Source organism: Theropithecus gelada, chromosome 16, assembly GCF_003255815.1.
Source record: "Theropithecus gelada isolate Dixy chromosome 16, Tgel_1.0, whole genome shotgun sequence".
Classification (NCBI taxonomy): domain Eukaryota; kingdom Metazoa; phylum Chordata; class Mammalia; order Primates; family Cercopithecidae; genus Theropithecus; species Theropithecus gelada.
In genome coordinates this window covers 32,036,312-32,159,779 of record NC_037684.1, presented here as the reverse complement: position 1 = coordinate 32,159,779, position 123,468 = coordinate 32,036,312, and the positions used below count along the sequence as shown (strand labels likewise).

General features: G+C 47.0%; 4 protein-coding genes across 8 annotated transcripts; 3 read left to right on the top strand and 1 right to left on the bottom strand.

The window, feature by feature from the left end:
* Positions 1–14,935: 14,935 nt before the first annotated feature.
* Positions 14,936–47,521, top strand: MPP3 (membrane palmitoylated protein 3). 3 transcript variants are annotated; one of them, XM_025362060.1, is made up of 20 exons: positions 14,936–15,029; positions 15,312–15,370; positions 16,079–16,234; positions 16,422–16,540; positions 16,778–16,855; positions 18,315–18,395; positions 18,634–18,771; positions 20,595–20,676; positions 22,695–22,780; positions 24,529–24,603; positions 27,532–27,728; positions 30,476–30,540; positions 31,900–31,920; positions 32,516–32,557; positions 34,229–34,393; positions 34,499–34,579; positions 37,359–37,452; positions 37,653–37,761; positions 39,178–39,300; positions 46,442–47,521. In XM_025362060.1, exons 3-20 carry the CDS (start codon positions 16,135–16,137, stop codon positions 46,616–46,618), a joined length of 1,833 nt encoding a protein of 610 aa, XP_025217845.1. In that variant the 5' UTR covers positions 14,936–15,029; positions 15,312–15,370; positions 16,079–16,134; the 3' UTR covers positions 46,619–47,521. The 3 variants fall into 3 exon arrangements, with proteins under 3 accessions (XP_025217845.1, XP_025217848.1, XP_025217846.1); XM_025362063.1 differs by having other exon boundaries at positions 14,942–15,029; positions 16,173–16,234; XM_025362061.1 differs by lacking the exons at positions 14,936–15,029; positions 15,312–15,370 and having other exon boundaries at positions 16,210–16,234; positions 16,778–16,866; positions 18,284–18,395; positions 46,442–46,899.
* Positions 47,522–65,941: 18,420 nt separating this feature from the next.
* Positions 65,942–70,330, bottom strand: CFAP97D1 (CFAP97 domain containing 1). Of its 2 annotated transcripts, XM_025362894.1 has the most exons (6): positions 70,179–70,330; positions 69,571–69,641; positions 68,854–68,972; positions 67,436–67,559; positions 66,846–66,902; positions 65,950–66,392 (listed from the first exon to the last, which is right to left on the bottom strand). In XM_025362894.1, the coding sequence occupies exons 1-5, from the start codon at positions 70,300–70,302 to the stop codon at positions 66,846–66,848; spliced, it is 495 nt and encodes a 164-aa protein (XP_025218679.1). In that variant the 5' UTR covers positions 70,303–70,330; the 3' UTR covers positions 65,950–66,392. The 2 variants fall into 2 exon arrangements, with proteins under 2 accessions (XP_025218680.1, XP_025218679.1); XM_025362895.1 differs by lacking the exon at positions 67,436–67,559 and having other exon boundaries at positions 65,942–66,392; positions 70,179–70,302.
* Positions 70,331–71,494: 1,164 nt separating this feature from the next.
* DUSP3 (dual specificity phosphatase 3) lies at positions 71,495–86,083 on the top strand. 2 transcript variants are annotated; one of them, XM_025361442.1, is made up of 4 exons: positions 71,495–71,740; positions 75,586–75,812; positions 82,412–82,643; positions 85,431–86,083. In XM_025361442.1, exons 1-3 carry the CDS (start codon positions 71,616–71,618, stop codon positions 82,615–82,617), a joined length of 558 nt encoding a protein of 185 aa, XP_025217227.1. In that variant the 5' UTR covers positions 71,495–71,615; the 3' UTR covers positions 82,618–82,643; positions 85,431–86,083. The 2 variants fall into 2 exon arrangements, with proteins under 2 accessions (XP_025217227.1, XP_025217226.1); XM_025361441.1 differs by having other exon boundaries at positions 82,412–86,079.
* Positions 86,084–94,032: 7,949 nt separating this feature from the next.
* On the top strand, positions 94,033–99,102 carry SOST (sclerostin). Its single transcript, XM_025363041.1, has 2 exons — positions 94,033–94,293; positions 97,052–99,102. The coding sequence occupies exons 1-2, from the start codon at positions 94,074–94,076 to the stop codon at positions 97,471–97,473; spliced, it is 642 nt and encodes a 213-aa protein (XP_025218826.1). The 5' UTR covers positions 94,033–94,073; the 3' UTR covers positions 97,474–99,102.
* The last annotated feature ends 24,366 nt before the right edge of the window (positions 99,103–123,468 follow it).

The following is a 123,468-nucleotide window of genomic DNA, read 5'->3' as shown; positions in this document are numbered from 1 at the left end:
TCCGAGACCTGCCTCTAGAGCTGGTTATTAACCATAATGAAACGGCTATTATTATATTACACATTTATAAAGAGTTTTGAGAATCATCTCACCAGTATTAGTTTTCTTTTCAGCATATATATTTTATTTATATATTTACGCGCCATTATACTGAGAGAGGGGTCCATAAACTTCAGCAGACTGCCATGTGGTCAGTGGTACAGAAAGAAGCTTGTCCCTGGGGCAAGGCCTTGGGCCCCTCCTCCGCCATCGCCTTTTGGAGGGCGCAGTACTGCCCTTGGCCACGGGGCGGCGGTGCAGACGGGGCTGAGCAAAGCCGTAGGGCTGAGCTTAGGCGAATTCCCTTGAGCCTTGGGCCGGCAGGGCTGCAAGATAGGTCTCCCCCACGCCTGCGGAGTTGTTTTGGCGTTTGAAAAAGTGAATTGGTGGTTTCTCCATCGCGGATTTGAATCCTCCTTGAAAGGACCAAAACAAACATGCAAACTATTGGGAGCCCAGACACACTGGCTTGAAAAATGACTTTTTTTTTTTGGTCTGTTTGCAAAGTTCATACAGATTGTAAGCAAAATTTTACACAATACAGAACGTAAAAAGGAAAGAAAGAAAAAAAGGAGTGTTTCTTGTAATTCCCCTTCTGCTTTAGAAAAGCACCATTAATATTTTGGCATATATCATTCCAAATGTTCAGTTGGAATTTTACTCACTTGTCAGGTTAATATTTGAAGCATTAATTCAGTGGTTCTGGGAGGGTAGATTGTGTGTGTGTGTGAGTCTAGTAATGTGGGGAGAAGTGTTTTAATTTCACAATGACTGCGAAGCACTGCTGCCATTTCTGGGCAGGGACAGCTGTTCACGTTGGTGAAAACTCTGTTACCATGATCTCAGCCCCTGCCTCCCTTTTACATGTACAGGCTACAAAATGTGATCTGTTTTTGCAGTTAAAAAAAAAACACATATTAAAAAATATTTGGCCAGGTGCCACGGCTCATGCCTGTAATTCCAGCACTTTGGGAGGCCGAGGCGGGCGGATCACGAGATCAGTAGTTCAAGACCATCCTGGCCAACAGGGAGAAACCCGGTCTCTACTTAAAAAAATACAAAAATTAGCTGGGCATGGTGGCACGTGCCTGTAATCCCAGCTATCTGGAGACTGAGGCAGGAGAATTGCTTGAACCAGGACCCAGAAGGCAGAGGTTGCAGTGAGTCGAGATGGTGCCACTGCTCTCCAGCCTGGGCTATAGAGTAAGACTCCGTCTCAAAAAAATAAATTAAAAAAATAATTATGGCCCAGCACGGTGGCTCATGCCTGTCATCCCAGCACTTTGGGAGGCTGAGGTGGACGGATCACCTGAAGTCGGGAGTTCGAGACCAACCTGACCAACGTGGAGAAACCCAGTCTCTAATAAAAACATAAAATTAGCCAGGCGTGGTGGCACATGCCTATAATCCCAGCTACTCAGGGAGGCTGAGGCAGGAGAATCGCTTGAACTCAGAAGGTGGAGCTTGCAGTGAGCTGAGATCACGCCATTGCACTCCAGCCTGGACAACAAGAGTGAAACTCTGTCTAAAAAAAGAAAAAAAATTATTTGTTTATTTATTTACTTATTTTCAGACGGGTCTCACTCTTGTTGCCCAAACTGGAGTGCGGTGGCATCATCACAGCTCACTGCAGCCTCAAACTCCCAGACTCAAGTGATGCTCCCACCTCAGCCTCCCAGGTAGCTGGCACTACAGGCGTACACCACCATGCCTGGCTAATTTTTTATTTTCAGTAGAGACAGGGTCTTGTTAGGTTGTCCAGGCTTGTCTCAAACTCCTGGTTTCAAGCAATCCTCCCACGGTGGCCTCCCAAAGTGCTGGGATTACAGGCACGAGCCACCATGCCTGGCCTTAAAATAATATTTATTCTAACATTTGATAGCATATCTTTGCTCTTTTATTTATTTATTTTTGTCCTTATACAGAATAATTTCTGATCCTCTACATTTCTTAAATTCAGACTTATTTATTATATGCAAGATAAGTATCTGACACTTCATTACACTTTCTAGGGTCATGGGACCTGAGCACTGACAGATTGAAATATGTGTCATTTGGTTATAAATCGCTTTCCTTTTATTTTTTTCTCCCTAGTATAGCTCAGGCACTAGAGTGTGATTTTAAAAAAGTAAGTGCATGAGAAGGCATATTATTTACGATTGTCATTTTAAGAGAGTAAGTGAGGTGTTACCAAATGTTTATCTATATAAAGAGGGTGTTGAGTGGGTCCCTACCCTCTTCCTGCATATTTGAAGGTCCTACCCCTCCACTTCCCAGCCCCACACCTAGCTCAGGAGGCTGGCTCAAGAACTCCATTAGAAACAGATTCACCAGACTGGGAAGTGGAGCAAGGGCTGGGGAGAAGGGTGAAAGTGAGGTGCTGGCATGAGCCTTGCACCTAGTTCTACCCTTAGGCCACACTCTGGGGTAGAAGGGGCCGAAAGGCAGACCGCCGTGGTGGGCTGGGGATCTGAGGAGAGAGGACGCTTTCGTCCTGCTTCCCACCAGAAGCATGGGGAGGTGCCCCACCATCACTGCATCTGGGAGAGGCAACGGGGCACAAAGGCTCCTGGACAGATCACTGGGCTCGTGGCAGCCTCATCGCATCCTCAGGAAGGGCTCTGTGTGCCGAAGAGGTGCAATTGCAGGGATGAGGGGACTGAGCTGCTTGATCTTTGATGGCCACCCTGGTCCATTTCCTTTCGGTTTGGACTTGGACTAAATCACTTCAGCTGCTCCAGGAGGGTCACTTGCTTCTCTTAGATCAAGGTGTCCCCAACCTCAGTACTATTGACATCTTGGGTTAGATAATTCTTTGTTGTGGGAGACTGTCCTGTGAATTATAGGATGTTTAGCAGCATCTCCAGCTGTACCCCCTAGATGCCAGTAGTCCCTCCCCAGTTGTGATGATCAAAAATGTCTCCAGGCTGGGTGAGGTGGCTCACGCTTATAATCCCAGCACTTTGGGAGGCCAAGGTGAGTGGATCGCTTGAGCCCAGGAGTTTGAGACCAGCCTGGGCAACATGACAAAACCCCATCTCTGCAAAAAATACAGAAAATTAGCCAGGCATGGCAGTGTGCACCTGTGGTCCCAGCTACTCAGGAGGCTGAGGTGACAGAATCACCTGGGCCTGGGAGGTCAAGGCTGCAGGGAGTCAAGATCCCACCACTGCACCCCAGCCTGGGCGATGGGAGTGAGACCTTGTCTCAAAAAAAAAAAAAAAAAGCCTCTGGGCATTGTCAAACATTCCACTGGGAGGTAAAAATATCCTGGGTTAGAACTGCTGTCTTAGATGTTGAATAAGTCTATGGACAAGTAAGTGTACTTTTGCGTAAGTTATGTTTATTGTTTATGTAGGTCGGGGTGTTCCATCTTTTGGCTTCCCTGGGCCACAGTGGAAGAAGAAGAATTGTCTTGGACCACACATGAAATACAGAAACACTAATGATTGTTTTGGGCAGCATTTAAAGCCATCCTGCGCTGCATGCAGCCCGTGGGCCACGGGGGGATAAGCTTGATGTAGGCGTAGTAACAAGGTTTTGGAAACAGGACAGTGGGCAGAACCTAATGCTGAACCCCAGAATTAGGTAAAACTGCATCCCTCTTCCCTCAGTGGAGCTGGGGCCATGCCTGTAATACTCAGAGTGAGGTGTGGTGTAGCAATTTAGAATACATACTTTTTGCAGGTGGGCCAGCTCCCCAGAGAAAAGGAATCAGAGGACTGGATTACACATGCCTTGTTCCTCCTTCAACATTCATCAATCAAATCAGCAGAGGCATGGAGAAAGGCATGGAGAGGCATAGAGAGAGGCATGGAGAGAGTCCTAGAGTTTTGGGCCAGTGGGGTTCTCTGCTCGTGGAAGGAAACATCAGCAGTGGGGAAGATGTGTCCCAGCAAAGATAAATGAGCCACAAGATGGGAAAATTTGGATTCCTGAGCTACCACTTGGAAGACAACTGCCCTGGACAGCCACCAAGCGTGCGGCAGACTTGGAGTGAGCAAGCGACAGACTTTTCTGTGTTTAGCCACTGAGATCTTGCAGTTTGCTCGTTGCTGTAGCACAGTGTAGACCACCACCATGCTTTTTGTTTTCTGTCACACATTCATCCTCTAGTCTCCCCTCAGCTTCCCTACCCTAGCTGGTTGCAAACTCGATCTTTCAACTTTCTCTGTCAAACAAATCTGAAAACTCCGTTTCTTTTTTTTTTTTTCTTTTTTTCTTTTTCTTTTTCTTTTCTTTTTTTTTTTTTGAGACAGCAGGATCTCACTCTGTCACCTAGGCTGGAGTGCAATGGCGCGATCTCGGCTCACTGCAACCTCCACCTCCTGGGTCCAAGAGATTCTTATGCCTCAGCTTCCTGAGTAGCTGGGATTACAGGCATGCACCACCATGCCAGCTCATTTTCTTGTATTTTTAGTAGAGACAGGGCTTCACCACGTTGACCAAGCTGGTCTCAAACTCCTGACCTCAAATGATCTGCCTGCTTCGGTCTCCCAAAGTGCTGGGATTACAGGTGTGAGCCACCGCACCCGGCCCCTTCCAAATTTTTTATGTTGACCAATTACTTCTGGGAATGGCAGGGAATATGATGGAGGAGGGCAGTAATGGGAGACTGGTAACATTAGAGAAAACAGGGGGAAAGGTGTTCAGAAACTCTCTGTACTATCTTTGCAACTTTTCTGCAAATCTAAAATTATTCCAAAATATAAAGTTTGTTAAGAAAAAAGAAAGTATACTGGGGAGGCTGAGGTGGGAGGATCACTTGAGCCTGAGAGGCCGAGGCTGCAGTCAGCTGTGAGCATGTCACTGCACTCCAGCCTGGGTGACAGAGCAAGACTGTCTCAAAAAAAAAAAAAAGAAAAAGAAAAGAAAAGAAAAAGAAAGAAAGAAAAAAGAAGAAGAAAAAGAAAAAAAGCAGTGAAAAGCTAAAAAAAAAAAAAAAAAAAAAAGCTAAAAAGAGCATGGGGGTTCCCAGGCGTAAGTCTGCATGCAAGTGGACAGGAAGCCAGAAAGATAAACTCAGCGTATGTGCTTGCTTTCCCTGTGGACATTTACTGATTCTAAAGTAGCAGCTGAGAGGATGAACTAGGAGTCTAGGGCCCTCTGGGAGTGGTGAATGGAATCTGGCATATTTTTGGTCACATTAGGCTGGGACCCCAAAAGGCTGTACAAACCAGACCACCATGGACTTCCACCCAACTTTCTGTTATTTAGGTGCCCCCGGAAACTTCAAGCTCTGAACTTGAATTAAAAGTGGTTCTTGTCTGGCAGCACCTTCCCCATCCCTACCCTCGGGTACCTTAAAGGTATCACAGCGAAAAATCCTTTCTGGAGGAAAATAGCATCAGCCTAAGCTGATCATTTTTACAAACAGTTTTTTCAAATACCATCTAATATGTAATCAAAGATAACCAAATCTATGAGAAGACTCAATAAGCAATAATATGCAGAGACAACGAAACAGACCCGTGGGGACTCCATATACTGTAAAAAGCAGGATCAGCCTTAACACAACTATTCTTACTGTGCTCAAGGAAGTAAAAGTCAAGCTTGACATTTTTGGCAGGGAACTGGAAAGAATATGACAGCAGATTTGAAAAAAGAACAACATAAGAATTCTAGGACTGTCTGGGAATGGTGGCGCATGCCTGTAGTCCCAGCAACTTGGGAGACTGAGGCTGGAAGATAGCTTGAACTCAGGAGGCGGAGGTTGCAATGAGCCGAGATCACACCATTGCACTCCAGCCTGGGTGACAGAGCAAGACTCTGTCTCAAAAAATAAAAATAAAAATAAGAGAAATAGGTAACAAAAGCCAGGAACAGCAGGAAAAGTTATAAAAAATCTCAAAAAACAAAACAAAACAAAAAAACCCCAAAACCCCAGTACAGTAATTTCCCTTCTCATTGAGAATAAATGGAGCTGAGCCTGCCCTTTCTCCACTCTCTTCTGACTTGCCCTCTTGCTTCATGCCTGGGCCCCAGCCCATTGCTCCTCTTGGAATTATCTCTGGTTTCCTATGGTGTCTGGGCTGAAAGCCAAATGCAATGACAATGCACACCTGTAGCCTGAAGCAGATTCTCTCTGTCACCTCTTCAAGGATTGTTGGCATTCTTTTTTTTTTTTTCCAGAGCATGCTTGGTAAACTCTCTTCTCCCTGTCCAGATGGACCCGAAGTCATTCATTCCTCTGGCATTGAGCTCATCTTGCTGTTCCCTCTGCAGCTGCTCTAAACGAGCACCTTGACCGAGCCCTGGCTGGGTGAGGCGACTTCTGCCATGGGCTTCCGGCCATCTGGTCCAACTCTGCCCACGCTGCACCTGCCCTGTCCTAGGATGCAGCATCTCCCAGCACTCCCGCTCCAAGCTCTCATTCACTCAGACATCTCTCTCTGCTTATCTTTTCTTCCATTCTGCTTGCCCAAATATCCTCTGGACTAAAGGACATGTACAAATAATATTTTAACAAACGTTACCAGATCATGTCCCAGAAAGTTCGCACCAAATAATATTCCTTCCAAATGTGTAAATGTTTTTTATTCACCACATCCCTGACAGCACTGGATGTCAACAGACATAAACATTTTTGTCTTAATAGGTGACAAGGGACATCACTTCCTATTTTGGCTTAGAATTATTTGATTATGACTGAGGTTGTGCATCTTTTGGATGTTTTTTTCCTTTTTTTAAAAAATGGGAGATCAAGCATCAGTTTTGTGTTTATTGGCTATATTTTTTTGGTATTAGACTATTTTCTTTGACTGTTTTAAATTTTTTCATCTTTTCTCATTTATTTGTGTAAACTCTTTTAAATTGAGGAATTTATCATATTGCATATGATATCATATGTTGCAAATAATATTTTTACCTATAAAATATTTACCCTTTTTTTAGTCAGACATATCCACCTTTTTCTTTGTAGATTTGGACTTGGAATTTACTTAGAAATGTTTCCCTCACTGCGGCGGGGCGTGGTGGCTCACACCTGTAATTCCAGCACTTTGGGAGGCCGAAGCTGACGGATCACGAGGTCAAGAGATCGAGACCATCCTGGTCAACTTGGTGAAACCCCTTCTCTACTAAAAATACAAAAATTAGGCTGGGCGCGGTAGCTCACACCTGTAATCCCAGCACTTTGGGAGGCTGAGGGGGGCGGATCACGAGGTCAGGAGATTGAGACCATCCTGGCTAACACGGTGGAACCCCATCTCAATACAAAAAATTAGCTGGGCGTGGTGGCGGGCGCCTGTAGTCCCAGCTACTCCGGAGGCTGAGGCAAGAGAATGGCGTGAATTGGGAGGCAGAGCTTTCAGTGAACGGAGAGCGCGCCACTGCACTCCAGCCTGGCATCAGAGCGAGACTCCGTCTCAAAACAAAAGCGAAGCAAAGCTGGATCCCTACCTCACTTCTCACATAAAAATACTTTCTCAGTAGATTTATTTTTATAATCTTGCGGAGGACGGAAGGTGATCTGCCCGCCTCCGCCTCCCAAAGTGCTGGGATTACAGGCATGAACCACTGCACCCAGCCTTTTCTCTCTCTCTCTCTCTTTTTTTTTTTTTTCATAAAGAGTAGCTAGTTGTAATTGTCGCCATACTTTATTTTATTTTGAGACAGGGTCTTGCTCTAATGCCCAGGCTGGAGTGCAGTGGCATGATCACGGCTCACTGCAGCCTCTTAGCTCCTGGGCTCAAGCGATCCTCCCACCTCAGCCTCCTGAGCAGCTGAGTCTACTTGCACATGCATCAATCTTTTTAAAATTTTTTAATTTTTAGTAGAGACTAGGTCTTGCTATGTTGCCCAAGCTAGTCTTGAATTCCTGAGCTCAAGAGATCCTCCCGCCTCAGCCTCCCAAAGTGCTATGATTACAGGTGTGAGCCACTTCCCTGGCCTGTCCCCACATTAAAAAAAAAGAGAAAAATTCCTCTCCTTCCACTTAAATGTCACCTTTCTCAAATATTAAAAGACAATATACATGAGGACTATTTCTGTTCTTTCAGTTCTGTTCTATTTGTCTAGCTGTTGATTGCCTCTTTAGTACTAAACTTTATTAATTAATTTTTTTTTTTTTTTGAGACAGGGTCTTGCTGTGTCACCCAGGCTTAAGTGCAGTGACGCGATCATGGCTCACTGCAGCCTCAACCTCCCGGGTTCAAGCAATTCTGCTTCAGCCTCCTGAGCATCTGGGACTACAGGTGAGCACCACTACACCCAGTTAATTTTTGCATTTTTTGTAGAGATGGAGTTTTGCCATGTTGCCCAGGCTGGTCTTGAACTCCTGGGCTCAAGTGATCTACCTGCTTCGCCTCCCAGAGTCCTGGGACTACAGAGTCAGTACTAAACTTTAAAAATTGTTTTCATATTTTTACATCCCACCTCCCCTGGTCCCATAACTCTTTTTTTTCCCGGAACTTTCCTATTATTCACCAATGTTTATTTTTCCTGATGAATTGTGGTAGCATTTAATAAACTCCCTTCGAAAAATCATTCTTATATTTTAATTGGAATTGGATTGGGTATAAAGATTATTTCAGAATGAATTAATATAATTGCACTATTGAACTGTTCTTTCCCTAGCCATTTGAGGTATATTTTGTCTTTTATGTCCTTCACTAGAATTTTCCAGTTTTTTCCCTCAAATATCAATAGGTCTTTCATTTTTCCTATTAAGTTTATAACTTGGAATTTAATCTTACTCTTGATATTTTAGTTTGGATTTTTTCTTTCATTATACTTTATAATTATTTTTATTCATAGGAAAGTCATAATTTTTTTTTTTTTTTTTTTTTTACAGAGTCTTGCTCTGTCACCAGGGTGGAGTGCAGTGGTGTAATCTCGGCTCACTGCAACTTCTGACTCCCTGGTTCAAGCTATTCTCCTGCCTCAGCCTTCTGAGTAGCTGGGATTACAGGCACGTGCCACCAAGCCAGCTAATTTTTGCATTTTTAGTAGAGATGGAGTTTCACTATGTTGGCCAGGATGGTCTCGATCTCCTGACCTCTTGATCCACCCACCTCAGCCTCCCAAAGTGTTGGGATTACAGGCGTGAGCCATCGCCCCCGGCCGGAAAGTCATAAATTTTTAATATCAATTGTATACTCTGCCATCTTAAATTTTTGTCATCATTTCTACTAGCTTTTCAGTCAATTTCTTTGGGTTTCAAGGTATACCTTTTTATCACCTTTTTCTAATATCTATGTCTGTTGTTTCTTTTTCTCATCTGCTGATATTGGCCGACATTCAGAGTGTTATTAAATGATTCATATTGGTAGGCACTTTGAGGCTTGATTATTAGATTCATACACAGGGATTCATAGGATTCATACACACAAGATACGTCCTCTTGATCAACTGATTGCTTATCATCATGAAATATCCCCCTTTATCCCTGGTAATATTCCTTGTTTTGAGGTCTACTTTGCCATATATATATATATTTTTTCCTTTTTCTTTTCTTTTTTTTTTGGGGGGGGGGGATGGAGTCTTGCTCTGTCGCCCAGGCTGGACTGCAATGGCGCAACCTTGGCTCACTGCAACCTCCGCCTCCCAGGTTCAAGCGATTCTCCTGCCTCAGCCTCCCAAGTAGCTGGGAGTACAGGCGCACGCCACCATGCCCAGCTAATTTTTGTATCTTTAGTAAAGGCGAGGTTTCGCCACATTGGTCAGGCTGGTCTCAAACTCCTGACCTTCTGATCCGCCTGCCTCGGCCTCCGAAAGTGCTGAAATTACAGGCATTAGCCACTGTGCCTGGCTCACTTTGCCTTATATTAATGTAGTCATTCCAGCTTATTAATTAGTGTTTCCATGGTAAATCTTTTTAAAATTCATTTTCTTTTAGGATATCTGTGTCTTTATTTTTCAAGTGAGTTTATTCTAGAAAGCACATTAAGTCTTGCTTTTTAATGTAGTCTGACAATCCTTGCCTTTTAATTGGAGGATTTAGATCATTTACTTTTTCTTTTGTTTTGTTCTTGTTTTTCAGAGATGAGGCCTCACTCTGATGCCCAGGCTGGAGTGCAGTGGCATGATCATGGCTTATTGCAGCCTCCATCTCAGGGCTCAAGCAATCTTCCCACCTCAGCCTCCTGAGTGGCTGGAACCACAGATGAGTGCCACCACACCTGGCTAGTTTTGTTTATTATTATTATTTTTTTAGAGATGAGGTCTCATGATATTGCCCAGGCTGGAACTCCTGATCTCAGGTGATCCTCCCGCCTTGGCCTCACCTACACGTGTGAGTCACTGCACCTGGCCTAGACCATTTACTTTTAATAAGAACAACTTTTTTGTTTTAATTATTTTTTTTGAGACAGAGTCTTGCTCCGTCACCCAGACTGGAGTGCAGTGGCATGATCTCTACTCACTGCAACCTCCACCTCCCGGGTTCAAGCAGTTCTTTTGCCTCAGCCTCCCAAGTAACTGTGGTGGCATGTGCCACCATGCCCAGCTAATTTTTGCATTTTTAGTACAGATGGGGTTTCAACATGTTGGCCAGGCTGGTCTCAAACTCCTGACCTCAAGTGATCCGCCTGCCTCGGCCTCCCAAAGAGTTAGGAGTATGGGCGTGAGTCATTATGCCCTGTCTAACTTTTTATCCTATTGATAGATTGTCTTACATGGAGTGAGAGCTTTCCAAATATTAAAAAATTTAATTTCCAAATATTAAATCATTTTTAGAATACACTCTACTTCCTCATGGGGTGTTATTCTTTTTATGCTCTGGTGAATTTGTTAGCTGACACAGTTTTTGGGATTTTTGCACCAATATTTATAAATGTGACTCATTTGCAAGTTTTTTTTTTTTTTGGCCTTTTTTGACAGGTTTTAGTATCAATGCTATTACAAAAAGAATTTTGAAGATTTCCCTCTATTTCTACCTTCTAGAAGAATTAAAATGTGTTTCTTCCTTAAATGTTTGGTGAAGTTATCCTGCAGAACTAGCAGGACCTAGTGATTTTTGAGGGAGCACTTGACAGCTCTACTCTAGTAACATTGATCTATTAATATTTTATCTTTCTTTTGAGGTAGCTTTGGTAATTTTTAAAAATAATAAAGTGGGTTTCTGACCTAATGAAGGCCTCTGACCTCAGTCATGGCACCAAGATGACAACACACCAGTAATCATACAGTATGTACTTCTTTTGTGTTTGCCTTCTTGCATTCAGTCTATCTATCATCTATCTATCTATCTATCTATCTATCTATCTATCTATCTATCTATCTATCTATCTATCTATCTATCTATCTATCTATCTAATTTTTGAGATGGAGTCTTGTTCTGTCGCCCAGGCTGGAGTGCAGTGGTGTGATCTTGGCTCATTGCAACCTCTGCCTCCCAGGTTCAAGTGATTCTTGTGTCTCAGCTTCCCGAGTAGCTGGAATTAAAGGTGCCTACCACCACACCTGGCTAATTTTTTTTTTTTTTTTTTTTTTTTTTTTTTACTAGAAATGGGATTTCACCATGTTGGCCAGGCCAGGCTCGTCTTGAACTTCTGACCTCAAGTGATCCGCCTGACTCGGTCTCCCAAAGTGCTGGGATTACAGGTGTGAGCCACTGTGCCTGGCCCAATCTATTTTGATGTTTATCCATGTTGTTGCATGGTAGGGATAGTCTTTGAATTGTAGTTTGTTTCTTTTTATTGGTGAGTAAATATACCATTGTATGGATATACCACAAGTGAATGGATATTTATCCATTTACTTGTTGATGGACACTTGAATGGGATTAATGCCCTTACAAGAGAACTTGAAGGGAGCACCCTAACCCCTTTGGCCCCTTATGCCACATGAGGACAGTGTTCATCCCTTTATGCCCGTCTTTCTCTTCCACCATGTGAGGATACTTATCCAATGCCATCATCAGAGAGGAACAGGCCCTCACCAGACACTAAACAGGCTGGCCCCTTGATCTTGGACTTTCCTGCCTCTAGAACTGTAAGCAATACATTTGTATTACTTATAAATTACTGTGGTATTTTGTTATAGCAGCAGAAACTGACTATGACAGGTTTTAATTTGCATTTCCTTGATGACAGATGATGTTGGATGAGTGCTTTCTCATATGCTTATTGGTTATTTGTATATCTTCTTTTATGAAGTGAGTGTTCATCTCTTTTGCCTGTTATTTTGATTGAGTTGTTTGTCTTTTTATTGAGTTACAGGAATTCTTTATTCTGGATACAATTTCTTTGTCAGATATATTTCTTCCTAGTCTCCCAGTCTGTGGCTTACTTCCCTTGCTTCCCCTCCTCTTCCCTCCCCTCCCTTCCCTTTCCTTCTTTCTTTTCTCTTTTCTTTTCTTTTCTTTTTGAGACAGGGTCTTACTCTGCCTCCCAGCCTGGAGTGCACTGGCACAATCATGGCTCACTATAACCTCTGCTTCCCAGGCTCAAGTGATCCTCCTGCCTCAGTCTCCTGAGCAGCTGGGACTCTGGCACAAGCCAACACACCTTGTTAGTTTTTGTAATTTTAGTAGATACCGGCTGGGTTTTGCCGTGTTGCCCATGCTAGTCTGGAACTCCTGGGCTCAAGCCATTTACCCGCCTTGAACTCTTAAAGTGCTTGAAGGGATTACAGGTGTGGGCTGCTGCACCTGGTCCCTGGTCCTATTTTCTTAATAGTTTTTTTTTTTTTTTTTTTTTTGAGACGGAGTCTCACCCTGTCGCCCAGGCTGGAGTGCAGTGGTGTGATCTCCACTACCTGCAACATCTGCCACCATGCCCAGCTAATTTTTTGTATTTTTAGTAGAGAAGGAGTTTAACCATGTTAGCCAGAATGGTCTCCATCTCCTGACCTTGTGATCTGCCCGCCTGGGCCTCCCAAAGTGCTGGGATTACAGGCGTGAGCCACAGCGCCCAGTCTTTTTTTTTTTTTTTTGAGATGGAGTCTCACTCTGCCACCCAGGCTGGAGTGCAGTGGCCTGATCTTGGCTCACTGCAACCTCCAGGGTTCAAGCAATTCTCCTGCCTCAGCCTCCTGAGTAGCTGGAACTACAGGCGTGTGCCACCACGCCTGGCTAATTTTTTGTATTTTTAGTAGAGATGGGGTTTCACTGTGTTAGCCAGGATGGTCTCAATTTCCTGACCTCAGGTGATCCACCCGCCTCAGCCTCCCAAAGTGCTGGGATTACAGACATGAGCCACTGTGCCAGGCCAAGTGTTTTTTGATGAGCAGGAGTTTTAAATTTTGATGAGGTCCGTTTATCAATTGTTTTCAGGGTCCATGCTTTTTTTTTTTAGTTTTTCCTTTTTAAGAGATGGTGTCTCTTTGTCACCCAAGCTGAAGTGCAGTGGACCAATCATAGTTCACTGCAGCCTTGAACTCCTGGGCTCAAGCAATTCTCCTGCCTCAGCCTCCTGAGTATATGGGATACAGGCTCATGCCACCATGCCTGGCTTTTTTGCATCCTTTCTAGGAAATCTTTGCATACCCCAAGATTTAAACGATACCCTCCTGTTTTCTTCTAGTAGCTTTATCAATTTGCTTTATATTTAGGCAAGTGATCTCTCTTAAATCGTGTTTTGAATATGGTGTGAGGTAGGGATTGGGTCCCTTCAGGCACATAAATATCTACTTGTTTCAACATCACTTCCTGGTGTTCTTGTCCTAAATCATTTGACCCCATATCAGATGGTTCTCGTTATCTTTCCAACACTAAGCATTGCAGCTAAAAATGTGTCTCATGCAGTCTCTCTCCACTCAAAAAGTGTGGTCTGCAGACCAGCAGCATCACATCACCTGGGAGCTTGTTAGAAATTCAGAATCTGGCACCACCCCAGCATTACACAACCCCCTAGTGAGTCTCAGGCAAGTTACATTTTGAGCGGCAATAGTGTGGATATTTTTTGAGGAATGAGGATAATTTTTGAGGAATGAGGGGAAACGTCATCATGACATTTGCTGCCTCTCACAGCCTCCCCATGCACTACAGCCTGTGGGGCCTGCCAACCCATTTTCCCTGGTTCCTGGGAAGGATTTACTTCCAGACTTGACCTCTGGGTCCACCTCTCCTGACATGTGCTGTGCTGTTCTTTGCTGCTGGGATTGAGGGAAGGGGGCCCACTCACTCACCCACTCCTCACTTTCTAATACCCACAACCACCTGTTCACTCGCCCAGCAGTTCCTATGCTCTCCCCTATACACATTCTTCCACCTGGAACCTCAGTTTTCTCAATTGCAGAACCAAAATAATAATGGTCTTGCTATCAGGAACTACTGTGAAGGGAAGTGATCTGAGGAGTACCTGGGCGTAGAGACAGCACAATGGAAGTCAGTTATTGTCATGGCCATTTCAGAGCTCTTTTTCCAGTAAAGCCCTTGGATGCTGGTGGCCTCTGCTATGTAGCCTCACCCCCCTGCAGCCGGGCAGAATGGAGTCCCCCTTCTCTCCAGCCTGACTTCTCCTCCCCTGCTCCGCGCCCTCAGGGCAGCGTGCACTGATAAATCTTTCCCAGCGCGTTGCATTGTTACAGCGAGTTGCCCTCGCATCCGACCGGCCCCCAGCCCCAGCTCGGGAGATCTTCAAACCCAGAATCTCTGCCTTGGTCGTCTTTGAAGCCCTGGCCCCTGGCACAGCGCCTGGCACCTGGAGGGTGCTCAATAAATGTTTGCAAAATCGAATTCTCTGTTGAGCAGGTGTCCACCCCTCCACTTGAGGAGGGTGGGTTGTGCGGCCGGAAGGGAAGGCTGGCTGTGTGCCAGGGCGGGGGGGACACAGGCAGGGGGCTCAGGGAGCGGGAGAGCGGGAGAGCGGGAGGGGGTACGACGCCCGCTAGCGGAGCCCGGCCCGGGGGGGCGGCAGTGCCAGACGCGGAGGGCGGCCTCTGCTCCTCCCCCGCCTCCTCCCCGCGCCGCGCCTCCTTAGGCTCCGCCACCCCCGCCCTGCGCGGCAGCCGCAGGGAGGGGCCCAGGAAGGCGGAGCCAGCGGCGGCCCAGGCTCGGAGCACCCGCGCGGCTCCCGTTCGCGGAGCACACATCCCGGCGCGACGAGGTAGAAGGCGGCGCGGGCAACGGACGAGGGAGCTGGGCGTCGCGGCGGGAGGGGCGGGAGACCGGGCCGAGACCCTCCTCTCGTGCTCCCCGGCAGCCTCGCGGCCCACCGAGCCCACCGCGGGGGTCTCAGCCCCGCCCCTCGGCCCCCGCCTCCCTCTTCCCGCGCCCGCCCTGCCGCGCGCCCCCAGCTCCCTGCAGCTCCGCGTCCTCCGGGACCGCCCTCCGAGGTCCCCTGGGGTCGCCGCTTCTGCGCCCAGCGCGCTCCTTGTTCGTCCCACAGGTTCCTTCGGAGAGCGAGCGGGAGTCGGTGCTCGGCCTCTTGCGGGGAGCAGCCCAAGGGTGAGTCCGGCGTGGCGGGGCGAGGCGGGGGCTGGAGGGCCCGGGGCGGTTCTTATGCCTCTTAGTGGCACCGGGGCTCGGCGCCGCGGGCTGGCTCCATGTTTGTGGAATGAATCAATCATGACTCTCCTTCTCCTCTTCCTAAGGAGGACTTTTTGAGGTCCACGTGCTGCAGAGCACCTTGGGGGGCCTCCTGAGATAGGGGTCCCCCCCGCATAGTGGAAGCCCGACTCCCATTTCTCCCCCTCCTCTCTGCACTCCAGTCTGGAGACTCCCTTTGGGTTGGGTCTTGGGGGGTCGGGGAGAGGGGGCTTGTAGGCCCAGCCAGGTAGTTGTGGAAGGTGGGTCACAGTGGGGGCTTGAGCCAGGGCTCTTACAAGGTTATAGTGGATGGGGTGCGCTGCGGAGGACAGCAGACACTGTCAGGCAGGGTCACTTGGCACCTCCAAGGCCAGCCTGGAAGAGCCTGCTTGAATGTGGATTTTGACCCACAACTTTCTGAACCCTTCCACGCCGCTGTTTCTTCATCAAGAAAATGGGAACATTCGCAGTCTTTTCTCAGGACTTTGTGCAGACAAAAAATTTATCATAGAAATCACCCCACACAATGCTTGGCACATTGAGAACACTCAGCACATCTTAGCTTTATTTCCTTCCTCTCTGAAAAAAGTGAGCAGAGTTATTTGTTCCCATCTTCTCTGTCCACAGCTTGGTCTCAGAGAACACAGTAGAGGTGTAGTCAGTTTGTTGAATACATATGCTTGATGGAGCTTCAATACCCACCCCCACCCCCTTCTCCCAGAATCTGCAGGGAGAGGTCAGGACGTGACAACACCAGCATGCCAGTGCTGTCGGAGGACTCTGGTAAGTACCTCCCCCGGGCTGAAGACAAGAGCCTGCCTGGCAGCCTCCAGGCCCTGGCAGTGAGAACCTGGAGAGAGAATGTCCTCACGGCAGGACCGAAGTGCTGTTTGAGGCCCCACTCGGGCTCCTTGGGGGCAGGGAGCACCCACTGCGTTTGCTATCCTTTGTTTTTCTCACCTCTCCCCAGGTTTGCATGAAACCCTGGCCCTGCTGACCTCCCAGCTGAGACCTGACTCCAACCACAAGGAGGAGATGGGCTTCCTGAGGGATGTTTTCAGTGAAAAAAGCCTCAGTTACTTAATGAAGGTGAAGTCCCACGTCATCCTGCCTGGAAGGGTGTCTAGAGGTCTTTCTAGCTGTCTGTGGCTGTCTGAGGTCATTCTAGTCATCTCCCTGCCCCAGGAAGGCCTTCACTTGCCCACTGCACAGGACTTTCTCTTACGGTGCCCCATCAGTGGCCCAGTCTGCTGCCTCAGTTGTCCCCACAGCCATGGGTGGGATGTGTGGTGTCCAGGGTGCATCTGAAATACTCTGTCTTTGCAGATTCATGAGAAGCTTCGCTATTATGAAAGGCAAAGTCCAACCCCAGTTCTGCACAGCGCTGTGGCCCTCGCTGAGGACGTAAGCCTCAGGTTTCTCCTTAGAGCGTCTGCCCCACTCCCTACCCTGTAGAGTTCCTTCATCTTGCCTCGTTTGCTTAGTCTGGGGACACCAGGAATCAGGAGCCCAAAGGTGAAGAGGTGTTTTCTTCCCTTGTCCTCCTCTTTCTCTTCCTCTCTCTGGGTTCCCCGAAAGGCAGGGAGGAACCGGTGAGCCTTGGACTGGGTTGGGAGACACTGACATGGGGCTGCCCACTATCTGTGTGTTCTGGAGCAAGTCTGTTTCCTCTGCTGTAAATGAGAGCATTGGATTGGCTGAGCAGTTCCCAAACTGCTCTGAAGACGGATGATTTGAATAGGTCAATTAGACATTGTATCTGTGCTTTCCTGAAGTCAAGGGACCTAGAGTGTGTCCCCGCATACTGGCTCAGGCTTCTCATTTTTTTTTTTTTTTTTTTTTTTTGAGACGGAGTCTTGCTCTGTCACCCAGGCTGGAGTGCAGTGGCCGGATCTGAGCTCACTGCAAGCTCCGCCTCCCAGGTTTACACCATTCTCCTGCCTCAGCCTCCCGAGTAGCTGGGACTACAGGCGCCCGCCACCTCGCCCAGCTAGTTTTTTGTATTTTTTAGTAGAGACGGGGTTTCACCGTGCTAGCCAGGATGGTCTCGATCTCCTGACCTTGTGATCTGCCCGTCTCGGCCTCCCAAAGTGCTAGGATTACAGGCTTGAGCCACCGCGCCCGGCCGCTTCTCATTTTTTAAAGGAACGCTTCTTAATTTCTTGTGGACCTAGTCATCTGTGTTGTATGGTTGGGGAAAAGCCATTCTGGTTGATTACTAAGATCAGCTCCTGAATAAACTCTCCTAACCCCAGGAGATGGCCTGGGGAGGGATGGGTGCAGCCTGTGGATGCAGAGCCCTGGGCCCTTCTCCACTGTGGAATGTGATTAGGGGCACAATAGATTGCCCGGTTCCCAGGCTCAGCGCTGCCTGTCCCACTGGCTCTGTGATATTAAGTAGGCCACTCAACCTCTCTGAGCTCCCATTTCCTCATTCATAAAATAGCATCTGAGAGCCAGGTAAGCCCAGGTTCAAATCCTAGCTGTGCTGTATATGAGCTCTGTGACTTCGGGCAAGATGTTTAATCTCTGAGTCTCAGGATTCTCATCTGTAAAATGGCAAAGTAACAAGACCCTCTGCATCGAGTTGGTTGCAGGGTTCAGTGAGAAGATCCACATAAAGCAGAAAGCACATAGGGCTTAAAATGGTGGCTCCTTGGAGGATGGCCCCGTCGAGCTGCTCCTGACCCCTGGTGTGATGTTCCTGGGATCATCGTCCTGGGGTGGCTGAGGGTCTGCCCCTCAGCCCCTGGGGGCTGCAGCTGGGTGGGCCCTTGGGTCTGTGGCCCAAAGAAGAAGGACCCAGCAGATGTGGGGCAGGGGCACCTCTAGCCATCGGTGGCGCCTGTCTCATTCTCTGCAGGTGATGGAGGAGTTGCAGGCCGCCTCCGTGCACAGTGATGAGAAGGAGCTGCTCCAGCTGCTGTCCACCCCGCACCTGAGGGTAGTCGCGCAGAGCCCCTGCCCACCCATGCCTCTCTGTCTCCTGGGATGGGGGTGGAGGGAGCTCTCCTCGTGAGGCTGAGGAGTGGAGACTTCTGAGGGAGCGATCCTCAGCACTAGTATCTGGGCAGTTGTCTCTCTGGCATGGCATCTGCCACCCTCCAGACCACCACCTAGCCACGGCCTGCTGACCCTGTGAGTGGCGGGCCAGCCCTCCTTTTCTCTTGCTTTCCCGACAGGCTGTGCTCATGGTACACGACACGGTTGCCCAGAAGAATTTTGACCCCGTCCTCCCGCCTCTGCCTGACAATATCGATGAGGATTTTGATGAGGAATCTGTGAAGATCGTCCGCTTGGTGAAGAACAAGGAACCCCTGGTAGGTGCTGCTGCCTGCTTCTCTCTAACCCACTCTTCCCCTGCCTCTCACCCCCACCCAGAACACTGGGACGAGACCCTCCCCGAAGTCTTCAGAGTGAGTGACAGCAGCTTTGCCGGGGCTGCTGCTCGTCCCTGTGGCGCCTCTGTGTGCAGGGCACCCCTTCCTCTGGGTGGATACAGCCCCTCTCAACTGTGGCCAACCCGCTTTGTGCAGTAAATAACCTGCACAATTGTATAGGGTGACCTTGATCATCCTTTAAGCCAGAAATGGACAAACTACAGCCCAAGGGCCAAACCCAGCCGACAGCTTATTTTTTAAAATAAAGCTTTTTTGGAGCACAACCAGGCCCATTCACTTAGAGATAGGCTGTGACTGCCTTTATAGTGCGATGGCAGAGTTGAGTCATTGTGACAGAGACTGTGTAGCTGGCCTAAAATATTTACGTGTGGCCTCTTACAGAAAATGTGTGACAATGCCTGCTCTGAATATTGAGGAAGCACGGGGCATTCCTCTCCCCAGTAGACTGATTGCTATCACTTTGGTCCTGGTTCAGCATTGATTTACCGACCAAAGGGACAGTGTTGTTTATGAGATGCACGGAAGTGGTGGAAGCCCAGAGAATTGAGATTGGCTCCAGAAGATCCCACAGCTGTCATTCTCTATTTCCAGCTTTCCCCAAATGACCTCCTATGAGCCTCTTCTGCAAGCAGACGAGGATCTCTCCTCTCCCTCTGTTTCCTCACCTGTAAAATGGAGCAGCCATCCATTGATTTAGCAGACACATTGTGAGCCCTCCTATCCAGGCTCTGTATTGGGTGCTGGCAGTTCAGTGCTGAATAAATGATAGATAGCAATGCTGGAAAGTTCTCAGGTCTGGTGGGGCTAGAAGTCCTGGGGTTCTTAGTTGATGGCCTCTCTAGCAATAATTATTTTATGTACTTTTATGTATTAGATGGCACGGATGATGTTAACAATAACTGTGCAAATGTGTTTGCAGTTACAGCCACTAATAAGTGGTTAACATATGTTGAGTGCTTATTGTGTACTAAGTGCATTGCATGGAATCCTTGCAACAACACTGTGAGTTAAATGCTATCCCACATCTCACAGGAAACAGGCTTGAAGAGGATAAGAGATTTCCTTGCTAAGGCCACATGCTTTTTGTAAATGGCGGAACTGTGTTCACACCCAGGGCTGTCCAGCCCTAGAGCTTAGCTCTTAAGCTTTCTGCTGTCCTGCTGCAGTCCAGCCTCTGTGGTGCAGGAAATCGAGGGCTCGTTAGTTCCTTTCTCATCCTAAGTGTCATCTCTGCGCTTCATGGGCCAAGTCCTGGTCCTGAAGCTCTGGCTGGGGTACATAATTGGTTTCTCTCAGCAGCAGCAGAAGGCCTGGTAACCCTGTGATTGGGTAGAGGCAGGGTGAGAATTAGCTGGCACGTATCATCCTCATTATTAAATGTCTTTGCAAGTGGTAGGAACTGTGATATGACAGAGATGTGATGGAGAATGTACTGGATTTGGCATCACAAAAAGCTTTCCCCTTTACCAGCTGGGTGACCTTGAGGATATTTAACTTCTCTGAGCCCCAGTCCCTCATCTAAAATGTTGCAGCATTATTGTGCCTTGTAAACTGTAAAGTGCAGGGCTGTACTAATGGAAGATGTTGGTTTTGTTTTGTCTTCAGCATTGGGAAGGTCCCCACTGATCTGCCCTCAGGACTGTCAGAGGGAGGGACTGGGGAGGCTGTGTTGGGTCCAGAGATTAGGGGTCTGAGATTTGGAGCTGCTGCTTAAGAACCTGTCTCTTCTGTCTCGGGTTCAGGGTGCCACCATCCGGCGGGACGAGCACTCAGGGGCTGTCGTGGTGGCCAGGATCATGCGAGGAGGTGCAGCAGACAGGAGCGGTGAGTGGCGGCGTGCAAAGCTGGCCCACCCCTGATCATGGCCATTGTTTCAGAGCCCTCCACTTTTGCTCATAGCTCCGCTTACTTCTCTCCTATCAGACCACCTGTTTGGGATGTGCTTTGCTTTCTGGGGTTGTGGCTGGAATTCTCATCTCCTTCCCAAGTCAGTAGAAATTTTAATAGAAAATATAGGCCAGCTGGGCGTGGTGGCTCACACCTGTAATCCCAGCACTTTAGGCGGCTGAGGTGGGCGGATCACTTGAGGTCAGGAGTTGGAGACCAGCCTAGCCAACATGGCGAAACCCCATCTCTACTAAACACACAAACCTGGGAGGTGGAGGTTGCAGTGAGCCGAGATCATGCCACTGCACTCCAGCCTGGGCAACAGAGTGAGACTCTGTCTCAAAACAAACAAAAAAACCGGGCGCTGTGGCTGACACCTATAATCCCAGCATTTTGAGAGGCCAAAGTGGGCAGATCACCTGAGGTGGGGAGTTCGAGACCAGCCTGGCCCACATGGAGAAACCCCGTCTCTACTAAAAATACAGAATTAGCCAGGATTGGTGGCGCATGCCTGTAATCACAGCTACTTGGGAAGGCCGAGGCAGGAGAATCACTTGAACCTGGGAGGTGGAGGTTGTGGTGAGCCGAGATCACACCATTGCACTCCAGCCTGGGCAACAAGAGCAAAACTCCGTCTCAAAAAAAAAAGAGAAAAAGAAAATATAGGCCATGCATGGTGACCCACACCTGTAGTCCTAGCTATTCGGGAGGCCCAGGTGGGAAGATTGAGCCCAGGAGTTTCAGGTTGCAGTGGGCTGTGATTACACCACTACACTCTAGCGTGGGTGACGCAGTGAGACTGTCTCAAAAAAAAAAAGAAAAAATTATATATACATATATATTTTATATATACGTAGATACGTATATATATTTTATATATACGTANATATACATATATATTTTATATATACGTAGATACGTATATATATTTTATATATACGTATATATATATATAAAATAGTCATGGAGTACTTTGGGGTGATTGAGAAAAAGCTCATGCGTTGGTTTAGTCCAAGGACTGTGACAGTTAAGAATATAGCATGGGCTTGGGGGATTACTAACTGGGACAGGGATGACACCCTTCCCCACCACCCCAGGTCTTGTCAAACCACTATTACAAAGAGAGTGTTTGTGCCCCAGATTCATTTGGGTAGAAAGGTTGAGAATCACCGGTGTGTGGAAGAGCTACTAAGCTGGGAGACAAACCTCCTGATATAGGGGGATGTTACCCCCAAAGTCTGGGGGTCACCGTTGCAGAGAATCCTAGACCAGCACTTTGCAAACATTAACGAGTACACGAATTCCCTGAGCATCTTGTTAAAATGCAGACTGATTCAGCAGGTCTGAGCTAGGCTGAAGATTCTGCACGTTTAACCTGCCTCCAGGTGATGCTGATGCAGCCAGGCCAGTGTCCACTTTGAGTAGCAAATAGGGCCCTAATATGCCGAGACATTTGTCATTCAGGCAGAGGCTCATATTGTGTTTACAGTCTTAGTGAGGTCTTCACTGGCGCTTTTGTCTTTCCTTGTTAAGACTTAAGGACGCCATTCTAGGAGTATATCTGTAAACCTAGGAAGGTGAAGAGTTAATGATAATTTTAAAGAAGCAGAGGTTATAGCAAAAAGAACACAGGCTTTCTACATCAGAATAACTGTGTTTGAATACTGGCTTCATTATTTCTTAGCAGTGTGGCCTTATGCAAGCTGCTTAATCTTCCTGGGTCTCAGGTGTCAATTTGTAAAATGGAGATTTTACTGGGTGATTTGAGCCCTCCATGCCAAGTGAAGTGCTCAGCACTCAGGGGCTTAGTTCGCCCGAGTCCCACCCATCAACTTTAAACCTCGAGTTGGCCCTGCAGTGGGCTCCTCAGGCAGGCCCCTGTGGTGCTTGGAGCTCTGAGTGATTGGTGCTCAGGCTCTCCTCCTGTGCTGATGGTCAGTCCCTGTGTCTCCTAGGCCTGGTCCACGTTGGAGACGAGCTCCGAGAAGTGAACGGGATTGCAGTCCTGCACAAGCGGCCCGACGAGATCAGCCAGATTCTGGTCCGTGCTACATGCCTGCTAGGGATGTGCTGGGTCTTCAGACACCCAGAGCGGGGCGCTTTGCGGAGCCAAGGCAGATTCTGGCTTAGCCTTGCTGTTGTCCTGAGGAGGTGGCAGGCAAAGTGGCCTTATGGTGTGCCCCTAACGGTGTGCTTGGGGTATGGGGTGGCGGCAGGAGGAGGGGAACTTCCCTTCCATCTGCCTCTCTTAGACCCTCTTCTCAGCACAGCCTTCCTTCCCCTGGCTCCCTTTCACAAGGTCCCTCCTGGGTCCTGGGTCCTGGGTATGAATCCTGGCTCTGCCTGCTTCCAGCTGTGCAACCTTGGACAAGCCATCAGATCATCTGAGTTTCCATTTCCTTTCCTTTAACGTTGGGATAGGGATTCTTTCTCAACCAATGTGTGGTTATCATTGGGATGCCAACATCTGGAAAAGGGTAAAGCCCTTCAGAAGTGTAAGGGGATTTCAAGGTATTAAATGCTTGGCTGAAAATCTCCGTGGTCCATTCTGGGGAGCTGAAGTCAAAACTGAAATTGTGAAAAGCCCCAATCATAGCTTGGTCCCCTTTATCCTCAGGATTCCTCCCCCAACCTGATACTCTTTGCTAACTTCTGATAGTTTTGGGGGCAGAAACAGGATAAGATCGGAAGAGAGGAGGCCCACTGTTTAAAGCCCTCTCTGGGCTGGGCCCAGTGGCTCACACCTGTAATCCCAGCACTTTGGGAGGCTGAGGCAGGTGGATCACCTGAGGTCAGGAGTTCGAGACCAGCCTGGGCAACATGGTGAAACCCCATCTCTACTAAAAATACAAAAAATTAGCTGGGCATGGTTGTGGGCCCCTGTAATCCCAGGTGCTTGGGAGGCTGAGGCAGGAGAATAGCTTGAACCTGGGAGGCAGAGGTTGCAGGCAGTCGAGATCATGCCAGTGCACTCCAATCTGGGCAATGAGAGCAAAACTCTATCTCAAAAAACAAAACAAAACAGAAACCCAACAAAATAAAGCCTCCTCTGTAGAGGATGCAAATTGCAGGCAGGCCTTTCAGTCCTTTTGCCCAAGCTTGCTTTTTTTGTGGCTTTGGGTGCCAGCTTCCTTGTGCTGCAGAGCAAGGATGTGGGCTGTCTGGGTAGTGGAGAGGCCAGGAGGTGGTCTGTTGGGCCCTGCTGTCCTGGTCCGACAGCATTCTTCCTTGTTGGGCCCCTGGCATTGGGCTGCAGGGTCTCTGTAGATGAGGGTGAAGGGAGCTCCTGGAAAGCTGGGCATGACCTGAGATTGGGGAGATGGAAGCAAAGAGGGAAGTATTAATCAGAGACCAGCCCCAAATCAGTCAGGAAAGAGGCAAAGGAAGCTGAAATGGGTTGTTCAGATGACCCAAGAGGAAAGCAAGGAAGGGAGCCCTCTGGGGCCCTAGTGGTCAGCAGGGATGGAGGATTGGAATTCAACACGTTGGGTTGTCATGGAAAGTCTTCCATCCCTTTGTCTTTTGAAAATACAGTTACCAACCCTCCACTGCTAAATTTGAACTGGCTTTAAAATAATAAAAATATAAAAAAATACAAAAAGGTACAGTTACTTGGTTACTGAGTTTTGCTTTAGTTCATTCAACCAGGGCACCATCCTAGAAGGGTGGGCCTTGGGAGGCTGCAAGTCTGACTTTCTGAACATCAGTTTTTAGGCCTGAGAAGTAGAAGTTGAGCTCTTGGAGGGTTAGACCTGGTAGGTGAGAAGCTTCTGTTCTCTCTCGTTTCAGGCCCAGTCCCAGGGATCCATCACTCTAAAAATCATCCCAGCCACCCAAGAGGAAGATCGCTTAAAGGAGAGCAAGGTATGGGGAGATGGGCCTGTGGTGCCCTCTCTCAGCTTGAGAGATGCAGCTCGCTGGCTGGGGGCTGGATCCAGTCCAGCCTCTTGAAACAGTCATTCGGGAACAGATCATAGATCTGGTCCTAGTAATCTGTGCCCATTGAAGGACTTTAATTCCGTCACAAAGTGATTCATTTGTTTGTACCCTGCCTCTTTCTAAACAGGATTTGACGTGGCTTACTAATAATAAAAGACGAGGTTATTTTAATTGAAATAGAAACTCAGGGCCATGAAGAGGAGGAGAAGGTACCAAGTGTGCTGAATTCTGAACCAATTAAGTAACTGCCATTTGTTTAATTGTTGCTGAGCCTGCCTTATTTGGTCACCTCCTCTGTGCCAGGCACTCTGCCAGATGCTGGAGACAGGGACTCTTGGTAGCTTCAAGGGTTCCTGGTGCAGAAGGGCAGCAAATCTTTCCTTGCTCTGTAATAAGTGCTTTGTCAAGATTCTGTACAAAGAGTTACAGTCACCCTTGAGGGTGTCAGAGTGGGGGTGTTGGAACTGAGGCCTGAAGAAGGTAAAGAAGAGTGGGACCTTGGCGGGGTCTGCCCATACAGAGGCTCCCTGGCATTCTGGAGAGGAGCACGTTAAGGGCGATGTGGTGGGGCTTTGCGGGGAGGATGGTGGTGGGTTTTGCTGGGGAGGTGGGTTAAGCCTATGTTCTGAATGGCCTCAATGCCTTGTTAAGGGTTTTGGCATAATCCTTGCTTAGTTTGGGGCCTCTTAGAAGCTGCCCCTGAGACAAGGATTTTAATGCAAATGGTGTATTTGGGAAGTGACCCCAGGAAACACCAGTACAGGACTGGGAAAGAGAAGACAGCTGATCTGACCAAGGGTGTGTTATCAAGCAGGTTGCCACTATGGGCAGCTGGAGCTTAGTCCTGCTGGGAACTTAGGGAACTACTTCCTCCCCTGTGGAACACATGCCTCTATCATCCCACCCAGGGGCCCTGGGAGCTGGGCGATCTGTACACCAACTCCTGCCAGGCTGCACCTGGGGGATTAATTCCTAGCAACTTCTGCCTGCTGGATTAGAGAAGAGCAGGCTCCAGTGGCCAGAGAAAGTAAGTCCTTAGGCAAAGAGATGCAGGTGCTGGCAGCTGGAAGTCAGCAGGCTGCACTGAATGGTCCAGCCCTGGGGCATATGGGAAGGCATCCCACAGCCCAAGAGATAGTCCCATAGGTTCTAATAAGCTCTTAAAGGTGTTTTTGTTTGTGTGTGTGTGTGTGTGTGTGTTTTTTTTTTTTAAGGATGGGAGTGGTATAGTTATATTTGTGTTTTAGAAAGCTCCCTGAGGCAGCCACAGGGAGAGGGTGGAGTGGGTAGAGGTAGAGGTTGGAGGCAGGGAGGCCTGGTAGAAGGCTCTTGTAAAAGCCCAGGTGAGACATTATTAAGACCTGAACTGTGAGATGGTGGTTGATGAGATAGAGAGGAGGGCATCACTTTGATTTCACAGTACATTTGGATCTGAGTTTCCTGGCAGCCAAGGCAAAAAGGATAGCATAATGAATTACATACTGTTGAGCAGAGAATGGAAGGAAGCATGCCAGTTTTTCAAGATTGATTTCCATACCTGCCTGTCAGTACTTAAAGCATGAAAGAAGAGATGTTACAGCATCTGGCAGAGAGGGAATGTCAGTTGATACTTCGAAGAATGTGGATTTGTAATGGACTATGTCTTCAATGACAGTTCTTTGCAGCAAGTGAAGAAATAATCTTTATATAGCTGTTCTTATTTGTGCTCTTTGGTTAAATCCCAGGGCATAATATTTCCTGTTACATGGTGGAAAGTGATTCTTTTTAGGGCAAGCGAATGTGGTCCCCATATGCAACTTTGAGGGTTCTGACTTGAGGAACCCTCTTTGAGGAAGAGAACTTGGTTTTCCTAAAGGACAAAATGAGTAGCCTGTCCCCCAGCCCATCCTTCTTGAATATTTCTTCTTGATCCAGATGCTTGATTTGGGCTGGCCACTTAAGATTACACTCTTCTGAGTGCTTAGGACCCTGGTAACATCTGTGGCTGGTTAAGGGTATCTGTCCCCACAACATATGCCAGAAAGTTCTTACTGTTGTCCGATGGAATCTTTTCTGGTTGGCATATAAAGGAATGCAGTTTGTATCTGTCTGAGGAAGACCCCTGATTCCTTTTTTTTTTTTTCTGTTTGCCACTGAAGTGATTGGGCCCTAATGGTCTGAAAATAGAAATAAATAAAATTAATCCATGCCACCAAATTATAGAAGAGAACAAGGAAGTGTGAAAAATGCTGTGTACTCACACCGTCTTCTCCAGAGAGGGTGACTCTAGAGTAGAGGGGGGAATTGGGGCTTGGCCGAGTCTATGGCAGATGAGGCAGGATTGAGCTGTAAGAGCTGTGGGTGTCAATTACCCACTGAAAAGTGATGGTGAGGAGTCAGTAACAGTAGTTTTGTTGATATTTGTGTTCTTACCCAAACATCTAGATTACTTATATAACAGATGGCTGCTGCCTTCCGTCAGCTCAGTTGGCGTGTCAAAAATAACACTTGAGTTAGAAATTGTGCTTGCCTTTACTTTTTGTTCCCAGGATTAGTTGTTGCTGTGTGTATGCTAAGAGGCTGTTATGAGGACAGCTGGTCAAGTAAATAAGGAAATATTTAGGTGAGAAAGAGATATTCAGTCATGGGGTCTATTAATTTTCTGATTCTTGATGGAATTCCTGACTATAGTATCCCAAATGGTTGAAGAACAGTTAAGAACGTATGTGCAGTGTTTCCAAGTAGCTTTCTATTCGAAAGGCCGCTTGGCCCTCCTAAGTGTGGGTGGTCGTTATCATGTGCCCTTTGATGTGGCAATGACCTGTCGGTGCTCACGTGGGGAAGGGCCGCCTCACCAGAGCCCTCCTTGTGCAGGTGTTCATGCGCGCCCTCTTCCACTACAACCCTCGCGAGGACCGGGCCATCCCTTGTCAGGAGGCGGGCCTGCCCTTCCAGCGCAGGCAGGTCCTGGAAGTGGTGAGCCAGGACGACCCCACGTGGTGGCAGGCCAAGCGAGTCGGGGACACCAACCTTCGAGCCGGCCTCATCCCCTCCAAGCGGTTCCAGGAGAGGTGGGTCTGGGGTGTGTCGTGAAGGGCTGGTTCCAAAGTGGCAGAGGTGCAGGTACATGACAGGCCCCCAAGTCTCTGTGTCCTCACAGCCAGAGGGGCCTGCTGAGCGTTGTTTCCCCAAGGTAAGTACCAGTTGCACTTGTGTTTGGTCTTTTCCCATAACTAGTGGTGATGGCTATTTGAGATTTAAAGGAATCTATTGTGTGTGTGTGTATCTATATATATATATACACACACACAAAATACATGTATATACACAAATATATATACACACACACACTTTTTTTTTTTTTGAGACGGAGTCTCACTCTGTCACCCAGGCTGGAGTGCAGTGGTGAATCTTAGCTCACTGCAACCTCCACCTGCCGGGTTCAAGCGATTCTCCTGCCTCAGTCTCCTGAGTAGCTGAGATTACAGGCGTGCACCACCATGCCTGGCTAATTTTGTATTTTTAATAGAGACGGTTTTGCCATGTTGGCCAGGCTGGTCTCAAACTCCTGGCCTCAAGTGATCCACCTGCCTTGACCTGCCAAAGTGCTGGAATTACAGGCATGAACCCCTGGGCCCAGCCTAAGTTAATGTATATTTTATAATGCATGCTTAGAGAATGCTGAGAAATAAAATATAAAAATACAGAAGAGAGGCTGGGCATGGTGGTGGCTCACGCCTGTAATCCCAGCACTTTGGGAAGCCGAGGCAGAAGGTTCCCTTGGGCCCAGGAGTTCGAGACCAGCCTAGGCAACATGGTAAGACCTTGTCTCTCTCTAAACAAAAAATAAAAACTTAACTGGGCATGGTGGCACACACCTGTAGTCCCAGCTCCTTGGGAGGCTGGGGTAGGAGCATCGCTTGAGCCCAAGAAGGTCAAGGCTGCAGTGAGCTGTTACCACACCACTGCACTCCAGCCTGAGTAACAGGGTGAGACCCTGACTCAAAAAAAAAAAAAAATACAGAAGAGGAAGACTATGAAAGAAAATTCCCCACGTCTCACCCCTATATAAACAGCAGTTTATTTCCTTACTATGCTTTTTATGTGAGTGTTGCATACAGAATTTGGGGTCTTGCCTTTTTTTTTTTTCTTTTTAACATTTTTGGCATGAGTATTTTCCATATTATAGCATCGTTTTTGTGGTGTGATTTTAGTGGCTATATACTAACTCATCAGGAGCTGTGCCATTCATTCCTAGGCGGCAGGTACTTAGGATGAATTGAGCTGGCCTTGTGCTGAGCATCTTGCAGGCTGCTGTGAACCTGGGGTTTCTGCCCTGGAGGAGCTTATAGTTCAGTGGAAAAGTCAGACACTCTTCAAACAAACAGTTTATGTAAATGTGATGGGTGCAAGGGAGGAGGACATGGTGCTCTGTGAGTTCATATTAGGAGGCTGCGTCCTCATCCAGGAATGCAGGGAAGGCTTCTCAGAGGAACTAGCTAAGTGATTTCACTGCTTTCCTGTGGCTGCACTTTTATTAGGTTGTTCCCAATTCTTCACTGTTAAAAGGCTTCAGTATACTTACCTTGCACATAGACTGTTCCTCATATTTCAAATTATTTCTTTAGACTTCCAAGAAGTTCAGTCTTGGGTCAGAGGGTGGCAGTTGTGACTTCCTCTGTGGGTTGTAGCCCTCACATCTTTTGGTGTGTGGACTGTGGTAAGGACAGAACCTCAGGGTTCACCCATTTCAGTGGCCCTCAAGGTGTGGCCCCCTGGCCGGGGGCTTCAGCATCACCTGGGAACTTGTTAGAAATGCAAATCCGTGGGTCCCACCCAGAAACCCCACATTCTAACAAATGTTCCAGCTGATTCTGAGGTGCCAAAGTCTGAGAACGAAGCTCTGTCCCCTCGGGAACCCCAGACCCATCTCCATTTTAGAGCTGACAGGTCTTGGCAACATCTTACCAGAGGATGTGGGGGAGGGCTCTTCAGCTGCATTTTTTTTTCTTTTTTTTGAGACATAGTTTCACTCTATCCCCTTGGCTGGAGTGCAGTGGCGCGATCTCAGGTCACTGCAACCTCCGCCTCCCGGGTTCAAGTGATTCTCCTGCCTCAGCCTCCCGAGGAGCTGGGATTACAGACGTGTACCATCATGCCCAGCTACTTTTTGTATTTTTTCACCATGTTGGCCAGGCTGGTCTTGAACTCCTGACCTCAAGTGATCCTGCCACCTCGGCTTCCCAAAGTACTGGGATTACAGGTGTGAGCTGCCACACCGAACCCTTCGGCTGCATTTCAATGTGGGAATCTGGACACCTCTGAGAGCCTCACCTCTCCACTGACAGCCACATTGGACAGTCTGCCCAGGCTGAGCCTTCCACTGAGGGGAGGGTGTGAAATTAGGGTCACTTCTGTCCTCAGCCTCTCTTGGGAGTCATTCTGCTATTTCCCAGCTCCCTCAGAGATGGGGAGGCTGGAGAGTAGAGAAGGGGCCGCCTCTCCTTGGAAATTGGCCATAGGGGAGTAATGACCAGCTGAGGATCGTACACTGGGCTGGATCCCTGTGTGGCCATCTTGAGCTGGATGAGCTATTTCTGGACTTAGAGACTCAGTTTCTTCCTCCTGACGAACCAGTGAGCCCTGTGAAAGTGTTCCCTTCGTTGGAACTTAGTGCAAAGCAGGAGGCCCTCAGAGTGTCCAGTGTGTGCCCACCTGTGGGATCCAGGCCTTGGTTTCCCAAGTTTTCCAGAAAGTTCCTTTCAAATGATTCTCTGGCCCAGCTCACGGGCCCACCCATTCCCTTGTGTCCCTGCAGACGACTAAGCTACCGGAGAGCCGCGGGCACCCTGCCGAGCCCCCAGAGCCTCAAGAAGCCCCCCTGTGAGTAGATTGTCAGGGATGGCACTCCGGGGAGGGCCCGGGGTTAGGATGAGGAAGGATTCAGGCTGGGAAGAAGCAGGCAGTGGGCTGGAGGGGGCATCAGGGGTCTTGTCTGAGCTCATGGACTCCAGAGGAAGGAGGGGGTGGGAAGTAGGAGGTGGCTGGAGTCACTGGAGAGGAGCTTGTATATTTGGAGTCCATAGATGATGCTGGGGGATATATTAACAACTTTCCCAAAATGATGTGCAGACGTGTGTGTGTGTTCACGCGCGTATGCATGTGCGTGTGAGGATCTACAGCTTTCGTTAGATTCCCAAGGGCTCTCTGACCCTGAAAATGGAAGAAGCAGTGGTGTTGGAAGGGAATGGAGAAGGCCGTGTGTGACCCGGTGCCTCTGGTAGGGCTGCCAGACTGCCAGACTGGGCAAATACAAATAAAGGATGCCCAGTTGAAGCTTGAATTTCAGATAGATGACAGATTGGTTTATAGCATAAGTATGTTTTTATTTAGTTTCTATTATAGTAGAAGTATGTCCTGTGCAATATTTGGGACATACTTACACTGAGAAGTTACTTCTTGTTTATTTGAAATTCAAGTTTAAGTGGGTATCCTGCACTTTATCTGGCAACTCTACACCGTGTAGCCCTTTACACTTTAGAAAACACGTCCACCTACTTCTTGGAACGCTATGAAGTCAGTAGAGTCAGGTATCTTTTCTAAGCTGGGAATATGTAGGGTCACAAGGTGAAGTGAGCAGAGGTGGGGTCACATTTTCTGAAGGCCTATGATCAGAGCCCCAGGGTAGGGCCCCGTGTAGAGAGGAAGCTTTTCCAGGGCATGGTCTCACCGGTACTGGAGGGCAGACTTGTAACCGAGTGAGTGGCCTGAGCAGGTGCCAGGGACCCGAACACAGATGGCCTGCGGCTCTGCTCCACCCCGCTCCACCCTCAGGCATCTGCGTTTTCCAGGGCCAGACTCCAACCCCAGAAAAGAGAGAGTGGGTCCTATTCCCACTACAGGATCCTGGAGTAAGCTGCTCCCTGGGCCCGTGACAATGGCCACTTTTCCAGACTTGCTGTCAGGTTAGAAGGGCCACTGAGTGCAGTGGCCTTGAGGCTGCTGCGCCACTGATGAGCTGGCTTTCTCTGGGCTGCTAATGAGACACACACAAGAAGACTAATTAGAGCAGGTCTTGGGGTTTAATAATGTACCACAGCTCAGATCACAGGTTCACTGGAGGAAAGGGAGAGAGGCCAGATGGCGGGCTTCTTAGGCACCCAGGCCATGGCTGCCCTCAGCCGCAGGGTCCCCGCTTCCCTCCACTAACGCTGTTCCATCTGTCTTTTGTGCAAACCGCAGATGATCAGCCTTGTGACAAAGGTAGGCCCAGTATCTGTCCGGTGTGCACAGGCGCGGCCCCTTTTCCATGGAACGTTTGGGGCCTGAGGGACTCGCATTCTTTCCCCATGTGGGCAGCTGTGCCCCTCCCGCTGTCTGCACACCTCTTCCTGCTCTGCCAGCCAGACTGGGCTGTTTCTTGAGGCAGTCAGAGTTGGTGGGGACAGGGTTCAAGGCCTTGGGGCCCTTCCCTGCCCTCCTGACATGCGGGGCCCAGCCTTTCCAGGACTCAGCTGTGCTGTGATGGGGCTGGGTAGGAGACAAGGGGTGGGAGGGCAGGGCAGGCAGGAGTGAATCCCTCCTTATTCACGCTGCTCACACTCAGGGACTGGGGAGGCCTGCTGGCCTAGAATCCCCCTCAGGGCCTGGAAAGGCTGTTAGGGGCCTAAGCATGGAGAACTGAGCAAAACAGAAGACCTTGCTTTCTTGGGGTATCCAGGACATGGGATTTCCCCTGAGCTCCCCATGAGACACCATCCCAGGGGGCTCTTCCTGCCCGGCCATCCAGGGGCTGGGTCCCCTGGGCCAGATGTGTCTGGTGGGACTCACTGGCTTCCTTCCCTCTTTTGCTTCCCAGAGGCCTGTGACTGTGAGGGCTACCTCAAAGGGCAGTATGTGGGTAAGTATCTCCCCCTGACACCCACATGCACAACCTGCCCCACCCCAGGCTCCAGAGGCAGGGAGAGGTCAAAGCAGAGTGATGTGAGCCCCAGGAGTCCTTCTGGAGCAGCAGAGCCTGTGGGACCCCCGTCTCTCCTCAGTTCTCTCAGCCTGAGCAGGAGCTGAGCCTGCCCAGGCATTGAGTCCCCACCCAGCTTTTACCCAGCCATGGGGCACATGCCCTGGTGGGAAAGGTACACACACCCCTACATTAATACCAATTCTATTATCACCATCATCGCAATTGGAGTTTATTCAATGTTAACACCACCACCACACAGTGAGGGGTGTTTACCACTCTTCAGAGCCCCTTTTCACTTCTTTTACTTTCGTCAGTTTTTTCAAACGTCTTAGAGATAGGCAAAAAGTTTTTTTTGTTTTTTGGTTATTTTTTAGAGACAGGGCCTTGCTCTGTCACTCACGCTGAAGTACAGTAGTGACATTGCAGCTTGCAGCAGCCTCAACATCCTAGACTCAAACAATCCTCCCACCTCAGCCTCCTGAGTAGCTGGGACTGCAGGCACCTGACACCATGCCCAGCTGATTAAAAATATATTTTTTTTGTAGAGGTGGGGTCTCGCTGTGTTACCCAAGCTGGTTTCAAGCTCCTAGCTTCAAGCAGTCCTCCTTTCCAAAAAGTTTTTAAACTTTTTTTTAAATTATTTTTTGAGAAATGGTCTTGCTGTGTTACCCACACTGGAGTGCAGTGGTGTGATCACAAATCACTGCAGCCTCAGCCTCCCAGGCTCAAGCGATCCTTCCATCTCAGCCTCCCTAGTAGCTGGGACTACAGGTGCATGCCACTACACCTGGCTAATTTTTGTATTTTTTGTAGAGACAGGGTTTCACCATGTTGCCCAGCTAGTCATGAACCCCTGGGATCAAGTGATCTACCTGCCTCGGCCTCCCAAAGTGCTGGGATACAGGCATGAGCCACTGCACCCAGCCCCTTAGCTTTTATTTTGAAGTAATTTCAAACTTACTGGAAAGGTGTAAGAATTATATAAAGAACTCCCATATACTCCACAGCCAGATTCACCAGTTGTTGTTCCTTTGCCATGTTTGCTCAATTTCCTTTCCCACATCTCTGCATTTTTTTTCCTGAGTCATATGAGACTTAGTTGTAGACATCATGTCCCTTTCCCACTAAATCTCTCAGCATGTATTTCCCAAGGTCAAGGACTTCCTCAGGGCAATGATCAAATTCTGAGAATTTAAAATGCATCCAAATCTATTATATGCTGTTATTTAAATGTTATCAGTTGTCCACATCGTGTCCTTTATGGCATTTTCCCTTGGTCCAGGATCTGATCTAGGACCACACATGGTATTTGTAGATTCATGTCCTAATTTCACAGATAAGGAAATTGAGGCTCAGAGAGATGAAGGGACTCGTCCAAAGTCAGTCACATGTCAAGTAAAACAGTGACCTTGAGCCCTAGTTTGTGAATGCAGGGTCACCCTTTCATCTTACCATTGTGTTTCCCGAACAACCTCTTCCAGTAGCAGGAGGAGGTTGGGAGAGGTCAGTGGGACTCAGTCCCATCTCCAGGTCTGGCCAGGTGGAAAAAGTCTCTTCTGGGAGATTCTGAGACAAATGCCATGGTGTCCCTCTGCCCCTCCTTCCAAGCTGGTCTTCGGAGGAGTTTCCGGCTGGGCTGTAGGGAGAGACTGGGTGGCTCCCAGGAAGGGAAGATGTCCTCCGGAGCTGAGTCTCCAGAGCTGCTGACTTACGAGGAGGTGGCCAGGTACCAACACCAGCCCGGAGAGCGGCCCCGCCTGGTGGTTCTGATCGGTAGGTGCCATCCTGGGTTTCCAGGAAGTGATCTGGTTTCCTCCCTGGAGCAGGTGGGGAGGGAGCTCAGCAGGGACCCTGGTCAGCCTTCCTCTTGTTTCCCAGGGTCTCTGGGAGCCCGACTGCACGAGCTGAAGCAAAAGGTGGTGGCCGAGAACCCACAGCACTTTGGTGTCGCTGTTCCACGTAAGAGGGCCCATGTGGGGGTGTGTGTTTGTCTGCATACACACAAATACTTCATGGGGACTTAACTTCCCAGATTCATCCAAATCCTTACTTTGGGTTTAAAGGATCACCAGGCACTGCCTGCTATTGGCAAATTATGGGACAAAGGCCTGATGGGAAGAAATCCACTCTCAGTGGTCCTCTGAGACCCTCTGAGGCAGAAGCTGGAGGACCACTTGCGTGGTTCCTGCCTGGGGTGGGAGGTGAGTCCAGAGCACATTGTAGGCAAAGTGGCAGCCTCAACCTGACACCAAAGGGCCTCCACAGTAGGGGGCATTCCTCCTCATCACAGTGAATTTTGACTCCGATGGCCCCTGCCCTCTGCTTGGATGAGAGGGCAGGTCAGAGAAGCCACAGAACCCTGTGAGTGGTATTTCTTGGCACTCCCTCATAGCCAGATTCCAGTTTGTCAGGGTGGCTGGGTACATTCCTGGGTGATGCCTCTCCTGCCAATTCCTGGGGCTTGCTGCTGCTAGGGGCACCCTGGGATGTCAAGCTCCAGTGGGCAGAGGATCCTGGTTCTGAATGTGATAAGGAGGATGAGGAGGAGGAGAATGAAGGTGCCAGGTAATATGCCAAGAGCTTTTATGTGCAGTCCCCTGGGTCAGCCCTCCCAGTACCCCTGAGAAGAGAGATTATCATCATCTTGTATGGCAGAGGAAGACAGTGAGGGTCAGAGAGGTTAACTAACCTGTCCAATGTCACACAGTTGGTAAGTGGTGGAACCAAGATTCAAACCCAGGCAGCCTGCCCCAGTCATGTTCTTAATGAGGGTGCACAATGGCCTCTCACCTGCTGCCTGCCACTTCATGCCCTTGGCTGCCCCTTTCCTTTCTGGGACTCACTCTCAGTCCCCCTGGCCTCAGAGGGATGCAGTATGAATGCCTGGCGGCTATTGAGAGGGGTGCTGTGGCGGTGGTAGTGGGGCCTCCTCAGAGTGTTCTGGGGCAGAGCAGCCACGAAGCCTTACTTTGATCACACTGCTCTCCCTGGGCCCAGCACCTAGTCTGTGGGTTGTCAGAGCTGTCTTCCAGAGCCCAGTCTGAAGTGGCAGGGATGTGGGGGAGGTGGTGGCACTGGGGAGGCCATTCTGGCAGGACAGCTGTGATGAACCTGGAGGGCTTCAGGGAGCCACAGCCTTCCAAGTTTCAGGGGAACTGAAACAGGACATGCAGAGGTTGCTAACACACTGATTGTTCCGAACTCCCTGGATCCATCCCCTGGGGAAGAGGTACCTGGATGGTCAGGCCCACCTGCTTCTAGGCACTCCACAGATAGGAGACTTTCCTCCTTGGTTTTAGAAACTGGAGGAGTCAAGGAAGCCTTCCCAGAGGCAGTGACTTTTATGCTGGGTTTTGAAGTGTAAATAGGAGTTTTCCAGGCAGAAGAGAAAGGAATAGTTTTCCGTACTGAGGAAACAACATGTGTGAAGGGACAGAGCAGTGTTAGGGACTGGGGAGATTAGTGTGGATGATGTGCTGGAAAATGGAGCTGAGAGGTTGGGCAGATCATGCAGGTCTCATATATTCAGCTAGGGTGTTTAGAATGTAATGCATAGATAAATAAAAGTTTTTAAGCAGGGGGATGACGTGGTTGGAAAAGTGACCCTAGCAGCTCTACCGGAGGTTGGACTAAGATGCCACAGATAGAACACAGGGCATCCCCTGGATGGTTCCCATGGGCCAGAAGACACAGCACCCCAAGATCCCATTTTATCTTTTGGAAAATGCCGTGTGTGTGGCTTTGTGTGTGCCCTTGTTCTGTGGAAGACCTGATTTTCCTCAGAAGTGTGCATCCCAATTCTGTTATGGAAATCAATGAGAAAACACCATGTGTTTTAACATTTTTGTTTGAGAGCCAGCCTTGCTGAAACACATCCAATCCATATAGGGACGGTCTGTCTTCCTGTCTCCTTCTGGAGATGAGAACTAATTGACTAAAGAATTAAAAGCATACATCAGGGTCAAATGTATATGTGGCTCCTTTGCTCTCAAAAAAGAAAAAACATTGAAGAATTAAAAGTTAGGACCTAGGGGTTTCTTAAGTGATTCTTCAAAAGCCACAGCATCTGCTGGGCACAGTGGCTCATGCCTATAATCCCAACACTTTGGGAGGCTGAGGCGGGTGGATCACCTGAGGTTGGGAGTTGAGACCAGCCTGACCAACGTGGAGAAACCCCGTCTCTACTAAAAATACAAAATTAGCCGGGTGTGGTGGTGCATGTCTGTAATCCCAGCTACTCGGGAGGCTGAGGCAGGAGAATCACTTGAACTGGGGAGGCAGAGGTTGCGGTGAGCCGAGATCATGCCATTGCGCTGCAGCCTGGGGAACGAGCAAAACTCTGTCTCAAAAAAAAAAAAAAAAAAAGCCACAGCATCAGGGAGTCAGTTAGCAGAGTGGTTAAGGGTTTAAGCTGGGCATTTGGCAGAGAGACCGATTCTGGCTGTGTGCTCTACTGGTTGTGTGTCACTGTGCACAGCGCCGAGCCTCTCTGTGCCTCAGTTTTCTCAGCTGCAAAAGGAAAAGCCTCCTTTTGTCTACATGGAAGAGTTGTTGTGTGAATCAGTGATACACCTGCCTGGAAAGGCACGGTGCCTGATACGGGGACATGCGATGAGGTAGAAGTGCTTGGTTTAGACACAGCAGCAGCCAACTCCCAAATGAGTGCCTAAGCCTGCTGCTATCCCCACGTGCTGTGATGTGACATCTCTTTGCCCAGCTTTCCTTCTTTCTTTAAAAGATACCACCAGGCCCCGAAAGAGCCATGAGAAGGAAGGAGTGGAATATCACTTTGTGTCTAAGCAAGCATTTGAGGCCGACTTACATCACAACAAGTACGTTGCTTGATGGGCCAGTTGGCCTTCTAGGCAGCTGCGTCTTTTTGTATCTACCTGTATTCCACTGGAGCTCCCGGGAGGGTTCCCAGAAAGGATGGGGGAAGCGGGAGAGAAGTCATGTTGGGAGGTCCCCTTTCCTTTGCTAATTTAGGAAAGCTGAGGAACTAAAGGTCTTTTCCCCTTTGGTGGTGTTTTAGGTTCCTGGAACATGGTGAATATAAGGAAAATTTCTATGGAACCAGCCTGGAGGCCATTCAGGCTGTTATGGCCAAAAACAAAGTTTGTTTGGTGGATGTGGAGCCGGAAGTGAGTTCCTGGGCCTGCTGGCCATTTCTGGTTAATGGAATTTATAACTAGGGGATTGTACGTTTTATACAACACTTAACCTCAGCCTAAGGAATTTTTAGTCTGGAACACTAACTGTTCAATTTCTTTGGGTCTTCCTTTGAAAATCAAATGAAAGCCTTGTACCCCAAAACATGCCCCTCTATCCACAAATGCTGCATTAATTGTAGGGAGCTCGTGGACACTCTGGTGGCCCACAGACCCAGGCTAGTAACCCCTGCATGGAACAGATCATGCTGTAGTTGGTGGCGCTGACTGGCCATTGCAATGTGCCAGAGAATTAGATGTCAGTACCCAGGTGAAGCTGGGGCTGAGCTCTCGGTGCCAGGCCTCCCCCTCCCCAACCAAGGCAGGTGGAGTCAGTGGCTTAGAGAACCACTCAGGGAGGCAGTGAGGAGAGCAGTTTAAAGGGGAAAAAGAGGGAGGGAGACGTGGCCCTGTGAAGTGCTTCAAAAACATTTCCACTCGTGCACACCCGGCATGCTGTGGGCTCAGCAGGGGCTTAACCATCTCTTTAACCTTGTCTTTTAGAAAAACTTCCAAGCTTTGAACTCAATCTGGGACTTTTTTCCCCTCTATAGAAACAGATCTCTGATTTTATGATATAAACTGTAGGCTTTATTTTAAAGAAGTTTGCTTGAAACATATTCCAAAAAGCACGTTATGCCTACAAAGGAAAACGCTCACTCATTTGGACTTACAGGGAGTTAGTAATCAAAATTAGAAGTCTGAGTTTCAAAAATTTCTTTGAAAAGTAATTTTATTGATCACTTTATAGATCAAGGGTGCAGATAATGCATATAGCAGTTTAATACTTAGTGTTTCCAAGTGGAGCCCTTACATTCTAGATAAAATGCATTAATTAAGAGTACAGTTTCTACAGTCTACAGTTTAAGTGATCTGTTCGGTAATCTCATTTGCTTTGCGAACGTTTTCTTCTTTGAATACCAAGAGGAGATGTAATAGCACAAATTTGGTAATAGTGTAGTCCAATTGATGACATTTGACTAAATAGATACACACTGACTCCTGCATCCTCACCCATCAGAAATGGAAGGTGGAGAGGAGCCTAAGAAGGTTAATTATAGCCAGAAGGGTCAGAGCTAAGAGAGACAGCAACTCTCTCTGAGCTGAGGCTTAGGAACCTTCTATTTGCAGTGAGTGTGACTTCAGGGCCCCGCTGAGTTCAATGTCGAAGTGAAGGACGAGAAAAGGAGCAGTTGGTCTGCCCCATTGAAGTCCATTGTCATGGGACCCATGTAACCAGGACCTTTGCTGTTGGGGTTATGGGACTGAAGCACAGGTTGAGTTTTCAAAAGTATATTTCACAATAAAAAACTTCAAAAGTATATAATATTCCTGAACTTTCTTTCTCAGGCACTGAAACAACTGAGGACCTCAGAATTTAAACCCTATATTATATTTGTAAAGCCTGCAATTCAGGAAAAAAGAAAGACACCACCTATGTCCCCAGCTTGTGAGGACACGGCAGCCCCATTTGTAAGTTTAAAGTGGATTGTTTCTTTTCTGAAGGCCTAAGGGAGGCTGTTACAGGAATGCTTCTAGCTGCATCAGGGTGCTTGCAGCTGAAGAGGGATGCGGGAAGCACCTTCTGCACGTGATTGTCTTTCCATTTTGCCTATTGAAAAACTTAAGAGAAGATGATTGCATGGCCAGAAAGCTCAAGGTGAACAGCTGGAACTGCCTCCCAAACCAGGCAGGTGGCTTTTCCCGGGCTCACACCCCTCCACTCCCTCACATAAGCACCCTCCCCCAAAATATGACACCTGTCAGGGACCTCATGTGAGTGTGACAGACTACACTCATCAAACTACATTCCTAGGCCAAACCCAAGTATTTTTAATTGAAATCCCAACTAACAAGGTCATTATCACGGCTTTCAAACCAGTTTGAATCATCAGTGAGTGAAAGGATTTCTAAAACTCGTGGATGAGTTCATCTGATGTATCCTAAATGAACCTCTGTTTCACTGTCATAGATTCTTTGTTCAGCCCAGTCTGTGTCAGGATGGCGAAACCCTCACCCAAACCTAAATGTTTGACAGAGTTCTTCTAGGCGGTATGGACTTGATGACTCATCTTTTTTGGTTCTTAACAGGGTCAGTCAGCAGAATGAGCTGGAAGTTATTATGGGTGGTGGGGGCAGTCAGAAGCAACTCAGTCCCAGAATAGACTTTGTTTGCTGTCCTATATAGCTGGTTTCATCTGAAGGAGGCCTTCTCGGATCCTTCCCCTTGGTCAGGAAGCTCCCTCCAAGTCAAGATTTTGATGCAATCCTAGTTCATACTGATTCTCAGTTTTAACTGTCCACATCGATAGATTTTTTATTTTATTTTTTATTTTTAAAGACAGGGACTCACTATGTTGTCCAGGCTGGTCTTGAACTCCTGGGCTCGAGTGATCCTTCCACCTTGGCCTCCCAAAGTGCTGGGATTACAGGTGTAAGCCACTATGCCTGGCCTTTTATTTTTTTTAGAACAGGATCTTGCTGTATTGCCCAGACTGGAGTACAGAGGTATAATCATGGCTCACTGCAGCCTTGAACTCCTGGGCTCAAGCAGTCTTCCTTCCTCAGCTTCCTAAGTAGCTGGGACTACAGGCATGTACCACCAACACCCAGCCAATTAAAAAAAAAAATTACAGAGACAGGGTGTCTTGTGCTGCCCAGGGTGGTCTCAAACTCCTGGCCTCAAGTGATCCTCCTGCCTCAGCTTCCCAAAGTGTCGGGATTACAGGTGTGAGCCACCATACCTGGTCTCAATAAATTATTTAGAATGGCATACATACAAGGAACATTAGAAATTCTCTCCTTGGCCAGGTACGGTGGCTCACACCTGTATCTCAGCAATTTGGGAGGCTGAGGTGGGCAGATTGCTTGAGCCCAGGAATTCAAAACCAGCCTGGGCAACTTGGTGAAACCCTGTCTCTACAAAAACATTACAAAAATTAGCCAGGTGTGGTGGCACACACCTATAGTCCTAGCCACTCAGGAGACTGAGATGGGAATGGGAGGATCACTTGAGCCTAATAGGTCAAGGCTGCAGTGAGCCATGACCATGCCACTGCATTCCAGCCTGTGTGACAGAGTGAGACTGTCTCCAAAAAAAAAAAAAAAGAAAAGAAAAAGAAATTTTCTCCTTTAGAAACTCTAAGGGGGAGGGTGGCATGGTGGCTCACGCCTATAATCCCAGCACTTTGGGAGGCCGAAGCAGGTGGATTACCTAAGGTCAGGAGTTTGAGAGCAGCCTGGCCAAAATGGCGAAACCCCGTCTCATACTAAAAATACAAAAATTATTTTGTATATTACACCAGGTATGGTGGCGCATGCCTGTAATCCCAGCTATTCGGGAGGATGAGACAGGAGAAACACTTGAACCCAGGAGGCAGAGACTGCAGTGAGCCGAAATCACGCCACTGCACACTCTAGCCTGGGCAAGAGAGCAAGACTCTGTCTAAAAAAAACACACACACACACAAGAAACTCTAAGGGGAGTATCAGCTTAAGTTTAGAATCATTTAGAAACATATAGTATTGACTGGGTGCAATGGCTCACACCTGTAATCCCAGCACTTTGGAGGGCCAAGGCGGGTGGATCACCTAAGGTCAGGAGTTTGAGACTAACCTGACCAACACGGTGAAACCCCATCTCTACTAAATACAAAAAATTAGCTGGGCATGGTGGCACATGCCTGTAATCCCAGCTATTTGCGAGCCTGAGGCAGGAGAATTGCTTGAACTTGGAGGCGGAGGTTGCAATGAGCCAAGATTGCGCCAGTGCACTCCAGCCTGGGCAACAAGAGTGAAACTCCATCTCAAAAACAAAAAACAGAAACGTACAGTATGCCTATCACATAACAAAAAAATCAGAGACAACCTAAATGTTCACTATCAGGACTCAGTTCAATATACTCCATTACATGACACTTACGGGATGTATTGAAATATTATTGTAGCCAGTTAAAAGCCATATGTTGGGGCCGGACGTGGTGGCTCACGCCTGTAATCCCAGCACTTTGGGAGGCCTAGGTGGGTGGATCACCAGAGGTCAGGAGTTTGAGATCAGCCTGGCCAACATGGTGAAACCCCGTCTCTACTAAAAATACAAAAATTAGCTGGGCGTGGTGGCAGGCGTCTGTAATTCCAGCTACTTGGGAGGCTGAGGCAGGACAATCACTTGAACCTGGGAGGCAGAGTTTTCAGTGAACTGAGATCGCGCCACTATACTCCAGCCTGGGCAACAAAGCAAGACTCTGTCTCAAAAAAAATAATAACTAACTAACTAAATACATAAAAGCCATGTGTTGGAGGAGTATTTGATGACATAGCTAAATACAAGAAAAAATAAATCAGAAAATAAAAAAATCAGGATTCTAATTTTGTGTTACACACAAAATACACTAAAATGCTAAAGGCAATTCTCCCTGAATAGTGGGCTCTTAACTAATTTTTGTTTTCTGTATTTACTGTGTGTTTTTTGGAGGGGGAGTTAACAGCTTTATTGAGATAAAATTTACATACTGTAAATTCACCCATTTAAAGCATACAATTCAATGATGTATTCACAGAGTTGTTGCAACTACCACAGTCAATTTAAGAGCATTTTCATCACCTTAGAAAGAAACCTTGAGCCCGTTAGAATTTCCCATTATCTGTTTTCCTCCAGTCCCTTCCTAGCCACAGGCAACTGCTAATCTACGGTCACTATAAATTTGTCTATTCTAAACATTTCATATAAATGGATTCATGCAATATAAGACCTTTTGTATCTGGCTTTTTTCACTTAGTATAATGTTTTTAAGGTTCATTCATGTATCAGTAATTCATTCTTTTTTTTTTTATGGCTGAATAATATTCCATTGTATAGAGTACCACATTTTGTTTACCCATTTATCAATTAATGGACATTTATGGATTTTCAGCTATTATGAATCGTGTTATGAATATTCATATACAAGTTTTTGTGTGAACATATGTTTTCATTTCTCTTGGGTGTATACCTTGGTATGGAATTGCTGGGTCATAGGGCAGCTCTATGTTTAACATTTGGGGGAACTGCCAGACTCTACCATGGCAGCTGTACCATTTTACATTCCCAGCAGCAGCGTTCAAGAGTTCCCATTTCTCCACATCCTCACCAGCCCTTGTTATTGTCTGTCTTTTTAATCATAGCACTACTAGTAGGTGTGAAGTGGTATCTCATTGTGGTTTTGATTTGCATTTCTCTAATCATCAGTGAAGCTGAACATCTTTTCATGTGTTTATTGGCCATTTTTATATCTTTCTTGGAGAAATGTCTATTCAAATACTTTGTCCATTTTTAAATGTCCATTTCTTATTATTGAGTTGTAAGAATTCTTTATCTATTTTGGATACAAGTCCTTTGTCAGATGCATGATTTGCGAATATTTTTTCCCATTCTGTGAGTTGTCTTTTCACTTCCTTTTTTTTTTTGTGAGACAGAGTTTTGCTCTTGTTGCCCAGGCTGGAGTGCAATGGTGCGGTGTTGGCTCACTGAAATCTCCGCCTCCCAGGTTCAAGTGATTCTCCTGCCTCAACCTCCAAGTAGCTGGGATTACAGGCGCATGCCATCATGCCCGGCTAATTTTTTTTGTATTTTTAGTAGAGATGGGGTTTCACCATGTTGGCCAGGCTGGTCTCAAACTCCTGACCTTGGGTGATCTGCCTGCCTCGGCCTCCCAAAGTGCTGGGAGGCACCATGCCTGGCCCTTACTTTCTTGATAGCATCCTTTGAGGCATAACATTTTAAAATGTGATAAAGTCCAATATATTTTTTCTTTTGTTGCTTATATTTTTGGTATCGTATCTAAGAAATCATTGTTGAATCCAAGGTCATAAAGATTTACTCCTTTGTTTTCTTTTAAATTATTTATAGTTGTAGCAGTTACATTTGGATCTGTCATCTATTTTGTGTTATTTTCTGTGGATTGTGTGAAGTAGGGGTCCAACTTCATTCTTTGCATGTGGATAGCCAGTTACCCCAGCATCACTGGTTGAAAAAACTATTTTCTCATTTAATTATTTTGACACCCTTGTCTAGAATCAATTGGCAAGAAAAGTAAGGGTTTCTTTCCGGAGTCTCAGTCCCTTTCCACTGGTCTACATGTCTATTGTTAGGCCAGCACCACACCGTCTTGCTTCGATTACTAGCTTTGTAGTAAGTTTTGAAGTCAGGTTTTTCAAGCTTGTTTTGGCTATTCTGGGTCCTTTGCATTGCCATATGAATTTTAGGATCAATCTGCCCATTCGTTTTACTGTATTGGCTTTGTTTTGTTTTGCAAATATTTCAGGATTGAATAAGCAGGGGGGAAATGGCTCATTTTTCCAAGAGTCAAGAAGTCATTAGGAGAGTAAGAGGCAGCTTCCTAGGACTCAAGGAAAGTTCTGCCAAATAATCAGGTCCACAGGCAGTGCCAGCTTTCTAGGAGTCAGAACCCTCCCTGGCCCATGGTGGTTATTTCAAGAGAAGCAGCTGCACTCTATTCCCAGTGTCCTTCCAGCCTGGCCGGTTTTGTCGTCTATCCCATCTCTTTTATTGCCCACCAGAATACTGCATTCCAAGCAGGTGGGCTGATGATGAAATGCAGCTGGTCCATTCGTGCTCCACCACCCTGCAGCTGTGAGTAGGCAGCAAGGTCACAGTGAGGCTGTTCAACACAGAGTCCCCGGTTCTACTCCCAGAGATTCCGACCTAGGGGGTTTGGAGTGGGGCCCAGGCACTCCGTTTTTAACACTCAGCCTTTCATGTGGTTTTGATGTATGTTGGCAGACCCCAGATGACATTTGGAGAAATTCCTCACAAAGGCATGGGTTTTGTGTAACGTTAAATATCTGTCCATTGTCTGGCACCTGAGTTCCTGGCAGGGGACCCAAAACATCCTCTGTCTGTTTCCTTGCTGACCACAAGTTAATGAGGCTTCTGGCTTCTGACCCAGCAAAGCTAATCCAGCCTGGGGGTGATGGACAGCATGGGGGAATCTTTCCTATGTGATCTTCCGGACTGTGACTCTTGCTGAAGACACAGGTGGCGAGTTCCATCTTTACAGGCCAGGAAAGGGGTTCAGGGGATTTATGATTGCAAAGCAAATGTCACGTGTTTTTACTCCATTAGAGATTTACTTAAGTTCTTTCCAGATGCAGATATTTATTAGGAAGATTGTGGTTCTTTGTGGCAAAATTTTTTCTTCTTTAATTTCTTAACTAGCCAAATGCTTCCAGGATGAACCATGTGGGTGCCTGGAGGAGGGGAAACTGGAAGCAGCAGACAGGTCTATAGGATGGATGTGTGTCAGGGAGTGGGGAAGGAGGGGTTGAAGAGCCAGGGGGCAGTTATGGGATAGTGCGAAGTGCTTCTGAGTATGAAAGTAGCCCTGCGAGAATATTCTATATGGAATATAGAATTGAGAAATGTCTCCCAATTTAATCCAATTTTTTCCCTCCTGGAGGAGAAAAGGAGAAGAAATTATCTCAGCCTTCTTAGATAGCACATTTCAACAGTCTTTGAAGTAGCACGCCACACCCTTTTCCTAGATCTTGAGGACTCGAATCCTGAAATTTCAGATGCTCTCACTAAAGTAGGAATTGGCTTTTGACTGGTGACAGAGAGAAGACGGGGGAATATTTTGGAATGTACGTCTCTTTGGGAGAGAACAGAACTCACCCTTTCCTTGTGGCAGCATGAAAACACTGAGCCCCTAGAAACAGAGGGGAGATGGCAACAGAGGACTAAAAAGGGGAACGAGTGAATGCCAGCAACAAATTTCATTTTGTAGTTTTACTTAGAAAGGGCCTGCCACTTTCCTGTTTTCCAAAACCAGGCAGATTGTCAGACAACTACTCACCTGAACTGGTACTTATTAGAGGTTCTTTTGAATGGAGATGCAAACAGTGCCCACATTGGGTAAGATGGAGTCGTTGCCTATACCTTAATGTTAGGTGTCAGGAAGGCAATCTGATTAAAGAGATCAGCTGCCCTAAGGACATGGGGAATTTGATTAGAATTGTCCAGTGCTTTCTTAAATAACTCCACTTTGCTGTGCTAGTGTTTGGCTCTGGTGTGAGGAAATGAAAAGAATTTAGTTCTACACTATGAATTTAGGAGTCTTCAGGAGGGCATTAGAATGATTTCTTCTTCCACTAGTTGATTGCAGAAATGTTTGCTCTGTTTTTATATAGTTATTATTTATAGTTCTTTCTTACAATTATTTAACCTGTGTACTAAATGCCATGCAGCACAATACTACTACTTCTTTGGAAGTACTTCTGAGGCAGGAAGTGTGATATTGACATATATACACGGATATAGAATCAGCATTCCCAATGCACTTCCTATCATGGCTTTGAGGTCGTAGGTCCTCAGGAGGTATCCTGTGAGTGAATGACTGAACAGCGATTGTGTCTACTGCCCATTAACTTTCTTTGAAGTTTGACGTGATGTTGTCCCTACGCTCTGTTCTTGTGTACACGGTTGGTTTATCAGTGAGACCTAGTCATCCACTCATCAGTTAAAAGTTAAAGGTTGGAACATTGCTCAAGACAAAGGCTATAGGTTTGTTATAGGAGAACAACCCAGTTGCTCCTTTTACCACCCCTTTCCTTGCAGGATGAGCAGCAGCAAGAGATGGCCGCTTCCGCCGCCTTCATAGACCAGCATTATGGGCACCTGGTAGACGCTGTGCTGGTGAAGGAGGATCTCCAGGGTGCCTACAGCCAGCTCAAAGTGGTCTTAGAGAAGCTGAGCAAGGACACTCACTGGGTACCTGTTAGTTGGGTCAGGTGACTTTATCCCAGAACATCCAAGCTGGATGGGACCTTGAAGATCAACTAGTCCAGACTCCCTCATTTTACCATCAAGGAATCTTGAGCGCAGAGACGGGGAGAATTCTCCACAAACTGCATCGTCGAGAAGAGTATAAGTGGGAAGTCTTGTTTGTTGTTGGTTTTTGTCTGTTGTTTTTCACTGCACCTCTTTGGATCATGATTTGAAAGGGGCATATCAGAAAACAACACATTTCATTCGTTAAAGTATCACAGGCAAGCTGACCCTGATTCTTTGTACCAAAGTTAAGTAGCCACTGTCTTTTGCAGGTGATAGTGGTTAATTTATACAGTACTGATTTGCAGAATTAATTTAAGCATTTTAAACATAGTGACGCTTAGTAGTTTTTTTGGAAGCTAACTTGTTTTATCCAAGGGGATTTTACATGTAACTGAAATTGCCCTGTCTTCAAGCACTAAAATGTTGATCTTAACCTTTTTTTGAAGTGCTTGCCTGGTAATAGAAAATTGGTTCTCTGCCTATTTTAAAATAGTGAATATACGTAAATTGTCTCTGGAAGGCTGAGGCACACTTCACCATCAACATGAATTACTGTACTATTCTGTACTACAGTGGTGCCTTCAGGGACTCGAGGAATGTAAGGTTGCCTTTCCCGTTTCTAAATACCCTCGGATTCCTAACATCGAGCCCTTGCTTTGTTTGATTTGTTCTATTCCATCCATTGTTCCTTTTGTTACTGACAGTTGCCTTGGTCCTAGCCAGTCCCTGCCATGAGATCATAGGGGTTCCTGTTGTGCTAGATCTTGGGAAACCAAATGACTCTCCCTGTCAAAACTATGGCTATGCCGCTGTAAACCATTTCTGTCAAGAATAAAAGTATGTAGACCCAGAGTGTGGGCCTAATGGGTTGTCTCTGAGCAAAAATGATTGATTCATGATATATCTTAGCCGCTCAGAGAATTTTTTTATTATTATTAATAGCCAACAACAGTCTTTATTCTGTGCTGGATGCTATGCTAAGGCCTTTACATACATTACCCTGATAAATACACCAAGCCAATAAGGTAGGATTCTTATCTCATTGTACAAATGAGAAAAAAAAAAATAAAGCTTAGACAGTTTAAATAATGTGCCCAAGTTTGCACAGATTTAAAAAAAAAAAAAAATTGCAGGCCAGGCAGTGTAGTGCATGCCTGTAATCCTAGCACTTCGGGAGGCCGAGGTGGGCGGATTGCTTGAGCTCAGGAGTTCGAGATCAGTCTGGGCAATGTGTCGAAACCCCATTTCTACAAAAAATACAAAAACTAGCCAGGTGTGGTGATGTGTGCCTGCAGTCCCAGCTACTCAGGAGGCCGAGGAACGAGGAGGTCAAGGCTGCAGTGAGCCATGATTGTGCCACTGCACTCCAGCCTGGGTGACAGAGTGAGACCCCACCTCAAAAAAAATTTAAAAATAAAAAAAATGCAGAGCTATGGTATTTGAGCCTAAATATCCCAAATACCAGAGATGATTGTTAACTGTATACTATACTGCGTCATTCTTTTGTGGACCCATAATCGAGGCTACTAATATAATCCACTTATAAGTGATGAATGTGTTCACAGCTAGAATTTATAATATGAAGTGTGACCATAACTTCTAAGACTGAAAAGGCTACATACACACGTGTACATTTTCAAGTTTTTTTACTCATGAAAGGAAAAGGAGGCCAGGTTGAAGGTGAAACACCAGGGAGAAGGTTTGCCACCCATTAAAAATGTCCATTTTACCTTCTACACAAGGATACCTTTGCAGCTCTCTAGCTCATGAACCTGGTAGGTCCACGTAACAGGATCACATTCTTCAGAACTTTCTAGCAAAAAGATGGAGACTTCTTTGCAGTTAGAGAGTATTGGATTCTTATCAAGTGAAATTGGTCTTGAGCTGATCCACAGAGAGCTAGGCCAGGGAGGGCAGCTGTCCCTGAAGTGTGACTAGCACATGCAAAGTTGTTATACAGGATAATGCCTGTAATCCTAGCACTTTGGGAGGCTGAGGTGGGTGTATCACTTGAGGTCAGGAGTTCGAGATCAGCCTGGCCAAAATGGTGAAACCCCATCTCTACTAAAAAAAAAAAAAAAAAAATAGCTGGGCATGGTGGCAGGCACCTGTAATCCCAGCTACTTGGGAGGCTGAGGCAGGAGAATCACCTAAACCTGGGAGGCAGAGGTTGCAGTGAGCTGAGATCGTGCCACTGCACTCCAGCCTGGGCGACAAGTGAGACTCTGTCTCAAAAAAAAAAGTTATGCAGGAGAGCTGAGATTTGAAGTCTGCTCACAGGCAAAAACAAAACAAACCCACATACGTTAAAAATTACTTTTGAAGATCCCTTTGGGAGGCACTATGGTGGAGATCCTAATCAAGTCTCAAAGTCCCATGTAGGTGGTTTTCCCTCCAGTGTGGGAACACAGTGGTTGGGCACCCGATGACATTCTTTCTGCATTTTATACCACTCCACAGGCGTTTTCTGCTGCTTACATAATATTTTTACACAATTGTCAGATGAAATGATAGTAATTCTCTTTATATGTATTATGAAGCAGAGTATTAAAAAGTGATCCTTAGCCAAGTGTGGTGACTCATGCCTGTAATCCCAGCACTTTGGGAGGCTGAGGCAGGAGGATCACTTGGGCTCAGGAGTTCAAGACCAGCCTGGGCAACATAGCAAGACCTTGTCTCTATTAAACATAAAATTAGGGCCAGCAGCATTGACTCAACGTTGGCTCATGCCTGTAATCCCAGCACTTTGGGAGGCTAAAGCAGGTGGATCACTTGAGGCCAGGAGTTTGAGACCAGTCTGGCCAATATGGTGAAACCCTGTTTCTACTAAAAATACAAACATTAGCCAGGCATGGTGGCACGTGCCTATAATCCCAGCTACTTAAGAGGCTGAGGCACAAGAATCGCTTGAACCTCAGAGACAGAGGTTGCAGTGAGCCAAGATCATGCCATTACACTCCAACCTGGGCAACAGAGCAAGACTGTGTCTTAAATAAATAAATAAATAAAAATAAAAATAAAAATTTAAAAATTAGCTCAGAGGGGAGGTTCCAAGATGGCTGAATAGGAACAGCTCCAGTCTGCAGCTCCCAGTATAAGCAACACAGAAGATGGGTGATTTCTGCATTTCCAACTGAGGTACTGGCTTCATCTCACTGGGGCTTGTCAGACAGTGGGTGCAGCCCATGGAGCAGGGCAGGGCATCACCTCACCTGGGAAGCACAAGGGGTCAGGGAATTCCCTTTCCTAGCAAAGGGAAGCTGTGACAGACGGTACCTGGAAAATCAGACACTCCCACCCTAATACTGTGCTTTTCCAAGGCCTTAGCAAATGGCACACCAGAAGATTATATCCCATGCCTGGCTCGGAGGGTCCAACGCCCATGGAGCCTCACTCACTGCTAGCACAGCAGTCTGAGATTGAACTGCAAGGTGGCAGCGAGGCTGGCGGAGGGGCATCCACCATTGCTGAGGCTTGAGTAGGTAAACAAAGCGGCCTGGAAGCTCGAACCGGGTGGAGTCCACCACAGCTCAAGGAGGCCTGCCTGCCTCTGTAGACTCCACCTCTAGGGGCAGAGCATAGCTGAACAAAAGGCAGCAGAAACTTCTGCAGACTTAAACGTCCCTGTCTGACAGCTTTGAAGAGAGTAGTGCTTTTCCCAGCACAGAGTTTGAGATCTGAGAACGGACAGACTGCCTCCTCAAGTGGGTCCCTGACCCCCAAGTAGCCTAACTGGAAGACACCTCCCAATAGGGGCCGACTGACACCTCTCAGCCAGGTGCCCCTCTGAGAGAAGCTTCCAGAAGAAGGACCAGACAGCAACATTTGCCGTTCTGCAATATTTGCTGTTCTGCAGCCTCTGCTGGTGATACCCAGGCAAACAACGTCTGGAATGGACCTCCAGCAAACTCCAACAGACCTGCAGCTGACGGTCCTGACTGTTAGAAGGAAAACTAACAAACAGAAAGGACACCCACACCAAAACCACATTTGTATGCCACCATCATCAAAGATCAAAGGTAGATAAAACCACAAAGATGGGGAGAAACCAGAGCAGAAAAGCTGAAAATTCTAAAAATCAGAGCACCTCTTCTCCTCCAAAGGAACGCAGTTCCTCGCCAGCAACGGAACAAAGCTGGATGGAGAATGACTTTGACGAGTTGAGAAAAGAAGGCTTCAGACGATCAGTAATAACAAACTTCTCCGAGCTAAAGGAGGATGTTCGAACCCATTGCAAAGAAGCTAAAAACCTTGAAAAAAGATTAGATGAATGGCTAACTAGAATAAACAGTGTAGAGAAGTTCTTAAATGAACTGATGGAGCTGAAAACCATGGCATGAGAACTACGTGATGCATGCACAAGCTTCAGTAGCGGATTTGATCAAGTGGAAGAAAGGGTATCAGTGATTGAAGATCAAATGAATGCAATGAAGTGAGAAGAGAAGTTTAGAGAAAAAAGAGTGAAAAGTAATGAACAAAGCCTCCAAGAAATATGGGACTATGTGAAAAGACCAAATCTATGTCTGATTGGTGTACCTGAAAGTGACAGGGAGAATGGAACCAAGTTGGAAAACACTCTTCAGGATATTATCCAGGAGAACTTCCCCAACCTAGCCAGACAGGCCAATGTTCAAATTCAGGAAATACAGAGAACACCACAAAGATACTCCTCGAGAAGAGCAACTCCAAGACACGTAATTGTCAAATTCACCAAAGTTGAAATGAAGGAAAAAATGTTAAGGGCAGCCATAGAGAAAGACCAGGTTACCCACAAAGGGAAGCCCATCAGACTAAGAGCTGATCTCTTGGCAGAAACTCTACAAGCCAGAAGAGAGTGGGGGCCAATATTCAACATTCTTAAAGAAAAGAATTTTTAAACCAGAATTTCATATCTAGACAAACTAAGCTTCATAAATGGAGGAGAAATAAAATCCTTTACAGACAAACAAATGCTGAGAGATTTTGTCACCACCAGGCCTGCCTTACAAGAGCTCCGGAAGGAAGCACTAAACATGGAAAGGAACAACTGGTACCAGCCACTGCAAAAACATGCCAAATTGTAAAGACTATCAATGCTAGGAAGAAACTGCATCAACTAACGAGCAAAATAACCAGCTAACATCATAATGACAGGATCAAATTCACACATAACAATATTAACCTTAAATGTAAATAGGCTAAATGCTCCAATTAAAAGACACAGACTGGCAAATTGGATAAAGAGTCAAGACCCATCAGTGTGCTGTATTCAGGAGACCCATCTCACATGCAGAGACACACATAGGCTCAAAATAAAGGGATGGAGGAAGATCTACCAAGCAAATGGAAAACAAAAAAATGCAGGGGTTGCAATTCTCATCTCTGATAAAACAGACTTTAAACCAACAAAAATCAAAAGAGACAAAGAAGGCCATTACATAGTGGTAAAGGGATCAATTCAACAAGAAGAGCTAACTGTCCTAAATATATATGCATCCAATACAGGAGCACTCAGATTCATAAAGCAAGTCCTTAGAGACCTACCAAGAGACTTAGACTCCCACACAATAATAATGGGAGACTTTAACACCCCACTGTCAACATTAGACAGATCAACAAGACAAAAAGTTAACAAGTATATCCAGGAATTGAACTCAGCTCTGCACCAAGCAGACCTAATAGACAGCTACAGAACTCTCCACCCCAAATCAACAGAATATACATTCTTCTCAGCACCACATCACACTTATTCCAAAATTGACCACATAGTTGGAAGTAAAGCACTCTTCAGCAAATGTAAAAGAACAGAAATTATAACAAACTGTCTCTCAGACCACAGTGCAATCAAACTAGAACTCAGGATTAAGAAACTCACTCAAAACCGCTCAACTACATGGAAACTGAACAACCTGCTCCTGAATGACTACTGGGTACATAATGAAATGAAGGCAGAAATAAAGATGTTCTTTGAAACCAATGAGAACAAAGACACAACATACCAGAATCTCTGGGACACATTTAAAGCAGTGTGTAGAGGAAAATTTATAGCACTAAATGCCCACAAGAGAGAGCAGGAAAGATCTAAAATTGACACCCTAACATCACAATTGAAAGAACTAGAGAAGCAAGAGCAAACACATTCAAAAGCTAGCAGAAGGCAAGAAATAACTAAGATCAGAGCAGAACTGAAGAAGATGGAGACACAAAAAACCATTCAAAAAATCAGTGAATCCAGCAGCTGGTTCTTTGAAAAGGTCAACAAAATTGATAGACTGCTAGCAAGACTAATAAAGAAGAAAAGAGAGAAGAATCAAATAGATGCAATAAAAAATGATAAAGGGGATATCACCACCGATCCCACAGAAATACAAACTACCATCAGAGAATACTGTAAACACCTCTACACAAATAAACTAGAAAATCTAGAAGAAATGGATAAATTCCTGGACACACACCCTCCCAAGACTAAACCAGGAAGTTGAATCCCTGAGTAGACCAATAACAGGTTCTGAAATTGAGGCAATAATTAATAGCCTACCAACCAAAAAAAAATCCAGGACCAGACGGATTCATAGCCGAATTCTACCAGAGGTACAAAGAGGAGCTGGTACCATTCCTTCTGAAACTATTCCAGTCAATAGAAAAAGGGAATCCTCCCTAATTCATTTTATGAGGCCAACATCATCCTGATACCAAAGCCTGACAGAGACACACACAAAAAAGAGAATTTTAGATCAGTATCCCTGATGAACATCGATGCAAAAATCCTCAATAAAATACTGGCAAACTGAATCCAGCAGCACATCAAAAAGCTTATCCACCACGATCAAGTTGGCTTCATCCCTGGGACGCAAGACTGATTCAACATATGCAAATCAATAAACATAATCCATCATATAAACAGAACCAAAGACAAAAACCACATGATTATCTCAATAGATGCAGGAAAGACCTTTGACAAAATTCAGCCCTTCATGCCAAAAACTCTCAATAAATTAGGTATTGATGCAGCATATCTCAAAATAATAAGAGCTATTTATGAGAAACCCACAGCCAGTATCATACTGAATGGGCAAAAACTGGAAGCATTCCCTCTGAAAACTGGCACAAGACAAGGATGCCCTCTCTCACCACTCCTATTCAACATGGTGTTGGAAGTTCTGGCCAGGGCAATCAGGCAAGAGAAAGAAATAAAGGGTATTCAATTAGGAAAAGAGGAAGTCAAATTGTCCCCATTTGCAGATGACATGATTGTATATTTAGAAAACCCCACTGTCTCAGCCCAAAATCTCCTTAAGCTGATAAGCAACTTCAGCAAAGTCTCAGGATACAAAATCAATGTGCAAAAATCACAAAGCATTCCTATACACCAATAACAGACAGAGAGCCAAATCATGAGTGAACTCCCATTCACAATTGCTTCAAAGAGAATAAAATACCTAGGAATCCAACTTACAAGGGATGTGAAGGACCTCTTCAAGGAGAACTACAAACCACTGCTCAGCGAAATAAAAGAGGACACAAACAAATGGAAAAACATTCCATGCTCATGGATAGGAAGAATCAATATTGTGAAAATGGCCACACTGCCCAAGGTAATTTATAGATTCAATGCCATCCCCATCAAGCTACCAATGACTTTCCTCACAGAATTGGAAAAAGCTACTTTAAAGTTCATATGGAACCAAAAAAGAGCCCGCATTGCCAAGACAATCCTAAGCCAAAAGAACAAAGCTGGAGGCATCACACTACCTGACTTTGAACTATACTACAAGGCTACAGTAACCAAAACAGCATGGTACTGGTACCAAAACAGAGATATAGACCAATGAAACAGAATAGAGCCCCCAGAAATAATATCACACACCTACAACCATCTGATCCTTGACAAACCTGACAAAAATAAAAATTGGGGAAAGGATTCCCTATTTAATAAATGGTGCTGGGAAAACTGGCTAGCCATATGTAGAAAACTGAAACTAGATCCCTTCCTTATATCTTATACAAAAATTAATTCAAGATGGATTAAAGACTTAAATGTTAGACCTTAAACCATACAAACCCTAGAAGAAAACCTAGGCAATACTATTCAGGTCATAGGCATGGGCAAGGACTTCATGACTAAAACACCAAAAGCAGTGGCAACAAAAGCCAAAATTGACAAATGGGATCTAATTAAACTAAAGAGCACAGCAAAGGAAACTACCATAGGAGTGAATGGGCAACCTACAGAATGGGAGAAAATTTTTGCGATCTACCCATCTGACAAAGGGCTAATATCCAGAATCTACAAAGAACTTAAACAAATTTACAAGAAAAAAATCAAACAACCACATCAAAAACTGGGCAAAGATATGAACAGACACTTCTCAAAATAAGACATTTATGCAGCCAACAGACACATGAAAAAATGCTCATCATCACTGGCCATCAGAGAAATGCAAATCAAAACCACAATGAGATACCATCTCATACCAGTTAGAATGGCGATCATTGAAAAGTCACAACACAACAGGTGCTGGAGAGGATGTGGAGAAATAGGAACAATTTACACTGTTGATGGGACTGTAAACTAGTTCAACCATTGTGGAAGACAGTGTGGCGATTCCTCAAGGATCTAGAACTAGAAATACCATTTGACCTAGCCATCCCATTACTGGGCATATACCCAAAGGATTATAAATCATGCTGCTATAAAGACACATGCACACATATGTTTATTGTGGCACTATTCACAATAGCAGAGACTTGGAACCAACCCAGGTGTCCATCAATGATAGACTGGATTAAGAAAATATGGCACATATACACCATGGAATACTATGCAGCCATAAAAAAAGGATGAGCTCATGTCCTTTGTAGAGACATGGATGAAGCTGGAAATCATCATTCTGAGCAAACTATCGCAAGGACAGAAAACCAAACACTGCATGTTCTCACTCATAGGTGGGAACTGAACAATGAGAACACTTGGACACAGGGTGGGGAACATCACACACTGGGGCCTGTCATGGGGTGGGGGGAGGGAGGAGGGATAGCATTAGGAGATAAACGTAATGTAAATGACGAGTTAACGGGTGCAGCATACCAACATGGCACATGTACTCATATGTAACAAACCTGCATGTTGTGCACATGTACCCTGGAACTTAAAAAAAGAAAAAAAAAAAAATTAGCTGGGCATGGTGCCATGTCCCTCTGGTCCCAGCTACTCAGGAAGCTGAGGTGGGAGAATTGCTTGAGCCCAGGAAATGGAGGCTTCAGTGAGCTCTGATTGCACCACTGCACTCCAGCCTGAGCAACAAAGTGAGACCTTGTCTCAAGAAAAAAAAAGTGATCCTTGCTTTATTTCCTGTCAAGGCAGCCCCCAATCCCCAAGACAAGCTGTGTCTACAGCTGTTTGTTGGCTACCAGATTTATGGGAGTAGGAAGGGTAGGGCCCCAGAGACAGAGGTCATTTGGAAGGCATTTTTGCAGTTCATGCAGAAAACTGTTGTTAAAAAATGCACCTGTGTTCAAATATTTATTGGTGGAATGTGTGTAAATGTAATTCCAAGCCCCATTTCAACTAGCAGTCCATATGTTCTGAGCCCCTGGGCAAAATTTTGGAAAAAGTCCATCACTCTGGGCCCAACACTAATAAATCTCCTTATTACAAACCCCTCAAGATGGACCTTTTTTAATCCTTGGGTCTTCAAACAGATAAGTTGGCTGCCTGTATCTACAGCCAGAGAGGATGTGCTCTCTAGAGGAATTTTCTAGGTCAGAAGTGTTAAATAGGTGGCATATGTGCAGCCAATGCCCATTCCTGCACCTGTGGAAAACATTACTAATTGATCACAGCACTCTCCTATTGTGATCACAGCACTCTCCTATTGAATTTAATTCAACAGGAGAGTGCTGTGATCAATTAGTAATGTCTTTGGCTCTTTCAGGACAGTGTTCAGTATCAGTTGGGCAGAATTAGTGAGTTATTCCTGTTTGCCATTCTCAATCCACTGATTTGTAACCTTCCCTGCTATCCACTTCATTCCCTGTGAATGGGTTTGAGAAAGTTAGAACCATCTGTCATTTACAGGCAGTGCTCAGATATATTACCCAATTGTATGTTGAAATACGTGCTTTAAAACATGTGGCCAATCAAATTGTGTATCCACTTATCCAGTATCATATCATTTATGCTACCAATCACAGGACCATGCATCCAGACAATAACACTTGATGATTTCTTTAATAACTGCAGAGTTCAGCATTATGCACAAAGCCCATTTTTAATCAGATAGTTAAGAACCAATAAGCAGCATTTCTCTATTTAGTGGAGTTAATATTGATCGATTTCTTTCTTTCTTTCTTTTTTTTTTTTTTTTTGAGACAGAGTGTCTGTCGCCCAGGCTGGAGTGCAATGGCGTGATCTCGGCTGACTGCAACCTCCGCCTCCCAGGTTCAAGCAATTCTCCTGCCTCAGCCTCCTGAGTAGCTAGGACTACAGTAGGATTACAGGCACCTGCCACCACGCCTGGCTAATTTTTTTTATTTTTAGTGGAGACGGGGTTTCACCATGTTGGTCAGGCTGGTCTTGAACACCGACCTCAAGCAATCCACCTGCTTTGGCCTCCCAAAGTGCTGGGATTACAGGTGTGGGCCACCGCGCCTAGCCACTGATCAGTTTCTTACTCCATTTTTCCTGCCTTTTGAATACAGTCACCAACCACTGCTTCCTTTAAAAGCCAGGCTTATGGTTTCAGAACAAGATGGTATAGAACCACTTTTTCCTCCTCTTCTCCTCTAAATACAACAAAATACTTGGAAACTATTCGACAGACAATGATAAAAGGACTCTGAAAGCTGGAAAGATGAGCTGACTGGGGACCTCAGGACTTGAGGAAAAGCAATGTCATGAGTTTGCTGGGTTTTCTTTATCTCTGTATGCCCCAGACTGGACAATGGAGGGGCTTCTGCCAACAGGCCTAGACAGAAAAAACAAACAACATACAAAACAAAGCAAAAAAACAAGCTTGCTTTCTCTGGCCAAAGGGTGGGAAGGAGGAAGCCCAATGGAGACCCACATAGGGATTCCCAACCCTACCTCCATACTGGGTCACTAGCAGGTTTCTCAATTCATTAGTAGCAGCAGTGGGATCCTGTGTCTCTCTACCCTCCAACCCAGTGGCAAAAGGAGACCCAGGTTCAGCAGAAGGTGGCCAAGTGACACCATACACCCCAAGAAAGCACCTTCTGAATCAGCAGAAGACATCAGCAGGGATTGGGTGGGAGTCCCAGCAGCTCCCCAAGAACAAAGCAGACCAAAATAGCATTGCGAGGGCTTTGAAAATAACTTTCATTGGAACTAAAAACAACAAAAGGCAAGAACCTCCACACTGCACCTTAACAGGACTACTGCTTGCTAAAATAGAAGATTTAAATAGGAAAAATAACATCATAACTCAAATATTTGGAATGCAATAGGAAATCACTATACCAAAAACCAGAAGAATCACAGTCTACACATGATCTAAGGCAAAAGGCCAAGAAGCGATAGAGAACCACAGTCTAAACAAGAAAAGACAGTCAGCTGGTGGCAATACCAATGTGATTCAGATGCTGGAATTTATCTGTCAAGGATTTTAAAGTAGTTGTAATAACAATGCTTCAATGATTAATTGTAACTTCTTTTGAAACAAATTTAAAAATGGAAAATCTTAGCAATTAAATAGAAGATATGAAAAAGAACCAAATGGAAATTATGGGAATGAAAAATACAATAAGCAAAAGAAAAAGCTCAAATGAACTCAGTAGTAGAGTGAAGATAATAAAAGGTAAAATCGGTGTACTTGAGGATCAATATAATTTACTCAATCTTACTGATTTTTTAAAAAGAGCCTCAGAGACCTGTGAGACAGTAACAAAATATCTGTCTCAGGCTCCTAGGGTGTCGCTTTTCCAGCTGCCCAGCTGCAACTGCAGACCGGGACATCCCTGTGCTCTCAGGGGCCCGGGGTCCCCCTACCCCTTCAGGCTTAGAAGTGCTGAGTCCCACTGCCTGGCCTCTCCCCACTTCCAGTGCCTGCTCTGATTTTGCAGCAAAGTTGTGACTGAGCCTGGGTGTTGTGACCCAGCCAGGTGTGAGCACACTTGGGGCAGCGCTGACATGCCAGCCCCCTGCCACCTCGGCCCCCTCCAGACCTTGGGCACTGAAGACCAGGGACAGCCTGAAGCATGGGGACTGGGCTGTTAGTTCCAGGTGGAGTCCACAGCACAGAGTGAGAACTTACGGTGCTTTTTTCAGGCTCACCTATGGCCGCCCATGGACCAATCAGCACATACTTCCTCCCTTTTGAAGCCTATAAAATCTCCAGACTCAGCCAGACTCATGGATATGGCAGGATGATCTGCCTATGGATAGGAGCTGCCCACTCCAGGTCTCCTCTCCACTGAGGGCTGCAGGCATTGGGACGACCTGCCTGCAGATAGAAGCTACCCACTTCGGGTCTCCTGCGAGCTATACTGCCACTCAATAAAGCACCTCTTTGTCTTGCTCATCTTTCAGTTGTCCTTGCATGTACCTTGTTCTTCCTGGACGCAGGACAAGAACTTGGGGGTCTGCCAAATGGCAGGGCTAAAAGAGCCGTAACCCAAATAGGGCTGAAACACCGCCCCATCACCACCCCTGCTCTCCATGTTGTGGGTGACGAGAAGGAGAGAAGGGCTGCAGCTCCCTGAGCTAGGGCTCTGACACCCTCTTTGGGGCTCTGCGATTTCTGGCATCTCCAAGCTTCCGAGTGCCACTGCATTCCCCTCATCCAGACGTGGATGCCTGCAGTGGAAGCCGTGTGCAGTACAGCCTCACATGGAGCTGGCACCTGTGCCAGCACCTGAGCTCCCCACCCCACCACAGCAGCCAGCATGCCTGGCTCTGCATAGTGGCCAGACCCTGAACTCACTTGCCCACACACGCCTTGCCACTCCATGCCTGGCTCAGCCCGGCAGGTGTGGGATCTGGGCCTGTGGTGTGAGCCGAGCGCAGCCTGCTGGGCTGAGTGGGTGGAACAAGCCCAGCGGGCACAAGCAATACTCAGGCAGAAGGTGCCACTAGCCACAGAGGTTTCTGGCTGGCGAAGTGACACCCTAAGGATCCCGTGATAGAGCTACTAACATTTGTATCATCAGAGTCTTTGCAGGAAAGGAGAAAGTGTGAGACTGAAAAGTATTCAGAGAAATAATGGCTGAAAACTTCCCAAATCTGGTGAAAGACAAACACAGATTCAAGAAGTTGATTGAGCTCCAAATAGAGAAAACAGTCCAAAGCCATACTGACACATCATAACTAATCTTCTAAAAACTGGAGATTAAGAAAAAAGAAATCTTTAAAACAGTCAGAGAGAAGCAACCAGGAAGGAATGCTAATTTAAACTATTTTTGCAGTACCTATAAAAGAAATGATAGAGGCCCTCTAGAAGTGGTCCAACACTTATCAAGTGCTGAAAACAAAACTGTCAACCTTGAATCCTGTGTCAGGTGAAACTAACCTTCAGGAATAAAGGGAAAAATGAAGACATTCTCAGATGAAGAGAAACAGTTTGTTGAGACCTACCCTTTAAAAATGGCTAAAGGAAGCTCTCCAAACAGAAATAAATTAACAGAAAGAGGCTGGGACCTAAGAAAGAGAAAGAAGGTAGAAGGAAGGGAAGGGGAGAGGAGGGGAGGGGGGGAAGAGGAGAAGAGGGAACAGAGGGGGGAGGAGGAGAGGAGGGGAGGGAAGGGAAGGGAAGAAGGAGGGAGGGAAAAGAAAGAAACAACATAATACATAAAAATAGAAGTACAGATGCTCCTTGACTTATGATGGGGTTACGTTCCCAATAAATCCATGGTAAGTTGAAAAACATTCGAAGTCGAAAATACACTTAATACATCTAACCTGTCAAACATTATAGCTAAGCCAGGCCTAACTTAAATGTGCTCAGAACACTTACATTAGCCTATAGTTGGGCAAAATTACCCTAATATAAAGCCTATTTTATAATGAAGTATTGAATATGTCATGTTATCTGTTGAATACGGTACTGAAAGTGAAAAACAGAAGTAGTTATATGGGTACTTAAAGTATGATTTCTACTGAATGTGTATTGCTTTTGAACCATTACAAGGTTAAAAAAAAAAATCATGCTGGGCGCAGTGGCTCACGCCTGTAATCCCAGCACTTCGGGAGGCCGAGGCAGGTGGATCACGAGGTCAGGAGACCGAGACCATCCTGGCTAACATGGTGAAACCCCGTCTCTACTGAAAATACAAAAAATTAGCCGGCATGGTGGCGGGCACCTGTAGTCCCAGCTACTCAGGAGGCTGAGGCAGGAGAATGGCATGAACCCGGGAGGCGGAGGTTGCAGTGAGCCAAGATCGCGCCACTGCACTCCAACCTGGGCGACAGAGCGAGACTCCGTCTCAAAAAAAAAAAAAAAAAAAAAAAAAAAATCATTTAAGTCAAACCATTGTAAGTCAGGGACCGTCGGTATCTGCTGTCTGCAAGTATATGTTCCTTCAAACATAATGACACAAGTAGGCTGAAAGTTAAATGATAAAAGGTAATATATCATGCAAATACTGATTTTAAGAATGCAGTACTGAGTATGTTAATATCAGATAAAGTAAGTTCAGAGAAAGAAAATTACTAGGGACAAAGAGGGACATTATATAATAATAAAGAGATCTCATGTCTATACTCTCAGCACTTTGGGAGGCCAGTGTGGGCAGATCACTTGAGCCCAGGAGTTCGAGACCAGCCTTGGCAATATGATGAAACCCCATCTCTACTAACAAAAAACACAAAAATGAGCTGGGCACGGTGGTGCATGCCTGTAGTCCCAGCCACTCAGGAGACTGAGGTGGGAGGACTGCTTGAGCCTAGGAGGTGGAAGTTGCAGTGAACTGAGATCACACCGCTGGGAACTTCAGCTTGGGTGACAGAGTGAGACCCTGTCTCCAAAAAAAAAAAAAAAAAAAAAAAATCAATAACTCAATCCACCAAAAATATACATCAGTCTTTAATGTGTATGTGCCAAACACCAGAGTTTCGAAATATATGAAGCAAAAACAGAGTTAAAAACAGAAATAGACAAATCCACAATTACAGTTGGGGATTTCAACACCCACCCTTAGCAACTGATAGAACTACTAGATAGAAAATCATCAGGATGTAGAAGAACTGAACACCATCAACCAACGGGACCTAACTGATATTTATAGAACACTTCGCCCATTAACAGCACAATACACATTCTTTTCAAATGTCCATAAAATATTCACCTTGATTAAAAAAAAAAAAACACCTTAACAAGTTTAAAAGAATTGAAATGATGAAGTATGTTCTCTGGACATAATGGGATCAAATTAAAAATTAATAACAGAAAGATAACCAGAAAATCTCCAAACCTTTGAAACTATAACTAATATAACCTGAGCAGTTAATGGTATGGATCATGAAAAGCCTTGTATACTCTATTTAAAGCTCCAGCCCATTATGCAAGAATGGCAAATCACTGAAGCCATTAAGCTAGAAAGTAATATGGGCATATTTTTGCATTAGTAATACAAGTTATAAATCACAAATGCCTGAAATATGGGCAGTAGCTCATATAGAGATTGAGACATAAGCCTCGTAGCTTTTAGACCATAGCCTGGGCAACAGAGTGACTCTGTCTTAAAAAAAAAAAGAAAGAAAAAAGAAAAGAAAAAATATGTAGGGAGGGGGATAGGAGGAAAGAGAAGGAATGAAGTAAAAGATGACCTCAGGTTTCTACCCTGGGTGTCTAGAAGAATGGTTGTTAGTTAATAATGAATTTGTATTTAGACATGTTGTTTTTTTAAAGCTTTTTATTTTGAGATAACTGTAGATTCACATGCATGTAGGAAATAATACAGAGAGATCCTGTAAACTCCTTACCAGATTCCCCCAGTGGTAGCATATTGCAAAACTATATGGTACAGTATCACAACAAGGATATTGACATTGATACAGTCAAGATATAGAACAGTTTCATCACTGATATGTTGGATGTCATCAAAAATATTTTGCTCTGTCAAAGACCTTGAGGATGAAAAGACAAATTATAGACTGGGAGAAAAATACATGCAAAGTGCATAGCAGGCAAAGGACTTATATCTAGAATATGTAAATAACTTTCAAAATTTGCTATTTAAAAAATCAGGCCAGGTGTGGTGGCTCATGCCTGTAATCCCAGCACTTTGGGAGGCCGAGGCAGGTGGATCACCTGAGGTCAGGAATTTGAGACCAGCCTGGCCAACATGGTGAAACCCTATCTCTACCAAAAATATAAAAATTAGCCGGGCTTGGTGGTACATGCTTGTAATCCCAGCTACTCAGGAGGCTGAGGCAGGACAATTGCTTGAACCCGGGAGGTGGAGGTTGCAGTGAGCCAAGATCATGCCACTGCACTCCAGCCTGGGCAACAGAGCGAGACTCTGTCTCGAAAAAAATAAATAAATAAAAAATAAAAAAAATTTAAAAATCAGATTAGGAAATGAGCAAAAGACATGCACAGACATTTCACTGAAGAGGATATACAGATGAGATTTCACTACACACATATCAGAATGGCTAAAGTAAAAAAAGTGATAACATCAAATGTTGATGAGGATGTGGAGAAACTGGATCACTCATCCATTGTTGGTGGGAATATAAAATGGTATCATAGCTGCTCTGGAAAATTGTTTTGTAGTTCCTTTTAAAACTAAAATTGGACTTGCCATACAACCCAGCAATTGTACTCTTGGGCATTTATTCCAGAGAAAATATATTTTTGTGCAGAAACTTGCACACAAATGTTCACAGCAGTTTCACATATAATATTCAGGCCGGGCACAGTGGCTCACGCCTGTAATTCCAGCACTTTAGGAGGCTGAGACAGGTGGATCACGAGGTCAGGAGTTCAAGACCAGCCTGTCCAATATGGTGACACCCCTTCTCTACTAAAAATACAAAAATTAGCCAGGTGTGGTGGCACGTCCCTGTAGTCCCAGCTACTCGGGAGGCTGAGACAGGAGAATTGCTTCAGCCTGGGTGGTGGAGGTTGCAGTGAGCCGAGATCACGCCACTGTACTCCAGCCTGGGCGACAGAACGAGACTCCATCTCAAAATAATAATAATAATAATAATAATGTTTGAAAATCTAGAAATTACCTCAATGTCCTTTGATGGATGTGTGGTTAAATAAATTGTAGTACGTCCATACCATGGAATACTACTCAGCAATAAAAAGGCACACACAACTTGGATGAACATCCAGGAAATTATCCTGAGTGAAAAAAGCCAGTCTCAAAAGGATGGACATATACTGCATGATGCCATTTATGTAATACCATGAACTAACAGAGAGGTGGAAAACAGATTGTGATTGCCAAGAGTTAGGCTTGAGGGTCTGAGGTGACTGTGGCTAAAGGGTAGCACAAGAGTGTCTTTTGATAATAGTGCTTTTAAGTATCTCGAATGTGGTTGTGGTTACACAAAGCTATACATGTGAGAAAAACTGCATAGAGCTATACACATATGTACAAAAATGAGTGCATGTATAACTGATGAAGCCTGCATAGGTTCTGTGCATCATCCCAATGTCAGTTTCCTGGTTTTGATATTGTACTCCAGTTATGCAAGATGCTAACATTGGTGGAGACTGGGTGAAGGTTGCAGGAGGCCTCCCTGTTCCTTTATTTTCAACTACCTGTGAATTTTCATTATTTCAAAATAGAAAGTTTAAAAAGTCAGTGCGATGGTTAATTTTAGGTGCCAACTTGACTGAACAGAAAGCTGGTAAAGCATTATTTCTGGGTGTGTCTGTGAGAGTGTTTCCAGGGGAGATTAGCATGTAAGTCTGAGTGAACTATGTGGGAAGATCCACTCTCAATGTGGAGAGGCATCAGTCAACTTGCTGTGGGTTCAGAGAGAACAAAAACAGACAAGAGGTGAATATGTCAATCTATCTGCTGGAACTAGAATACACTCTTCCGCTCCTGTCCTGGGACAACAACTCCAGGCTCCTTGGCCTTTGGACTCCAAGACACATACCGGTACCCTTGTCCCCCCTGGTGGGTTCTCAGGCCTTTGACCTTGAACTGAGAGTTACACCACCTTCTTCTTGGTTCTGAGGCTTTCTGGCTTGGACCAAGCCTTGCTACCAGCATCCCAGTGAGGTGGGAGGCAGAACTTGACTCCAGAGGCGGGGCTTGGACACAGGATCCAATTGAGGACTAGCTAAAACAGGGAAGGGGTGGAAGCAGCTTTCCATAAGACACTCCCATTAGTGTGTCCATGTCAGTTTACCATTACCATGGCAACACCTAGGAGTTGCCACCCCTTTCCACGGCAATGATCTAAGGACCCAAAAATTACTACCCCTTCCTATAGGCCGGACACGGTGGCTCACGCCTGTAATCCCAGCACTTTGGGAGGCCGAGGGGGGGGGGGGTGGATCACCTGAGGTCAGGAGTTCGAGACAAGCCTGACCAATATGGTGAAACCCCATCTCGACTAAAAATACAAAAATTAGCTGGGTGTGGTGGCGTGTGATTGTAGTTCCAGCTACTTGGGAGGCTGAGGCAGGAAAATCGCTTGAAGCCGGGAGGTGGAGGTTGCAGTGAGCTGAGATCGTGCCATTGCACTCCAGCCTGGGCAACAGAGTGAGACTCCATCTCAAAAAAACAAACAAACAAAAAAAAACTACCCTTTTCCTAGAATTTCTGCACACACTGCCCCTTGATCTACATGTAATTAAAAGTAAGTATAACTATGACTACAAAGCTCTCTGCCTATGGGGTAGCCCTGTTCTGCAGGAGCAGTCATAGAGCTGTAACACTGCCAGAGCTGTAACACTGCTGCTTCAATAAAACTGTCTTCTTCTACCCTACCACTGGTTCACCCTTAAATTCTTTCCTGGGTGAAGCCAAGAACCCTTGCAGGCTAAGTCCCACTTTGGGGGTTATCTGCCCTGCTGCATCAGGGTCTGCAGCTTGCAGATGGCCTCTGGTGGGACTTCTTCAGCTTCCATGATCTTGTGAGCCAATTCCCCAAATAAATCCTCTCTCTGTCTCTCTCTCTGTCTCTCTGTCTCTCTCTCTTTCTCTCTCCCCTATTGAGTCTGTCTCTTTGGAAAATGCTGACTAATATAATTGGGCTAAAAACTAGCACGACCAGTCATAGCAGGCCTGCAACATTGTCACACCATATGTTTTGAGACATTTTCACTGCTGCTGCTCCCTATAAATGAACAGAGTCCATGGAAACTTCAATGAGGCATTCTTTCCCAATTGTGCATATTCACAGAGGAACTAACGGCACTTGTTCCTTGTGTTTTCTGAACCTTGATGTTGTCATGTGATTTTGTTTTCCATTTTGACAGTGCTGTACTTGTGGCTGGATGATCTCACCCCAGCTTTTCTTCTTCCGTGGGATGGTGATGACGGTGTATGTTTTAAAGAGTTCTCTGATTTCTCTCTCTCTTTCTCTCGTTAAAACTTCTTTTCATAGCCCCAAATAAAAATGCTCATTGCATCTTTCCTTCTGCCTGCCCCATTTTGGAATGAGAACGTAAAGCCTTTGGGTCCCCTAAATGTAACTTACACATTTTATGTTCCAAGCTTTATTGAAGCGTCTGAAGATTGAGCATTCAGCCACTCAGGAGTGTCTTACGATTCTAAGCAGCCAGGAAATCCCAGGGCCTTCTCTTGTACCTTTTCCATGGTGAATAACCTTGTATTCAGTGGAGAAGAGAGGAGACACATCAATTACACAGAACTATTCTTTGGAACACCTGAGTGTCCATTTAGTCATTACTAATAATGTTAAATAATACAAAATGACAACATGCAGGTACTTTTGAATACTGAGAGACCTGGAATGTAACTTTGGCACAACTTCAAAGCCACAAGTGCTCCAGTTTATGTCTTATTGGAACAAATCACTTCCCCTTAGACTCCCACAAAGCCTCAAAGATGATGACAACAAGCAATATCATTTCCTTCTTGTATGGAGAGAAGAAATAAAGTCAGAGAGCCCCATGTTTCCCGAATGGATGACTAGTCAATATTATATGAGAAGAGCAAAATCCGTCTCCTTAACTGGGCCCCTCATTCGCCATTTATGGGGTTCTCAGTGCTTTGGTATCAGCTCTGGTCACAATGTTTGATAGTGAGAGAGACATACCTATTCATTTTGGGAGAGAAGATATCTCGTAGTATTTCTGATATAGCGCCTTGAATTCTTGAAGGAAAAAAAATTGGTTTATGTCAATACCAGGGCATTGGTGCTATTACTGAAGTTCTAAATCCTAGGGATGACTTAGAAAAGATTTAAAGACCAAAGTCAGTAAGTGGAGGTTTTTTAAAAACACCACAGATGGCTTCCCCTCCCCTGACGTTTTTAAGGGTCATTCCTAAATGAAGCAAACCAACCACATACTGACTGATTCTTATACCCTAATCCCTGTACATTCAGCCTTTCTTAATGAATTAAGGGATGAGGGAAGATGCTACTAGATCATTTTTCTGGAACTGACACATAATTGTTATGTTATGAAACTGATACATAATAGCTTTGTTACCAAGATGTTTTAGCTGTTTGTTTGATGGTTTGTGCCTGTTAGTTTTGTTTGCTTTGGATGGTTTTTCCTTTAATGATTGTTACATTTCAGGTGATCTGACTCTAGCTGTTTAGGGATCTTTCTGAGACTCTCTAGGCTGAACAGGGACAAACTCTTGTGTGTGTCTGGGAGTATAACATAAGTGCCCACGTGCCTGCCAGTCTATCTCAGATGCCCTGCGGTCATAGTGGGGTTTGCGATCAACAAGCCTCTTCAGAATGCCCTGGTTTTCCATGGTGATTCTCACTAGCTCGCGGTTCCTCGTTTCTCTGTTTAAGCTGAAAAACACAAAACCCCGAGATGGGTGAAGAAGAAAATGCTCATCTTAACAAGTGGGGGAGATGAAGTCATGAGATCATAAATGCCAGGCTGTCTAAGTGCAGGGAGTAACCTGTCCTGCTGAGCCCACAGGCCACTGGGGCAGCCTGTTGATCCGCACTGCACTCTGGGAAATGTGCACAGCATTTGGAGGTTTATATCAGTGGTCCTCAACCCTGTTGCCCATGAGAAGATTCTACTTCATTGATCTGAGGTGAACCACGCACACTGGCATTTTGTTAAAATTCCCCAAGGATTATAATGTAAAACCAGGATTGAGAACTTCTGGTTGGGGGAAGGTCTCCCTGTGGATAAATCCCTGGCGACAAGTTTTCGGTCACCTCGCTCCTCTCAGCTTTCAACTTATACTAGAATATAGCAGGATATAGGAATGGCATCTTGACCATCTCCTCCCCCTACACCAAATTCTTTCTCTTGCATGTGCTTCTTTTGTATCCTAATCACACTGCATTGTCATTATTTCCATAAATATCTCCCCTACAAGACCTTGAGTTCTTTGAGGTTAGGAAATATACATCTCATTTCATCTCTGTTATTCCTGGTGCCTAGCACATAGTAGTTGCTTAGGAAAGATTTCTGGAACCAATTTTAAGAATATCACATCATAGCCCCAGCCATGGTGCTATGGTCCAGATGTCTGTGTCCCCAAAATTCTTATGTTCAAATCCTAACCACTAAGGTGATGGTTAGGGGGTGCGCCTTTGAGAGATGATTAGGTCACCCTAATGGAATTAGTGTCCTTATGAAAGACGCCTGAGAGAAACCCCTTTGCTCCTTCTGCCACATGAGGTTACAGTGAAAAGATGGCTGTCTGTGAAGCAGGCCCTCATCAGATGCTGAATTTACTGGCACCTTGATCTTTGGACTTCCTTGCCTCTAGAACTATGAGAAATAAATTTTTGTTGTTTATAAGCCACCAGTTTATACCATTTTGCTATAACACCCTATAATGGACTAAGACACATGGCCACCATCTTATAAAAGTGGGCAGTGCATTCTTGTGACAAGCTGAATAGGACTCTGAAAAGTCTCTTAGATGAAATAAAAGCTCTTTAATGCTAGAGAAAGGTCCCCATTTTTAAAGTTTTCATTCTGTGTAACATGGTCTGTTTGGTTCTCCCTCAAGATAACTTTCCTTAAGTACTCCTCTGGCTTGGGAAAACCTCACACTAAAACCCAAGAGGAAAGTCAATTTTGACTTTTCAAAACTGAAATGAAGACAAAGAACATTACCTCTTGGAAAAATATTCATTCCAGCAATCCACCTTGGCAGGGCCACGATGGGCATTTGCGATTTTCTGACACAGCTGCTTGTTTTCATACTCGATTTTGTTGATCTTCTTTTGTTCACCCTGGTAAGAAACCACACCTCACTGTGGTGACACCATCAGTACACTGCGCCCACACACAATGACTTAGTGTCCCCCTCCTCTGAGATCATGGGAAAGGGGTGCATTGAGGGCCACAGGGGAGACTGGGAGCAGAACTTAAAAGACTGGGACGCTGGGCGTGGTGACTCACTCCTGTAATCCCAGCACTTTGGGAGGCCGAGGCGGGCGGATCACGAGGTCAGAAGACTAAGACCATCCTGGCCAACATGGTGAAACCCTGTCTCCACTAAAAATACGAAAAATTAGCTGGGTATGGTGGCATGCGCCTGTAATCCCAGCTACTCGGGAGGCTGAGGCAGGAGAAACGCTTGAATCTGGGAGGCGAAGGTTACAGTGAGCTGAAATCATGCCTCTGCACTCCAGCCTGGGCGACAGAGCGAGACTCCGCCTGGGGGGTGGGGGGCGGGAAATACTAGGGGTGACGTGTGTGGGAAGGAGTGTTAACAAATCTTTGAGTAGATGGGTATTTAGAAGGCTCTGAGAAATTGAACCTCTTTAGGAAATGGACTGGAAGTCCATAAAATACATCTGCACATCTGCAAGCAGCGAGAACAAATACCTGTAGTTTGCTCAATTTTAAAATGTGATGTGTGTGCGCCACTGGAGGTTTGGTATCAACAGTAGGCTTCACTAGAGAAGGGGGATAAAAGGGAACAATGTTACATCACAGGAATTCCAGTAGCGGCCTCAGAAAACCAGCACTAGACAGTGTCCTTGACTAATGAACACTTTTGAATTAGGACCTTAATGCGACTCAGGAAGTTTGGTTTGGTTTAATTTATCAAATGGACATCTCTGGAGACTTTTGAGCAGAAACAAAAGAATAGTGAAAGTAAAATTTACAGAGATAAATATCCTTTTAATCCAATGAAAAAGCCTCTCTTCCAATCCTTTTCCAATATTTTTAGCCTGTCTATTGGCTTCTGAAGTCCTATCCTCTTTCTAACGTACTTTGGCTTTAAAGAGTTGAAGGGAGTATTTCCATCCAGTGAACTCCCTTGTGGAAGATACATTTTGTTATTGGTGCTAATGCCCTCTTGCCCAAATTCAGCAGATAAGGCCATATCATCCCAAAGCTGTGACCTGGTCTGGTTTACTGTCGATCTCTTTATGGGTTACCATTCCCAAATCCCTGATAGCGGTGTCCGGCTCAAAGTGCCCACATACCTATTTGTATTCTATTCTTGTGAGATATGTAGTGGCCAAAGTCCAGTTTCTTTCTGAAGGTTGTGCTTTGCCTGTGATTAGAGACGATTACAGGGTAGGCCAGATAATCCAGGGAATTGTTCATCTTCTCTTCCTAGTCTCACTTCAGAAATGAGGTACCCAGGCTCCTCTGTGAGGTGCCTAGCTGTCCCCATGACAAGCTGTCATAGTTACCCAGTTATGACATCAGGGACAGGTCCCGGGAAGGGAGTAGGAGCAGCGGAGCATGGCTGGCTGCCTCTGGGCTTGTGTTTTTAATGCTAACCTAGGCTCAAGTCAAGGAACTCGAAAGCGTTCTCCCCTGCTTAGAATGCAGATGCTACCAGCCAACACCAGAAGGAAAGGAGTGGTGTGCTGGGAGGGGTGGCCAGGGATGGGGTGGGGTGAGGGGTACAGAAATTCCAGCCTTGGTTACACATCTTGGGCTATCAGCTAAGTAGTCTCCACTGCAATAGCTTGCCTGAAGGTGCAAGACCACAAGTTTTGGGGGAGGAGAAAGTTGACCCTAATGATAATCTGATCCAATTCCTTTTGCAAATGAGGAAACTGAAGACCACAGCAGCAGCAATGTTACTCAAGAACCCAATTAGTGGCAGGGCTGGGCTCAGGATGTGGGGTTCCTGAATTCAAGGCCAAATTTGCTCTTTGCAGGAAGGGAACTGCCAGTCTTTCATGGCAGTAGGGGAGGGCGGCTTTCCTCCAGTACAGACTATCTTTTGTACTTAGTGGGAGTTCAGGAAATGCTGAGTGGCTTATGGTGGGCTGACATCTGCTCCAGGAAGGGCTGCAGGAGTCTGATTGATCTCCACCCCAGCACAGGGTGTAGCACCCACTGGGTGCTCAACGCATTTGTTGATGAAGGACCAACACTTATTGAGTGCTCGCCATGCAGTGCTGGGTGCCTTCCTTGAATGTCACATTTAACTCTTCCAGCAATCACCTGGGCGCTTGATTCTGTCAAGCGCCCGGGTGATGCCTCCACAGCAGGGAGCCGCTCACGAGCCGAACCCCGCGGTCCCTGTAATCCTGAAAGACTGAAGGAACCTCTAGGTGTACCCCCGCCACAGAAACGTTTATTGGGCCCTGCATTTAATTCAGGGAAGGAAGTTACCGCGCTTCCCAGTTTACAAAGATACACAAAGATACACAAACGGCCTGGACCGGGATGGGGCGAGGATTCCCGAGACTCGAGGGCGGTGGCGTCTCCCCCCGGGGACGCGCCCAGGAGTGGCGCGCTGGGCCCCCGCGTCACGGCGCCCGCGCTCCTCAGCTCCCGGAGCCCTGCGGGCCCGCCCCTGGGGCGGGACTGGGCGGCTCCCGGAGCGAGCCCCCGCCCAGCTGACCCGCCGCTCTCCGCCTCGCTTGCTCCTGCCGGGCGTGCTGGGCCCCGCCGCCGCCATGTCGGGCTCGTTCGAGCTCTCGGTGCAGGATCTCAACGACCTGCTCTCGGACGGCAGCGGCTGCTACAGCCTCCCGAGCCAACCCTGCAACGAGGTCACCCCGCGGATCTACGTGGGCAACGCGTGAGTCCCCCCAGTGAGCCCGGCCCCGCCGTCCCTCTCGGGACGCCCCGCCCACTCGAGGCCGGGGTCGGGGTGTCGCGAGTCTTGGGTTGGGGGAGCCCGGGCGCGATCGCCCCTCCGGGAGCCACAGCAGGGGCTTGGGAGGTGGCTGGAGTCGACGCCTACCCCAGCGCGTGGGGCCAAGGAACTGGAACCCTGCCTGGCCGGGCGCGGCCATTCCCCGTCGCGGGGTGCATGGAGCCCGGGGGGCGCCTGCCCGGGTCCTCAGCCGCCACCCCCTTGGGGCTTGGCCTTGGGCGGGGTCGGGGCTACCATGTTCACTTAACAGGTGGCCCTCGGTCGCCCGGCCGGTCTCCTGCCAGCGCGTCATGTGACAGCTGCCTGGTTCTGCAGTGAGGTCACCGCGGAATGTCTGCCTTCGCCGCCATGGCAACGGGCCGACGTCACAATTCGGGCATGGAATTTTCCTGGCCCGGCAGTCCCGGATCAGGGAACCTAAACACCCCAAACGAGCGAGTCCAGGGAGCTGGGCCGGGATTTCCAGGCCCCCACCTTCCAGATGTGGTTTGATTTACAGGAGATTCTAGAACGGTCCACTGATAATACCCCTAAGGACCTGAGCCACTACCTAGAAAAGGCTCTTGACCTTTCACTCCCAGGCTCTGTCACCCTGGCTGGAGGGCACGATCTCGGCTCACTGCAACCTCTGCCTCCTGGGTTCAAGCAATTCTCCTGCCTCAGCCTCCCGAGTAGCTGGGATTACAGGTGCCCACCACCATGCCTGGCTAATTTTTGTATTTTTAGTAGAGACAGGATTTCGCCATATTGGTCAGGCTGGTCTCTTGGCCAGGCTGGTCTCAAACTCCTGCCCGCGTCGGCCTCCAAAAGTGCTGGGATTACAGGCGTTAGCCACTGCGCCTGGCCAGTAAGAATTTTTTTTTTTAATTTAAATTTTAAAATTTTTTATAGTAAGAGTGTCTAATCAGCAGGAGAGAACCAGTGTTAGAATTCTGAGATGTGAAATAGGAGCCACAAGAAAGAATAGATTAGCATGCCTGTACAGCCTTGGAAAGGCTCAGGTTGGATTTTCATGAGACTCTGAGGACCCAGTTACCAAAATCCTAAGCTCCATGGCTCAGCCCAAGGATGGCATGTTGAAAATTCAAAACTAACCCTCCTCCCATTTTACAGAGGAGGAAATGGTGGCTCAGAGTGTGTGAGGGACTACAAGGACAGGGTCAATGTCTTGTTCATGTATGTATTTCCTGACCTCTGCTAGGACCTGCTGTTCAGCCTGCCAAGGACTGCCACAGAAATGGGGTTCATCGTGGAACTAGAAGGGGTCCATCAGGCCCTAGCCTCATGGGGACAGTTCTCATCCATTCCATCATTCATTCACCAGTCTGAGTGCCTACTTTATGTCAGGCACTGTACAATGTTCATTCATAGTAGAGATAGTAATAATGATAATGGTAAATTTTTTGAATATTGTATTATTAATAGTATTAGAGGCCTGGCGCAGTGGCTCACACCTGTGATCCCAGCACTTTGGGAGGCTGAGGCAGGCGGATCACCTGAGGTCAGCAGTTCAAGACCAGCCTGACCAACATGGTGAAACCCTGTCTCTACTGAAAATACAAAAATTAGCTGGGCGTGGTGGCCGACGCCTGTAATCCCAGCTACTTGGGAGGCTGAGGCAGGAGAATCATTTGAACCCGGGAGGTGAGGTTGCAGTGAGCCGAGATCGTGCCATTGCACTCCAGCTGGGCAACAAGAGTGAAACTCCATCTAAAAAAAAAAAAGTATTAGAGAAGGGAGATGAATGGGAGTGACTCTTCAAAGGATTTTTTTCTATCAGCCACTGCTTTACAGTCTTGTGCAGTGTCCTAAGCAGGAATAAACAGAGTCCCACAGTGTCAGCCAAAGGCTTCAGGAATTGCAAAGCTCTAGAGACACCCTTCCTCTTGCCCCAAGCAGCAAGCAGGCCTTGTTAGCCTCAGGAACGCCGCTTGCTTGGGCAGCTTGGCCATTCAGCTGTCATCACTTCCCAAGTGGAAACCAAGGTTGTGCACGTCTGGTGTAGCCAGAGTGGCAGTTGCTGATGGCCCCTGTAGAAAATACATCCCTTGCCCTCTAAGCACATCTGACTTTGACTTGGCCAGGGGTGTGGAGGTTCCTCAACAGGAAGGATCAGTGAGCACCAAGCACCAAGAGGACTTGGGCTCCATCCCCTTAACAAAATCAGGGCTGCAGCCATGTCCTCACAAGGCAGAGACAGAGCCTGTGTGAGCCACATTTGCCAGGCCTTGGGGGTTTTGCAGCAGATGTGGGCATGAGAGGCAGAGTGAGGTGTAAGATAGAGCAGGGCTGGATGTCGGGAGAAAGGAGATCTTCCCCCAGCTCTGCCACCGGCAGCACATGGGGCCTGTGCTCATCCCTCTGCTCATCCTGTTGGCCCTGAGTTCAAGCTCTGTTAAGCGGGGATATTGCCATCCTTGTTCCTCACAGGGCTGCTCGCAGTGAGCAAACAAGATCACATAGGAGGTGACATTTTATAAAGTATAAACTGCCATTTGGGCTGGGATGTTTTGTGAGATGAAATAAAAGGGCCTTTTCACCATTCAAACCAATTATGATTTTTATTTTTATTTTATTTTATTTTATTTTATTTTTCAAGACAGAGTCTTACTCTGTCACCCAGGCTAGAGTGCAATAGCATAATCTCGGCTCACTGCAACCTCCAACTCCCGGGTTCAAGTGATTCTCTTGTCTCAGCCTCCCGAATAGCTGGGATTACAGGCCTATACCACCACACCTGGCTAATTTGTGTATTTTTAGTAGAAACGGGGTTTCACCATGTTGGCCAGGCTGGTCCCGAACTCCCGACCTCAGGTGATCCACATGCCTCGGCCTCCCAGAGTGCTGGGATTACAAGTGTGAGCCACTGCACCCGGCCTTAGATCAATTATTTTGTAACCTCCCATAGTTCTGTTGGGGCCACTTACTCCCCAAGTACTAAATCACCCAAAAGAGCTTTGGAAATGTAGCTAGTGGAAGGTGGTAGGTAGGATCCCTCTAGGGGGCAGGGAGGGGGCTGCCTGGCACATGACAAATTTATTTTTCTACACTCATTCACCACTTATTTATTCAGCACCTACTATGTGGCAGGTACTATAGCAGGTGGTGGGGAAACAGACTTAAAGCAGACATGGTTCCTCTCTCAAGGAGCTCAAAGCCTGGATGTCTAAACACAGAAGCACAATCAAGCATTAGAATCATAGTGCTCACTACCATGTCCGGCTCTGTCAATGGAATAGCCCATTTAATACTCATAACAACCTCAGGGAGAAGGCACTGTTATCCCCATTTTACAGAGAGGGAAACTGAGGCACAGAAAGGTTAAATGGCTTCTTAAGGTTGCCTGGCTAGTACCTGGGCTGGGTGCAGACCCAGTTAGTCTGGTTCCAGAGCCCATTTGTAACCAGTTGGCTATGTACACCCCCACCACAGCTTAGGGAGCATGGGGCCAAATGGAATGGAGGGGAGACAAGCACTGCAGAGGGTGTGAAAGATGAGAGGGCGCATTTCTCCAGAAAAGGTGGGAAAGAGCATTCCAGAGGGAACAGCATGGCTATGAAACCACCAGTCTATTTGGGGAAGCTGCTGGCAATTCGATATGGCCAGAGTCAGGGAGGAGGTCATAAGTTGAAGCAGGAGAAGCCGGCAGGGGCCAGAGCATGGAGGGGTTCCTTGCTTTGCCAAGAGGTTTAAATCCTCCTTCATCTTCCTCCCCCTGGGGCTGCCATTTGGTTGGTTAATCATCCCCACCATTGTCTCCCGTCCAGGTCTGTGGCTCAGGATATCCCCAAGCTGCAGAAACTAGGCATCACCCATGTTCTGAACGCGGCTGAGGGCAGGTCCTTCATGCACGTCAACACCAATGCCAACTTCTACAAGGACTCCGGCATCACATACCTGGGCATCAAGGCCAACGACACACAGGAGTTCAACCTCAGCGCTTACTTTGAAAGGGCTGCTGACTTCATCGACCAGGCTTTGGCTCAAAAGAATGGTAAGGGACCTCCCGCCAGGAAAAGATGGGAGGCAGCTTTGACTAGACTATCCCTCTGGAAAACAGGCCCACAACAGGTCTCTTCTTGGAAACCTCCTTGTTTCCCATCTTCTGGGGTGAATGACAGAGCTGTAGGTCTCTCTCTGCTCACCTGGCTGCCTGTCAAGTGGCCCCATGTGTCACAGAATGTGCACCTCATTCACACCGTGGCAGCCCCAGGGTCCTTGCATTTGATTGCACTTTGGCTGGAGGTTGCTTTCCAGTTGCTTACACATCCCCCATTCAAACAGCTGTAACGATGAGGAAGACGTGTTCATGTGTTCATGTGCATGGCAGGAAGTCCTGAGGTGAAGGAGCATGGGGGCTGGTTGATTCAGCAGTTCCGTGGTGGCATCTGGACCAGGCCCTTTCCCTTTCTCTCTTCTGCCACCTCAGTGTTGGGTGCTCCCGTCGTGGTCCCAAGGTGGGATCCGGTCACCACAGCCAAGCAGGACAAAGTACAGCAGATGAGGCACTGCAGCTATCTCTTCCCACCTTTTCTCTTTCTCTCTCTCTCTTTTTTTTTCTAAGACAGAGTCACACTCTTGTTGCACAGGCTGGAGTGCAATGGCGCAATCTCGGCTCACCGCAACCTCCACCTCCTGGGTTCAAGTGATTCTCCTGCCTTAGCCTCTTGAGTAGCTGGGATTACAGGCATGTGCCACCACGCCCGGCTAATTTTGTATTTGTAGTAGAGATGGGGTTTCACCATGTTGATCAGGCTGGTCTCGAACTCCTGACCTCAGATGATCCACCCACCTCGGCCTCCCAAAGTGCTGGGACTACAGGCATAAGCCACCGCACCCAGCCACTCTCTCTTTTTTAAAGAGACAAGGTCTTGCTATGTTTTCTAGACTGGTCTCCAACTCCTGGCCTCAAGCAATCCTCTCACCTCAGCCTCCTGAATAGCTGGGACTACAAGCCCGTGCCACCATGCCTGGTCTCTCTCTTTTTTTAAGAACAAGTAAAACATTTCCCAGAAATTCCCCTCACATCTCATTGGCTAGAGATTCATGTGACTGCCTGGCAAGGGGAAAAGGGGTAGCTGTGGTCGGCTTAGGTTGGCAGTCAGCAAACCACAGCCCCCCCAGCCAAATCTTCCAGCCACTTAAAAAACACTTCCTGCAGCCCCCAAAGATAAGGTAAGACTGAAGGAGAACTACCAAGGTGCTGGCAGTCACCAAGGTGTTACAGCAAGAAACCCTAGAAGGCCACAAAGCAGACATCAGCTGAGCAGGCTGGGCCACTCACCCTTTCTCCCTTTCTGCTTTTAGCTATTTCTCTCAGCTCCTCCCTTAGCCTCTTCCTCCCTCCCCACCCCAAACCCTCCCAGCGGAGGAGACCCCCATGAGGTGTGATCAGCCTTGGCTCTACTACTCTGATGATTCTTGGGCCCAGCAGCCTCACCGTCTGAATTATTTCCAGTAAACACAATTTTCTAGACCACTGGACAGTGCACGCTCAGGGCTCAGAGAGAAGCTTTACTGTGGGAGCATCTGCAGACTTTACTGACAGGCCCCTCATGGTCCTTCCCGGTCACTGTTATCCCCCACCCTGCCCACGCCCTCCACTCCAGCTGTACTGAGCTCCTCACCCTGTGTAGACATAGGCTGGGTGAAGGGGAAGGATTTTGTTGTTCTCATGTAATATCAATTGGTCATTCATTCAGGGAATTTCAAGCTCTCTGACTTTGTTTCCTCTTCCCAAAACCTAGGAACATTATCTTTTTTTGACCTCCTGTCTCAGTCCAGGTGTGCTGGGTCTTCAGTCTGAAAAGTTCTCTCTGCCTCTCCCTACCCGGTCCTCTGGCAAAGTCCACCTCGTCCTTGGCATGGTGTCCTCTCTTCCATGAAGCCTGCCCTCAGGCTGGGTCCACTTTGTTCCTTGTCCATCTCCTTAGCACATAGTAGGTACACCACAAATGATTAATGAGCAAGTGATGAAGAATTCCATGGGCTCTAATGCCAAGTATAAATGCTTTCAAGAATGAGTGGCTAAGTGAGTCAACAGAAACATGCTGGCCTCCGACAGGGAGTGGGGTCCAGGGACCCATCACTGAGAGCTAGGTGGGATGGCTGAGGATGCTCAAGAGGGAGCAGTCACTTCCAGCTGGGAAAACCAAGGGAGGCTTCATGGAGGAGGTGGCATCTGGGCTGGGCTTAGAGGAATGGGAGGTTGAACTGGCCCCTTTCCCAGTAGGCTCTGTGTGCACTGGGCATGCAAAGTATATTCTAGATGGTGAGGTGGCTGCTCTGCAGAGGGTCTCATTCTTAGGGTGGGGCAGGGGAAGCCCCATTCTGAATATTTTGGTCATACAGGCCAGAGGGTGAATGGGCAAGAAAGTGGAGGACTCCTGCTTCCTGATTTGGAAGGCATTGAGAAAATAGAGTGGTGTTTTGCAGGTAGGGTGATGGGAGCAGAAGAGACTCTGTTGGACTCTGGGCTAGCAGATTCCTTGCCAAACAATGCCCTTATAGAGGTGTTAGTAGGTAATAATTCACTCAGCTAGTCAGGAAATATTTATTGAGCACAAGGTGTATGCTAGAGATTGTAACACATCCAAAAATCAATGCCCCACATTTCTTGCCTTTGTTTTTTTTTTTTTTTTTTTTTTTTTGAGATGGAGTCTGGCTCTTGTCACCCAGGCTGGAGTGCAGTGGCGCAATCTAAGCTCACTGCAACCTCCACCTCCCAGGTTCAAGTGATTCTCCTGCCTCAGCCTCCTGAGTAACTGGGATTACAGGCATGTGCCACCACGCCCAGCTAATTTTTGTATTTTTAGTAGAGACGGGGTTTTGCCTTGTTGGCCAGGATGGTCTCGAACTCCTGACCTCAGGTGATCCACCCACCTCGGCCTCCCAAAGTGCTGGGATTACAGGTGTGAGCCACCGTACCCAGCCATTTCTTGCTCTTAAGGAATTTGTCCTCTGGGAGAGAAAGTCAATCTGCGCATGTCTGGCAATGACACGGGACCAGGGCTGCTGTAGCTGAGGGTGTACCAGGTGCCACCAGAGGATGCCCAGTATTGGGTAACATTTATTGAGTGCTCATGGATGCCAGGTGCTAACCTAGAGGATTCATGTGTCATCTCCTTTAATCTTCTAACCACCTTGTGTGATGGGTACTATTGGCCAGATAAGAAAACTGAGGCACCTTGAGGTAGGCAGATCATCAGTTAATAACTAGTGTATTGGTCAGGATTCTCTAGAAAAAACAGGACCAATAGAATATACAGTGGTCCTCCGCATCTATGTATGGGAACTGGTCTGGGTGCTGTGGCTTTACAGGTTACCTTGTGCCATACGTGTGAAACAAGGGCCTTCTGATGGCCAACCCACCCTTAATGCTGGCCAGTCTATTTTACACAAAGTTTTAAGTTTTCCTGGCATCAGAGTACTCCATAGTCTCCCTTAAATCCTGTCTTGAAAATTTTCAACATAGTTCCTAGTAGGGTGGGCTTATTTGTGCCTGACCCATGCTTCTTCGAGACAAAACACCACGCTTACACCACACACACACCACAAAACAAAGAACAGGTAAAAGGGCACACACACACTTTTGCAGTGTATGTGCACAGTGTATGTGGGTTCCACATCTGTGGATTCAACCAACCGCAGACTGAAAATATTAAAAACAACATAAAAAAATGTTATGTCTGTACTGAACATGTACAGACTTTTTTTCTTGTTATTCTCTAGATGGTATAGTCTAATAACTGTTTACATTGTCTTGGGTATCATAAGTCATCTGGAGATGATTTAAAGTATAGGGGAGGATGTGCAGAGGTTATTTGCATATATGATGTCATTTTATAATCAGGGACTTGAGCATCTGTGGATTTGGGTATCTGCAGGAGGTCCTGGAACCAATCTCCCCTGTGGATATTGACAGATGGTGTCTATTTTTTTTATATATATATATACACACACACACACACACACTATATTAAAATATGTTATATATATTTTTTAATAAAAATAAACCTGTATATAAATACATAATATATAATATATATTATAAATATATAAATACATAATTATATGTAATCTATTTTACATAATTATGTTTTAAATTTAAATTTAATTGTATATAATATTAATATATTTTATATAATATAAATATATAATTATATTAAATATATTATTTTCTTTAATATAATTATATCTAATATATGATATAATTTTATCATTCATAATTTTATATAATATGATATATAATTATATAATTATATTATATAGTTATGTGTTATATATTTACATATAAGATATATGTTATATGTAGTCTCTATATATTACATATATTTATATAATATATAGTTTATATGTATATTAATATATATTTTTTTAAGACAGAGTCTTGCTCTGTCACCCAGGCTGGAATGTAGTGGCGCAATCTTGGCTCACTGCAGCCTTGACCTCCCAGGCTCAAGGGATCCTCCTGCCTTGGCCTCCAGGTAGCTGGGACTACAAGCATGCGTCACCACCCCTGGCTATTTCTTTTTTTTTTTTTTTTGAGAGAGGGCATCTTACTATGTTGACCAGGTTTGTCTTGAACTCGTGGCCTCAAGTGATTCTCCAGCCTCTGCCTCCCAAAGCATTGGGATTACAGGTGTGAGCCACCGCACCTGGCCATATATTATTTTATGTATATTTATTATATTGATTTGTATATACATATATGATTTATTTTAAGGGATTGACTCATGTGCTTCTCAGAGCTGGGAAGTCTGAAGTGAGGCAAGCTAGCAGGCTGGAAAGTTTGGCAGGATTTCTGTGTAACAGTTGAGGTGTAATATGTCTTCTCCAGGAAACCTCAATCTTTGTCCATTAGGTCTTCAACTGTTTTGATGAGGCCCACCCACATTATCAAGGGTGGTCCCCTTTTACTTAAAGTCAACTGTCTGTAGATGCTAATTACAGCTACAGAATACCTTCACAGCAATATCTAGATGAGTGTTTGATCAAGTGACTGGGCATTGTGCATTAGCCAAATGGATGCATTTAACCATTACAATCAGTCAGTCAAATGTAAACCTGGGTTCATATGGCTTCAGCAATGTGGGGTTTTTTTCTTTTTTTTTGAGACGGAGTCTCGCTCTGTCGCCCAGGCTGGAGTGCAGTGGCCGGATCTCAGCTCACTGCAAGCTCCACCTCCCGGGTTTACGCCATTCTCCTGCCTCAGCCTCCCGAGTAGCTGGGACTACAGGCGCCCGCCACCTCGCCCGGCTAAGTTTTCGTATTTTTTAGTAGAGACGGGGTTTCACCGTGTCAGCCAGGATGGTCTCGATCTCCTGACCTCGTGATCCGCCCGTCTCGGCCTCCCAAAGTGCTGGGATTACAGGCTTGAGCCACCGCGCCCGGCCGGGGTTTTTTTCTTTTTTCTTTTTTTTGTTTTTTGAGACGGAGTCTCACTCTGTTGCCCAGGCTGGAGTGCAGTGGTGCAATCTCGGCTCACCTCAACCTCCACCTCCCGGGTTAAAGCAATTCTCCTGCCTCAGCCTCCCAAGTAGCTGGGACTACAGGCGCACGCTGCCATGCCTGGCCAATTTTTTGTATTTCAGTAAAGATGGGGTTTCACCGTGTTGCCTAGGCTGGTCGTGAACTCCTGAGTTCAGGCAATCCGCCTGCCTCAGCCTCCCAAAGTGTTGGGATTACAGGCGTGAGCCACCACGCCTGGCCTTTTTTTTTTTTTTTTTTTTTTTTTTTTTTTTTTTTTTGAGACGGAGTCTCGCCCTGTCACCCAGGCTGGAGTGCAATGGCTCAATCTGAGTTCACTGCAACCTCCGCCTCCTGGGTTCAAGCAATTATCCTGCCTCATCCTTCCGAGTAGCTGGGATTACAGGCGCACGCCACCATGCCTGGCTAATTTTTTTGTATCTTTAGTAGAGATGGGGTTTCACTATGTTGGCCAGGTTGGTCTCGAACTCCTGACCTCGTGATCCACTTGCCTCGGCCTCCCAAAGTGCTGGGATTACAGGCATAAGCCACCGCACCCGGCCCCTTGCAGGCTTCTGACAGCACAGATGGGTTTCACCCACTTTCCTACTCTGTGGGCTTGTCCACCTCATATCTGTGTGCGGCCTCCATGTTGCTTCTGCTAAGTGGTGGGCTGGTCATTCTTTGTATTTATCCTTTCTACTGTGGATGGGCCTTTGGGGGTTTCTAGCTGGGGTCCATGATGTACAGTGCTGCCTATGAATATTCTGACCCATGTTCGTGAAAGTGAATGCATATCTCTATTGGACCTGGGCCTGGGAGTGGGATTGCTGGGCCAGAGGGGATGCACGTGTTCAGTCTGAGGAGATACCGCCTTGCCACACAACTTTCCAAAGTGGTTGTTTCAATTCACACCCCACCTCCCCCAGCCATGCAGAAGAGTTCCAGTTGCCCCGTATCTTCACCAGCACTTTGGGTTTTCCATCCTTTTCATTTTAGCCATTCTGGCGGGCACACAGTGGCGTGACATTGTGGTTTTAAGTGGCACGTCACGGAAGAGTCTTGACCGATGCCATGGTGTGATGGGACGCCCCCAGCTCACCGCGTCTCCCCTGTTTCTTACAGGCCGGGTGCTCGTCCACTGCCGGGAAGGTTACAGCCGCTCTCCAACGCTAGTTATTGCCTACCTCATGATGCGGCAGAAGATGGATGTCAAGTCTGCCCTGAGCATCGTGAGGCAGAACCGTGAGATTGGCCCCAACGATGGCTTCCTGGCCCAGCTGTGCCAGCTCAATGACAGACTAGCCAAGGAGGGGAAGTTGAAACCCTAGGGCATCCCCGCTGCCTCTGCTTAGAGGTCTGCGGGGGAGGCCGTGGGCAACGATGTCCCGAGCTGCCATGTTTAGGAAACACACTGTACCCTGCTCCCAACATCACAAGGCACTTGTCTACAAGTCTGTCTCAACACAGTCCTGGGCCACTTTCCCCACCCTGGGGAGTACACAAAGAAGCTTGCCAAGGGGGGCGTCCTCGCTCCCCAGTTGTCCTGTTTCTGTAACTTTCGATGTCTTTTCCCTAGGATGGGGGCTCAGAGGGGGAAGGCCTGTGGCCTGCATGCTTCCCGATGGCCCAGGGCAGGAGGTGTGTGGAAGTGTAAGGCCTAGGATGCTCATAGAGGTCCCTCATGATCTCCCTTCCCCTACTCCCAAATCCTCTCTTGAGTGGGGACCTCAACAGCTTGAGCTCTAGTAAAGGAACTATGCAAATGCAGGCCACTCTCCCCGCCACGTCTGTGCCCCCCACTGTCCCCACAGCCTTCCACACCCTGTACATAGGCAGAGCTCTCACGTCTTGAGGTCTGGAGCTGGGGCGGGGGTGTCTGTCAGTCATTAGTGGATGGAGATTCCCATAGCAAGGCTGCATTGAATGATTTCCTTAGGAAGAATGGTCCCTACACAAAGAGGCCTTGTGTGGGCAAACCTGGAGAACCCTCCTAAATCCATAGAGTTTTCAAAATGTGAATCTTTGGAAGCCTTGAGTTCAGAATCTGCTGCTCTGGAATATTTCGCTTTGACCTTATCTCAGTCACTTCATTTTTGAGAAGAGCGATGCCTTGGGCATGCTTTCTTTTTTTTTTTTTTTTTTCTCTTTTAGAAAACAGGGTGTTGAAGTCCAACCTATTTAAAAACCCCACCATTTGGAGAATTACAAGGGTTTTGTCCTGAATTACAGCGCTGGCAAGCCCAAGCCACTCGTGCTAACTGCTTTTTGTCTCGGTTGCTATTCCAAGAACAGAAGGAGGAAGTTGGCCAATTACAGCGTGTGTGCATGGGTGTGTGGGGGGTGCCTCTCAGCAATGCGGCCAGAAGACAGCAGGGAAGTGAAAAGTCCCAGGCACACACCCTACCCATTGCAGGTGGCTCTTAGAGCTCTCTGGTGCCAGCATGGGATTCCTGAAGTGACTCAGCCAGGCAGACACAAGACATGGCGGAGTATCCAAATGGATCCTTTACTGGTGGTAGAGCAAAAAAACCCAAACACAGTCAGCCTTTCAAAAGACTTTCTAAGGATGATATTGGAATGCACATGTGTATGCACATTTGCCAGAATATAAGAGTTTTGTTTTAAACACAGTCTTGTTAGGATTTTACATTATTGTTATTATGGAAAGTGATTGTGATGCTATTTATCTTCAGGGTCACTCTGGGCAAAGAGAAGGTCCTCAGCCATGCCCCCAGCACCTTGCACATAGTTGTCTGATAAAAGTTGAAGAAATTAAACGCTTTTTGAGCACCAAATATACATAGGGCATTGTTCTGGTGGGTGTTTCACGCTCCCAGAAGCCTGAATTCATGGTAGGATCACTTGCAAGGCCTTGTGAAGGAATCTTACCTAAAATGAAATATCAGGGACTTTTGTTGACTATTTACAACTCAGTTTTACATTTAAATTCAGGCAGTGTTAATATGCCAAGGTGGGGAATGTGCCTTTTTCAGAGTTGGCCAGGAGCTCCTGGCTGGGACACGGAGAAGCAGGTGTGGTGTAAGGCCTCACTCCCGGCTATGAAGGTCTCTGATCACACAGGAGCAGTCCTGCCCAGCCTGGTCATTTGCTGTCCACTTTTCTCTGTGACCACAGCAGCCCTGAACAACTAGGATGTGTCTTCTTCTCCAGATAGTGAAAAAGGTGTCCAGATAAACCCACCTAAGTGAAATGGCCACCCTCTAAACTGGGTACCTCACTGCACAGCTTCCAGGTAGCCTTCCAACTTAATCTAACTTGAGCCTCACAATAACCCTGTAAAGTTAGTAGAGTTTGTTCTTGTATTGTGGCCTTTATTAAAAAAGGAATTGAGGTTCAGAATGATTAAGGGCATGGCCCCCAGGGTTGTCCAGCTCTATAAGGTGGAGCTGGGTAAGATTTTGGGTTTGCTGCTCCCTGAAGCTGGATTCTTTCATATGATACTCTTTTGCAAGAAAAGGGCTCCCTGGGATTTCCAGGTGTACTGCACATGCCCTTGATCCAGCCCCGGAGAAGCAAGTAAAAAGGGTGGGTCCCTCATAGGCTAGAACGTGCAGCTCTTTCTCCAGGTGGGATGTAGTACCCCTAAGTAGAGCTTTCTGCTCTGCTCCTGGAAGAGGCTAGGGAGCTGGGGCTGGGGCTCCCCTCCCATGCCCAGGAAGTGGTCACCCCATGGGACAGGCACAGCTACTTACGTGAACACAGCAGGTTGGTGTGGCTGGCTAACTAGGACCTCTCGAAAGCCTCTGTGGGGGCATGAGGGAGAAAAGGCCACTGGGAGAATTACTGCCTTTACTTTGGAACTACTTTTATGCTGATAACTTGGGATTTCTTGATAGTCCTTCACCCCCAAAACCCCGTATTTACTTAACGAGATTTAGCTCCTAGTTCTTCAAGTAAAATAAAAGTCTCTTGTGTAAGAGCCAACACATGCCCAGTTGTGGATGGGAGCTGTTCCTGGACAGCCTTCTACCGCCTGGGAAGTGTTGGAACAGGAACTCAGGGTGCCCTTACCCCCTCCCCAGACCTGATCCCTTTCTTTGACAGACGGAGCACCATCCAGGCAAAATTAGAGCGCCAAATGGTTTTCTTCTCAATCTTAAAGCAGTATACCGTTCCACAGGCTGGTCTGTGTCCCTGCCACTCTGAGTTATCCAGAAACCACCACCTACAAATGAAGGGACTCATCTAGAAGACCTCTAAGGTCCCTTTTGGCTCTGAGGGGTCTCTAATAATCCCCACTTGGAATTAAGCACCGCAAGGAAATTATGGGTATGTGAGTCATAATGTGATGGCCAGCAGGTGGCGCTGCCTTCCACCCATGGTGATGGATGGTTCGGAAAGGGAATGTTGGGGCCTTTTGTGCCACAAGTTAAGATGCTACTGTTTTAAAAAAAATAAATAAAGCACTGATCTTCAATATGAAGACATGAGCTTTTCTCGCAGGAAATTTTCTTTTTCACAGAACTGGTGTCAGGAATCACTGAAGGGCTAACAGTGATGGTCCTTCCAAGTCAAGGTTTTAACCTGATTGGAAATAGAAGACATTTCAGGTTGAGAGAACAGATTGGTTGGAAGTTTACATTTTGTTGCCTCTTAACTCCGCCAGATTTTAGGGTAATTTGATTGTGAAAGAGTGAATTTTCTGGACAGAAAAGGGAGAGCTACCAAATTGTTTTTTTCTTTTTTAATGGAAGTTTAATGTCCATTGTATCACAAATCAGTGTTAAAACACCAAAACTGTAGCCAAAATAAATGTCTTACATTACAAAGGTATTGTTTTTTTTTTTTTTTTTTTTTGGTCCTTCTTATCACAGTTGATTTTCTTTTATGTTTTTATGCTTAGCTTTTTTCGTGAGGGCTTAGCTTTTATATTTGCTTTTTCTAACTTTTTAAAAATAATCATCTTTAAAACATAGCTGTTCTGAGCTAGTTATAGGTTCCATGATGGTCCTGTTTATGCAGTAGATATTGATGAACATCTCTCCAGTACCAGAAATGTTCTGTTAGGAATATTCTTAGGTAGAATGGCCCACCTGGATGAAGGAGGTAAGATTTGTACTCCTAAGACAGTAGGGGACTAGGGTGTTCATCTCAAGGTAGCCTCACGTGATGACTGGGTGGCATTTTGGGATTTGAGTGATCCTGCAAATGAACAGTCCCTAAACATATCCCCTTCCCCCAGATGCCTTAAATTCCACTATTGGTGTTATGTTCCTTTGAATAAAAAACCTTAGAGAAAGTGGGTGCCTTTTCTCCCAGACAGAAGTCTGGGCAGAGAAAGCCCCTTGAGGTTCCTGTTGCCTCTATCATATGAAGCAATTGGACTTGTTCACTATTTGTCAAACCTCTGACAACATAATCTTTATGGTTCTACACAAAATCTAGAGGCAGAGCACTAAAATATAAAACAGGTAAAAGTGTTTTTAAGTATAATTTAAAAAATTTTTCGTTAAAAATAATATGATATGTATATAGTAATACACTTAAACAATGCAAAAGCCTTATGTGGAAAAGTGAGTCACTTGCTCCTTCAATTTCTCTCCCCATAAGCATATCCTTACAGGAAAATCTCAAGCATATATAAGCACACACATGTGCACACGTGTGTATATACAGAGATATCTCTGCTTTGTTGTTTGTTTTGCTTAGCTTACATTTTAGTTATTGTTTTTATCGTTCTACCCCATTCATCTTAACAGCTACATGGCCTCCATTGTGTATGGATGTGCAAATAAAGACAAGGTGATTTGGACATCCCTCAATGCAGGCTACTGCCTAAAAGCAGAAGTTTTCCCTCCCAATCCAGATACTTCCTTTTTACCACCTACCAGTGGGAGCAAAATCTGTTTTAAAATGCAGCCAATAAGGAGAATCCTCAGTTTCCATTAATTAGAGATAGGGGCCTCCTCCAGAACCAAGTAGAGAATTAAACAAGATGACCTTTGAGATTCCTTCCAGATCAAAGATTCTATGATCCCAAGGAGTCAAAGGAACGTAATATACTTTGCAAATTTGGCCTGTCATTCAAAGTCTGGTCCAAATGTCACTTTTTTTTTTTTTTTTTTTTTTTTTAGACGGAGTCTCGCTTTGTCGCCCAGGCTGGAGTGCAGTGGCCGGATCTCAGCTCACTGCAAGCTCCGCCTCCCGGGTTTATGCCATTCTCCTGCCTCAGCCTCCTGAGTAGCTGGGACTGCAGGTGCCCGCCACCTCGCCTGGCTAGTTTTTTGTATTTTTTAGTAGAGACGGGGTTTCACCAGGTTAGCCAGGATGGTCTCAATCTCCTGACCTCGTGATCCGCCCGTCTCGGCCTCCCAAAGTGCTGGGATTACAGGCTTGAGCCACCGCGCCCGGCCCAAATGTCACATCTTACCATAAGGATCCCAGACCCTCCCCAGGGGAAAGAGATTGTTCTCTCCTTTGAAGGTCCATAAGAAAATTGTCCTTTTAAAAAAATGCATCTGGTGAGGATGTGAAGCAACAGGAACTCTTTGTTTCAATGGGGAATGCAAAATGGTACAGCCACTTTGGAGGACGGTTTGCAGTTTAGTTTCCTGCAAAACTACACATACTTTTATTGCACAATCCAGCAGTCATGCTCCTTGGTATTTATTCAAATGATTTGAAAACTTATGTTCATATAAAAACCTGCACACAGCTGCATGTGGTGGCTCATGCCTGTAATCCCAGCACTTTGGGAGGCTGAGGTGGCAGATTACTTGAGGTTAGGAGTTTGAGAACACCCAGGCCAACGTGGGGAAACCCCTTCTCTACTAAAAATACAAAAATTAGCCAGGTGCGGTGGTGCTTACCTGTAATCCCACCTACTCGGGAGGCTGAGGCAGGAGAATCACTTGAACTCAGGAGGCAGAGATTGCAGTGAGCTGAGATCACGGCACTGTCCTCCAGCCTGGGAGACAGAGTGAGACTCCGTCTTAAAACAAAAAACCTGTACAAAATATTAATACCACCTTTATTAATAATTGCCAGAACTTGAAAGCAACCAAGATGTCCTTCAGTAGGTGACAATAGGTGACTAGATAAACCGTGGTAAATCAAGACGATGGAGTATTACTCAATGCTAAAAAGAAATAAGCTGTTCACGCCATGGAAAGACATGGAGGGCCGGGTGCGGTGGCTCATGCCTGTAATCCCAGCACTTTGGGAGGCCGAGGTGGGCGGATCACCTGAGGTCAGGAGTTTGTGCCCAGCCTGACCAACGTGGAGAAACCCCGTCTCCACTAAAAAAAAAAAAAAAAAAAAAAAAAAAAAAAATTAGCCAGGCATGGTGATGCATGCCTGTAATCCCAGCTACTCGGGAGGCTGAGGCAGGAGAATTGCTTGAACCTGGGAGGTGGAGGTTGCGGTGAGCTGAGATCGTGTCATTGCACTGTAGCCTGGGCAAAAAAAAAAAAAAAAAAAAAAAAACCACATGGAGGAACCCCAAATGAATATTTGTGAAATAAGTGAAAGAAGCCAATCTGAAAAGACTATGTATGGGTATATTCCAACTCTACAGGACATCCTGGAAAAGGCAAAAATAAAGGTACAGTAAAAAGATCAGTCATTGCCAGGGGTTGGGGAAAGTTGGGGAGGGATGAATAGGCAGAGCACATAGTTTTTTTTGGACGATGAAAATACTGCTAATCTATGTGATATTATAATGGTAGATGTATGTCATTATACATTTGTCCAAAGCCGCAGGATGTACAACACTAATGCTGTGATGTAAACCATAGACTTCAGGTAATAATGATGTGTCATGTAGGCTCATCAATCATAGCAAATGCACTACTCTGGTGGCGGGATGTTGATAACGGGGGCGGCTGTACATGTGTGGGCACAGGAGGCACGTGATAAATCTCTGTGCCATCCACTCAGTTTTGCTGTGAACCTAGAACTGCTCCAGAAAAAAAAATAAAGTCTTTTTTTTAGAAAAAAGCACTCAAACCTTTTTTCAGTGGCACTGACCACCTTCCATCTGGTGGTGGAGTTGTCTGGATGCAGAAATTATTTCTTCCATGGTATGCGAGCTCCTGGAGAGGAAGTGCATGTCCCCCTTGCTTTATTAAACGTTTGGCAAGTGAACATTGGAAGAAGCAACTCGACAGAAACAAAAGCTAGTAAATCATCACATGGAAAAACAGTTTTTCTAGAAATTAAGGTTCAACTATTAAATTCAATTTTTTAAAAAATCGGCTGGGTGCCACTGGTGGCTCCCGCCTGCAATCCCAGCACTTAGTGGGATTGTGGGAACACCTGAGGTCAGGAGTTCAAGACCGGCCTGGCCAACATGGCGAAACCCCATCTCTACCAAAAAAAAAAAAAAAAAAAAAAAATTAGCTGGGTGTGGTGGCTGGAGCCTGTAGTCCCAGCTACTTGGGAGGCTGAGGCAGGAGAATTGCTTGAACCCAGGAGATGGAGGTTACACGAGCTGAGATCGCGCCACTGCACTGCCACCTGGGCAGCAGAGCAAGACTCTGTCTAAAAAAAAGAAAAAATCAACAGCCCAAACCCAGTGTCAACGATCTTGTTTATGGGTTGAACTGCATTTCTCCCAAATGCGTATATTGAAGTCCTAAGTTGCAGTACCTGAGAATGTGACCTTATTTGGAAATAGGGCTATTACAGATGCAATTCGTTAAGATGAGATCATTAGGCAGGGCCTAATCTAATATGCCTGACATCCTCAGGAAAAGGGGAAAACTCGAACACAGAGGGAACATCATGTGAAGATAAAGGCAGGGATTGGGGGTGACGCTTCTGCAAGCCAGTGAATGCCAAAGCTTGTCAGCAGTCAGCAGAAGGCAGGTAAAAGGCCTTTGTCACTGTCCTCGAAGGAACCAACTTTGCCAGCGTCTTGAACTTGCACTCCTAACCTCCAGCGCTGTGAGACAACTTCTGTTGTTTATGCCACCCAGTTTGTGGTACTCAGTTACGGCAGCCTCAGCAAAGTGCGGTCTATGAGAGCCTCTATTTTGTGGGTGAGGGCAGGGACCAGGCCGGGTTTTCTGGAAAACAGCCGTGTAATATCCTCATCAGACCCACCAAACTCTTCACACTCCCTCAGACACAGCATTCACTTCCAGAAATAACTCTGAAGTTTTTTTTTTTGTTTTTTTTTTTGTTTTTTTTTAACTTTGTGGAATACTACTCAGCCAAAAAGAAAAAAAGAAAAAAAGGAACACGTTACTGATACGTACAACTTTGATAACGGAAATAATGCTGAGTGAAAAAAGAAAAATCCCCAAAGGCTAAAAACTAATTGATTCCATTTATATAACTTTTTTTTTTTTTTTTTTTTTTTGAGACAGTCTCACTCTGTCACCCAGGCTGGAACACAGTGGTGCGATCTCGGCTCATTGCAACTTCCACCTCCTGGGTTCAAGCGATTCTCTTGCCTTAGCTTCCCAAGTAGCTGGGATTACAGGTGTGTGCCACCATGCCCAGCTAATTTTTGTATTTTTAGTAGAGACAGGGTTTTGCCATGTTGGCCAGGCTGGTCTCGAACTCCTAACCTCAAGTGATCTGCCTGCCTCGGCCTCCCAAAGTGCTGGGATTACATGAGTGAGCCACTGCACCTGGCTGCATTTATGTGACAATTTTGAAGTGAAAAAAAAAAAAGAAAGACAGAAATGGAGATTAGATGAGTAGTTGCCAGGGGTTAGTTGTAGGAGGGAGGGCAAAGGAGGGAAGGAGGTGGGCAACAGGAGAAAGACTTGTGATCACAGAGCTGTGCTTTATCTTGACTGTGGTGGATCCCCAAATTTACACGTGACAAGATTGCACAGAACTAAGTATACACACACGTGAATGTGTGTGCCCACAGAGAGTACAGGTTAAACCACGGGAGATGTGGGTAAGATTGGTAAATTGTGCCAATATCAATATCCTAGTTGTGCTATTGTCTTATAGTTTCTCAAGGTATTATTGTTGGGGGAAACTGGATAAAGGATACATGGAGTCTGTATTTTTTTTTTTTTTTTAAATTTTTTGAGACAGGGTCTCACTCCGTCATCCAGGCTGGAGTGCAGTGGCACAAGTATGGCTCACTGCAGCCTCAACCTCAACCTCAAGTGATCCTCCCACCTTAGCCTCCCGAGTAGCTGAGACCACAGGCATGCGACACCATATGCCCAGCTAATTTTTAAATTTTTTGTAGAGACTAGGTCTCATCATGTTGCCCAGGCTTTTATTTATTTCTTATATTTAAATTTATAATTATATCCTAATTTAAAAATTTTAATTTAAAAAATTACTCCGAGGCCAGGTGTGGTGGCTCAAGCCTCTAATCCCAGCACCTTGGGAGGCTGAGTTGGGCAGATCACCTGAGGTCAGAAGTTTGAGACCAGCCTGACTAACATGGAGAAACCCGTCTCTACTAAAAATACAAAATTAGCCGGGCGTGGTGGTGCATGCCTGTAATCCCAGCTACTCGGGAGGCTGAGGCAGGAGAATTACTTGAACCTGGGAGGTGGAGATTGTATTGAGCCAAGATTGTGCCACTGCACTCTAGCCTGGGCCACAGAGAGACTCTGAAAAAAAAAAAAAAATTCAGTCGTACAAGGATGTTCACAGCAGCCTCGCTGAAAATAGGAAAAAGACTGGAAATAACCTAAACTACTCACAATAGGAGTCAGCTAAAACCCTGGGGGTTTAATTCCAGGGAATACTGTGAACAATGACAAGTTTGTGGACTGAGTAAAAATAAAGAGCTGTCAATGACTTAACATTAAATGAAATGGCAGATGTCACAGCAGGTTCTCACTGAGCCATTGGGAGGGGTGGAGATCATTTAGAGGTTCAAGTCCACTGGATTCTTCTTTTTCCGTTTAATATTACTTCACTTCCAAATAAGGAAAGGACAGGAAATCACGTCCGGTCCTGAGCCTTGCCATCCTGCAGTCACCCACAGGTGGCAGACGTGTTCCAGGGATGAACCCTGCTGCCTCTTTAATGCAGATGGTCTAGCCGCTCCCAACAGCAGGTGGGGCTATAAGCATCCATCCTACCTGCTCAAGGAACCCAGGCATCAGAACTGCTCTCTCCCAAGTCCATTGTGAGAAGGCAGTCGTCTGGCCATGAGAGGGTTAACAGTCCACATTCCAGATCGAGGGAAAAGGAGGCTGGAGGGTCATAGACAAGGGGAGGGGGCGCGGAGGGCCAGCTTCTCACAACACTACCGGCTCTGCTGGGACAGATAGATCACCCCCAACAATGGCCACAGCTGTTTTCATCTGCCCTGAAGGAAACTGACTTAGGAAGCAGGTATCAGAGAGGGCCCTTCCTGAGGCGGCTTCTGTCTGGCTTGTAAAACTGTCAGAGCAGCTGCATTCATGTGTCGGATGATGGATGATGGAAAGGAGGACAGTGGGCTGCAGATGGACACAGCGACTTGCAAGTTGAGGCAGGTGGCAAAGGGCTTGCAGAGGCTCTGCAGGTGGGGCATACTGATTCATTACCCAGTTAAAATACCAGGAAGATATGGGCAGCCTGTTCGCAGGAGCTGCTTGTCCTCAAACAATCTGTCTTCAATGAAAGCTTCCTCTGGCCTGCCTTTCTCTTCTGGCACCTCAGGTGTGAACCTTTCTCCCCCATGCCTCTACCGGCCCTCCCCTCCCTGCCGCCCCTGGCCCTGTGCCGCTTATTATATGCAGGGCCAATAAGGCAATTTCTTCTATCTTCTTTGTGACCAGTCGGTCCTGGGATGGCTTCATGGAACACATCCTGTGGTGTGCACCAATGAAGCTCTCCATACAGGACTCAAAAATGTTTTTGAAAAATGTAACCAGCTGGAAGACAAGAAAATAAAATGTCAGCACTAAAAACGCTGGCTGTGGCTTTTGCTAAGGAAAGGAATTTGGTGTTGTCTGCTTGCACGCACAGCCTGGTTGGGGAAATGACTGTCTTCAGTACATCACCCTGCGAGCCACAGTGAGTGCCCTGGCTCGGAAGTGCCTGTCACGGTGCACAGGATCCCCAAGGAGCATGAGCTGGGATTTCCTCTGTGCTCTCCATCACAGGAGCCTGAGTGACCAGCGCATCCTCGATTTGTAACCAGAATCCTGACCCATCTCCCAAGTGGGCACCCTTGCTCTGGCCCTCTAGTTCTCTCTCTTGCCTTCCGGAGAATGCCAAGACAGGCTTTCTTAGTCAGGTCAATCAATGCTGAGACTTGTGGAGTTAGGACGAATGGGATTTCTTTAAAAGCATCATTTTGCCTCTAGCTGGGTCTATGGGGGTCAGACACCCCTTGGGCCATTTGTTGGTGGGGTGACAAATGAACTTGGCCTGAGAAATGGAGTAGGCTGGGCTCAGCCCCACGAAGCACTCGGAACTGCACATTCTCTTTGTTGAGCGGGTCCACAGTTTGTTTTGAGAATGCCTGAGGGCCCAGGGAGACAGACAATTAAAAGCCGGAGCTCATTTTGATATCTGAAAACCACAGCCGCCAGCACGTGGGAGGTGCCGGAGAGCAGGCTTGGGCCCTGCCTCACACGCCCCCTCTCTCTGGGTCACCTGGGAGTGCCAGCAGCAATTTGGAAGTTTGCTGAGCTAGAGGAGAAGTCTTTGGCGAGGGTTTGCTCTGAGCACACCCCTTTCCCTCCCCCCTGGGGGGGCTGAGGGAAACATGGGACCAGCCCTGCCCCAGCCTGTCCTCATTGGCTGGCATGAGGCAGAGGGGGGCTTTAAAAAGGCAACCGTGTCCGCTGGAGACCAGAGCCTGTGCTACTGGAAGGCTGCGTGCCCTCCTCTGGCTGGCACCATGCAGCTCCCACTAGCCCTGTGTCTTGTCTGCCTGCTGGTACACGCAGCCTTCCGTGTAGTGGAGGGCCAGGGGTGGCAGGCCTTCAAGAATGATGCCACGGAAATCATCCCCGAGCTCGGAGAGTACCCCGAGCCTCCACCGGAGCTGGAGAACAACAAGACCATGAACCGGGCGGAGAACGGAGGGCGGCCTCCCCACCACCCCTTTGAGACCAAAGGTATGGGGTGGTGGAGAGAATTCTTAGTAAAAGGTCCTGGGGAGGTTTTAGAAACTTCTCTTTGGGAGGCTTTGGGAAGACTGGGTAGACCCAGTGAAGACTGTTGGCCTCTGCCAGCACTGGTCAAGGAACAGTCTTGCCTGGAGATGGGGGAAGGATGGCTCACTGGTACAGCCTTCTAATTCAGGTGTAGGGGCATGAGGCAACAGACACTGGTGAGAGCCCAGGGCAGGGAGGAGGCTGGGGTGGTGAGGGTATGGCATCAGGTTATCAGAACAGGCTCCGGGGCTCAGAAAAGAAAAGGTTTCAAAGAATCTCCTCCTGGGAACATAGGAGCCACGTCCAGCTGCTGGTACCACTGGAGAGGGAACAAGGTAAGGGAGCCTCCCATCCACAGAACAGCACCTGCAGGGTGCCAGACACTCTATGCTGGCGGTGGCTGTCTCCATGACACAGACCCACGTCATGGAAGCCCCAGGAGGTGAACCCCCAGCTCGAAGGGGAAGAAACAGGCTCCACGCACTCAGTAACTTGGTAGTGAGGAGAAGAGCTGAGGTTTGAATCTGGTTTGATCAACTGCAAGATAGCCCTGGTGTGTGTGTGGGGTGTTGGGGATAGATCTCCACAAAGTAGCGGGAGAGGAAGGCCAGAAAGGCACCCCTGCAGTGTGCATTGCCCATGGCCTGCCCAGGGAGCTGGCACTTGAAGGAATGAGAGTTTTCCGCAGTTTTAGCCCCTGACATGGGTGCAGCTGAGTTCAGGCCCTGGAGGGGAAGACAGCATCCTCTGCGCAGGAGTAGGCACATCCGTCCTCAGCGGCCACCCCATTCCCAGCCTTGCCTCATTCCAGGGGAGGGAGAAGGAAGAGGGACCCTGGGTTCCTGGTCAGGCCTGCACAGAGAAGCCCAGGTGACAGTGTGCATCTGGCTGTATGGTTGGCAGGAATCATGAGGCCGTGGGTGGGGGCTGGAATGACACTTCAGACTAAGGACTTCCCTGCCCTCTGGCCATTATCCAGGTGGCAGAGAAGTCCACTGCCCAGGCTCCTGGACCCCAGCGCTCCCTGCCTCATAACCTGTTGGGGCTATGGGGTGCTAAAAAGGGCAACTGTATGGGAGGCCAGCCAGGACCCTGTGTCTTCCAAATGGAGGACAAGGGTGCCTCCTCCCACAGCTCCCCTTCTAGGCAAGGTCAGCTGGGCTCCCGTGACCGCCTCAAGGGCTGTAAGGAACCCAAACACAAAATGTCCACCCTGCTGGACTCCCATGAGAGGCCACAGCCCCCGAGGAAGCCACGTGCTCAAAACAAAGTCACAGGCTGCAGAGGAAGTGCCTGACTTGGGGCACTATTCTTGGAAAGCCCCAAAATGCCCCCTTCCCTGGGCAAATGTCCCCCCGACCACACACACACCCCAGCCCTGCAGAGGTGAGGATGCAAACCAGACCACAAACCAGAAAGCAGCCCAGACAATGGCAGTGGCCACATCTCTCCTGCTGTGCTTGCTCTCCAGAGTGGGGGTGGGGAGCGGCCTTCACTGTCCCCTCTCTGGTTTGGTCTTAAGACTATTTTTCATTATTTCGTGTCACATTGGAACTATCCCCATGAAACCTTTGGGGGGTGGACTGGTACTCACACGACCAGCTATTTAAAAAGCTCCCACCCATCTAAGTCCACCATAGGAGACATGGTCAAGGTGTGTGCAGGGGATCAGGCCAGGCCTGGGAGCCCCATCTCTGCCTGCCCAGGGAGTATCACCATGAGGCGCCCATTCAGATAACACAGAACAAGAAATGGGCCCAGCAGAGAGCCAGGTAAATGTTTGTGGCAGCTGAACCTGTAGGTTTTGGGTCAGAGCTCAGTCCCCCTATGGTAGGAAAGTAACTAGAGTGAAAAACAGCCCTCAGCTCCATCCCCCAGCCCAGCCTCCCATGGGTGCTCGAACACAGAGCCTCCACTCTTGTGGGAGCCAAAAGGTGCTGGGACCCCAGGGAAGTGGAGTCTGGAGATGCAGCCCAGTCTTTTGGGCAAGTTCTTTTCTCTGGCCGGGCCTCAGTATTCTCATTGATAATGAGGGGGTTGGACACACTGCCTTTGATTCCTTTCAAGTCTAATGAATTCCTGTCCTGATCACCTCCCCTTCGGTCCCTCGCCACCACAGCAGCTGCCCTGATTTATTACCTTCAATTAACCTCTACTCCTTTCTCCATCTCCTGTCCACCCCTCCCAAGTGGCTGGAAAAGGAATTTGGGAGAAGCCAGAGCCAGGCAGAAGGTGTGCCAAGCACTTACCCTGCCCAGGCCAGGGACCCTGCGGCACAAGTGTGGCTTAAATCATAAGAGGACCCCAGGAGAGAAATGATAATAGTAATACATAACAGCCGACGCTTTCAGCTATATCTGCCAAATGGTATTCTCTGCATTGCGTGTGGAATGGATTAACTCACAGTGCTTGGGGCGGCCCATTTTACAGACTGGAAGAAGAGAGAGATTAAGGAACTTGCCCAAGATGACACCAGCAGTGAGCGATGGAGCCCTGGTGTTTGAACCCCAACAGTCATTTGGCTCCGAGGGGACAGGGTGCGCAGGAGAGCTTTCCACGAGCTCTAGAGCATCTGGGACCTTCCTGCAATAGGTGTTCAGGGGAAAAAGCCTCTGGAGACAGGCTTGGCAAAAGCAGGGCTGGGGTGGAGGGAGTCGGGCCGGGCCAGGGCAGGGGTGGCCAGGCGGGCGGCCACCCTCACGCGCGCCTCTCTCCTCAGACGTGTCCGAATACAGCTGCCGAGAGCTGCACTTCACCCGCTACGTGACCGACGGGCAGTGCCGCAGCGCCAAGCCAGTCACCGAGTTGGTGTGCTCCGGCCAGTGCGGCCCGGCACGCCTGCTGCCCAACGCCATCGGCCGCGGCAAGTGGTGGCGCCCGAGTGGGCCCGACTTCCGCTGCATCCCCGACCGCTACCGCGCGCAGCGTGTGCAGCTGCTGTGTCCCGGTGGTGCTGCGCCGCGCGCGCGCAAGGTGCGCCTGGTGGCCTCGTGCAAGTGCAAGCGCCTCACCCGCTTCCACAACCAGTCGGAGCTCAAGGACTTCGGTCCCGAGGCCGCTCGGCCGCAGAAGGGCCGGAAGCCGCGGCCCCGCGCCCGCGGGGCCAAAGCCAATCAGGCTGAGCTGGAGAACGCCTACTAGAGCCCGCCCGCGCCCCTCCCCACCGGCGGGCGACCCGGCCCTGGCCCCGGCCCCGCGCCCCACGTTTCTGTCCTCTGCGCGTGGGTTGATTGTTTATATTTCATTGTAAATGCCTGCAACCCAGGGCAGGGGTCTGAGACCTTCCAGGCCCTGAGGAATCCCGGGCGCCGGGAAGGCCCCCCTCAGTCCGCCAGCTGAGGGGTCCCGCGGGGCGGGGGAGGGAGTTGAGAGTCACACACACTGAGCCACGCAGCCCCACCTCTGGGGCCGCCGACCTTTGCTGGTCCCACTTCAGAGGAGGCAGAAATGGAAGCATTTTCACCGCCCTGGGGTTTTAAGGGAGCGGTATGGGAGTGTGAAAAGTCCAGGGACTGGTTAAGAAAGCTGGATAAGATTCCCCCTTGCACCTCACTGCCCATCAGAAAGCCTGCGGCGTGCCCAGAGCACAAGACTGGGGGCATCTGTAGATGTGGTTTCTAGGCCTGGTTCTGCCACTAACTTGCTGTGTAACCTTGAACTGCACAATTCTCTTTCGGGATCTCAATTTCCACTTTGTAAAATGAGGGTGGATGTGGGAATAGGATCTCGAGGAGACTACTGGCATATGATTCCAAGGACTCCAGTGCCTTTTGAATGGGCAGAAGTGTGTGTGAGAGAGAAAGAGACAGAGAGAGAGAGAGAGAATGAATGAGGTTGCATTGACTCAGTGCCAAGGTCCCTTCCAGAATTCAGAGTTGTGATGCTCTCATCTGACAGCCAAAGATGAAAAACAAACAGGAAAAAAAAAAAAAAAGTAAAGAGTCTATTTATGGCTGACATGTTTATGGCTGACAAACTCCTGGGAGAAGCTATGCTGCTTTCCAGCCTGGCTTCCCCAGATGTCTGGCTACCTCCACCCCTCCATCTCAAAGAAATAACATCACCCATTGGGGCAGAAAAGGAGAGGGTCCAAGGGTGGTGGGAGGGAGAAATTACATCCACCCCAACTTCCCAAAGAGCAGCATCCCTACCCCAACCCATAGCCATATGTTAAAGTCACCTTCCGCAGAGAAGTGCAAAGTCCCAGGACACCAGGCTCAAGGGAGCAGCCATCACGAACTCACAGACCAGCACATCCCTTTTGAGACACCGCCTTCTGCCCACCACTCACAGACACATTTCTGCCTAGAAAATAGCTTCTTACTGCTCTTACATGTGATGGCATATCTTACACTAAAAGAATATTATTGGGGGGAAAACGACAAGTGCTGTACATATGCTGAGAAGCTGCAGAGCATAATAGCTGCCATCCAAAAATCTTTTTGAAAATCTTTTCCAGACAACCTCTTACTTTCTGTGTAGTTTTTAATTGTTAAAAAAAAAAAAATGTTTTAAACAGAAGCACATGCCATATGAAAGCCTGCAGGACCGGTCGTTTTTTTGCAATCCTTCCACTTGGGACTTGTCCACAAGAATGAAAGTACTGGTTTTTAAAGAGTTAAGTTACATATTTATTTTCTCACTTAAGTTATTTATGCAAAAGTTTTTCTTGTAGAGAATGACAATGTTAATATTGCTTTATGAATTAACAGTCTGTTCTTCCGGAGTCCAGAGACATGGTTAATAAAGACAATGAATCATGACCGAAAGGATGTGGTCTCATTTTGTCAACCACACACGATGTCATTTCTGTCAAAGTTGACACCCTTCTCTTGGTCACTAGAGTTCAAACCTTGGACACACCTTTGAGTGCTCTCTGGTGGCCCTTGCAGCAATTATGTCTTCCTTTGAAAAGTCATGTCTGTTCCTTCCTTTCCAAACCCAGACCACATTTCTTCACCCAGGGCATAGTAATAACCTCAACCCTGTATCCTTTTAGCAGCCTCCTCTCCATGCTGGCTTCCAAAAACGCTGTTCTCATTGTATCACTCACCTGCTCAAGAGCCTTCCATGGCTCCCCCTTGCCCAGGATCAAGTACAGGTTTCCCAATCTGACATGGGAGGGCTTCTCTGCTTGACTCCCACCTCCCACTCCGCCAAGCTTCCTACTGACTCCAAATGGTCACACAGATCCCTGCTTCGTTAGTTTGCCATCCACACTTAGCCCATCCAATAACTTATCTTCTTTCTTTAGGATTCACGTTACTTGTCACCTCTTCCCCCAACCTTCCAGAGATGTTCCAATCTCCCATAATCCCTCTCTCCTCTGAGGTTCCAGCCCCTTTAGTCCACACCTCTACTTTGGTTCCTAATTCTGTTTTCCATTTGACAGTCATTCATGGAGGACCAGCCTGGCCAAGCTCTGCTTAGTACTGGCATAGACAACACAAAGCCAAGTACAAGTCAGGACCAGTTCACAGGAAACTTCGTCTTCTTCGAAGTGGGAATTTTATGTCTCCCAGGTAGAAATATAGGATCTTCAAAAGCGGGCCAGCCTCCTGCACTTTTCTCAAAGTTTCACCTCCCCGGGATGTCTAATAGTGCTGGATGCTAGCTGAGTTAGCATCTTCAGATGAAGAGTAACCCTAAAGTTACTCTTCAGTGGCCCCAAGGTGTGATGGTCATCTGGAAAGCTTTAAATTAAGTCCAGCCTACCTTGCGGGAACCCAACCCCACAAAGAAAGCTGAGGTCCCTCCTGATGACTTGTCAGTTTAACTACCAATAACTCACTTGAATTAATCATTATCATCAAGTGTGATAAGTGTGAGTGGGTATCAGTGGCTGGTCCTTCCTGTGGCTCCAGCCCCTGAGGAGGCCTCAGTGAGCCCCCGCAGAAAACCCATGCTTCATGAGTGTCTCAGGGCCCAGAATATGCGAGCAGGTAGGAAACAGAGATGTCCTCCATCCCTGAGAGGCAGTGTGGTCCAGTGGGTGGGGATATGGGCTCTGGGCCAGGTTTGTGTTTTTGGTTTGTTTGTTTGTTTGTTTTGAGACAGAATCTCGCTCTGTTGCCCAGGCTGGAGTGCAGTGTCACGATCTTGGCTCACTGCAACTTCTGCCTTCCCGGGTTCAAGTGATTCTCCTGCCTCAGCCTCCAGAGTAGCTGGGATTACAGGTGCACACCACCACGCCTGGCTAATTTTTGTATTTTTAGTAGAGACAGGGTTTCACCGTGTTGGCCAGACTAGTCTTGAACTCCTGACCTCAAGTGATCTGCCCGCCTTGGCCTTCCAAAGTGCTGGGATTACAGGCGTGAGCCACTGCGCCCAGCCCCAGGTTGGTGTTTGAATCTGAGGAGACTGAAGCACCAAGGGGTTAAATGTTTTGCCCACAGCCATACTGAGCTCAGTTCCTGGCCCTACCCCTCACTTGAGCTGCTCAGAGCCTGGTGGGCACATGGGCAATAATCAGGTCACACTGTTCTGTACCAAGTGTTATAGGAACCCAAGATAGGAATAATTTGCTCTGTGGAGGGGATGAGGGATAGGGGTTAGGGAAGGCTTCACAGAGTGAGTGCTGCTTAGAGATATTCCGGGTGGAGAAGGGGGCTTCTAGGCAGAAGGCATCGCCTAAGCAAAGATTGCGAGTACATGGCTGCTCATGGGTAGAAGAGAATCCACCATTCCTCAACATGTACTGAGTCCTTGCCATGTGCAAGGCAACATGGGGATACCAGGAATTCCAAGCAATGCCCAAACCTAGGGTCTGCTTTCTGGGACCTGAAGATACAGGATGGATCAGCCCAGGCTGCAATCCCATTACCACGAGGGGAAAAAAAAAAAAACCTGAAGCCTAAATTGTAGGTCGGGTTAGAGGTTATTTATGGAAAGTTATATTCTACCTACATGGGGTCTATGAGCCTGGCGCCAATCAGAAAAGGAACAAACAACAGACCTAGCTGGGAGGGGCAGCATTTTGTTGTAGGGGGCGGGGCACATGTTCTGGGGGTACAGCCAGACTCAGGGCTTGTATTAATAGCCTGAGAGTAAGACAGACAGAGGGATAGAAGGAAATACGTCACTCTCTCTCTCACACACACACACACACACAGGCTCTGTAGGGGTCTACTTAGGCTCCAAGTACAAATCAGGCCACGTTTACACAAGGAGGTAAAGGAAAAGAAACTTGAAGAAGCCACAGGACCCCAAAATTCCCTGTTTTCCTTGAGTCAGGCAGGACTTATGCAGCTGGGAGGGTGGAGAGCCTGCAGAAGCCACCTGTGAGTAAGCCAAGTTCAGAGTCACAGACACCAGATGCTGGTGCCATGTCCCACACCCGCCCACCTCCCACCTGCTCCTTGACACAGCTCTGTGCTCCACAACCTGGTTCCAAGATCATTGATTATAGCTCTGGGGCCTGCATCGTCCTTCCTGCCACACTCCCACCCCATTCTTGGAACGTGCCCTCTGTCTTCTCCCTTGTCCAAGGGCAGGCAAGGGCTCGGTTATTGGGCAGCTTTGACCAACAGCTGAGGTTCCTTTTGTGGCTGGAGATGCAGGAGGCAGGGGAATATTCCTCTTAATCCATGCAACCACATGCCTGGTTTGCCCAGGGTGGTCTCGTTTACACCTGTAGGCCGAGTGTAATTATTAACAGCTCCCACTTTTACTCTAAAAAATGACCTGATTCGGGCAGTAAATTATATGGTGCCCATGCTATTAAGAGCTGCAACTTGCTGGGCGCGGTGGCTCATACCTGTAATCCTAGTACTTTGGGAGGCCAAGGCGGGTGGATCACCTGAGGTCAGGAGTTAGAGACCAGCCTGGCCAGCATGGCAAAACCCCATCTTTACTAAAAACACAAAAATTAGCAGGGCATGGTGGCATGCACCTGTAATCCCAGGCACTTGGGAGGCTGAGACAGGAGAATGGCTTGAACCCAGGAGGCAGAGGTTGGAGTGAGACAAGATCATGCCACTGCCCTCCAGCACTGGCAACAGAGCAAGACTTCATCTCAAAAAAAAAAAAAAAGATACTGTCAATCACTGCAGGAAGAACCCAGGAACGAATCAGGAGAAGAGAGGGGCTGAGTCCCCATAGTGGCAGCACCAACTCCTGCAGGAAAGGCGAGACACTGGGTCATGGGTACTGAAGGGTGCCCTGAATGACCTTCTGCTTTAGAGACTAAACCCGAGCCCTGCAAGTGCATGCCTGTTCATGGGTGAGACACTCAATTCATCATTCCTCGGCATATACTGAATCCTTTCTTATCGCCACCCTCCAATGCCCAATTTCCCTACAATTGTCTGAGGTGCCTAAGCTTCTGCCCACCAAGAGAGCCAGAGCTGGCAGTGAGCAGCTGCAGGTAGGAGAGATAGGTACCCATGAGGGAGGCGGGAAAGAGAGATGGAAGGAGAGGGGTGCAGAGCACACACCTCCCCTGCCTGACAACTTCTTGAGGGCTGGTCCTGCCAGAAGATTTAAGGCGGAGGCAGGGGAGATGCGGCGGGAGAGGAAGTGAAAAAGGAGAGGGTGGGGATGGAGAAGAAGAGAGGGTGATCATTCATTCATTCCATTGCTACTTGACTGGATGCCAGCTGTGAGCCAGGCACCACCCTAGCTCTGGGCGTGTGGTTGTGATCTTGGAGCCTCATGGAGCTCACAGTGAGTGCTGTAAGGAGACGGATAATGGACGGATAACAAATAAATGTTTAGTACAATGCCCGGGAATGGAAAGTTTTCCAAAGAAAAATAAAGTTGGTGAGCATATAGACAGCCCTGAAGGCGGCCAAGCCAGGCATTTCTGAGGAGGTGGCATTTGAACTAAGACCAAAACGTGATGGGAGAGGGAGCCACACAAGGATCTGGGGGGGTGTGCACTGGGAGGGGGAGCAGCAAGTGCAAAGGGCCTGAAGGTATGTAGGGGGTGGAGAAGGGACACCACTAATTGCCTTGGGTGCCTTTCAGGCGTCTCCATGCCAAGGCTCTAACCCCTGATCTGGAAACCAACATAGTAATTATAATTATAGTGGAGAGGGGTGTGTGTGTGCGTGTGTGTGCGTGTGTGTGTGCGTGATTGAAAGAGAGAGAGAATGAGTCTCTGTACATTCTCTTGGCTCCATATGTTGAAGACCAGTGACCCTAAAGAAGAATATTTGCATATTATTAATTATGTAGCTATACACATTTTTCTTTTGAGACAAAGTCTTGCTTTGTCACCCAGACTGGAGTACAGTGGCAGCGATCATGGCTCACTGCAGCCTCTGCCTCCCAGGCTCAAGCCATCTTCCTCTCTCACCCTCCTGAGTAGCTGGGCTATAAGCAGTTGCCACCACATCCGGCTAAGTTTTGTATTTTTTGTAGAGACGGGGCTTCACCTTGTTGTCCAAGCTGGTGCACATCTATATTCTTTTTTTTTTTTTTGAGACAGAGTCTCACTCTGTCGCCCAGGCTGGAGTGCCGTGGCACAATCTCGGCTCACTGCAACCTCCGTCTCCTGGCTTCAAGTGACTCTCCTGCCTCAGCCTCTTGAGTAGCTGGGATTATAGGCATGTGCCACCACACCCGACTAATTTGTTTTTGTATTTTTAGTAGAGACAGGGTTTCACTGTGTTAGCCAGGATGGTCTCAGTCTCCTAACCTCGTGATTCCCCCGCCTTGGCCTCCCAAAGTGCTGGGATTACAGGTGTGAGCCACCGCGCCCGGCCACATCTTTATTCTTTAGGCTCTTGATAGGTTTGCTTAAGTAATGCTGCTAGCACTGGGCAGATGTATTACAATAGGAATATTGATGCCCTTGAACTCCTTCTAGCACATGCAGATGTGATACAATTCATATTTAGTTGCAGAAATGCCTGAAGTTTTCATTAACGGATGCCTGTAAGATCCAGGCTGGGCTGGAGGCAAAGGATTATCTTGGCCTGGGAAAGTGCAAGCACTTTCCTGCTGTGAATTCTTCCCTGCTGTGGCTCTAAGCCAGATGTATAAATATATGTGGATGGATACAGGTTTATGCTACTCAGCTGAGACTCTAGGTCAGGTGATGGAGATCTGAAGGGTAAGAAGGAGTCTAGAAATGAATTCCTTCTGGAAAGATTCATGATTCATTCTTACTTGTCTGAACTGTAAGAGCATCCTCATCGGTGAATGTATTCGTCACAGCAGCCACTGCAAACCCCCTTGGGGAAGACTTGCTTTCACCGTGCTTCTGGATTTGCACATTCGCTTGCATGTGCACACACACACATTGACACCATCTTTACTCTGAATATACAATGTCAAGCTTTCCTAGGTATTCTAAAATCCTCCTGTTTCTGTCCCTTGGTTGGCAGGTGTCCAAAAATGGTGCTGACATCCCAGGTCAGAATGGTGGCCAGTTCTGATCAAGACAGAGCCCCATATCTTCCAGGGACACCAGACAAGATGCCAGGACCACACCTCCACTCTGCCCAGAGGCCAAAAGCAGCCCAAGAAGATGAGGTGTTCTCTGTATGCATTACTCCCAGGTCCCCCAAGATTGGCCTCCAGCTGTCCTCCACCCAGGAGGAGCTGTGTGGAGACAGAGACTGGCTTGGGGTCCCATTCCCCAATCCCCTCCCTTCCATCTGCTATGCCACTGCCAGATGGACTTTGCTTTCTGTTTTTTAAGAAAGCAAAGTTCAAAAAATATTTTAAACATAGGAAATTGAATATGTTAGCATTTTAGCTCCATCTACAGTATTTCTTTATATTTTACACAGGGTTTCACTCTGTTGCCCAGACTGCAGCGCAGTGGCACAATCATAGCTCACTGCAGTCTCTATCTCCTGGGCTCAAGTGATCCTCCCACCTCAGCCTCCCAAGAAGCTGAGACTACAGGTGTGCACCACTACACCTAGCTAATGTTTTTTTATTTTTATTCGAGGCAAGGGCTCACTATGTTTCCTAGGCTGGTCTTGAACTCCTGAGCTCCAAAGGCAACAATCCATGTTTCCATACAGTCCTACATATATTATTTATAATCAATATACAAATGTGTGTTTTTAAATTTCACATGCATTTTATCATATCATACATATTCTGAAACTCACCTTTTTTTTTTTTACTCAAAATTATGCTTTTAAGATCTAGCCATGTTGGATTATTTTAAAATCTTGAATGGTATTATATTTTATGACTATACCACTATTTGCTTATCTATTTTTCTTTTCTTTTTTTTTTTTTTTTTGAGACAGTCTCGCTCTGTCACCCAGGCTGGAATGCAATGGCGCGATGTCAGCTCACTGCAACTTCTGTCTCCTAAGTTCAAGCAATTCTTCTGCCTCAGCCTCCCAAGTAGCTGGAACTACAGGCGTGCGCCACCATGCCCAGTTAATTTTTTGTATTTTTAGTAGAAACGGGGTTTCACCATGTTGGCCAGGCTGGTCTCGAACTCCTGGCCTCAAGTGATCTGCCTGCCTCGGCCTCCCAAAGTGCTGAGATTACAGGCATGAGCCACCGCGCCTAGCCTGCTTATCTATTTTTCTACTGATTTAGTTTGTTTCCAGTGTTTTCACTATCAAAACCAATGCACTAAGGAAGATGCCTGAATTTGTCTTCTGATGTGACATATGCTAGAGTTTCCTCAGGACAGAGAGGAGTGAGTGTTCTAATACAAAAATCTAATCATGCCATTTCCCTGCTCAAATTCCTCCATGGAATTTATTACCTAAAAGGTCAACTCTAAACTCCTTAGCTTACGAGTACATGATCTGGTATCTGCCTACCTGTCCAGCCACACATTTGACTGCTGACTTCCTTAGCACTTTGTTCCCTGCAATATTGTATTTCTCTTAATTTCTAAATCGCCCAGGAGGTTTTAAGCCTCTGCTTTTGCACATTCTCCTTAGTCTGCCTAGGATCCCATCCTCCAACTCCTCTGGCCTGGAAATTCCCCTTCAAGTCTCCTTTTGAGGAGACTGCCTCCTCCACAGAGCTGACCACACCACATCCATGCTGTGTTACAAGATTGCCACACAGGCTGAACTTGGCTATCTCCCTCTGGACTATGAGGCTACTGAGGACAGGACCCGGGCTTTGCACATTTGTAGCCTCAGTGCTTTTGCACAGGGCTTGGCCAGAATCTGGGCTCCATAAATATTTGTTGAATTAATGGATGTTTGGCTGCTGGAGCATGATTTGAGCAGCAGGAATGAAAAGCCCAGCTTCCTCCCAGCTCAGCAGCAGGCAAGAGCTTTGGACAACTTTTCCAAAGCATTTCTTTCATTCAAGTCCCTCTGTAGCTTTGCAACCATAGCGGGGAACAGGGCCCTTCCCAAGAAACCAAGTCCATGGTTGTTTACCCTGGACATCATTAAGTGCCCACATTACAGATATCTCTGTCATTTGGCCAACAATTTGGTGTTGTGATGTTAAGTTATTTCTATGTCTGAAGAAAACAGCTCAGCTCTGACTAAAGAAATAAATGATATCATTTTTCATTCAGGCAACCAGATTCCTTGGTACAAAAGGCTCCCGGGGGAGAAATGCTGGGACAGTGTGGCCCCTCTGAGGTTATTTACATCTGTCAGCTTCTCTAATCTCTTGCCTTCCTTCCTGTCTGTTTCCTTCCCTTTGCACAGAGCCCAGCATTGAGCCTGGTACTTACAGTGAGGGTGGTGGAGCCATCGTCCTCACGTATGCACTGGGGATTGGGGCTTGTGGGGGGTGGCCCAGTGGCATTTAGTGTTGTTGTTGTTTTTTTTCTTAGAAACCAGCCTCAATTTAAGATAATAACTCTCCATGTTTGCCAGTGATCGCTATTTGTAGGCACTTATTTTCCCTGGTCAATTTGGCTAAGACAAATCGAATCTAAAAGGGAACACTTTCTAAAAATGCTGCGGGGCAGTTTGCAGAAACTGGACCAAGGAACATCTTCCAGGTCATCTGTTCCATGATGGCCTGGATGCCCCCCTTCTTAAATGAGATGGGGGGTAGAAACAGACTCCCCAGCCTTTTATGACAGCACCTTTCAGGTGCCATTGAAATCGGGGGAACAAGGACCCTGAAGAATCATTTGGTCTGGCCTTTACTGAAATGTTCCAATTCCTGCATGGTCAGCCCCCGCCCCCCTCTCCAGCTGGTCTTTTGTCAGTGTCCTCACACCCCCAGCCCGGCCCTGGTTCCCACCCTCCACCCACCCTGCCTATCTGTTAGTTCCTCGAAAGCACCGGCTCCCGATTGTGATGACACTGTTCCCTCTGCCAGGGACACTCTTCTTGCATTCTCTGCCATCCATCCGATATCGGCTCAAATGTCACCTCCTCAGAGGCCTTCCCTGACCATCCCATCTAAAACAGGATCCCACTATTTTTTTTCCTAACCCTTGTCACAAGTTGTCATTTTATATTTGTGTCATGGCAGGTCTGCCTCCGCTGCCCAGTTGTAAGCTCTATTAGGCAGGGACAGAGTTGGCTTGTTCTTGAGATCAGAGACCACAGAGCCTGGCCTGCAGCAGGTGCTTCGTATATGTTGGCAAGTGAGTGAACCAGCAAGGGGCCGGTGGGCCCTGGCACACTTGCTCTGCTATCACTACTACCACCGCTAAGAATGTCATTTAAATATCGGATCACAAACACCAGCTTTAGTCCCAGGCAGTCCTCCTGGAGTGGGAGTAACAGACTCTCTCCACTTCATCCCCCAGGCCTGGAAAAATGTTTTGAGCTTTTCGGTTGCTTGTTCTTTGCTTCTTTATGCGCAAGATGTTTTCCTTTCCTCAATCACTTTATTTCCCTTTTTTCTAATAGTCACATCTTCATTAGAGATTTTATATTACATTATCATTCATAGACTCCCTTTTGAATTTTCCCTGGTCCTTCCGTTGCTGTCTGGGGAGACAGAGGTGCACACTTTGAAGTCGATACAGGACCCATTCACACTGCCTAGCTTCTGCGTGGCTGACCAGCTGGGTGTCTCCAACCCCTCAGGGGCTCCACCAGGCCCCTGGAATCAACCCCCATGGTTCTCCCTTGCTCCCCTATCTCCTGCATGCATTCAACTCACCAACCACCACGTGCACAGTTTCTGTTTTCTGTCCATCTGCCTAATGTCTCTTGAATCCACCCATTTCTCTCCAGTGCCACTTCCCTGGTTTGGCTGCTGTCTCCCTTGTCCCAGCCTCTGATGCTCTCCTGGCCTCTGGACTCACCTCCTCTAAGCCAGTCTTCCTCTGGGCACAGAATCTGATCCTGTCCCTCCTCTGCTTCCTGTGGTCTCAGGATGGAGAGCACTCACCTCAGCCAGGCCCCCAGGCTAAAACCGATCTGATGCTCCCAGCTCTCCAGGCCCTTCTCTTCGCAGATGCCTCTCTGGGCTCCTCCTTAGTTCCTGCAAGTCCCGCACTCTCTCCCACCTCCGGCCTTTGGGCAGCGGGTCTTTCAGCCAAGTGCTTTTCCTGTGCCACCTGCTACTCCTGCCTCGGCTCTCATACATCCTCCTGGATGTCCCGCTGAGCCTCCAGGCCAGTTAGGGCCTTCCCCTGTGTTTTCCTGACAGACTGTAATTTCCCTCATATTGCCTTGGCAAAGTGCCCTCTAATTGCCAATTTATTATTATTATTATTATTTTGAGATGATAATAATCTCGGTCTTGCTCTGTCGCCCAGGCTGGAGGGCAGTGGCGCGATCTCGGCTCACTGCAACCTCTGCCTCCCAGGTTCCAGCGATTCTCCTGCCTCAACCTCCTGAGTAGCTGGGACTACAGGCACATGCCACCACACCTGGCTAATTTTTGTATTGTTAGTAGTGATAGGGTTTCACCATGTTGTCCAGGCTGGTCTCGAACTCCTGACTTCAAGTGTTCTGCCCACCTCGGCCTCCCAAAGTGCTGGGATTATAGGCGTGAGCTGCCATGCCCAGCCACCAATTTATTATTTCTTCCCTTAGACTGGGAGTTTCATGAGGGCAGGGGCTGGCTGTCATACTCAGGGATGCAGAGAAAATCCTGACTTAAAGTTCCTGTGACTTGAACATGCAGGAGAAGCCAGACATGAAGGATATAAATTGAATCAACTTGGCCTGAAGATCCCAGCCAGGAGGATCTGGTCCCCCAGGAAGGGAACTGATTTGCCCTTGAGGCCCCTGGGACAGGAGAAGCCACAGCATCCTGTTGTTTGATCCTCTTATCTTCAAGCAGGCATGACTGGGTTCCAGAAATACAAGCCATAAAATAGACCTCCAGACTCCTAGAGAGGATGTGAAGCTGCAGAAGCCCTCCACTGAAAGACTGGACCCACTACCTACTCCTCCTGGCAGGTGCCCTGGACGAGGGCACGGCCCTCACAGCATTCAAGTGTGAAGGGATTGTCCTTCTCCAGCCCTGGACATTAAAAGGTACCCCTGATGAGCCATAGAGGGACTGTGAGTGTGTGTGTGTGTGTGCGCGCGCGCGCGCGCGTGTGTGTGTGTGTGTGTTGGAGGAGTTGCTTATGGAAAATATTTTTCCTGCTCTTAAAAAGGGACTCCTGGCGCCTGTAGTCCCAGCTACTCGGGAGGCTGAGGCGGGAGAATGGCGTGAACCTGGGAGGCGGAGCTTGCAGTGAGCTGAGATCCGGCCACGGCACTCCAGCCTGGGCGACAGAGCAAGACTCGGTCTCAAAAAAAATAAAAAATAAAAAGGGACTCCTGCTAAGTGCGATGGCTCATGCCTGTAATCCCAGCACTTTAGGAGGCCGAGACAGGTGGATCACCTGAGGTCAGGAATTCGAGACCAGCCTGACCAACATGGAGAAACCCTGTCTCTAATAAAAACACAAAAATTAGCCGGGCATGGTGGCACATGCCTGTAATCCCAGCTACTCCAGAGGCTGAGGCAGGAGAATTACTTGAACCCAGGAGGCGGAGGTTGTGGTGAGCCGAGATTGTGCCACTGCCCTCCAGTCGGGGCAACAAGAGTGAAACTCTGTCTAAAAGGAAAAAAAAGGGGGGACTCCTTTCTGGGCGTGATGGCTCATGCCTGTAATCCCAATACTTTAGGAGGCTGAGTCAGGTGAATCATTTTAGCCCAGGAGTTCAAGACCAGCCCAAGCAACGTGGCAAAAAACACACAAAAAAATTAGCCAGGAATGGTGGTGTGCACCTGTAGTGCCAGCTACTAGGGAGGCTGAGGTGGGAGGATCACCTGAGCCTGGGAGGTCAAGGCTGCAGTGAGCTGTGGTTGCACCACTGCAACCCAGCCTGGGTGACAGAGTAAGACCCTGTCTAAGAAAAAAAAGCGTGTAGCACCTCCCTCCTCTTCCCCATTCTCTCCCTTGCTCCCCTCTCCATGTGAGGTGCTGGCTTCCCCCTTCGCCTTTTGACATGATTGGAAGCTTCCTGAGGCCTCCCCAGAAACCCAGCAGATGCCCAGCACCATGCTTCCTCTACTGCCTGCAGGATCACAAGCCAATTTAACCTCTTTTCTTTATAAATTACCCAGACTCAGGTCAGTCAGCCTTCCTTCCTTCCTTCCTTCCTTTTTTAAAATTTTTTTATTTTGAGACAGAGTTTTGCTCTGTTTCCCAGGCTGGAGTGTAGTAGTGCAATCTTGGCTCACTGCAACTTCCTCCTCCTAGGCTTAAGTGATCCTCCTGATTTGGGTTCCCAAACTGCTGGGATCACAGGCATGAGCCACCACCACACCTGGCCTCAGATATTTCTTTATAGCAATGCAAGAATGGCCTAATACAGGTGACAAGTCAGAGTTTGCAGGGAAGCCCAAGAAACCAAGCACATTTGCTGCCTGAGTGAGGCCGTGAAGGGAGCCAGTGGACAGGTCTGCAGGCAGCTGTGGCTCAGCAAGGCCAGTTGGCCAGAACACAGGCCAACTCTACCCTAGACCTCTCTGGAGAAGGGGATTCTGGGAGGTATTATTCCCAGATTAGCCAAATGGACAAAACACAAAACAGCAGGAGGACCAGCCCCACTCATCTCTCTGGCCTCCTCCCCTCTACTCCCTACCTGTGCCTGGGCGCTAAACTCTTTACAGGTCCCCCTTGTGCCTCTGCCCATGCTATGCCCTCAATTTTGGATACCTTTGCTCTCTTCTTTAGCTAGTCAACGCTACAGTGAGCCCTCAGGATCTAGCCCCAGAGACTCATTCCCTAAGACATCTTCCCTCTCCAAGAACTCCCCTCTCCTCCGTGCTCCTCGAGGACTGGGTACAAATCCATATTGCAACTCCTGTTACCCATCGAGTCTTCCTCCTCACCAGGTCTAGTAATCTCTTGGGGAGGAGGACTGTGTCTGTGCTGGCCGGCCTCCCAGCAGCTAGTGCTAGGGAGGCAGGGTTCCCAGGGAGGGGGCAATGCTCTCCTGGCATGGAAACCACTAAAACACTGGTGCAGTGTGCTTCAGAATCACCTAGGGAACATGTTACACATTCAGATTCCCAGTCCTCACCTCCCCAAGATTTTGATTTGGTAGTTCTGGAGCTAGGCTCAGGAACTTGCTTTTTTTTTTTTTTTAAATTGGGCAGCCTCTCGAGCCAGAGTAGGCTCAGAGACTCCCAGGAACCTGCAGTTTTTAGCAAACACCATGAGTAATTCATGAGCAATTTGTCTACCACATCAGGCTGACTCTGACAGTACTGAATCTTTTTTACTTTTTTTTTTTAAGAGTTTAAGTCTAACTCTTTTCATTTTTTTTACCTTAGTTTCTAGTTAGATTAGACGGTCTGTCTTTTTTATAGATAAAAGCTCTATTAAGTCTCTATAGGTCATATTCTGCTTTTATTGGAGGCCCTGAAGCCCGGACTATGGGATTTAAACGTCTCTGAAGGGTGACAGAGAGGACCAGAGAGAAGGCAGTAGAGTTGAGGCATGGAGTCTGCCGAGGGCCTGGCCAGGACAGAGAGACCCAGCAACGCCTTGTCCCCAAGAAAATCTCCTTGTCTTTCTGAGGAGGTCCTGGGTGGGAAGAGCTAAGCCACAGTGGGTGGGCTCAGGCCCACGGGAGGGGACTCAGAGCATGTGCCACAGTAGCCCGTGACACGGGACCTCCCACGCAGGTCTCCTGGGGAGATGGAGAGAAGCAGATTATTCCCCCAACATATCAGTGAGGGCACCTTGGGCCCAATTGGCTGGAGAGGTGGGGATGAGTGGGGTGGGAACAGGATGACAGCAGAGGAGCTGGCACTAGGACAGGAGCCACAGCAGGCTCAGTACCACAAAGCGGGTCCTTGCCAATTTTGACATCTGCCCCCAGTCCCTGCCTGGTCACCCAGGGAATGTGGCTTTAGATATGTGGCTTGGGACCCCAGAAGAGGGAGAGGGAGCCTCTCAGCCTCTCTAGATCTTCTTGGCCAGGTGGTGGGAGGTGGCTTCTCCCAGGGGCCCCGGGGGCTGCTGGATGAGATGCTGACTCAGTTGTCTTCTGAGTTGAGCCATTGTTTTATTTAAAAATACAGAGGAAATAAACCCACAACATCGCTCCACCCCTGAACACAAGCACTGCTTATATTTAGGTGTAACCCCTTCCAGTCTTGTTTCCTCTGTGTGTGTGTGTGTATGTGTGTGTGTGCAGGTACATGCATGTGTGTGTTTGTACCATAGGTCCATAAAGTTCTGTATTCTGTATAACACCATTAGCATTTTCTATGTTGCTACAGAGTCTTTGTGACAATCATTCCCAAAGGCTGCCTGGTCTACTGAGATGATGGGCCATAGTTTCCTTAAGGATCCTCTGTTGTCCTCTGACCCACACAATAACACTAAGTTTTACTTGGGGCCAGACTCCTGCTCCCTAAAGTCAGCCCTCTTCAGACCCCAAATCTTGGCCCTCTCAATCCAGTCCCTCACTCCCTGACCTCTTCCTACATTCTTCTGCCTGCTCCAGACTTTTCCATTTACCTCCCAATTTATATATCACACTCACCACCACCCTAGATCTGACAACTTAGATAATGCCTTCTCGAATACTGGAAAAACCTGAATTGCCATCAATTTTTGAGGTTCCTAGTATACTATAAAATGTAAATATGCCTAAAGAGGGTTATAAAGATTGTCAGCTATTTTAGGCTGGGTGTGGTGGCTCACACCTGTAATCCCAGAACTTTGGGAGGCCAAGGGGAGTAGATTTCTTTTTTTTTTAATTTTTTTTTTTTTTTGAGACAGAGTCTCGCTCTGTTGTCCAGGCTGGAGTGCAGTGGCGCGATCTTGTCTCACTGCAAGCTCTGCCTCCTGGGTTCACGCCATTCTCCTGCCTCAGCCTCCCGAGTAACTGGGACTACAGGCACCCACCACTTTGCCTGGCTAATTTTTTGTATTTTTAGTAGAGATGGGGTTTCACCGTGTTAGCCAGGATGGTCTCGATCTCCTGACCTCGTGATTTGCCCGCCTCGGCCTCCCAAAGTGCTGGGATTACAGATGTGAGCCACCATGCCCGTCCAATTTCTTGAGCCCAAGAGATCAGGACCAACCTTGGCAACATGGTAAAATCCCATCTCTACCCAAAATACAAATATTAGCCAGTCTCATAACCCAGTCTCAAAACAAATAAATAGATTAAAATTAAAAATAAAAGATTGTCAGCTATTTCAATGTTTACACTGAACAAATTAATATTCCTTTCACCAGTAATGTGGTATAACATTGTTATGAAACTCACGAGAAATGTACAAATAAGGTACCACAGGTGATACCAACTCTCCAGAGGTGGAGACAAGGTCAAGGCCAAATGACAAATGTTCTCTTTGGGTCTTGTCAGAGTCACTCTCTGGGACTAAATATGCAATTGCACTTGAAGAAAAAAATAGCAGAAGTCTAAATTTGAGACCCATTGAGACCTGAGCCAATGGCTCTCCATATTCCCCTTGTGTCTACAACCAATTAAAAACAAAATAAAACAGCTTATCCAGGCTGCTTCTCTAGAACTGGGCTTTGGCCTACCTTCTTAGGCTGAGTCTGGCACCCATACTCAGATCTGATGCTTTGTTGCCTGGAGTGCCTCCCCCACCCACTCAACCCTAGCTCCTGGGATCCTGCCTTGGGTCAGCCCCCTTGGCTGGTACAAGAGGTGTTTGGAACATCTGATGGCTTCTAATATTTTCACTATCGTAAATGTGGTGGGTGGGATTCTCTGGCCCTATCAGCCTATTTTCCCTCTCTATGCTCATCCCTACTGAGGAGGGAATCTTTTAACCTCACCCCTACTGAGAAGGGAGCCTTTTAACCTCATAAATCATTAGAGTGATACATCAAGAATCCACTGTGAGAGAAATAGATTATCTCAAGGCCCCTCCACTCAGAGGATGGGAGGATGTGGAGCAGGTGGTTCTATCTACCTTGTGCACAGGGGCCATGGGGAGCAATCCAGATTTGCTGGCTACTGACCAAAAGGGATGTAGCTCCTTTTCTAAGAGAAGAAACTTAGACAAGGAAGGAGAAGCGAGAGATTAAGGGAAACAGAGATTACTGGGCATCATGGAAGCTGTTTTCTGGAAGGCAACCCAATGGTGGGGCAACCCAATGGTGGGGACCCTCTGCATCCTGAATGGGTGGAGGTGGTGGTACTTGCTGGCAGTAGATTCAGCTTTTATCCATTTCTGGACATGGAAGGGCAGAATGCAGCCATGAACAACTTTGCTCAAATACATTTTTCTCTACTTAGGATTATTTCTTTTCCCCAAGGGGGGACATTTCTGTGGCTCTTCTCATATATTGCTGGATTGCTTTCTAGAAGATGGGTACCACTTTACAATTTCATGAGCCAAATAGGGCAAGAGAGGATCCCATTTTGGGCACATATAAGTATGCAATAAGTAAGTGATTAATAACAAACAGAACAGAAAATCCCCAGGCTGTGGGGCAGTGGAGCTGTTGCTGGAGGGAGAACATCCAGATCTTTAACCTCTGGGGCCACTTCAAGTATACCTGCCCAGGATTTAAGCATCATTAGTCGATGTTGCTGAGCCAGATCGATAAATGGATATGGCAAAGGCTGTGTAGATTTTAGAGCAGGGGCAGATAGGATGCAATTCTCAGGAATCCCACAAGGCTTAGAAGTAATAGTGTAATCCTCAGGGCAGGACTTAATTCAGGGTCCTGCCATCAGAAGTGAAATGAAGCACTAATATATCCCAAGACATGGATGAACCTTGAAAACATGCTAAGTGAAAGAAGCCAGACCAAAAGACCACATATTATATGACTCCGCTTATATGAAGATTCCTGCAGCCTCTACTCGCCACCACTGATAACTCCCTCCAGATTCAAATTCCTGTGGGCCCATCTGCTCTAGCTGGGGCCGGGATGGGAGGTGCCAGAACCCCACAACTGACACCCCCAACCAGACTGTCAGGAGAGGTAATTTGCTCAAAGAAAAATTGAGATGGAGGCAAAAGCCACAGCTCTCCACTAACCATGCTGCTAAAACTTTGGGGGCTGCTATGCACCAGAACTAGTTGACACCATAGAGTCACAGGCCAAATCTGGCCCATGGCTTATTACTTTACAGCCCATGAGGGAAGAATGGTTTTTGTTGTTGTTGTTGTTGTTTTGGGACGGAGTTTTGTTCTTGTTGCCCAGGCTGGAGTGCAATGTCACAATCTCAGCTCACTGCAACCTCTGCCTCCCGGGTTCAAACGATTCTCCTGCCTCAGCTCCCGAGTAGCTGGGATTACAGGCATGCACCACAATGCCCAGCTAATTTTGTATTTTAGTAGAAACAAGGTTTCTCCTTGTTGGTCAGGCTGGTCTCGAACTCTCTGCCTTAGGTGATCCGCCTGCCTTGGCCTCCCAAAGTGCTGGGATTACAGGCATGAGCCACCGTGCCGGCCAGAAGAATGGTTTTTACAGATGAATATCTGCAATTGATTTGACGACGGGGAACACCAACTATGAATCCCAATTAAGTAAAATGTTGCCCTCCCAACCCTGCAAAAAAACAAAACAAAGCAAAACAAAAAACCAAACACATTCTTCTCATTAGTAAACCTGCATTACAAAAAACTGTTCCTGGCAGGGCACAGTGACTCAAGCCTATAATCCCAGCACTTTGGGAAGCTGAAGTGGGAGGATCACATGAGCCCAGGAGTTTGAGACCAGCCTGGGCAACATAGGGAGACCTCATCTCTACAAAAAAAATTTTAAAAGTAGCCAGTGTGCTGGTGCATGCCTGTAGCTCCAAGTTACTTAGGAGGATCACTTGAGCCCAGGAGGTCAAGGTGGCAGTGAGCTATGCATTCAAGCCTGGGAGAAAGAGCGAGACCCTGTCTCAAAAAACCAAAAACCAACAAACAGAAACAACCTTGTTACCAATTATTATGATCATATTTTTCAATTTGTCAATAAAAATTTTTGGAAATTTGTTTACACTCTTATCAAATAAGTGCCTACCTAACATCCTCAGTTTTGACTCTTGGCCTGCAAACCCCAATATTTGCTACCTAGCTGTTTACTGCCCCTTACTCTAGGGCAGTGCCTCTCAAATTGTGGTGATCATAGAATCACCTGGAGAGCTGTTAAAACAGATTGCTGGACCCTAGTCCCAGATACTCTAATTCAGTAGGTTAAACATAGAGTTTACTATATGACACGTCAATTCCACTCCTACGTATATAGCCAAGAGATGTGAAAATATATGTCAGTACAGAAACTTGCACATGAATGTTCATAGCAGCACTATTCATAATAGACAAAAATTGGAAACAATACAATATCCATCAATTGATGAATGGATATACACATTATGGTATATCCATATGAGGTAGGAAGTGAGACTCAACACCAGAGATGAAGGTCAGACACCAAACTGAGGACTAGCTAAAACAAGGAAGGGGCAGAACCAGCTTTCCATAAGATATGCCTACCAGTGTGCCATGTCAGTTTACCATTGCCATGATAACACCCAGGAGTTACCACTTCTTTCCATGGCAATTACCCGCTGACCCAAAAGTGACCACCCCTTCCCTAGAAATTTCTGCATAAACCACCCCTTAATCTATATATAATTAAAAGTAGGTATAAATATGACTGCAAAATGCCCTGAGCTGCTACTCTCTGCCTGTGGGGTAGCCCTGTTCTGCAGGAGTAGTCACAGAGCTCTAACACTGCTACTTCAATAAAGCTGTTTTCTACCTCTGGCTTGCCCTTGAATTCTTTCCTGGGCAAAGCCAAAAACCCTCATGGGCTAAGTCCCAATTTAGGGCTCACCCACCCTGCATCACATACAATAGAGTATTATGTAACTCTGAAGTGAAATGAAGCACTGATCTATCTCACGACATGGATGAACCTTGAAAACATGCTAAGTAAAAGAAGCCAGACCAAAAGGCCACATATTATATGACTCCACTTACATGAAATGTCCAGAACAGGCAAGTACGTAGAGATGGAAGAGAAATTAGTTGTTATCAGGGAACGTAAGAGAGCAGAAGTGGAGAGTGACTGCTAATGAGGACGAATTTTCTTTTTTGTGTCATGAAAATGTTCTGGAATTAGTGGTGATGGTTGTACTGTCTTTTGAATATACTAAAACCACTGAATTGTATACTTTAAAATGGTGAATTTTACAGTATGTGAATTATATCTCAATATGAAAATAAATAAATAAAACACACAACCCGTGACATTGGATGCAATCTGGAACTAGTTCTCAGAAAATGATTTTGCTTGATGCACAATGTATATTAAAGAAAAAAGACTGCTACTTCTTTGAGGGCAATGAAATTTTTTCGCTAGCATCTCTCTAAATTTTCTTTCTCATCAACGTCAGTGGGAAAACAGAATTCCTGAAAAGAAACTTTGCTGCTAACAATTAAGACCTAAAACCATCAGTAAGTTAAGGACACGACTATGGGGCTCTTGGGATCAATGACAGACTCGGACTGGCTGTTTTAACTGACTTATCATGAAATGAATGATGACAGAAACAATACAATGGAAATTATTTTTCATGGAAAGAATTCATAGCACCCTTTGTGTTTGTGACTGGAATGACCATGGATGTGGTTAAGTCCGAATGTGTATCTGCAGCCACAAAACAGATTTGAGCTTTTGTCTTGCAGAATCCATCTGAACATACTGGCTGCATTCACTCAGCCCAGAGATTAAGTCATCACCTTCGGCAGGGTTTCAGTGAAGGCTAAATCAGATCCAGGGAGAGAGAGCAAGCAGTGCCAGTGCGTATCTTGTAGGGGATGCCCCAGAGAGACTGAAATACAACGCCCCAGTGGCTAGCTGTTGCTGGAAAGAAGCAAGCTGGAGGGAACACAAGGTTTAAAAAGGGGGGCTCCTGAATGTCACCAGGTTCCCCAAACCTCCAAGAGGAAGCTGTACCCAGATTCTGCTGCCATCCCCTTATGGTGGAAAGCAAAGGCTTGGGCTGTGTATGCCTCCAGGACTCCTCCATGAGCCCATGTCTGCAGAGGGTGTGGTCCAGGAAGAAGCAACTGACCTTGTGCTTCCAGAAGTGAGGATTTCCTGTAGCTCCTGGGCCTGGCCTGCCCTGGGATGGCTCCAGCCCTACCAATATATGTGAGTTCCTTTATAGCTGCTGTTTATTTTTGAAAAGAAGCATCTTTGGTGACCAGTATCACGTGTCAAAGTTGAGAGTGCATAACCAAGGGATCCTGTGACTCAGGGAGAGCTCTACATAGCCTTTATTGCTGCCCAATTATTCTTCCAGAATCTCAGTTACCAATCCTGTCATTCATCTGCTCATAAACCTTCTATGTCTCCCCATCACCAACCAAATTAAATCCAAGTCTGGAAACAGGCATTCATGAATCCAGCTCTGCAATACAGCAGTATATACTTTTGCAGTGTCAACTACCTGGAGTTAGTACAGACTCCACAGGTTAAGGACATAGTCTTCAACAAGACTGCCCTCACTTCAGAGACCCTACATAATACGGGGTTTCTCAGGCCATCTGCACTTCTGACCAACTGGCTACAAATTTGGGGGTTCCCACAACCCCCTCATATTTGATAATTTGCTACAATGACTCACATAACTCAGCAAAGTGCTATACTTACCATTACAGTTTTATTATAAAGGGTACAAATCAGGACCAGCCAAATGAAGAGATCCATAGGGTGAGGTCTGGGAGGATCCCAAACACAGAGCTTCCATATCTTTTCCCCATGGAGTCAGGATGCATTACCCTCCTAGCACATTGGTGTTCACCCACCAGGAGGCTCAACTGAGCTTTGTTGTCCAGAGTTTTTATTGGTGTTTCATCACGAGGCATGATTGATCAAATAATTGGTCATGTGATTGAACTCAATCTCTAACCTCCTTCCCTCCCTGGAGGTCAGGCTGATGTCATCTGGCTCAAAACTCCAACCCTCTAATCATTTGGTTGGTTCCTAATGACTAGTTCCCATCTTGAAACTATCTAGGGGCCCACCATGAGTCACCTTGTTAGTATAAACTCAGGCATGGTCCCAGTGGCTCACTATGAATAACAAAGACATTCCTATCACTTGGGAAATTCCAAGGGTTTAGAAGCTCCCTCTCAGAAACCCAAGACAACTGGAGAAATTATTATGCAACAAATGCCAGCCTATCTTCACCACAGTGTGCCCCATGACCCCTTTTCTATGCTCTTGGCTTAGGTCAGGCAGAGCAGCTTCCTGCTCTCCATGTGTACCTGGAGACTTCTCACCTTGCTTCCTTTGCTTGCACGGATTCCTTTGTCTGGAATTGCTTCCATGAGCGTACCCATCCTTTGTGTAGATATAACTGTCCTCATATTAGATGAGAAAGTTGAGGACTAGAAGATTAAGTCACTTTTCAAAGACAATTGGTTCTATATGATAAAACCAGGACATAAATCCAGGCCTATCTGAAGCCCCAGCCTGTGTGATCCCATATCCCTGTGGGCAGTAGGATTGGCTGATATTATTGGAATCCCTGAAAGATCATTCTGTAATTATTCTCTCATAAAAAATGGCTTAAAGAGGGCAAAACTTGCCATCACTAACAATGCCACCTTGGGGAAGCTAAACTCCCAAACTAACAGATACCCTTGACTGCAAGTAATAGAAAGGCTCACAAAAAGACCCTTAGACCAGAAGTTGGCAAACTTTTTCTGTAAAGGGCCAAGGGCCAGAGAGTAAATATTTGAGGCTTTGCAGGCCATAAGGTCTCTGTCATGACTACTCGTCCCTGCCACTGTAGCACTAAACAATATGTAGACAATACATAAAAAAATGGGCATGGCTGTATTCCAATAAAACTTTATTTACAAAATCAAGCAGTGGGCCAGATTTGGCTCTTGGGTCATAGTTTGCCAACCCCTGTCTTAAACCAGGAGGACATTTATTCATCATATAACAAGAAGTCTAGAAATAGGGTGGATTCAGGTGAGCTACTCAGGCAGCTCAGCAGCATGCTCAGATCCTAGGTTCCTTCCTGTCATTTGCAGATGACAACATCCAGAAACAGAAAACTTCACGCCTCCTTGGTCAGAATAGTTTACAGGCAAACCCCTAGCTAAGGGGAAAGGAGTCATTAAGATTGCCTTAGAAATGGTCTCATCCCCGACTGTAACATTAGAATCACCTGAGAGCTTTTAAGAAACACCTGGGTCCAGCCGGGAGCGGTGGCTCACACCTGTAATCCCAGCACTTTGGGAGGCCGAGGCAGGCAGATTATGAGGTCAGGAGATCAAGACCAACCTGGCTAACACGGCGAAACCCTGTCTCTACTAACAATACAAAAAATTAACCAGGCGTGGTGGCACGTGCTGTAGTCCCAGCTACTCGGGAAGCTGAGGCAGGAGAATCTCTTGAATCTGGGAGGCGGAGATTGCAGTGAGCTGAGATTGCACCACTGCACTCCAGCCTGGCAACAGAGAGAGACTCCATCTCAAAAAAAGAAAGAAAGAAAGAAAAGAAACACCTGGGCCCCTACCAGAGCTTTGTATTTAATGGTTATGAGGTGGGGCCTTGGCATTGATATTTTTTAAAACCATTCATAGCTGGAAAGGAAAGGAAAGGCATTGGCAGACCAGTCAAAACTCCCTGCACACAAAGGCCAATTCGTGATCACCATCAAAAGGGTATTTTAGCAAAGAGGAAGAAGGGTGTATTAGTCCATTTTCACGTTGCTGATAAAGACATACCCGACATTGGGCAATTTACAAAAGAAAGAGATTTAACTGGACTTACAGTTCCACGTGGCTGGGGAAGCCTCATAATCATGGCAGAAGGCAAGGAGGAGAAAGTCCTGTCTCACATGGATGGCAGCAGGCAAAGTGAGAATGAGGAAGACGCAAAAGTGGAAACCCCTGATAAAACCATAAGATCTCGTGAGACTTATTCACTATCACGAGAACAGTATGGGGGAAACTGCCCCCATGATTCAATTATCTCCCACCAGGTCCCTCTCACAACACATGGGGATTATGGGAGTACAATTCAAGAAGAGATTTGGATGGAGACACAGAGCCAAACCATATCAAAGGGCGAAGGCTGAAGGGCCACATCTCAATGTGATGATTTTCACCTGCAAAATGGAAATCAAGGTAGGACCTACTTCAAAAGTCCCTGCAAAATTTAAATGAAGCAGCATGCCTGATACAGTGCCTGGAAAAAATAAGCACTCAGTGCATTAGCAGTTGATTGCTCTTAGTCGTTATGAAGTCCTCCTAGATGTTTTATGTACATTTTAGAGAATGTACCAATTGAATAATGTTGGCTTTTATAGGATTTGAACCCCAGCCTTTCCTCAGCTATCTGGAAAACTGGGAGTGGCAGGTATTTAAAAAAAAAAAATTACAGGTGACTCACCACAACCCTTCCCTCCCAAATATTTCATGTAAGAACACAGCACAGAGATTGATTGATCTCTACTCTCTCTTGAAAAGCATCATGGCACAAACTTTTTCCTGAGGGCCATTTAGAAGCCTCATTCTTCCTTAGTCACAGAAGAAGACTTTCTCCCCCGTTCTGCTCTAGGCCATCTTCTCCCTGTTGCCCCATCTATTTCCAGCCACTTTTCAAAGCAAAGTGAGAAATCTCTCTTAATGCTCTTTTTCTTCCTTCCACTAGTTTTCTATGGCTGCTGCAACAAATTACCACAAACTTAGAGGCTTAAAGCAACACAAATTAATGACCTTACAACTCTAAAGGTCACAAGTGTAAAATGGGTCTCACGGCGCTAAAATCCAGGTTCCAGCAGGGCTGTGCTCCTATCTGGAGAGACCACGTATCCTCGCCTTTTGCAGATCCTAGAAGTGGCCTGCATTCCTTGGCTCGTGACCCCTTCCATCTTCTCTCATGGCACCCCCTTGACTCACCCTTCTACCCCTCTCTTCCACATCTAAGGACCCTTAAATGTGATGACATTGGGTTCCCCTAATCCACCTGGATTATTCTGGATAATCCAGAATGATCTTCACATCTCAGGATTCTTAATGTAATCACATCTGCAAAGTCCCTTTTGCCACATAAGGTAAGATAAGGTAACATTCACAGGTTTCAGGGATGTGGATGTGAACACCTGCGGACCATTATTCTGTCTACCACATTTTATGATCTCTAATGCTCCCCATTCCTCTCCAGCCTCTCGTTCCTCCTTTTCACCTACGGGGCTCTGTTTGTTCTCTCCCTGTTGCCCTCCTGCAGGGTCCAGATAGCCTTTCCTGAAATAGAGGTATGGGTATCCTGGCATGTGGGGCTGTTGGGAGGTTTAGATTAATGTTTATGAGTGCTTAGAACAGTGTCTGGTGCACAGTAGGGCTACAAAAGTGGTTGCTAGCTGCCACTGCTGCCATTAACGTGCTCACAGGCCTGCCCTCCTTGGGAATGGGACTTTTGCTTCACAATTGGCCTTCCTAAAGGGTGCCTACTTTTTTTTAAGCTCGAACAGTTCAAAAACAGCCAGTAACTTGGAACAGCTTTCTAGAAACTATCAACCACTGCCGGGTGTGGTGGTTCACGCCTGTAATCCCAGCACTTTGGGAGGCCGAGACGGGCGGATCACCTGAGGTCAGGAGTTTGAGACCAGCCCAACCAACATGGCGAAACCCCATCTCTACTAAAAATACAAAAATTAGCTGGTCATGGTGGCGCACACCTATAATCCCAGCAACTCAGGAGGCTGAGGCAGGAGAATTGCTTGAACCCCAGAGGTGGAGGTTGCGGTTAAGTGAGATGGCACCACTGCACTCCAGTCTGGGCCACAGAGCGAGACCCCG

Coding starts and splice junctions, on each gene's coding strand:
- DUSP3 (XM_025361442.1), top strand. CDS start 71,616: ATGTCGGGCTCGTTCGAGCTCTCGGTGCAGGATCTCAACGACCTGCTC. Junction 71,741..75,585: donor CGGATCTACGTGGGCAACGC/GTGAGTCCCCCC, acceptor TCTCCCGTCCAG/GTCTGTGGCTCAGGATATCC. Junction 75,813..82,411: donor GGCTTTGGCTCAAAAGAATG/GTAAGGGACCTC, acceptor TGTTTCTTACAG/GCCGGGTGCTCGTCCACTGC.
- SOST (XM_025363041.1), top strand. CDS start 94,074: ATGCAGCTCCCACTAGCCCTGTGTCTTGTCTGCCTGCTGGTACACGCA. Junction 94,294..97,051: donor CCACCCCTTTGAGACCAAAG/GTATGGGGTGGT, acceptor CTCTCTCCTCAG/ACGTGTCCGAATACAGCTGC.
- CFAP97D1 (XM_025362894.1), bottom strand. CDS start 70,302: ATGAACAATTCCCTGGATTATCTGGCCTACCCTGTAATCGTCTCTAAT. Junction 69,642..70,178: donor CAAGAATAGAATACAAATAG/GTATGTGGGCAC, acceptor CCCCTTCTCTAG/TGAAGCCTACTGTTGATACC. Junction 67,560..68,853: donor AATGAATATTTTTCCAAGAG/GTAATGTTCTTT, acceptor TGTGTTTTTCAG/CTTAAACAGAGAAACGAGGA.
- MPP3 (XM_025362060.1), top strand. CDS start 16,135: ATGGAGCTTCAATACCCACCCCCACCCCCTTCTCCCAGAATCTGCAGG. Junction 16,235..16,421: donor AGTGCTGTCGGAGGACTCTG/GTAAGTACCTCC, acceptor ACCTCTCCCCAG/GTTTGCATGAAACCCTGGCC. Junction 31,921..32,515: donor TGATCAGCCTTGTGACAAAG/GTAGGCCCAGTA, acceptor TTTGCTTCCCAG/AGGCCTGTGACTGTGAGGGC.